Source organism: Semicossyphus pulcher, unplaced genomic scaffold (assembly GCF_022749685.1).
Source record: "Semicossyphus pulcher isolate SPU_LCO1_2020_fin unplaced genomic scaffold, fSemPul1.0.p SCAF_10, whole genome shotgun sequence".
NCBI lineage: Eukaryota > Metazoa > Chordata > Actinopteri > Labriformes > Labridae > Semicossyphus > Semicossyphus pulcher.
In genome coordinates, this window is record NW_027211604.1 from 22,859,005 (window position 1) to 23,003,183 (window position 144,179).

Consider the following 144,179-nt stretch of genomic DNA (forward strand, 5'->3'; position numbering starts at 1 on the left):
GAACCAAAAGTCTTCCCTGGGTCTTTCCATATAAGCCATAATTATTTGTATCTAGCTCAATCCATTCTGAATTTTGACCAAGTCTAGTTTTTTCCCTACAACTTCAACAAACTTTGAGCAATCGTTAACCAAATATGGGACCAAACATTCCTGGACAAAGCAAGAAAAGGTTGCCCTTGCTTTGGATTGTCCTCAAAGTTTGATCAAATGCCGTGGGCAGGCTTGTACTAAAAAATGTCAAATCACCTGAATGCTAGAGCAACAAGCTTTGGTGGCATGGTAGCAGAATTACATAATTGGAAAGGAAGGAATCTCTGTATGCCTGTCTAAATGAATGTAGGACTGTCTTTCACATATTTTGAGGGCTGTTAATCCAATAACCTTCACCATGGGGGCAGTGTTGCTAATGACCCAAGGGAACCATGGTCAAGTGTAAGTTTGATCGGATGAGCGGTTCTCGCGAGCACTTTAAGCAGCACTACTGCAAAGCAATCAGGACGTTTTAGATATTCTTTCATATGTTACATGTGAGTGTTTCCTTAAACTATATATCCTCAATTCTTTTCCCCTGCAGATGGTTAACTAGGCAATACACAGAAGTAAATTACTAGTCTGCTTGGAATAAGTTAGTCATACTATAGCCAAGTTTTGGATATCAGTTACCAGACAAAGCCAACATTACATTCTTCAATTACAGAAAAACTTGAATTGATGATTCAAGGAAAATAAACCTTTGACAAAACATGGAGACTTTCTCTGGAGACGGAGGAAGCCTGTGCGCCTGATTTTATCATTTCTGTAGACTATTTTTTATGATTTTTTATACTTTACCATTTTATAATCCCATTTGTAGTTAGAACTGTTTTGTGGTTCAATCCTAACCCAGGGAGAAAGATTAGATGAAGCCTTCATGTGAATGTTCTTTGTTTTTAATATGTCTTACTGCTGCTTATTTTATCTTATTGCTGCATTGATGGCGAGTTGCACATTCAATTTACCTGGTGCAATGACAATAAAGATAATGTATTGTTTTCTATTCCATGAAGTGTTTTTTGTGCGTGACGAGTTCAATAAATCATTTTTTAAAAAGAAGACAAGATGTATCTTGTATGGTTTAAATAAAATCAAAGAATTGCCAAACCCAGATTAGGTTTTCTTGTTTTATTTCAAAGTCATGCCACAAGTTGACATTAAATACAAAAGAAAAAATAATAATTTCAGATTGTAGCTATAAAATAACCACAGTGTAACCGAGAACCAAATTCAACGAACACGCATTGAAAAAGAAAAGGAAAGCTCACGCTGAAAGGAACACACAGACAAGCACACGGTACAGAACATACAGCACAGCTCTCTGAAACCTAGCTATCAGTAAACATACCGGTTTGGAACGCAAGGTAAAGTGGATATATAAAATTAACAAGGTTATAAAATACTGATAAAAGATACTTGTTATAAAGACCGTAGCATCTTCTAGAAGTGTCACCATGCAGTAGGTATTCCAGTCTCCAGTTAATAAACATCAGCAGAAAAATACAAGAAGAATCACAAGCTCATTCCTTGAGTGGACAAGACTCGATCTCATAAAAATGTCAATGACAAGAATGCAGAAGGTTTCCGGTGACCTGGTACAACGGACTCAGATTCAATACAGTCTACAAAAGGCTTTCTTTGAGATAAACATAACACCTGGTGTTCTCTCTCTGGAGCTGTCCTCTAACATTAGACACATGCAGCAGTATCTATGTCGACGAGGCTAATAGCAAGCAAGCCTCAACTGCGATCATGTCATCGTTCCGTCTAGAAGCAACAAACGGGGAAAAAAGCTTCTTCATAATCACAAAAAATTACTTCTTAGGGCTCCGAATTCCACATTTGACCTTGTTCTTAATCCAAGGGTACCTTTTAGCGTCTTACCCTTCCTTAGAGATTTTTAGGGAAACGGTGCCTGTCACACCAAAAACAAGATAATGTGATCTTGACTCTGCCTACTGCTAGCAATGGGAATAACCTTGGAAGTGGCCTTTCATAAACTATGTTAGCATACTTGTTGTTGATTGCTTCAATGGAAGGTGAAGCTTTAAAGAGCTCTGAGGTTTATCAGTACTTGCACAATATAAAAGAATATTGTTTATCTCAAAGCAAATAGTGCCATGTTGTGCTTTACAGTCCCAAATTCCCAAAAGGGAATACTTTTCAGGACTGTTACGCCAAAAACCAACATGATTTAGAGTGGAATGATTGATCGGACTGGGTTGGATTAGCTCTGTTCCAGTCTGTGTCACTCTCATATGTGTGATATCTTAGAAGTCTAATCTTAGATTAAGGAGCATGAATTTGTTTCATTAGGATATTTCCAAACACAGCATCAGACATGAGCGAACCAATGACGTCATTTGAGTTTGGAACACAGGAGCCATCAACAGCTTCAATCGTTTTCAGTTCCATCTGCAGGCTATACAGTCTGCATAGCTGACACCTCTCCTATAAGGATCTCACCCAAACTCTGCATTTATCTTATTCCACTGCATATAAACAGTGCAAGTTGCAGGTCAAGGTACAAGACAATGCAGCAACTGGCGTTCCTTCAGGATTTGTAAGATCATCTACTACTAGAGCTCTGGTCCAGTCACTCAGTATGTCGTCTGGTGTTTTGAGTTAGCCGTAAGATTTATGCTGCTTTCTTACGGTCAAAGGTTAGAAGAAATCTTTGCAAATGGGGGTGAATTTATTGTAAGAGTGGTTTGTCTGGTCTTTGTTCCAGATAGTCCTCAGGTTTGTCCAAAGCTGTCATAAGAAGCTAAGCTAACTTTGCTAGTATCTGCTGTCTAATGCCACTTCTTCAGGTCATCTCCCATCCCGTTGTAGTACGAGGCAGATCACATCATCCTGTTTAAAGAAAATCTTCGACAATTTGGAAAATAATTTGATTCCTTCAAGTATTCTTGCTGATCACCAGAGATAGCGAGCAAGACCTTCTTCCTCTAAAATATATCTTCTAACATCCAGCAAACATGGCTCTCATAATAAGAACTGATAAGTCAAGTTGCTGCTACTTTTATATACATACTGTATACTGCAGGTTACTGAATACAAATATTAGAAAACTGTTTTAATGCATGCAATTGTGCAACATAAGCCTTCTACTTCACACAGTATGTTTATCAAAGTAGCAACAGCGGATTATGTTATACGACACTCTGAGAAACAAAAATATATATTCTGTGATTCTGTCATGGTGCGAGCAGATCTGAAGCGGTTTTGCTACATGCACTGGCATTTTTGGATTCGTAGAAAAGTCACCACCGTTTTTAAGCAGCTCAGCTTCATTCGAATGGTTTCGTGTTCTGAAAACCTGCTTTGGCATGACCGTGCGGAAAGTATGTACAGAACCGATGAGCTTTATAGCAACTATCAAAAAACAGACAAGGTCCGTACACTCCAACCAAGCCTGGTTAGTCTAGTAGCTGGAGTGTTGGTATGTATATTTCTGTGTGTGTGTGTGTGTGTGTGTGTTTGGTGGTTAACAGTGAAAGCCTTAACACGTTTGGCAAAGAATCACAATGCGCAACGATTACAATAAGTAACCATAGTATGAGGATCACTTCCTGACAGAGACAAAAAAACGAATAAGACGTAGTGGAGGAACAAAAAAACAAACAAAAACATGAAAGGATAACTTTGCTTCTCTTGCGTTTGTCCAACTTTTACATAGCAAACATCTTTACAGTATATCTTCAACCCAAAAAGCATCATTTTCAATAGACTCTGTATTTGGCACTGCTGTGGCACACGAGCAGAAGCTCGAAGGGGACCACCTTGATAAGATTTCTTAAGCTTACTTTTGGCTCCTTACTCTTGCTGTTACCGGGGGATTGTAAGTGACTCTGAAGCCAGAATACTCCCATATATCAAAGCTGTCAGGTTGTGTGTTAGAGGTTATATTTCTGTGCCACATCCAAACAAATAAGAAACTGAGGAAGAAAACACTAGTGGCTGCTGCTGGAATGTTGGTCCTGGCATCAGTTGAAGAAGAAGTCTTCAGCTTTAATCCCATTTCCACTGAATTCACATGTAATGCATATAAATGACTTCATGTATTGATAATTGGGCGGATATGAATGAGCAGTTATGCATTTCCATTATTGACTTTGTCTTTTGGACATGTTGAAGATAAAGAGTCTACAAAGATGCTAGCAGCACTGTGGGGCTGTATTTAGACACAGCAACACCATAACGTCAGCATGCTGACATATTTACTACAGCAATGCTAACATGAAGATGTGTAGCAGGTTTAATGTTCAAAAACAATCTACACAACCTTATTTTAGCATTCTAACATTAGGTTTGAGAATCCATCACATAAACGATAAGGCTGCTGCAATTAAAAATACTTGCAGCCATCAATAAATGTTGGCACAGATATAAGAATGGCACAAATGTAAGTTTAAACACTGACTGAAATGAGACTAAGTGTGAATTGGCATTCATAAAAGTACCATGTAGCAGTTAAGACCATTGAGTCATTTTTGTGCAATTGGTTTGTGATAACTGGGACTTGGACAGTCCGACCAGCAAAACAGACGTCAACTTGTGATGTGAGATGTCCAGGTTAAGCCAAAGTGGATTGGCCAAAGGTGTGGGTAATGGAAGTGTTTGTCTGGTAGTCTTTAACTTATGCCATTTTCACCTAGCCCCTGTTTGTGCCTCTAAGGTTTTAACATTAGGTTCAAATCGCAGAGCTAAGTGTCAGTTTTTCTGGATTTCCTTCTGAATAAAATGTTTCATGTATCAGTACCCCTCCAATACCAGCATTATTAAAAATATAGGTACTGTTGGTCTTAAAAACACTTATTGCTGACATTTGCTAACTTTGACCAACATTACACTCTGCACGGTGGTGCAGTGGTTAGCGCTGTTGCCTCACAGCTTGAAGGTTCCTAGTTTGAACTCTGGTTCAGACGTAGTGGGCCTTTTTGTGTGGAGTTTGCATGTTCTCCCAGCGCATGTGTGGGTTCCCTCCGGGTACTCCGGCTTCCTCCCACAGTCCAAGACATGCTCGTTAGGTTCACTGGTGACTCTAAATTGCCCGTAGGTGTGAAAATGAGCATTAAAGGTTAACTGTCTCTGTGTGTCAGCCCTGTGATTGACTTGCGATCCTTCAAGGGTGTACCCTGTCTCTCGCCCAATGGCGGCTAGGATAGGCCCCCTGTGACGCTGAACAGGATAAACGATATGGAAAATGGATGGATGGATAATCTACCTGAAACAAGTTGATTGTTTTTGGGGGGTATGATAGCGGATTGTAGGCATTATTAGAGGCTGATACTGATATTGGCATTAGAACATGCTATTCCAGGGAATCAGATGCTTAGCTCTGTAACTTGACGTAATGGGAAAACAGCAGAGGCACAAACCAAGGCTAATGTCACTTCCTGCTCTGTGTGCTGTCAATTCCAACATTTCCAAGAAGCAGCCAACGCCTTTGGCAGCAAGAATCTCACACATTAACTCTTCATTCAACCCTCAGTTAGTTAGTTATTTTTTCACAGTATTGACCGTGGGGAGATTAGAGTCACACCTGGAAGTCACTGTGTACAATATTAATATTTGTAGTAATGAGACGGGTTGCTTTCTTTTTCCACCAGGGCTCTTAATTAAACCAGCAGCTATTCAGGCACATGCTAACATGTCTCACTCTACTCTGCTTGGCACTGCAGTTTCTAACACTGTCTGTCTGCAAGCTGACATGACCTTTCCCAAATTCAGTCTTGTTATGCTTCCTAACACAGATCTTCTGTCAGACTGAAAACAACACAAAAGAGCACAGAGAAGATAAATAGCACCTAAAAAGTAGTCAACAACTGCTGCTAATGTTCACCGATGCTAGAGGCATTATGAATGCATCACTGTATTACAAGACATAACTGTTTCAAACCTGTTGATATGATCAGACTGACATGTGGTGCATTATTGTAGACATGCTGACTGCTCAAAACTAGCATTTCCAAGACTTTTCAGATAGAAAGAATAAATATATATAGTAACAATTGAACAGTACAATACAAGGCCATGAACATATTGGAAAATAACCCATGCAAGACACATTTATAAAGATGCTGTACACAAAGGTGTGTGATCAATTAAATGCCATGTGTGACAGTTCAAGTAATGGAAAAAGGCGCTGAAAATCAGGAAAACGAACTTGATAGTTTGACTGAAATTAGTCCACTAACTGTTTTACATTCAAAGGAAATGTCTCGATAATGACAGTAACTTTTTGACTCTCAATATGAAACACAGGGAGAAAAAAAATGACGTACAAAAAAAAGTCATTTAACTTGGAATGAAAAGTCTCTGCAATGATATTGCACTTTTGAAAAAACAAAACACGTTGTGATTTTCTGTCTGGGCTTCTGTCACTAAAAGCCTCGGTGCCAAAATTTCAAATTGGATGACCATGTGATCTATGCAAGAAATGCAATAGTTCATCAGAGATAGATTAAATTGTACCAATGATGGTTCAATATGCAAAAGCCGTCTGAAATCCTCCTGAAATCACTCAACAGTTCATCAAATGTCCATTTATAGTTTCCTGCTGCAGAGGCAAAGCCAGGACCAAGGCGATGGCACAGGTTGTTTGGCAGGACGTCTCCTCTGCTCGCCCTCTTGCTCTCATCCTTAAGGGTCTTTTTGCCCCTTTAAAATTAAATAAAGTGCAAGGTGTGTTCTTCCCCTAAAGGGACGTTTCCTTTCGCCTCACACCTTTCCTCGGAATTTGATTTCTTCCAGCTTCAACGTTGATTAACAGAAATACATTCACCCCAAGCACTCCCATTTAGATACTCCCATTTAGAGCAAGGCTGGAACTAGCAGTACATACACACACATACATACGCGCGCACACACACTCACTCACACAAACTCTGAAACACACACACTCACGCCTGTTCTGTGCCAACAGCAGAAGCACAGCTGCTGTCTCTCTGGGTCACGTGGCATGAGTCTTGGCCCGGGCCAACAGACTCAAGTCAGAGGAAGCGTCAGGCAGTGGTGTTGCCGTTAAGAGATGATGTGGCACAGGGGGTGGTGGTTTGTAGCTGGGCCAGGCCAGGCCAGGCCAAGCCAGGCCAGGCCAGGGCGGTCCGAAAGGGACTAAGAGAGCGAAGGGTCTGGCTCATCTTTGGTCCCATAAAGCACTTGATTATGTCAGGGTGAATCTTTGCACTCCGCTAGACTGGAAAGGTGTACACACATGTGGAGGGGGTCAGAGAGGAAGGGTAGCACTATCCAAAGCACCGGCTGCTAAGCTACGACCGGAGAGATGTGCAGCACAGGCAAAGAGTTCAGTTTTTTTAAGCCATGCAGTTTTTAGATCGTCCATAGCAACCGGCAGAAAGCGTCTCGGGGAGTCTGAAATGGTTCTAGTGATGGAAGACGGGAGGCAAGATTTCACACATGAGCGCGCTCACAGAACAACACAGAAAAGCTCTCAGAAGAGGGAGAGAATAGCTGCTGTTGGCTATCGTTTGTAAAGTCCACAGTAAAAAGTGACAGACAGTGCTGCATGCTCTCCAAAGCACCGGCAAACTGGTGAAGACTTGAGGGGTCAAGGTGAGCGGACGGGGCGGGGCGATTATCCACAGATATAAAAGGGTACACATGATGTCCGTATATAAGGAAACTATGACAGAAAGCGAGTGTAATGTAGATTTTTAAGGGACAGAAATGGAGGCTGTGCTAACACTGAGGACAGAGAAGATAAAGAGTATTTAACATAACCCCCCTCCGCCTCCTCAAGGTGGAGAGACAGACTCAACCTTAAGGCAATGCATAGCCCTTGGAAACATTGGCACATGCATGGAGAGTGCAGAAATGTCTGCATACGTATTGGATGTGCATGTATGAATGTGTGTGTCCATGTGTGTTTGGATATAACAAGATGCTGAAAGAAAAGAAGAAGTTTGTAGAGATATATCTGTTAAATTGTAGATCTGTTGTTGGTGACAAAATCTGCAATAAAACCCCTTTTAAGAGCAAAGTACAGATGAAAACGTTCAATCATTTTGGCAAAAAATGGCTCAAAGATAGGAATAAAAAACCCAATGGACAGCTTCCATCTTGAAATAAAGGTACAGGCCTCAAAAAATCCCATGAATTTAAAACTGCAGCAACAGAAAATAGGGAAACAATAAGAGAGAGCGCAACCAGCAGAAAAAAAACGAGCTCCCGCGATGGCTGGAGGATGAACGGTGAACATGAGCGGCGGGCACATTTGAATGCCACCTTAAGAGTCGATCGTTATATTTGTATAAAGGATGGCATCAGATGTTGGTGAGCGTGGTGGAGGTGATGAGGCGCACAGTGAGCGTGCCCGGGAGGTCGTTGTCCTGGCGGCTGCCCTTGTCGCGGAGGTGAAGCGTGTGCTGCTCCTGCCGCTCGTTGGGGTCGCTGAACAGGATCACCTGACCCAGGAAGGTGTCCACGATCATGTTCTTGTTGTAGATCTGTTGGCCGCTCGTGGTGAGGAAGGCAGAAGATCCGAAAGAGGAAATAGGGAAGGAGAGAAGAAGAGAAAAGGCAAATAAGCAGAAGCAAAAGGAAGAAATACACAAGGGACAGGAGGAGGAGGTATAACTTGATAGAAAGTAGCGACTCTGAGAAGCAGAGAGGAAGAAGTGCTGATGTACAGAAGTAAAGCAATAAGTGAAAAATAATAAACCTCACTTACATAGCACCCCTCAAAGAGGAGCTTATATAATGCTCTTTATTTGATTTATAAAATATAGACAATCTAAAAATAGAGTGCAGAACAACAAACAATAAAATAAGTTCAGTGTGAACTTTAAAGTGATCATGATTACTTGGAGAACTGGCATCCACCCAATCTGATACTGACCTTTTTTAAGTACATCAGCTGTTGACCAAATGTTCTCAATACACAACAAAAACTGTTTCCTGTTTCTCTGGGTTAATTACAGAAGTGAGACAACATATGTAAAGCTACTGTCATGAGTTTCTAGTTTAGTTCCGGTTTTCTTGTATTTTGGTGTTCAGTTATTATTTCTTGTTTAACCATGTCACTTTGTCTCCCTGTCATGAGTTTTCATTGTTCAATTTTGTATTTAATATATTGTGTTCTTGTCTTGATTTAGTCTTGTTTAGTTATGTAATTTATTTGTGTTTTATTGTCTAGAGATTTTCTGCATGAGTTCTACTATCACAGTCCTGAGTTTGGTTTTTAGTGTTTCCTGTTTTACTTTGTAGTTCTTGCCTTATGTATGTTTTGTCTTGTTTTACTTCCTGCCTTTGTGTGTTTTCCCGCCTGTTGAATTATGTGCCCTGCCCTTATTGTTTTCACCTGCTCCCTTGATTGTCTCACCTGTGTCTGATTAGCCTCACCTCCTAAGTTTATTTAGTCTTTGTGCTCCCTTGTCTCGTTGCCTGTTCATTGTGATCCATCGTACGTGAGTCTATGTCGTCCATCCTGTGTCGTCCTTCTCTGAAGTTTTGTCTATGTCCATGATGGATATTCTTCGTGCTTCCCCTAACCCCTCATGTCTCTTCGATTACCTGTTCCTGGTTTTGTTGTAAGTTTTTTGCCCCGCCTTTTTGATTTTCCTTTTTGTCTTTTGTTGGAGTTAGATTTTGTTTTTGCGTTTTTTGCCTTCTGTTTATTAAACCTATTTATCTAAGTCTGCATCTGGGTCCTCACCTTTTTGTTTAACTCAAAACCGTGACAGCTACTGCTATCTCCCGCATCTGCAATAATTAAAGTAATAATCTCAAGATTTTCATTTAAATAAATGTCTGTTAAGTCACTATCTTTCGCCGAATGAGGTAACACAATGGTGATTGAGCCTATGACCCACTGATGAAAGCCTTTGCATTTGCAGTATTATGGACTGGGTGTCTGTGGCGGAAAAAATCACAAGCGGCGCCCAGTTAGTGACACGTTTTCCATCAGCCAGCAGTGGTTGGTCTGCCAGAGAGGGTAGGCGGAGCTAAGCTGCTGCTTTTCCGGACTCTGCAAGTGTTGCGAGTAAACAGTAATCTACTATGGCTGAACAACCAAAGAAAAGATTGATGACTACAGATACAACTTCAACAATAAGGATGATAAAATCCATAGAAAAAGAAACAAACTCGACGCTCAGATGAAGGCAAGCAGTCTAAAAAGGAAAGCGACCGTCAGCGAGGAAAATCAAGAGTTACAACTGGAGCCAACCGTGGACGTCACACATGCAGCACTGTCTGGATATCTGGGAAGTGTGCTCCCGCAATTACCGTTTGTCGCCATAGGTGCCGCCAAAGAGAACGAAACTGAGATCTTCGAGGTTACAACTTTAATGCAGTTCAATGTGTAGAATTGCAGGCATCAATGAAGGCCGTCAATGATTTGTCAATAGCCGTGGTTGCATACAATATTTCTATTACTGTTACTGAAGATTCCAGGTCAACATGGAGTAGCAGCATGTTGTATTAATGTTATAATTAAGAAGTGACATGGAGTTATATCCTTAGGTTTTGTTGCTATTATTTTGATGAATTGTACTTTTAGGGAAGATGGATGATCACAAAGCTTTTTCAGTATCAGTCGGAAGTTTGGGTATGACAGAAAAGGATGATGCACACTTTTGTCTCCTGTCCCCGGAATACCAAAGATTCAATTTCACAGGTCTGATTGAGGAAATGCAACATCGCATTACCAACAATCATTCTCTAATAAGAACAATGGCGGACACATATTGCCTGATATTGAGCCTGTAACTGATTGGTAACGGGTGTTCAGCAAATTTACTCAGCATTTCCTTTCTCGTGTGATATACTCACACACATAGAGAGATGCTGAAGGGGAGCTTGATAGAAAAGGCAGCTGAGAATTGTGGTTTCATGGAGTTCAAACAGTGAGTTAAAAGTGTAGAGGTGTATAATGCAACATACATAATTAAAAAAGGGGCTTCCAAAAGGTGCAGGAACTTTTCGGTGGCAAGAACTCAGGAAGTTAACCTGCTTTAAATGTTGCCCCTGAATGATACTTAAAGGTGTAATCACAACCGTAAAGTGTACCCCCGCAGCCCCCGCAAGGCGGGGGGCCCTCACAGTCCATATGGTGTACTGAAAAAAAAAAGTATCTATCGGGGCTACTATTTACAGACGTGGGACGATGATTTCTGGGACGGCAAGTGTTCTGGTTTCCGTTTGTACTACGCTTTTAGTCCGAGTAATATTGACCATTCATGTATCAGCAGGCTGCGGCGTATGCAGGAAAAACAGTCTGTGTAGAGAGCAAAAGCAGGCGAAATGTAATGCGCCATAATGACATCCCAGCTCCTATCAGCATCATCTGATGATGATTTAGCTTCTTATTCATCTCTATAAACAGACATCTGCATGCTAACAGCTAACAATCTGCTCTCGATCTAAAATTTGATAAATTCCCTTGACGCTGTCACGAAAGCCATTCAGCGCTCAGATTTCCTGACTTCCTCGAATGCATCAGAAATGATCAATCCGACCGCCGTTCAACAAATGAACATTTTAAAAGTAGTTTTTTTCTCCTCTTGAGGACAGACCTGACAAAGCTTCATTTTTACTTCTTACAAATCTGCATCATGATGTTGAACTTTCGGCAAAGTTAAGACTCGTTAATTGAAGTAAATCACAAGAAAAATGGTTTATCTATCTGTAAACAATGCAGCACGCGAAAAATAAAGTCTTGACTGGAAGTCGTTCATGCCGTTTACCGCGGGATGTTCACCAGTGTCCGCAGAGGCTATATCATCATCAGACTATAGCTGATCGAATCCGAGATTGATCGGGGGCATCCAGGGGTCTCCCTCACCTGAGCTTAAAGCTGCGGGGCGCACGGTGGTCAATTTAAAAACACAATAGAGTAAAAACCGCAACATGTATGTTAAAAAACTCAAACTGTGTCCAGTGTTATAAAGTGGTCTTTTAAATTTCGTTGCCACTTTGAAATGATAAGTATCCTCACTATGAAAGGTGTTAAAATTCGTCTGCTGTGTGCTGCAGTAAATGGGCCCACTCAGGATTAGCTGCGGGGGGCCTCACGTGTTTGTGTTACGGTGCTGGGTGTAATAAAGTCACTGCTCGTGGGGTTCAAAAGGTTCAAGGCATTAAGTGATAGAGTTTGCAGTTTCTAAACATCTCTAATTGGTCAAACAAAAAACGTTAAAATGCTACAGCAACTACAAGTTGTGTAGAGCTTCATTTGCAAAATAAGCTCTGGGAAATACTTGTGCTATTAATAAACATTGCAAGCAAAGTTAGGGGCTCCGACTGGATTAAAAAAGAGAAAATGTTGACATAAGAGAATGAGCTGTTGAGAGCTAGTGAATAAATGAGAGAAAGTGAGCGACAGAGATATAAAGCTTTATCTTCTGATTGATGACTTTTTATTTCTACTTTAAAACCTCAATGAAACACTCAGTGACTCGACTACTTTGAAGAGAGGCACTCTCAGTTTTCTTCTTCTTCAAGGCTTCTTTTTATTCATTCAGTACAACCAACTTAACATCAAAGACAAACAACAGAAGGACTGTGTTGTTTCTTTGTCTTTCGAAATTGCATTATAAATGCAGTCTTTCTTTTCCAATCAGTCACAGGTTTAATTAATCGTCACTGCTCTTCAAATGTGGCGGAAACTCAAGCAGGAATTTGCAAAAGGGAATTCTTATTTCTGCTTTGTTTTCTAAGGTAGATTCCTCAGGCTGCATTGTTCATGAATCTTTTTTAATTTTATGAAAGATTATGTTTTGATAGGGAGCTGCAGAAATTGCATACTGTGCCTGTTAGTGAGTGATTATTAATTCCAAAATTGGTTAGAACTGACTCTTTATAGTGGTAGATGTTTTAGGTCTACAGTAGGTTCTGATAACTCGCCCTCAACAAAGTATCTCCTGTTGCCTTTAAGATCTGTGAATCTGTGGAGTTTGATATTCCATCCTTTAAAGTTCTTAAACTAACAGTGTTTTTGCAACATCTACAACATCAGGCATGCTGGAAGTTGTGTAAACCGAAGGTGTCTCCGAGGACTAATCTTTTGATGTCTGACAGCTACCATTCACCGGACCTGAGCTGCCACATTTGCATCTTTTACGAATGTTTGGCTCAGCTAGTTCTCAGTGTCTGCAGAGAGTGACAGCTCACCTCGATGTGGATTCCCTCCTTGGGTTTCTTGCGGTAGAACAGGCCTTTGATGTCGAAGTTTGGGCACCGTGTGTCCTTTTGAACTGGAGAACGAACCCTCTCTCCTTCACAGGTGATGATCACGTACGGATCTACAGCTGAAGGAGGGAAAAAGCTTTTAAATCAGTAGATTGTGCTGATGACAAACACTGCGATAACTATCTATGTGGTTTGTTTAAGCATGTCTTATGTTATGTATCTTATGTTAAATAAAAACTATATTGTCTGTCCGAACTGTATTTTGTCCAATTTTCTTTGAATAATTATCTGAAAAAAGCTTAGATTTATCTGTAACCCTTTGGAGGTGCCTGACCCTTCGTTTGGAAACCAACAGACAAAACTCGCTGAGTGTGTATAAAGCAGTTAAAACTAGCTCCACACCCGGGATGTGCATTTAGATTTTTTTTTTAACCGGTTAACCAACAAGATTAAAATGTACTGTTTGGATTGGATAAAAGTCTGGGACCCATGCAGACACTTTCCCAGCGAGTCCCCAGGTCTCCACCACAGCAATTAGTGTGCACGCGAGGTTGTCAGCTGTGTGTGGCTGGCTGCCATGCTCTGTGTTAGGAGGATGACCGATTTAACCTCCCAGGCCCCATCAACATAGTGGCACGTTATTGTCACGTAGCTCTCTGTTGTGAGCGCCGTCCAGCAGTCAGTTGTAAGGGCTATAAACTTGGCCCTACCCAGTTGTGTTTTCAGCTCTTTTTTACTTGTCACGTGTTTTTGTTTTGCTAGTTTAATTTTGCTTGGCTCAGCTAAGAACAACAAAACGTGTGTTTCCCAAATGTAATATGTATAATGAAAACAAAGGCACATTTTTATTTAACCGGTAGTATAAACCAGTTACAATTTTTAACGGTCGGTTAACGGTTAACCGGTTAAAGTGCACATCCCTACTACACCAAACAGCAATACAGTAGAATGCTGCTCATATATTGATGCATCAGTATTAACAATCTAATGATGAAGAACATGATAATATAGTTTTTTATAATTGATATTTTTCATCTGATACTCCTCCTGTTGTGTTCGGGTCAAATCTGACTGACTAATTTCATCAATCATAAATATTGTTTTGACATTTGATTGCCTCAAGGTCTCATGATATCCTCCACACTTGGCATTTGAACATATAAAATTGCTGATCATCACTTTCATTGAATTTAGTAGTAGTTTGAAATAGTTGAAGTTGAAGTAGTTTAGTCAACTTTGTAACACCTGTGGTGCTTCCGGTCAAAAATGGCCGCTAAAGGAAATGAATGGGTAACGCTAGATTATGTTCATCCATCAGATGGAAAACATCCCCATTCACACCCACTCATCCACACATTCCCCCATGACGACAACACATTTCAGAGTGAACAACTTTTGAACCAGATGAAGAGGAGATTGAAGTTGAACCAGAGATAGAGGAGGACGTCTCAGAGATGGAAGACAACATCGATGGATTTTGGAAAACATTTTCAGTGTATATTCTTTGTATATTCACTGCAGTTATTCATGTTAAACACTAGTCTGAGACATTGTTTACAGCTTAAAAAGGTATTAAATAAAATTAGGTGATGGGTAATGGTTTATGTGTTAATGTAAGAGCAGTTAAAACAGACCGGGAACACCAAAGTAAGGAGGGAGAAATGAACACGACAGGAGGGTTAAGTACATCTTGCTGACAATGCTGTTGTATGTAAAGCATTAAGGTTTATTTCTACATGAATAAAGGGTACACATGATGAATTTTACTTGGATTAGAAACATTTCTGACTTTGGCGCCCTCCTGTGGACACCGTGGCAGTCACCACGAGGATCTCTGCATAAACTGCCCAGATTTTCTGTCTCATTTTTAAGAGATGGCAATGTAATAATTTAAAGACACCATATGTACAAAACAAATCTACACATTGTGGATTTAAAAGAGTGGGTTGCAAACGTTACAGGTTTGTGCACACACTGTAGGAGCTTAAAGGGTGTAAGGATTGTACTACAGGCTAGAACTAAACTACATCTTCAGCAGATGGTGCTACGGTACCTTGTGCTTTGCTCGGACGTCTTTTCTTATTGGGATTGAGGCAGTGAAGCTCTGTGGGTGTTTGGAGGAGTTCACAGTGTTTTAAAACACAGGAACATGATCATAAACATGCAAAAAATACTATGTTAACAACTCAGAGCCAAGCCAGGATACAGCTTTGTTTGGTGGTCCTACCTCCATTGGAGTCCTGTCCCTGCAGACCCTCAGCGTTCAGTACATGGACCTGAGTGACCAGCTGAGGGTAGCCACACATCCCCGTCCAACACGTCTGAGGAGGCTCGTCCAGAGACAGCTCTCTGGGAAACAAAGAGGGTACGTGATGGTTACAGAGCTGTTTGTTTTTGGGCTTCTGTTCAGTAAAAGTACTTCCAATAAGTCTGGGTGATTTGGCAAACAAATAGGCTAACAGTAACAGGTCCATCTCGTGTTTTGGGGGGATTTTGGCACTTTATTTCCTTCCTCCTCGAAAGTTGTGCTCTGAAAAATAATTAACTAGTAAAGCATAATCCAATGTGCAATGCAATGTCTGTTCCCATTTTAAAAAGATTACATCACATCAGCAGTAAGAAATCAGATTTACTTGCAGTCTGAAGGCACATCAGTGAAGACACGGAGCAGGAAGTCGCCCTGCTGCCCGGGGTCAAAGGTTGTGGGAATGATGACGTAGCGGCCCTCCTTCAGCTCCTTCCTGAGGAAGACGCAGCGTGAGTTGATGTAGATGGAGCCCGCTACTTTCTGCTGGGCTGAGTGCATACGGTACTTTCGGTTAAGCTCCACCTGCAGCATGAGAACATGTTAAGAAGTGTGTCCAGATGAGGTTTGTATTCGATTCTTAACTGTTTAAGATTTGTGGAGGCTTCTGGGTATTTGTGCGTGGTTCTACCCGGTGAATGTCGAAGCCAATGGCGAGGTTTTCCCCTTTGCCCTCTTTGGGTGTGGCTCTCTTTTCTTTTTGCTGCAAGCAGATCAGCACCTCGTCCTCCACTTTCTTCACATCAAACACGTACTGAAAGATAGAGAGAGAGACGGGGATGCCACGTCACACTCTAGCACAGCTCAGAAGGCCTCTCTATAGACACACAAGTATATGACCTGGACTAACCTGAGGGTTCTGCAGGAAGGTGGCCTTGTGATTGATGCAGCCTCCGGACCGGTTGCGCAGGGGGTCCTGGCGGTGGACCCAGGAGCCCCTCATCACCTCCTCCTCCCAGGTTTTGTGGATGCTCAGGTAGGAGGTGTTGATGAGGCGGCACAGGATCAGGTCAGTGAAGTACTGGCAGAAGTCGTCGAACGTCATCCTGCAGGAGGGCAGGAAAAGGAGAGGAGAGAAGAGACCGGAGAGAGTGGATACCAACTAGAGGGAAAAGCTCGAAAGAAGAAGAACCTTCAACAGGTGCAAAAATAGAGGAAATGAGATCAGGAACAAAGAAAAGGGTTACGTGTTAAAGGGAGACGAGGAGTTCTGGTGCTGACATGGAATTAATGACTTAAGCTTAACTCTTAGCGATACGCTAAACATCATTATTTGACCATTTTAAAGGCTGAAATCCCCCATAATCTACATATTTTAAGGGGCAGGTCTAGAAAATGTAGATGGAGGGGACAGGCTGGGGCACAGACTCAGAGAAGGGTGACACACCAACTGTACACCAAGTATAAAAAGGTATGTTTTCTGTAAAAAGGGCTGCAAAATAAGAACCTTCGCCTGTGATAAAAACTCGCAATAACATTTCACTTACATTTGTAAAAGCACATTGCCAATTGTCGATGCAATGCAACCAACGAGACAGCTTTCTATCATACATCACGAGTCGCTTCCTGCAGGATTATATGAATGTTTGTGTTGAAAAGCCTCTGTAGTGACGGTTAAACAAACAGTGAACTTACGTTTCCAGTGTGTACGATACCGGTATGGAGGTTGTGTTAGCGTGACAAGCAGCGAGCGTGACGAGCGGTAAAAACCATGCGTTCTTCCAATCACCCATACGTAGCTGTCAGCTGTTTCCCCTGTGCCCCTTGTAGTTTCCACCTACCACCACCGACCTACACTGCCACCTGTGGCAAACTGGTGTAGGCAACAAAATGTACACAAAAATACACCAGTACAATGAATGGCTCCTATAGCTTCTTTAAAGGAGCAGTTCAACATTTTGGGTAATGCTCTTTTTTAATTTATTGCAATGAGATGAGATGATCAACATCACTCCCATATCGGTCATTTAAATGTGAAGGGTTAAAGGCTTAACATTTATTCAACATATTGAGTCTCACAGATTTTCTAATCAGGCTCTCAGTAAGAAAACAACAGAGCACATTTCCCAAAATGTTGCCAAAAATATTGTATATGCTTTTACCATGCCAGCACCACCTTAATAAATAGGTCTAAGATAAGGGAACATGACTAGTACATTTGTGGTTCTCACCAGAACTCGCCGTCGTCCTGCACGGTGACACCGAGCTTTTCTCTCTCGCTCTTGCTCACCTTGTTCCACTCCTCCGAACTGCAGAGAACAGAGACAGGAGAGCAAACACAAGCATTAGAGAAAAGACGAACACTACGGTGTCGATGTTAAACACACAATTTGAAGATTTTTGTTGAGATTATTTTTTATTTTTCAAAGCCTTTATAGATAGAACAGCTGAAGAGAGGAGATACTGGGTGAAGAGAGAGGGACAGGACATGCAATAAAGGGCAGAGGGCGGGAGTCAAACCTTTAGATTATGAGAGAGATTATTTTGTGTGAAACTGACCAGCGGGCAGTAGTATGAGATTTAACATTGATGGCTTTATCCACAAATAACTGGCTCATGAAGTAACATTTTTTTATAGTGATTGATTTTAGAACCTTTGAAGTTCCCCTATAGGTAATTCTAATTCTAATTATGTATTTAGACACAACACTAGCTACAGAGCTACTGAGGTGGCTAACCCAGGACTGACCTGGCTGATGCGCTTTGCCTGGCTTGCTGTCAACCTTAACGGATGCAGTGCTGTTGGTGGTTTCGAATCAGACTTAATTGGAGTAAAACCCCCTCCAGTGAACATCAAGAGTTTAACCTTGTAAACATCTCCATGTGGTGTTTTTCATGTGCTATCAGGGACAACATGAGCAGTCATCTCCATGGCTGGGCCTGTCTACTTTTAAACTGCAGTGTACCAAGGACAGGCTGAACAACACGTTTTCACATTGGCAGGTTTGAGACGTCACAAACCTAAGGAGCCAATCCCGTTATTGGACGGGGTGACGCTATGCATATCATTATGTGTAACCTATGGCAACCACTTTGGCAATGCGCGAGCCAGCTGTAACCGTCCTCCGTTTGCAAACTCACTACTGACTGCTAAAGTTAAACGTTACTACTACTAATTATTATATGTCGAGCTAGCTAAGTTTCAACAAGTTGCCACTAAACGATGGCAGAGACGTGTTTTGTTTTCGCGGTTGGAAATTGCATAGCTGGCGGGGACTATGCAGATTCGGAATTTTTAATGAGGGAGAAGAAAGAGATGCCTAGGGAGGATATTGACAAGGTAATTAAATGTATTAAACACATACCAGACACATATTTCAAGCAGAGCATTTTATATGTCTTAAAACATGACTGGAGCTGGTCTTTAAAGGATTTCTCACTAAGTCCATGTAAAACAGTAAATTCCAGCGAACATCCAGCCTAAACACACAACTTACAGTGACAGTAATATTTGCGCTGTAGCAGTTTGCCTTTCCGGGATCACACACCTGAATTAAGACAGTGACCTTCCTACCCTTTATACCCAAGATGCATCGGCCCAGCAACACCTACAGAAGACACAGGAGATTAAGCTCAACTGGATACATTAAAACCCCTAATTTGGCTCTTACAGCTGGTGTGAATCATTGTTGCACAGTCCACCCTTACTGGTTCTTCAGGAAAGTGTTTTCTTAAAGAAAAACAAACAATGAATGAATGAATGATTAGAAGGATATTTATGTAAATTTAAAGTGGGATTATTTTAATAATTCTAATGAGTCTAATGAGTTTAAATTTGAAGTTACTGCATTAAGCTCTGATATATAAATGATGCATGTGTCTATCCCTCATGGGCACTATTATCTTAAAGGGTCCGATATAAAAAGCTGTGTGTATTTATTACCATGACTCATACCTTAACATCAAGGTCCATCCTCTATTTACTGCTAAGGGGGAAACACACTCATTTACTGGCTGCATTAGCTCTGTGTTTATGTCTCGTGTTGATGATTCACTGACAAACATCCACATCTCAACAGTCTGTCAGACTGCATTTACATTAACAGGCTTTATCAAAGCGTGAATTAATTATTCAGGGAGGGCGGGTGAGTGATTGAGAAAGAAGAGAGAGGAGTCACGTCTCTTTAATAACAACTCTCTCTCTCTTTCTTGCTTTATCAATAATTCAGGCTCCATTATGATCCTGCTTTACCACCTCCCTGTTTGTTTTAGGAGTCTGGGAGCAAACAATTCAAAGACAAGAGAGGCGTCGAGGGAGCTACTTTATCTCAGCCTCACCTGTTCCCCTAAGAAGAGGAGGGGAGCACGAATGCAGAGAAAAAAGCTGGAATGAAACTCTCAGCCGCTCTGCCACCTGATTGAATGTCAACTTGTGCAAACGGGTCATTTTGATTCACACAGACGTTTAAATTGAGGGTTTAGTCGGCTCAATTTTGGCCCGTCTGTTTTGGGAGGGTTCCTGAAAAGCAATATCTAAGCTGCACTTTACTGCTTGATACTCAAACAAGCAACGCTCCAGCAAGGCTGAAGTAAATCAGTCAGTGTTCATTGTGCAGTTTTGTTCCCTACCTTGTGGGCTGTTTTTTGTTTTGTTCATCATGTGCACTCTCTTAGTAATACTGAGAGCCAAGGGGACATGTGCGCTTTGTCATTTTACAAATCAAATCAGTGAAATTGGCTAAATGGTTCAGGTCACACTGAGGTCACGTCTGAAAGGACAAATGCATCGTTTTCGTTGCTTTGGAAACGTTTCACGTCTGACTCGCTGTGTGGAATAAGGACAAAAGGATAAAGAGGGCTCAAAAAGACAAGATGAGATAACAAGCTGCAGTAGTTACTCCATGCCTGTAGGTGGCAGTTTTGTGGTTACCTGTCGCTCCAGGGGCCGCTCCACTCCTTCTCTCCCCAGGGGTTCCTCATGCGGATCATGTGCAGCTTCTCCGACTTGAAGAAGGCCAGCAGTCCGTGTCCGAGCCGCACTTTCTTTACGTCCGTCACAGCGTAGGCGTGACCTTTGACCAGGCCACAGTCCAGCCGAGCCTCCATGTCCTCTATAGTGGTCGCCTGGAAAACATAAAACAGGGAGCTTTAGTGGTTGGATACAGATGCTTCTATGGATCTCTAGAAATATGTAAAAGAGGGAGGTGGACAGAGGAGTTTCTGTCAAGGACAGAGGGACACAACAAAGGTCCTCTGGTGGGAATGAACCAGGGACTTTGCTGCTGCAGCTTAACTCCTAAGCGCTGGGGGTGCTGGCTTCTGTTTCTTACAACTGTTGCATGAAACTTAAACTAATTGTTCCACAGACTTTTATGATCCAAATATGCAGAGAACAACTGGTCAACACACGTATTGGAGTTTTTAATTAATAACATTGTATGGAGTGATGCATAGATAAGAGCTAATATAAGGGCTGAGGCTACAATACTCGACTGCATAAACTAAAATCATCATGTTGGTGAGTTTCAGCCTTTCTTGCCTGGGTAACCACACACATTGGAAGGTTTTTGTTGTGTGTGTTATTGAGCAAATAACAATGATGTGCCGCTTTCAAATTTCTGCAATGCACCATTTTTAAATGGACGGCTTTGGATGGTGGAGGAAAACGGAGGAGAATCATTGGACACTGTTATCAGAAAATTGGTTCTTCGATCCAATAATTACGTGTTCAGTCAGTGGACACATTACACTGCCTATTTCATACAACAACAACTGAGAGCCTGATTAAAATGGCACACAGACAATTGGAACACAGAAAGGACTAATAGATGTGCTACTTAATGGGTTTCTAAAACAATAGTTGATGGAAATACAATCCGCGAGAAGGAACTGATCCCAAGTGTGAGTCCAGTGTTGGTGAAAGGCCAGCTAATGGCAGTTAGACGATCTTCTGCCGCAGAAGGACCAAGTCTAGTTTTATACTCTGATCATATAAAACCATCTCAATGACACCCTGTGCAAGTCATTGAACCGGCGTCTGAACGAGTTTTCAGTATTCCTCACATGTCTTCTCATTTTCTGAGATCTTTGGAAAATAAATCATGTGTTTAAGCCAAAATTGTCCCAGAATCCAAAAGTAAACATGAACACAATTTTAAGCTTTCTAATTGGATGTTACAAATGCACCTTTGGAGTTGAAGTTTAATTTTACTTTGAAGACTTTAACTAGCTTGTACCAGAAATGATCAGTCGATCATCTTATGAGCTGAGATTCAACCAGCTGAGATTTTCATGCTGATCCAATCTGTAAGTAAGTCACATTTTCTATAGTAGAAAAAGTGTTTTCACCTCTTGAACATGGTGCCCAAAATAGCTCCTCTTACTTGGCAACTCTATTAGAGTCTGTTTTGTTCAACAAATACTGTATCAGGTCTTATTGGAGATACATCTCCAGCCCCTGCACCCTCAACACTGGAGCCCCACAGGGCTGTGTCCCCACCACCCCACAATGGACTGTTTGAGTGGCTACACTCTGGCTGTTGCCTACGTCACATCAAGGCGAACACAGAGAGACTTGGGAAGAGCTTCTTCCCTGATGCTGTCAGGACTGTAAACTCTGCCCTTCCCTCGTCAAACTGTAGAACCTCATAACAATACACTGTGGAATTATGACTGCATACACACACTGCACATTGACATGTACACCTTCTTATTTTTTATATTCTTACTACATTTATGTCGCTTTAGTGCTTTTATTTTTACTCTTATGCATGCCTTGCGTTAGAGTCTTGTATGAGCATGTGACAATAAAAAATCTTGAATCTACTGACCATTCCTACGTCCCGCCCTTCTTAGTTGGGTTTGCTAGGCTGGACAAGCTTTACAAAAAAATACAGATTGGCGGTTGTTCCATTTATCAGAGGGCTGTAAATTGCATTATATATTCATGACAGTTAACAAAGGTCTGGTACCAATCTTGTTTTCCTCTCAGGAGGAGCAGGACTTGGAAAAGGTACAGCTATCTTTGGGTCCCGTTATAATAGTGCATAAAACTATATAAATGCATGTTAGGTTCATGTCGGTTTCAATGGGTTCATCAAGTCCATATTTCTTTTCTAGAAATCGCTGCGATGCCTCTCTCTCTTGTTAATTCCTCAAAATGAAACGAGAGCCAAACAGCCTGGGGCCTCCCAGAGGATGTGTAGAATTCATGCATGCAGAATAACAATCCACGATTGAGAAAAACAAGCTGGAGTATTACAAACAATGGATTAAGGTAGGAATGCTTCTTCGCATGGTATTGTTTATGTTCTCGGAGATCTTATTACTCCTGCAGGTGAAAAATAGACCTCCAGAGAAAAAACCCATGCATATAAAAGAGCCGTATCATTTAAAAATGGAACTGCAGCTGATTCTGAATCCCAATAAAGGATTGTAAATTAGTTGTTGCTGGTGCAAGCCATCAGGGAATAAGATTGGCATGAGACAGAGGACCAGGGGGCCAAACAGTGAAATTCATAAAACAGCACATGCTAGTTGTCTTAACAAGGAGAGCAGAGAAACGCTCTGCAGGCAAGACAAGGACTGCTTTGCCTCGAATCCTTAAGAATAATTCATTAAGCTCTATTTGAAACACACGTTAAACTTTAATAAAGTACTATAACAGGTTTAGCCTCAGAGATGATTTCCAATTCAGATGCAGTCAAAGTTTGAGAAATGTTGGATGATATGCACAAGAGCTTTGTGTCTGGAGGGTGACAATTGTAGCTTACACAAGCTAGCAGCAGAAGACCAATTGGGAGGCTAGAAGATTTGTTCACATCTCAATCAAGGAACAGATTAAAAGTCATTAAACTGCACCAACTAGACTTCAAAAGATGGGAATAGTTGATGACAATCAATGCTGGAAGTGTAAGAACGAACTAGGACCACTAGCACCATGGTGCATCCATTCTGGTGTAAGGTTTTGGAGGTATTGAGAAGATGGCTTGGTGCTTCTCTGCCCGTACATCCACGGCTTTGTCTCCTTGGTTACAGGCACCTAATATAACTAACAATATTTCCGTATTTTAAAAGTTGGGCTAAATACAGCTGCAAGACTCATAGTGCAAAACTGGAAGAACCCTCAGTGTCCCACTGCAATAGAGTGATAATGTAAGGTCGTATTTTATGTAAGGTCATATGCTGTACCAATGCCCTGTACTGCATCTGCGCCAAGACATGCTGCATTGCTGAAAAATGTTTAAAAATGAATAAAGAATTTGAATTTAAAAAAAAGTGAAGATCATGAAGATCTCAGTTTTGTTTCGTTCTCTTGATTTTCCTCACTGACGGTCGCTTTCCTTTTTAGACTGTTTGCCTTCATCTGAGCGTCGAGTTTGTTTCTTTTTTCTTTGGATTTTCACTTATTTTTGAAGTTGTATCTGTAGTCATCCATCTTTTCTTTGTTTGTTCAGCCATAGTAGATTACTGTTTACTCGCAACACTTGCAGAGAGCGAAAAAGCAGCCGCTTAGCTCCGCCTACCCTCTCTGGCAGACCAACCACTGCTGGCTGATGGAAAACGCGTCACTAACTTGAGGAAAACAGTAGTTCCCAGAACGGGAGTTGAATCCAAGCTGCCTGGGCAAAAACCAGGAATCCAAACCGCTAGACCAAATGGAATAAGTACGCAGAGTTTAAGAGGTAAAACACATTCACTAAGAGGCTATCGAGGAACCAATCAGCTATTGTCGGATGTCAATTTAACTTTTATTTAATCTCTATACAGATTTCTGCAAGAGAGATAACAGTCTGGTTGTTGATGTCGTCTCTAACCTTCAGCTTTTTTCTCAGATCTGAAGGTGCTAGTCAGGCTGTAAACAATGATCAGTGGACATGAAAAGTCTTGACCCCATATATCTGTTATTCTGATATCAGCTGACTATATCCGAAATATCAGTCAAGGCTTAATTGTTGTCAGATGGTGGGTTCTCAGAGATTCAATACAATCTTTGACCACAATCTTTGAAACATCTGCCTGTTGATGGGTCTCCTCACTCCACCTGTTCCTCCATCTCCCTGTGCAAAAGCAACAGACATCATACTGAATCCCCGTTTAATTTATGATAAATCTTTTCCATTATCATTTATTCCAGAGAGATCAACCCAAAGCTTTTACCACAGGTTCCAGGCACACGCGACATCGATTAAAATTCTGCTTGTAGCACTCACTTTTTCATCTTCCTCATCAAAGTGCTTTGATTCCTGTAAAATGTCAGCCTCACCACACACTCGATGGGTTCGATGGCTTCCTCTTGAACCCTTTTTCACTTATTTTTACCATTATCCTGCTGTGAGTGCATGTGCTTCCCTGTAAGAAGCTCCTGTAACAACACCCTGGCTTTGTGGAGGCCAGGCGTCCACAAAATCATCACACGGACAAATCAGAACTGCATGATATTCATTTTGTGTGTACCTCACGTAATCTCACACAGAATACTGCACTGCATTGAAGAGCGTTTGAAAACTTGTAGACAGTATTTATGCAGAGATTTAGCACTAAAGAAGTCTTTGCAGCAAAGCACAGGCAGTGAGTGTCTCTGCGACAGACAGAGGGGATTTTCATCCCTGGATTTTTAAATTACAGCAGAAAATGCTCTAATTTTTAAAGCTCGGGGGAACCAGGGGTCAGCTGTGGAGGATTAGACAGTTTTTATAGAACAGGTATTGAAATTCTGCAGGAAAAAGCAAAAGTGCACTGTTATGGAAATATTAATGTGATCAACCATCTTCTCCTCAGGATGAATTACTGTGGTGATCCTCTAATCGAGTACTTTGGTTTGTGACCAAAACTTATGACCTAACTTTAAACTTGAGCTGTACCTTGAGCAAATATTAGTATGTTTACAGACTGAACTATAAATGAATCAAAATGTATAGACATAATACCTAATAAATGTGTAAGTGTTTTTTTTGGTACGTTAGCATGCTGACATCAACATCAAGGAAACACTGTGCTTGAGAACAGCCTCACAAAGCTGCTTAAGGCGGGGTACACGCTACAAGATAATCAAGCCGATTTTGGGCCTGATTCCCCCCTTCACACAAAAGTAAGCAAAGTCCAGATGTTCTCGTGGTGTGAGGTTAGTTAAGAGTGATTTTACTTCCCCCAATCTGTCTGGAAAAATGTCATGGCCGCACCGATTTGAAATTGTTCCGATATCCTGTTGTGTGAGGAACCCCGAGGACAGCCGAGCACGCACTCTGTGGATCATCACGTGGAACGAAACGAGAGCCAATAGGGACGCAAGCTGACTGAAGAAGGAAGCACAACAACCGCAGCCATGGCGACGAAAGCAAATGCGCCACCACTTCATCCAGAGTTTGTTCTTTTTTTCTATGTGAATTTTCAGTATAAAAGTCCAAAAACTATCATTGATCAGCCATACATCCTGCCCATCGTCTGCCATGTTTGTTTACACTAAAGGCGTGTTTGACCGCGAGAGATTCTGGGAGATTTCAGGCTACCAGATTCTGGTAGTTGGTGAATGAATCTGTTAGTGTGTAGTGTGCTGTTTGGCTCATATTGTGGCTCTCCACACTACAGGAACAAAACTGTTAAATCTATCATTTATTTATTTATTTATCGTTGTGTGTGGGCTCTCTCACATTTTCAACATCTGTTAAGATTTTAAAAATCTTTTAGTGTGGGCCAGGATTAGGTAGCTACTTCAGCACAGCCAATAAGTGCAAATTACATCACTTTCATCAATGTGTTTGACCTACATGTGTTGCTTAAGTGCTGTTCCTTAGACGGAAATGAACAAGACCAGGCAAACACCTGTGAAATCCCGCGTCTAAACACTTTAATTTGATTATTGGTACTCCTCTGCGAGTGCTTAGCTTAATGGTTTTGTATGTATTATATATTTCATCCATCCCTTATCTATAATGATTATCCTGTTCAGGGTCGCGGGGGGGCTGGAGCCTATCCCAGCTGTCATTGGGCGAGAGGCGGGGTTACGCCCTGGACTGATTGCCAGTCAATCACAGGGCTGACTCGTAGACATAGACACTTATTTACACTCAATTTTAGAGTCACCAATGAACCTAACGAGCATGTCTTTGGACTGTGGGAGGAAGCCAGGGTAGACGGAGGGAACCCACACATGGACGGGGAGAACCTGCAAGCTCCACAGTGAAAGCCTCACTTCGTCCGGACAGGGATTCCAACCAGGAACCTTCTAGGCCACCGCACCACCGTGCACCATGCAATAAACTTCAGTACTGATGTGACGAGCATCTCTCAGGGATGTTGCTGCATGTGAGGCTGCCCTTACCCTGATGGAGCAGCTGATGAGACCGTCTCTGTTGTGGACTTTTAGGACTCGTTCAAACAGCTGGTTTCGGGCCACCTCGTCTGTTGCCATCTGACCCTCCAGCAGGTCCACAGGCTCTGAAACGCCACCTGTGAAATCCACCAGAGCATCGGCCGTGTTTCCACCATCCAAAGCCTCGTAGCAGCCGTAAACCCTGCAGGAGTCGGGTTATATATTTATTAAGTGCAATCATAGGTCAATTAATTAGCTATCAGATGTATTTATGATTATTTTTGATGGTTTATTTATAACTTTGGTCATTTTTAAAGCTAAATTGCAAATAATTAGCTGGTTGCAGCCTCATCAGTGTGTGGTTTTGCAGCATTTCTCAGTATTAAATCATATTTATAGGCAAACCAAGACATTTGAAATTGTCTCCTGAGGGATAACATGAGTCAACCTTTTCCTTCAGTTGGATGGGTCTATTCATTGCATGTGAAGGTTTGATTTTTGAGGGGTTATAAGCACCGTATTCTCAAAGTTTCTTCTCATGTAGGCAGACATTTAAGTACAATCCTTTACTGAGTGTTCAGTAAGTTAGTGTTTGTTCTCTCGAGCTGGATCTGTATATTTGCTGGCACTGATACTAACTTGGCATAGGCCTTCTCCACCAGAGCGCTCCAGAACTCGTTGCTGTCGTTGGAGTGGCAGTAGACCAGCTGGTTGTCCACCGTCGGTAGCCGGTCGTCAATCACCACGTCCACCCACTCACCGAAGCGCCAGAAGCGGAAGTGGAAAATCCCGGCGTAGGATTCTGGCTTCTCTGTGTCCCACTCCTGCTCCTTCCAGTCTGGAATGACCTGGAAAAGGAGGAGGAAGGGGGAGGAAGAGCAGTGGGCAGGTAAGCCAAACAAACAGACGGGGGTCCATGGAGCATTAATAATGTCGAGGTGGAGTGGGCGCCAGAGTGAGACAGCGTTCCCTCATGTCTGCTGATGCATTTGGGATTAGGGGACAAATTTATCACCTTGGCTCTCTCAGTCATAAATCCAGCTGTAATAGGACATGGGTGAGGGGTAATAACTGTGTGACTGCAGAGGGTGTGTGTGTGTTTGTGTGTTTCAGATGCTTGCTTTTGCTGTGGTCCAGTGAAGCCTCTATAAGCCTCCATTTTGAGCTGTGGTTATGATATTGAGTAAACAAAAACATATACACAGAAAACCTCAAAAAACACACATATAGGTTCAGAAAGGGACCCAATTAGAAAACATATTTATATAAACAAACAGAGACATACCCACACGGGGGAACGGCCACACTGCACTGTCACTCCATAGCTGTAGAAAACATGGCTGCTCTAGGATCGGTTATTCAGCCTTATATGTACAAGCCAGAATTGCCAGGAGGTATCGGAATGGTGAGTGGTAATCTTGACAACAACTCGACAACAAGCTAGTGCAAGAAAGGCAGCCTGAGGTGAATGATGGTGAGTGACGATTGGTCGATTTCAGCGAGAGCAAGGTTCTACATAGAAACCTGCAGCTGTTCTGAACGGCCCGTTTCAGAGGCGACCTTTTTAAAAATGTAATTCTGGAAAAACAAGGAATTATGCATTTTTCACTTTCTCACTGTGAACAATAAACACCCAAAAATGTGAAACCCATGCAAAATATAAGAATATCCATTCAAAAGAATTGGCCCCTTTAAGGGCTCAAAGAGTCACGTCTGTATGAATCAAAAAGCTAAGAATATAATCATTTTTATACTAATTCTGTTTACAGTGTTTCATTTAGGTTATTTTCATACATGACAACATATTAATAAAAAAGTAAAACCATCTTCATTCCATGATTTTCTAAACTTAACTATGAGCAATGCCTTCCAGTAACCCTTCTGCTTCCTGCTTTGTGCACATTGAAATCATGACAGGAAAAAGAGTCATTTTCTCACAATGAAAAATGTAGTCTCCTTGAAATTGCTACGTATAATCCAACTAGTTGCTGCAGCAAAAACAGACCTGAGCTGTCCCTCAGACCAAATTGTGTACCCTATTGAAAAGAAGACAGCTCCTTGCTGCTACTGATGGAGACAGAACATGAACGTGCGTTGCAAGCACCTGTTGCTCAAACTGCCCGTCAACTGAATCGATTATGGCCTGGTCTCGTAATGCCTTTTTTAGCTGGCCAATGCTGCAGGTGTAGACGAAAGAACCCCCCACCCCCATACCAGACCCACACATATACCCATGATGCATCGCCAGGCATCCAGAAAATGAAAGTTAATAACAAATAAATTAGAAATTATACAGAAATTGGTTATACTGTCATGCTGTCGGCATCCATATCTCCAACGAAAGCTCAGAAAAGCTGCCAAATAGTGTGACATTTCAAGGCTGACCCCCTGATCTAATCTTCTCCAATTTAAGATGGTACATGACTTTCCTGATCCAGTGGCTATATATTGGTGAAATAGGGTCCTTCCATTTAAACAATGGCAGGAGAGAACAGAAGGCCAACATGCTGGTTTCTAACCTACCGAGAGGATCCTCACCAAACAGTGCAATGAGTGGATAAGGCTCCACAGAATGTATAAAGCTTTGGGCATGTCCACAACACATACAACAGAGTGGCTGGAGCCTGCCTGCATCGATCATCCAGTAAAGTAATTTTAAAAACGTTTAAAACAGCTGGACTAGGGCGCCAGTTTAGCTCAGCGGTTAAATCTTGGGGCCCATGTACAGAGGCCGCAGTACTCTAAGCGTCGGCCCCAGGTTCAACTCTCAACCTCCGCGTCCCCGCCTACAGATTCTACATTTCTCTGTAGAATCTGTAAATAGAGATTAGTATTCCACTCGTGTCCTCCGCCTTTGAGACAGAAAATGTGCATTACATCTTGGTTATCTAACTGAAAGCATCAGTATTTCTGAACAATAATTGGATACAAGTGGATTAGTTGACAACAGGGACCTTTCCTGACCTATGTGGTTTATTAAGAAGGAAAATCTAATGAACTTTGACCCTTTATCTTCCTGTTTACCCTGAACCTTTTGATGCTGAACGGGTTGTGTACAGTGGAGTTATAAGAGCTTAAGTGTCTGCATGTTCATGTTGTGATTGCTGTTTAAAATGTATGAAGTGCTTCCTTCCTACTGTGACTCAGTGTCGTAACAGAACACCAACCTAGTGGCGCCCTGTGAGAGGGCACCTGTGACACCTTTGTACAGTATGAATACTGCATGCAATAAAAACTGCAAATGATGCAGTGAGCGACACCACGTGTGAGTTTACTGACAGTGTTGCAGCGGGGTGTCCTTGGAGATGTCAAGGTGCGCTCACTGAACAGCAGTTCCTGTCAAAGCTCTCTACAGGAGGTGACACTGTGCTGATGGAGAGAATCTGGCCTCTCTGGAGGGCCGGGCAGCAACAGCTCCTTTAAAAACGAGGAGGAGGGGGGAGAAAAAAAAACAAAGCACTGCACCACAGAAACCTCAGAGTCATTTTGTAATCCTTTGGGAGGCAATCTCTCCTGCACTCCACCCTGCTGCTGCTGCTGCTGCTGCCTACTCCCTGACTCTGCACTGTGGACAGTGAGAGCGCAGAGGCTCCATCTATCTCAGCTTTCATCAGGGCCAAGTGTCGCTATGCAGCAACTGAACTCTGGGAGGTAAGTGACCTGACGACTGACCAGAAACACAAGCAGGAGGCACCTTGGCTTCCTGTGCTGTCTGTCAAAACGCACACCAAGGGGAACAAAGGGGATTTCCCCTCTCCTTCTCCTCCCCCTTCATTCAGCACCAACATGAAAGGGGCTACCTTTCTCTTACAAAACAGTTTTGATCCTCACATTTGCAGTGTCACTCATGCAAGCCCTGAAGATTTTGAGTGTACAGTACTTGGCTTCAGACAGCACTTTGTCAGGTATTAGAGTTAAGGATCTGTATCCAAGCAAACACACCAGGCAAACAAATGAGTGACAAACAGCACTGAGGACAGCTCCCTGAGGGAAGACCCTGTGCTGTGGCTGCAAATGTCATCAGATCCGGTTGCCTAGCACCTCTGCTCTTCTGTACTTCTGTGTAAGACCCACCCTCTCTTATCAATGCTCCATGCACACATGTAAACTGTACACCCTGCAGGCAGGAGCACAGAGTGAGCGTTGTAGGATTGAAGAAGGAGGAGAAGACGCTTAGTTTCGACATAGCTGCCAGTCTAATCCAGCCTTAGGTTGGTATCGACCTGTCAGGCCGCTGTGCCGTGCCGTTGAAGCATGTCTGCAGAGTTGGAGCTTCCCTTCCGGCAGGACTACCAGCTAACAGAGGTGATGCGCCTGCGGGTTCAGTCTCTGCAGCAGCGCAAACAGAAGAGGCAGGATGGTGAGCGCCTGCTGCTGCCCAACGAGGCCGTGTACCGCCTGGATTTCTCCAAAACTTCCCTCCACTTCTCGCAGTGGACGGTGCGTCTGGCCCAGACCGGACGCCTCACCGTCACGGCCACCTCGCAGCTCTGGACGCCAGATCTCACCAACCTGATGACGCGTCAGCTGCTGGAGCCCGCAGGAGTTTTCTGGAAGGTGCCAGGCGATGCCAGTGATGCACCCGTCCAGTGCTATGAGGCTGACGCACACGAGTTTGGTGAGAGGATCGCTGAGCTGGCGAAGGTAAGGAAGGTGATGTACTTCCTGTTTGCATTTGATGAAGGCTGCAGCCCTGAGACTGTGGACTGCTCCATCACCTTCACAGTGGACAGTTGAGACTTGCACATGAAAATATTGGAGGGACACTTCCTACAAACTCTTTTCCTGCGCTTGTTTGCATTTAGTGGATGAAGCCAAGTTAATTTTAGGTCAAACCTGCATATTTTAGGGGGACAACCTGTGAGGACAAGATTACACCCTCCTTCCTCTTTTCCTTCTTTTGCAACAGAACTGATTATCATGCTCTTGTTACTGAACTTGTTGATTGTATTTTTAAAGGGTGTTTTAAAATGTTGTTGGACATAATCAAAAATCAAATAAATCCATTAAAAAAAAAGGTGTATCTGCATTTTCTTAACAAGTGTCTGATTACAAATCGTTCTGTTCCTGCGTGTTATTCTCCCTCACCTCCTCTTTGACAAACAGCCCGCCCTGACGGGTTTAGTAGAAATGAGTCCCACATGAGATAATGGATAGAGACAGTGTGTACTTGTTTGTATGTGTGTGTGTGTATGTGTGCGTGTCAGTCCCCAGTGGCAGGGGGAACAGGTTCCTGCTGCCTCATCCGTCTCCGTCTTGCATGGTGACCCTGACAAACAAGAGAGAGAGGGGAGGCATGTGGATTTCATCTCTCAGCCTCCTCCTGCCGGCTTCACACTGCAACAGGGGGGGGAAGAAACAGCAACTGCGACTGTGAATGAGACGGCGCGTGTCAGATGAGGTGTGAGAGAAAAGAAAATAACTGAGATGTCAGGAGGTATTACAGTCGTTTCGTGTCGGCAAAAGCATGAAACCAACTCGCCACCTGAACGGGCTAAACCTCCATTTTCTCCGCGCTGCACATTCTCAGGAGTCCCAATTAAATCGATCTGGCCTGCAGCTTTGAATGCGTAAATATAAATTAACATCAAGTGTCCTCATTGGTATGTGTCCTTTTGCTCAGTCCTGCCTGTCACCCTTTGACAAACAGTTAAATAAATGGGCCGAGTTTGGAGGGAATCAGCTCATCGGTCATGTTATCTTTAACATTTAAACACATTCGGTGTTGAGTAATTACAAGGATATCAGATGTTGCAACAGCTCTAGAGCTTAATGAAGGCGCTTTAAAGTCTGGCTGAGTTTTGGAGGTAATTAGCATGTACAAAAGCAACACAAAATAATAGTGTTTTGTAGCAGCACTCTGGTTTCACTGGGGAACACTGTCTGCTCCTGTGAGACTTGGACCATCACTTGTTTTGCTTTAACAGGAAGTAAAGCTGGTGGCCAACAACAGGCTGGGATCAGATGAATCTCTGCACAAAGGCTGCTTCAAAAAATAGGCTTTCATTTTTATTTGGATCAAATAAATAGCCTTCAGACTGAGGTCTAACTTGATCAGCTCTAAACTGGAATGGTGAACCAATTTTACAACTACAAGCCAATAGAATAAACACAGGATGTCAAACTACAAGCCCTGGGGACCAGATCTGGCCTGAAGGTTTATTAGGAAAGGCCGTTTTTTCCATTTGAAGTATTTTAATTAAGAATAATAATCGATTTTTTTAAACAAAGCAGCAAAATCGAAGGATGTTACTTTGGTATTTTTCTCACATTTAAAGCAGAAGTTAGACATTCGGGGAAATATGCTTATATGTCTCAGGAGATAAATGGCATTCTCCTCTGTGTGTGTTAAATATAAGTCTAAACAGCAGCTAAGCATAATGACTGGAAACAGGAAACAGCTAGCTTGGCTTAGTCAAAAGGTAACAAAATCGCATGTCAGCACCTCTAAAGCTCATAGAATGACATTTTAGATTGTGTTTGTATATAAAACAAGGGAAGAAAAAACAACAATACTCTAATGAGCCAGATAATTTTTCTTGACTCGCAGCTGCTAATCAACATAGCCTACAAGCTGTTTCCCAATCCAGGGGCTGCAGCCTTCAAAGGAGGTGGTCTACAGAGGATGCGTCATTCATCACCTGCGTAGACCGTTAACGCCGAACTGAAATGAGACAATCTGCACTATCGAGGATTTCCTTATTGCGTCACCAGCTGTTTCCTGCCCTTACCTTTGTTTCACCAAACGGCGCTCCTGTCGCCTAGCAACAGGTAGCTAGCATAACTAAAGTCACATAACCTGTTATTTTAAAGACTATTTGTTTCAAGGGCCCCTTTTGTCTTTTTTTTACATTTGTGTCGCCAACTATTTGATTGAAACCAAAAACTTTTACATTCAAAGTGTATTCCTTGGCCGCGTAAAAGTCCGCTATCTCGTTTGAATTTGCGCGGAATGAATCTTGGGATACGTTGGGCTGTGAAGGATGCACCCGATGGATCCTTCATGGCCCAAGAGGACACATTTGTTGGCACATCTGAAGGTGCAACTTGGACAGCCTTCGTTGCGCCGCTGACAGAATGGGCCTTCAAATACGGCCTCGGAGGATGCAGCCCCTGGATTGGGACACGGCTATAGACCCTTCAAGTCTAGCCATTGTGATAAGCTAAGCTTAGATAACTGCAGCTAACTTAAGCTGCTGGCTTTTACCCTAAACTTAAATATACCCTCAACTCAAAAATGTGTTTATGTCCTCTTCAGTGTAACTATGCAGAGTTTTACCTATGTGAAGTTTGTCAGTACAGATGGGATTTCAGAGATGAAATTCTTCTACTGCAGGTTGAGATGTTAGTGCTCTTTCCTACATATCTAGGACTCAAACATATCTGAGCTATATTTGAGCTAGATTTACTAAGTAACAATTCAAAAGCCAATTGCTTTTAAATTTGCACTGGCAAAAAAAACTGAGCGCTCTAGTACAGATGGAACTTGTCTGTACAGAGAACGAGAGTTAGCATTAGCAAAGTAAAAGGTTTGACATTAGACAGTACACAGGTTGTTTGTGTGCAGTTTTTTGATGTAAACCGGCCCTTGGAATTGACTTCAACCATCTACCAAACTACCAAACACTGTACAAATTTATTTTTTTGTTACCCAACTACTTAAGCTGTGTCGCCCTCTTCCAGTTCCATGCTAACAAGCTAGTAAACAACATAAACAAAGATGCTAACAACATTTACATTATGAGGGGGAAAGAGCAGATGTGATTTAACCGTTTTATGTGGGATAGCAACATAAAACAAAATATAAAACAAAGCAGAGCGTTAATCCACACTCTGAAATGTGTCGGATGGGAAACATTAAAGGTAAATATCCATTTATCCATCTTACACTCCACCAGGAAGTGGATAAATGTAATTCCCCAAAATGTAGAACTACTTTACAGAAGGTAAAGCCAAAGGCACACAGATTTACCTAAGTGCAGCTGACACCTGATATCCAAATGTGTCTTTCTAAAGCAAAAAGAAAGGTTGACCTGGAGGACAGACGGAGTTTATTGCATGAATTTTAACAACTTCCTGTCTGGTCTGCTCCAAAGTCTCTGGTGTGGGTACTCTCAGCAAGAAAGCAAATAACCCTTTTTCCCCAAAATGCTGCATATTGAATATTTCCGCCAATATATACAGGAGGTCAGATCTTAAAACACATGACTGGTCTTTGATTAAGAGTGTGTGTAATTATTTCTAACCTTTACATTAGTCTTTTTCACTGACAAGGAGAAATCGCCCCAAAAAAGAATGGAATCGTCATCAAATAATGCAGGAAAATGGGGAATTAAATCAGCAAACATGCAGCTCACTGCATACAGAGTTGTGTGAGGACTGTGTTTGTACTGTAAGATGAAACACAGAGTAAACAGAGGGGAAACATACCCATACTGTATGTACACACTCTCTCTGAGCAGACTGTCACAATCCAGCGTCTCGCTACAACAGGCCGAGGCATCTTGTTTCAAATCCCATTAAACCTCGGTAATTACTTTGTTTCCTCTGTCAAGATGGATGCCAAAGAACATCTCAGAATAATCCTGACAACCGAACCTCCAGAGCTAAGCACAGTTCAAATAATAATGTCTTTTATGATGTTTTTTTGTTAATAAGATGCTCTAAGTATTTGGCTGAAGCGAGCAACAGTGGATCTGTGGTGCCAATCTTCACAGAGTAGTTCTCATACTTATTATAATCAGTGTGTAACAGGCAGACGAGACTCAGACATACTATTTAAAGGGCGAGTGTCCTGACCAATGACTGTATGTATAGATGGACGATGCGTCTCCATCTGCTCTCATTGTACGGAAATGATGCCAAAATTGCTCCCGTGATAGTCGCCGCCATGTTGCTATGGTGATGTCATTTGGAGCCAGAGTGCGCAGTAGAGATCGGCGGGTGGCGCCGCCATAGCCACTTCCACTAACCAAAACACACACTTAACTTACAGAAAAAACAGCAAGGATCCCGCACGCCGCCGTGTTTAACAGCAGAACTGCTTCTTTGTGTTGGTCTGACGCAGACGTTCACGGATATAGAAACTTCAATGACTGTAGTGATTGTTTTAGTTACGTCTCCTCTCGCCGTTCCTCCTCTACTCTGCTAAACCAGAACAGATCAGTTGCAGGAGCCGTATTGGTCAACAGAGCTGTCAATCATCCTTTGGATGTAAATCAGCATGATAAGAACTAACTATAAAGACAGAAACCATGTTTGAGAAAAATGTATTTGGCGTGTATCTTGATTTTATAGTTTGACTCATGTCCCATCTGTTAACATGGAGGAGGCGGGCTTTATGACCTATAATGCAGCCAGTCAGCAGGGGGCGATAGAGAGGGTTTTGCTTCACATTTAGAGAGCTGTGATGTCATCCATCTTTGGTCCGGACTGAGACACATCTGTAGGAATCTGATGGGAGATGAATTTCAAACCAACTAAAAATGTGGCTCAACTCAGATTTGCAAGGATCTAATTTCGAGTGTTTTACATTTTTTCTGTCCAGACTTTACTAGATTAATCTGAAAATAATCTGGATATGCCCAAAAAATATGTTTTGGCTGGCAGTACAAACAAGGTCTCAGTCTCAGACACATAAACTAGACAAAGTAATTAACGATAGATTCAAGGACCAATACAGCACCTTTCCCTGAAGTTAGTAAAGAAGCACTGCCAATTAGAAGGGAAGAAAGAACTTGCTCTAAACAAACACTGTTGTATTTCCTAAAACAAACCAGACTGCATTGCTCCAGAATGGGGTAAAAATAATGATTCTCCATTGGCTGTCTGTCTGTTTATCCAAAACTGTAACTCTGCTGTGTTGGTAAATGTGTTTTTATAACTCTGGACAGAGCCAAGCAAGCTGTTCCTCCCTGTTTCCAATTTCTATGCAAAGTTGAGCTCACTGGCTGCTGGCTGTTGCTGCAAAGCTTCCCATCACGACTTCTACAGAGAGAGACGTAGGGGTTTATTTAAAGATGAAACAAACATGTTAAAATCTAGTGCATACTTGAAAGGGTTAAAAGGGTTTTATATTAGTCATTCATCCATCTGGACTGGCCTCTCTGCTCTGAGCCTGACCTTGCTAGCAATGAAAACGTAGTATCAGTCAAAGCTGAAACAGTTAATCGTTTAATTGAGAAGTTGATTGTCAGAAACTTATTCGGCTACTACTATAATATTAGATTAATAATTTATGTTGATTTTGATGGTTACAGCTTCTCCAGTGTGAGGATAACTAATTTTTTTTTATCTTAAAGTGCTCGTCTCGAAGATCTCAGCTTTGTTGTCTTTGGCGAATCGTTTGCCAATATACGGTAATTGTGGGAGCACACTTCCCAGATATCCAGACAGTGTTGCATGTGTGACGTCCACGGTTGGCTCCAGTTGTAACTCCTGATTTTCCTCGCTGACGGTCGCTTTCATTTTTAGACTGTTTGCCTTCATCTGAGCGTCCAATTTGTTTCCCTTTCTTTGGATTTTCACTTATTTTTGAAGTTGTATCTGTAGTCATCGATCTTTTCTTTGTTTGTTCAGCCATAGTAGATTACTACTTACTCGCAACACCTGCAGAGACCGGAAAAGCAGCCGCTTAGCTCCGCCTACCCTCTCTGGCAGACCAACCACTGCTGGCTGATGGAAAACGCGACACTCAGTCTGTGATACTGCAAATGCAAAGGCTTTCATCAGTGGGCCATAGGCTCAATCACCATTGTGTTACATCATTCAGCGATAGATAGTGACTTAACAGACATTTATTTAAATGAAAATCTTCAAGATTATTACTTTAAGCTGTTCAAAGAAAACAATTTCTATATGAAACTGAACGTCTTAAAATACCAAAGGTATTGTCCTGACCTGTGTTTCATTATTTACAGTGTTCCTGTTTCTTTTTTTTTTACCCTAGTATTGACCCCCACACATTTATTTAAATAAAAATCGAGATTTTTACTTTAAACTGAATATTTGTGTTTGAAGCAGTTTGAAGACGTCACATTTAGCTGGGGAAAATTATTGTGCAACTTTTTCAGTTTTTCGATCATTTTATAAAAAGAAAAAGTAAATTACTCTGAAGATTATTTATAAATAGTTGCAGACCTGGTTCTGATACTTAAAATACATTCACAGCCAACACAAACCAGGTGATCCATCTGGCTTTAGTGCTTCCAGCTTGCTCTTGGAGGCTTTACTTTAGACTCTACCAATCAGACTTTTTCTGACTGATAGAGTCTGCTGAGACCAGGGAGGCGTTGTGATGCTGTAATTAGTCTTTGTGTGTGTTTACCTCTTATCATAATGGCTTCTAATGGACACTTAAACACTTAATATGGAATTATTACAATTTAGTTCAGAGGAAGTTTCTCTTTCACAATGAATTATATGGACTCTTTCGCAAAAGGCCTTTATTTACTTTTCCAACACTTTCTTAAAAAAGTAGCTTTTTTACTATCATCAGACATTTAGCTTCAGGACTGGTACTAAGCCATTGTGCTGGTTTGATCAATAAGTGTATTTCTGTGCTGGTTCCTTGAGGTCTTGATCATCTGTCATACACAAAACGTTCACGAAACATGTTGGTCTGGTGCTCAAAAACAAACAAGGCAAAGAAAGACGAGGAAAAAGAAGAGATGGACAACAGACAAACACATTAATACAAAACACACACTTACTTTTTGCCATAGAGACTCTCTGGAGGCCAAGCTGGAGCATGCCGCTACGAACCAGCAGTTACCCAGCTGCCCCTGATGTAAATCGTGTGCGCTGATGCCATCTACGAACAGGTGAGGGTCTTCACACAGCTCCTACACGCACAATGATAAAGACAAAAAAAGAATAATATAGTAACTTTTAGAGGGAAAATAAGATAACTGTAGACTTTGCAATGGATTTAAGCTCAACAATCTAGATATACAGTCCGAGGTACAACACATAGAGGAGCATAAATGTGTTACTGAGGCAGATTCACGAGTCAGAACGAGACCATCTGTCCTAATGCTCCCACGTATCGTATTCATGATCTTCTCCCAAAGTGTGGGAGGGCTGCGTGCATTTACAAAATCACATTTCCTGTAGCTGCTGTGCTGAGGTCCATTTTCTGCCACAATGTGTGGAGGCAGACCTCTATTACAGCTAACAACATGGTGCTCAATGAGCTGGACTCACACACCTCCCCACAAAGATATACAAAACACACACTCACACAAACACACATGTTGGACATCCTGCGGTTCCTGTGATAATGTGTGGGATGAATACAACAGACTGCGGGTCGACAGTAGCCATTTACAGAGAGACACGCTGTCCTCCACTCTTTTGTCTTCACACACAATGGCTTCACTTCAGCACGAACATGTTACAAACAAGAGGAGGGGTGCCAAAAAGAGAGAGTTACAGGCACTACCTCCAAAAGAACAAAATATCTCAAGTATCACAGTGCTGTTGTTTCCTATTTGTTTAGCACCAATTGTAAAAGCCAAAAAGAAGAAATGAAAGTTTCATTTAGCACTTTAAAGCGTAGAAGTTTAAACATTTAGGTGGCCGTACTTTTTTGGTCTAAACTTACAGATGTTGGTGCTGTAATTTGGTCTGTCTTTGATCTGTGTGGGCACATCCAAATGTAGTGAAAATTTAAATAAATGTTTTGCAAAATCTGCACGACTGTTACGTGATATATTAGAAGTGGATTTCTTCAGATAGACAGTTGGGTGTGGTAATAGTCAGGTGCCATTATGTCAGTGTATAGGGGGAGCAAGATGACATTGTTAAAAGATATACAAGGGATATACAAGGAAGGCTATAGTCTCCACATCAAACAGCGCAGATCCTATGTTTTTGTCTGACATCTTCTCTTTCTCTTCTTTATGTTATGTACTTAACGTACAGCATGCGGGAGCACATTTCCCCATTTAACCAGACGTCCACGGTTGGCTCTGGTTGTAACTCTTGATTTTCCTCGCTGACGGTCGCTTTCCTTTTCAGACTGTTTGCTTCATCTGAGCGTCGAGTTTGTTTCTTTTTCTTTGGATTTTCACTTATTGTTGAAGTTGTATCTGTAGTCATTGATCTTTTCTTCGTTTGTTCATCCATAGTAGATTACTGTTTACACGCAACACTTGCAGAGACCGGAGAAGCAGCCGCTTTACGTTGCGTTTGCTCTGCCTACCCTCTCTGGCAGACAACCACTGCTGGGTGATGGAAAACACGTCACTAACTGGGTCACAGGCTCAATCACCATTGTGTTACCTCATTGGGCGATAGATAGAGACTTTTATTTAATTGAAAATCTTAATGAAAATCTTCAAGATTATCACTTCAATGTGCGTCATGATTTTTTCTTGTAGGTTGTTTCAATTGCACTTTTTTCTTTTTGATGGTTACACCAGCCTTTTAATCCCCCACAAAAAACACGGAAAACGTTTTGCAAAATGTCGAATTTTATTCAGATATGCAGCGTAATGGCAGCCATAACAATTTTGTTTGTATTGCCTGACACAAGAAGTGAGACAAATGAATCATTTTTTGTATTAAATCAAAAGGAAACTGTCTGAAATATTACTCTGATCATCATTTAATAGAACTAGTAAAAGAAGTTCATCCATTCTTAAAAAAGAAGCATCTTATTTTAATGATGAAGGAGTAGAAGTTGTAGTGATCACATACGGGTGCTCTTTGGATACTTGGGGTTTGCTATGCTTAAAGAGGGGGCATTATGTTGTTTCATGTTGTAAGACATATACATAATGTTACAATGTTGGATGTTCAGACTAAACATGGGTTAAGTTTCAAATCTGTAGGTAAAAGTATGTTGGAGTAATCCCCAGGCTTCTCAGCTCAGTCTGCAGTGAACGCCAGGTTTCACACAGCTTTTTCTACACTGTTTTTCTCAATAGGCTTCAGAGAGCTGGCCAATCAGAAGAAAGTGGGATTTTAGGGGCGGGGTTTCTTAAAGGGACAGAGCTGACTGAGTGGTTTCAGGCAGAGGCTGTGAAATTTGAAGCTTGAAATTAGCAAAATGCAACAGTCCTTCAAAGAACAATCCAAGGCAGCCCGGTAGGATTTATGCAGAATTAAGAAGCTTTTAATTCACCTGGAAAAATATATTGTAAAACACAAAGACCATCCTCAGTCCTTATCAGGGCCATAGTCAGCAGTGGTTTTAATCTAAGTCTGATATCACATAATGACTTCATGATTTCACTATAAAGGTTTAATGAAACCAAACAAAATGCATCATTTCATTGATTTGCCAATATCTGATTTTTAATATAAAGGTTAACACCACCTAATATAACTAGAGAACAACTTAATTTTTACTGCAGCCTGCAGAGCTGTGCTGCCAGGGGTCTGGGTGTGAACAGTCTGTCTGTTTTCTGCTTTATGGCACCGGCGGGTCGATGGGCTCCTCGGCCATTACTCAACAGACAGCAGAAAGCACAGCACCACTTAACAGCTCTTTATCTTTACACACTTGCAGCACTCAACTAGGGTTAGAAAAGTAAAAGAGGGAGAAAGAGGGAGAGAGATGGCGTATGTGAGATTTTACTCATGTTACATATTACATACGGTGCCATCAGTGTGGGACAACTGGCTTTTTATTAAACACGGGAAAGTCAGGGTCAATTTGATAACCCCTAAGCTAGTGAAAGTTTTATCTTTTACACTTGTCTTATCAAGTTTCTAGCATCCATATAAAACCATGTAAATGTGATTTCATACCATGTTGTTTATATGCTGTCACATAAAGCTGTCTCTGTTGGTCCAGAGGGTGAGGTTTGATTTTTACCAGATGCCAAAAAAGCCAGAAGAAGAATAACTTGGAAAATACAGCAGAAAAGCAACATACAATTTTGCTAGCTAGCTAACAGGAAACCATACTTATTAAATTATTTGTATCTAACGTTTATTTAATCAGGAGTGACAACTCATTAAAACCCTAAGAAAAAGAATTAGATAGATAGATAGATAGATAGATAGATAGATATCATATTGAAATTGCAATATAAGTCAAAATAATCTCAATCAGATATTTTTTCAGAATCGTTCAGCCCTACATCTGTGTATTTGTAATTTAGTCCAAAACTCACTTACAGACTGCATTTAGCGAGGTGTGCAGTCAGAGTGAATTGTTCCACTTTAATATATTGTTGATAGTTTATATACTACCATTTGTATTTGTGCTGTTGATTGGGAAAAAGCAATCTAAAACCATGATAAATGATTTGGGGTCTTGTTATTAAGATTTACAATTTCTTTGTCGTTCTATCGCCTGAAGTTGAAAAGTGAGCGTACATGTCTTCGTGAAAGCTGCTTCAAGAAAACCTGACACAAATTTTTTGAGCCTGAATCTGAATTTTTTAGCAGACAAATAACACGAAAAAAGGAAACTAAATCCATCACTTCCAAACCCAAACATGCTCTCCTTAAAAGTCAACAGGTAAAAGTGTTCATGTGTTTCATGTGCACTAAGTGCTTTCACTTCTGATACACTGAAAACTGCTGCACAGCAACGTGTCGTCTTTATTTCTTGTGTTGCACCTTTGTTGCTGTCATCGTACACAATCTGATTTTATCCTGTTATCTGGATATAGTGCAGCACTTTTTATGTCTCAAAGCATCTTGTGTTTATATTTGTGTTGCTTTTGTGCTGCAGAAATTACTTCCACTTCTCGATCAATAAAAATACGAACTCAAAAAAAAAAGAAGAAGAATAAAATAACAACTTTAAGCCGTGCTTTCACAACCAATCTACCCAAAATAAGTTCTGCTAAATGTCTTTACAATGACAGAGAACAAACTCTTTGCATGTTGACATTTGGAACGATAACAGAGACATTTCCACCCACTAAAAATAACATTTAATGAAAGTATAATATTCTAAGTCAAATATTTGCATTTTATGATTAATTATACTCCATGAAACTGTAAAGATACTGAATGCAGTCACAACCTAATTAGATCAATGGTGAGAAACCCACTGAGGCCACCTGCCAGCTGCAGCTTCCTGTGTGAAGTCTGCATATTGTTTGTCCTTGGAGAGCTCTGGTTTCCTCCTACAGTCCAAATGTATGTAGGTGACGTGAACAAGAGACTCATGACAATTCCCATAGCTGTGAAAATGAGTAGGGAAGTGTTTATATGTATGTGTTAGCCCAGTGATAGCCTGATAACCCGTCCAATCTGGGCTGGAATATGCTCAAGTCCCTCCCCCACAACTTCAGTACGGTACCAGCCTTCTACAGTCATGTGTATGTGGATGTGTACAACTGCAGATCACAGCAGGAACACACTATGGCGCATGTTCAAGTGTGGTTAACAAAAGCACACACACGCACACACCCACACACAGGATACAAGCAAGGTCGGTAATTTGCTGACTCTGCAAAGCTGATTGCTGCAAAAGCAAACTTTTAATCAGAAGCAGAGGCCACTGCAGTGCTCCCCCGAGGCCTCCAGGCTCCACCAACACGCAGCCCCTCTCACCCTACAAACACCAGCACTGGAGCACTTCCTGTCCGTACGTGCAGGTTGGCACTACTACGTGGAGCCATGTTCGGATGATCACAGACCTGTGTCTGACCGGTGCCTCAGTTAAGATCTCTAATCACGTTTTTTTCCCTCCGTCTGCAGCAGCATTGATTGGTGGAGCCTGAGCAGCGACGGGGGCTCACTGTGGTGGCCTGCCGTCCAGGGATTGGCTCAGGTGGCAGAGTAATAGAGTATCGATCCTCACCCGGCTCCGCAGACACTGAAGTAATGTGAATATTGTGACTGAGCACGGCCTAATCATTTAGCCTGCTACTGAGAACCTTTCAACCAGCTTCACAGCCGTCCTCAGCCCCATCCATCAGCCCGTGAGGGGAACCAGCAGCCACACATGCTCAGACAGACAGAGTACAAAGAGTGGACGCTAGCAGCACTTACGTTGGCGTACAGTCAACGGTAGAATTGGTGATTTTCATTTGAAACATTTGCAAAGCTAATTTGTAAACATATTTAAAGTTAGCAAACAAACTGACTAGCAAATTGGTTTGGCATTTCGGCGACAGTCAGTGGGCCAAGCAGGTTCATTACACATACGCTAGTCTATCTTTTCCTATGTTCTGTTTTCAGTCCACGATCACAGTGAAGCGAAATGTGTCTCACCTTTGTCAGTCAGATTCCTGTGTGGATCAACAGACTGTGATTGACAGCTAAAGCACGCTGAGGGTTCTAAAGTGGGGTCAAAAAATGCCTGATTTTTTTATGACTTGTTTTTGTCAGTTGCTGAAAATAGTAAATGATCATTGATAAAGGGTGCTTGAAATCACCTGACTGTATGATGATACGTTTATTTTTAAAAAGACAAAAAGTAACTAAAAACTAATTTAATAATGGGGATGCATTTGCTCTGATTGCTCAGGTGCCTATGTAGTAAATTGATATACGAGTGGATTTATTTGCTATATTGATTTACCTACTTTTTATATTTTCATGGTAACAGCAGGCCTTAGATTAAGGGTTGGGTCAGAGCAAAAATTCACATCGGCAGCATATGAGGTCCAGCACAAGACCAGATGGGTGTGCCAAATTTTACCACTGGGTTCAGCAGTGCAAGAGTTGGCCTAATGCAGTTTGCAAACCACCAAATACACTAAATAAGATGAATGTTTCCTGCAGTGTTTACAGGTTGCCTCTTCCCTTAGTTTCCAATTCTAAATTTTGACATATTGCAGTTTTGGTTATATTTGAAACAAACAGCCATCTCTCATCTTGTCATCCAAAAAATACATAAAGATTTCTAGCAAACAACCACAACTTGCGGCGTGAAAATCTTCCACCTCCGATATGGACTGAAATTAGATTTCACTTGATACATTCAGATACTTCACAGGAACGCTAACACGGAATAGAAATGCTGTCAGTTGAAAAATGTCCATTGTCTCACAGCGCACATTGTCATATCGGCCCACCCTGGCCTACTGGAGACATAAATAAACCCGAATCATTGGAGGAGACGAAGGGAGAGGAAGAGGAGAAGGGCAGCAGGAGGAAGACAGACAGGCTGAGAGACGATGTGAGACAGTGAGAGAGGAGGAACATTTTATTAGAGCCTGCTCTTTAAGCTCGCACGCTCTGCCACTGGGACTTCATTGCAGCCATAAATATCGCCTAGATTCATCTGAGCAAGGATAACACCGAGCACAGCAGCCTCTGGGGGGGGGGGGGTCCCGCCTGTGAACCTTCACCCTGCAACTGATTACATGACCTCTCTGTAACTTCACTGTCTGTTGGTGTAAAATATAACAATTCTAATCAATCAAGCACAGATCCTTTAACTTATGTTCTTCATCAACCCCAGAGACATTTATCCAAATATTCTGTCAAATAAAAACTGCACCAGGAAAAGCAACTTATATGTCATTGCCCACTTTCAGGCAATTTGTTGCACTTACGAGAAGCTTTTTAAAATCAATTTGGGAACACGAGAGAAAAGCAATCCAACCAAATATTTGTGGAGATGGAGGTTTCTTTCCTCCAACCCAAAATGGGGCTTTTCCGGCATTAAACAATATTACCAGAAGAGTTGTGGTTAAGGAGAGAGCTCTTTCTGGGAATGGCTGCCTCTCGATGGCTTTCGGTTGATAAAACACCAGCGGGAACAGTCGGGATGCTCGACACCATCAAACAGGGCATAATAGAATAAAATCTTATTGAAAACAGGCTAAATTCTCATGCAAGATGTATTTGTATTCACAAAATACTTCTCTTTGTGGTAATCTCGAAGATATCTGTTTCGTTCTCTTTGGCGGCACCTGTGCTTAAACAGTAATTGCCGAAGCACACTTCCCAGATATCCAGACAGTGTTGCATGTGTGCTGACGGTCGCTTTCCTTTTTAGACTGTTTGCCTTCATCTAAGCGTCGAAGTTGTTTATTTTTGTTGGATTTTCACTTATTTCTGAAGTTGTATCTGTAGTCATCGATCTTTTCTTTGTTTGTTCAGCCATAGTAGATTACTGTTTACTCGCAACACTTGCAGAGAGCGGAAAAGCAGCCGCTTAGCTCCGCCTACCCTCTCTGGCAGACCAACCACTGCTGGCTGATGCGTCACTAACTGGGCGCCACTTGTGATTTTTCTGTGAAAGTCTACAGACACCCAGTCTGTAATACTGCAAATGCAAAGGCTTTCATCAGTGGGCCATAGGCTCAATCACCATTGTGTTACCTCATTTTGGCGCTAGATAGAGACTTTACAGACATTTATTTAAATGAAAATCTTGGAGATTATTACTTTAATGTTCAAAAAGTCAAAATGATTCTGTATTATTTTGTATGTAGCCTTGCTGGTTTAATTAAGGTTCAAATCTCACTGTCCCTCTATTTTACTTCCCTTTAGTACAGTAGTAACAGCCTGGAAACCAGACAGAAGTTTATATTGTATTTGTTCTGACAGATGCGTCCAACCCCCCCTCCCATTCAGAGAGCTTTCCAGCCGGCCTGATATAGGTCAGGCCAATCACAACCATTTATGGGGCGAGTTTGATACGATGCAGACAGTATAGTGAGGCGCTGTTTAGGCATTTTTTGTAAACAACCAAGATGGCTGCCTCTATTGTGGAACGTTCTGAATCTGCTATCAAGTCAGTATTTTATTTCACATACAAGTGTTGGCTACTAAATCATGTTATGCCAAACCTAAGAGTGAAATGTTGGCTGGAAGCCAGATGAATTGGATACCTACTGCTTTGTTACAAGTTTTGTTGCTCTAAACGATTGTAGCTTCAAGAGGCATTTTGGTCTGTGCCTTTTGATGTCACCCCGTGGAAATTGAGAGTGTTCAGACTATTTTTCACTTTCCAAAATTGGTACCGAGCTAGAAGACACGTTTTCCAACAGCTAGAAGTCCTAAGGGATGCTAACAAAGCTGTTCTAAGGGATGCTAACAAAGCTGTTCTAAGGGATGCTAACAAAGCTGTTCTAAGGGATACTAACAAAGCTGTTCTAAGGGATGCTAACAAAGCTGTTCTAAGGGATGCTAACAAAGCTGTTCCAACAGAGGAAAGTGGGGATATTGTTGCTGATTGTTTGCAGTTTTCACAACCAAACTTCAATAACTAATTTAAATTGGTTAAGTTGGTGAAAATCTAAATGGTATGCTGGTTTTAAACCAATAAAAAGTCGCTAAATGAATTGGCATAGAGTTGTTGGTGTAAAAGAAAAATAATTGCGTTGATTCACACCAAATCAGATGCATTTTAAAATGGACTGCTTAACTGCACAAACTTAAATCACGTGTGGTTTAATCAGGTTAAATAAAAGAGGATGAACAGATGTGTCTTTTTTTCTCCTCTGAAAACATCACTACCATGTTTTGCTGTTGCAGACTGAGGATTCAGAAGTTATATGAGCTACAAATGTAAAGTTTCTCAGGGAGCCGAAATCCATGGAGATGATTTACCAGTCGGAATGAATATTATTTTTTTATGCGTCCACTCGCTGCTACAGATCAAACTGCAGCTGACTGGCTGTTGAAACCAGAACATTTTCCAGAGTCTTTTGAGGACACACTACACATGGATATTTATAGAAATCTACACCACTGCACCACAACTGACTCACACTTATTGTATATACCCCTTAAAGAACATTATAGGTCAGTCAGTGTCCATTATTGTACAATACTATTACTGTGATTTTCCACAATGTAATTACATATTTAAATATTAAAAATCCCTGTAAGCCCTTCAGGACCATCCATAACTTCATCCAACAGTTTTAACAAGCACCAGTCCAGAGGAACGATTGATCTAATTGGCTAAATTCAAGCTTCACTTTGACATAATTTCTCCATTTCCCACATTTATCCAATCAAAAACAAACACCACTCTTGCAACCCCTGCATGAGCATGTGAAAGCTCAACAGGACTCACAAATCTATCTGCAATAATATGTGAGGCAAGTCGCTGCCACCATTTACAATGTTAATTAATTGCTCTTGTGAAACAGGCCCCCATAGCCTAAGAAGCGCCTACATAATTAATTCTGCAGCGCATAATTTAAACCAACATTTAGTGCCAATACAGGAAGCAGTATATCCTTTGTGTCACGAGGCAGACGGGTGTAGTTTATTCACTGGTCGGAGAAATTGGAATAAAATAAAAATATTGCTGCATTTCTGTCACAGAGTAGAAACTCAAAATGACAGCCGTGATAATGTGACATGTCCCTGTTGTTCTGATGTAGTTATTTACACAAAACAGCATCAATCATTAATTAAATTGGGAACAAATCCCAATTAAAAAATTGATTGAGCCTATGGCCCACTGATGAAAACCTTCGCATTTGCAATCGGCGCCCAGTTAGTGACGCGTTTTCCATCAGCCAGCAGTGGTTGGTCTGCCAGAGAGGGGCGGAGCTAAGCGGCTGCTTTTCCGGTCTCTGCAAGTGTTGCGAGTAAACAGTAATCTACTATGGCTGAACAAACAAAGAAGAGATTGATGACTACAGATACAACTTCAGAAATAAGTGAAAATCCAAAGAAAAAGAAACAAACTCGACACTCAGATGAAGCAAACAGTCTAAAAATGAAAGCGACCGTCAGCGAGGAACATCAAGAGTTACAAGCGGAGCCAACCGTGGACGTCACACATGCAACACTGAAGATCTTCAAGATTAACACTTTAAAGGTCAGTCTAGAAAATATGCCAGTTCTGAATAAAGGCCAAAATGTTAGAAATTACTGGAAATTATGATAATCTACTATAACTGAAATGCATCCCTACATGTGGGATTAAATCTGTTTCATAAGGAAATGCTAAATTACTGCTAACATGCTAGCCATCCAGGACATGCCAGCATCAGTCAATCCTGCTGGTGTGACTGGGCCTTCACATTATGAATAAGTAAAACCTTAAAACATAGGTCCTGACAAATGTATACAGTTTGAAGTCGAGTGTAGTGAATACCAAATTATGTTCTGAATCATTTAAGCTAATCATATGTGTCTAAATCCACTCATGATCATTTTTAATTCACTAAAAATAGGTAGCTTTAGTGCATGCATCAGCAAGCCACATATAGTATGTGCGCTTCATGAAAATATTCTTAAATAATCTAAAAATGCTGAGTCAAACGTGCCTGTTTCGGGTCCCATCGGAGAGAACACAAATTGTACCCTGCTGTAGATAAAAGGAAGCTCCTCCTGCTCTTTCTCCTCTTCTTTCTCCTCCTGACTTCTTCCAGTTCTCAGTCTGCATGACTGACATCACAGACCCAAACATATAATCTGTGTGACCCAGTTTCCATGGTCATGCACGCTGGCTGTCGCTGCAGCGGCACACAGGCAGAAGGAGGCTACTCCATCCAGAGCCCCGGCCTGCTGTGTGAGGGGGATAACAGCGACATGGGAGTCGGCTCTCTAAATCCTGAGGCCCTGATATCATCTGCTGCTCAAACATACATACAGAAGCGCCTTATACAAGAAGACTACAGAGTGGAGCAACTGATGAACACTGACACACTGTTATTTAGTAAATTATTTAGTCATCAAACCCTCGTCCTGGAGCTCTCTTTGGCATGAGAGCTCCCTGCGTGAATGTTTTAAAGGTCCAATAACTGCTACCAATTTAGTGTACGCCGAGTAGCAGAAAAATGACCTTGACATATTTCTGCAGGGAGTTTGGCAAGATGTTTAACTGACAACTGTGCCTCAGCATCAACATCTGGCTGGAACGTGTCTCACAAAACCTCCTGAAGATTTAAGCAGTCAGATTTCATCCCATCTGGATTGCTGCTTGGCTTTTAGCTGAAAAGTTGTTCTTTTAATATAGAAAAGGTTTTCGCTCCAGATCGATCACACCCTGGACTGAACCTGTCCCATGTTCTTCCCGCTGGTTGGAGCACTCTACGCCAAAACTACCAGAAACAAGAGCTGTCTTTCCAAAGGCTGTCAGTCTGATAAACAGTAAACACCTGTCCCAATGTCAGGAACGATCCATGTGCAACAGCCCCGAGACACAAACATCTACTGTGGCTGTAAATGATATTATTTGTTGTCACTGTTAGACACTGTTTAGATGTGTTTATCATGCAAATATCATTGATGTCAAACATAAATGCATGCACACTTTTTATACTGTAAGTACTAGTATAGCTATCAATCCTATGTATATAAAGCAACCTATATACATTTCTGTGTATTGAGGTTAATGGTTACTGGACTGTTCTTACGTGGTCTTGCGAAAACTCAACATGCTTTTACACTACATTTCACATTCACCCATTCACACTTACACACCGAGGGACCTGGGGATCGAACCACCAACCTTTCGATTGAGGGACGACCAACTCTACCACTGAGCCACAGCTGCCCCAATGGGAAACCAGAGCTATTCTCTGAGTGTTACACCACATTATTGTTTTGTGAGATTATAGACCCTTTACTGTCAGCCACATACTTCTGATATGATGGTACTTTACCTTAAACATGATTCTAGCTCTTTTTGCTCTATTGTCAATATAAGGGAACAGATCATTGTGTTTTCATGTACATATAAACAATTAACAATTATACTTAATATTATTTGGGACTTTAAAGTCTATTTTCTCTTTTTACAAACAAAAATCCTACTTTTACCACACTTGGTTAAGCAACTACAAATAGACTTGTGGGGTGCAGCTGGGTTACTCGTCATCTACCGTTTCTAATGGTGTTCAACAAATGTATGTTTTATCAGCGTGACCAGACCCGTGACGGTAACTTTTGGAAACAAAAACGCATTCTACTTCCTGTCGCCAAACGCACAACAGACTTTTCCTGTAGATAGGTTGCGGAAAACGTGTATGATAACAAAACGTTTGCATTTAACCAGGTATTGACGGTATTGCAAAATCCATGCCGTGGCAGAATGTGACACCGGTGACGGTGTGAAACCAGTATACCGCCCACCCCTAGTTTACATGCACAACACATAACCAGGATACTTCAAAAACCTTGATAATAACTAGTATTCTAGTGCACACGTAAACATACTTAACTTAATATCTTTGTGTAGTGGACAAAAAAACATTTGATGCCATCATTGAGGCCTTTGGGAAACACTGAACTGATGTTTTTGACCATTTCTTAGCATTTTATTGACCAAACAACTAACTGCTAAATCGAGAACATAATCAACAGATTATTTGACCAATAAAATAATAGCAAGTTGCACCCCTAATCTAGTTTGAATTGTTTTGGACTTTCATAATGGTCCATAAATGTACATATCACTTTTTATCTCGAACATCTTTTACTGCACACAGCAGCTCACCCGAGGCCTCTTCCAGACCACACGTCCGATCCTGTTGCCCAGGTAGAAGAGCGAGTCGTCGGTGGCGGGGAAGCGGGGGTCCTCGAAGAGCAGGCCACTCTGCAGACACTGCCTCTTCAGGGTGGAGTACTGCTGCCCCTCGAAGGCCTTCACTGAAGTGAACATACTGCAGCCCTGAGGGACACAGATAGGAAGAGGAGGTGGTGGTGGGGGGGGGGCTGTCAGGCTTAAGTTGTTCCGTGCGTATCACACACACAGATACACATCATATCATCACACATTTCATGTCCACCGTATTTCATCACAAAAACAGTTTTTTTCTTCAACATGTGGCTTCCCCTGGCATTTTGGAAACCAATTTTCCTCCCTCCACCTCCGCTCCTCCGCTCACACAAAGCTGACTGACAGCAGAATCCGCCAGACTTTAATACCTTTACAGTGAAAGCTCTCAGTGGAAATAGGAAGTCGATCTGCTCTGCTGCCTCGAGCAGAGCTGGGATCCACTGGGTCAAAATGATTAATCTGCCAATTCACTGATATCCTCCGGGGCCTAATTATCACTGTTATGCATTAAAGCAGCCATGGACACATTGATCAGCTCGGTACTGGCAGAGTTTACAGACTTAAGGCAATCTAAGATGGAGGTATTGAAGGGATGATCAATACTGAAATAACACAAACCTATCAACCTTTTAATCTACATTTCACTTTATGAGCCACTGCCTCTCTATCAGCAGGATTATTAACAGTTATGACCAATCAATATAGAGATTACAGTGTGAAAATGATCAAGACGGGTGTTCAAACTGTAACTCTGATGTTGATTTACGTATTTGTCCATTGAAAGCTTTACTACTAATTCATAATCCTCACCAATATTCACTCCCCTCTTAGCTCTGTGGCACCATTCTGATACTGATGTCATATATCAGTCTGATACTGACTGAAATACTAAAATTGGGTTCAGGATATCAGAATCAGAAATACTTTTGGGCATTACAGTTGCTCTGACACAGAGAGAGCATAGAGAAATGTGGCCTAATATGTGGCCTAACCCAGGCAGATCTATTCTATTAAATCCTTGACAGCCATTTTGCTTGGAGGAACAAGGAGAGAGCTACCTTGCCTGTCAAAAGAAAGCGAAAGTGTCTCCTGTTTGAAGGTATTCCATGCTTGCGACGCCAAAAAGTTCTACAGCTACTTGCAATATCTGCAAAGTTATTACGTTCATGTTTAATGGAGTTTATAGAATGACTTTAATTCAATGCTAATGTTGCCTCACACGCGAAAGAATGATCCGAGTCTCTCCCACACAGCGAGGCATTTAGCTTCATTATCAGACACCAGTATCAGGTTGGTAGTATGTAAACTAAAAACTCAGGTATAAATATTTAGACTGAAAAAGTTGGATCAATGCATATGGGCCTGTGTCCAATAATGGGATTGTTTTGCGCTGGCAGCGCGCACAACCTCAATTTCAGAGCGCTTATCACTTATAACTTACTGTTGCTAGGTTACGAAAGTTGTCTGGCGGCAATTCCGCTTCCCTCGGTAATGATCGTTAAGTCTGTTTTAAATTGCTCTGTTTGCTTCATATTTGCTTTACTTCAAGGAAATTTTAGAAAAGAAAACATAACAACAATGGAAGGGAATCGTGTGCTGGCATTAGCAGCAGCTCTACACCTGGAATTTGTTCCCTTGAAAAAAACGAGGGTGGACAAAGTTGATATCTGAGGTCCCACCCCTTCCTGATTTTGATTGGTCGATGAGGAAGAAGTGACATTGATGAGCATGGCTGTGTTCCAAAGATTATTTTCAGCTGAGAGCGCTGTGAGTGCAGCGACAGAAAACAGCTGAAGCAGAGGGTGTTTTTGCGCTGAGGACGCTGAGTGCTCAGAAAGAGAACTGCATTGGTTTTGTATAAAAAATGGATGTTGCCAGCTCAAAAAACAGCGTTAGTGGTTGCAGGCCCTACCTCTTTTTTGGTCTCCACCAACCGAAGGAAATATCAGCCTTTTTGGCTGGAACATGTTCCAACAGTAAGTCTCCAACTTGGTGTTTATCTGGAGAAAAGTTGAAGGATAATTGTCCAAGTTATGATCTTCACTTCACTTCACTTCACTGGTATCCAATGTCTTATAGTCTCTGAAAATATGTCTGCTGATATGTAATTTTTTGGCTCTAGATGGAGATGCACAAGTTTCCTCAAGTGATGTCACTTAAGTCAGTGTCAGATGGATCTGAACACTCCAAGTTTAAAAATGTGTGTGGAGTTAAATGTAGTGACCTCTGTAGATGGCCTCTCATTTCTTGTTGGTTCTAAGAGCTTAAGGCTACATTAGCAGCTACTAACAAACACACCTGAATCTGCATTATGGGTAATGTATGTTTTGACAAGGAAGAGGAAGGTGTGTAATAAAAAAGATAATCTCTTGCTCTGCTGTATTGATTTTGATATTTCTGTATATGTCCATCGTGAATCAAACAATAGTTTATGAGTGTGATGCTAAATCTAGGGCGTTCTTAACTTCATTTTTTATGTTTGTGCTTCGTGAAAAAAATATGGAATATTGGTGTTGACCTGAACAGTCAGTATTGTTCAGGGTATAAATGAAAATATTGATCAGCTGGGCTAATTCTTCAAAGAATGCTCCTGAGCACAAACAGGGAAAAGAAATGAGAGCTAATTAATGCTTCAGGACCATCAGTCAGATTTGACACTGTCATGAATTTTTAAAGAAGACATTAAGATCAAACGGCCTCAGCAGAATCTGGAACTGTAATTATTCCTGAAATTAACTGATCAAGACGACATGATTACTTTGGATTTATTGCTATCTGCTAACTTGTGAAAGAGAGTAAGACTTAATTTATAAACATTTTCTGTCACGTGGCTAATTAATTATTTATAAGAAATAAATCGATTAGAGAAAAATGCTTGTCACATGTTCCCTTAGAGAAAGGTGACAATGTATTCACACTGTGAGCAACATAATCTACAAGTCCTTCCATTTCACCAGAGCACCGAGAGAGCCTCAACGTGTGGAGTGTTTCATTTTCATATGAGGAAATTATTCATAGTTGAACTTTCCATGGTCATAAATTTGCATACTTTTCTTTCTACTTGTGTCATTTTATTTCATAATCAATACTTCTGCCATCCAGAGCTGTCGACAATGGACATGAGATTCATTACAGACACTCAAACCTCTCAGGTCAGTGAACGCCTCAACAACAACTTCCAGGCCTGGCTGCACATGTTACTAATACAGATGTTTTTATGGGCGGGGTTGGGTTGTATGATGATATATATCATACCCTGTGATGATACGAATGTGTCAGTAAGCTAATGATTATTAACATAATCGATTAATCTGCTCAAATATTTCTCAATTTGCAATCAAACATTTCTTGTTTGGACTATAAAATATTGAAATAATATTAATATAAGACTGCAAAACCTAAAAAAATACTAATATCTATATATATATCTATATATATAGATATATATATATCTATATATATATATCTATATAATACAAATTATATATATTTAATTAATTAATTGCAGAAGTCCAAATTGTATTTTTGGCTTTTTGCCTTTATTGGATAGGATCACTGAAGAGAGACAGGAAACGAGGGGAGGAGAGAGTGGGGGACGACATGCCGAGGACTGTTGGCTCTGTACATGGGGCGCCCGCTCCAACAACCGAGCCAAACCAGCGCCCCAATTTTCAACTATTTTGATAAAGTCAGCTCTTTTATTGCATGGCTTAAGCATAAAATTCAATTCATGACATTTTAACACCACTTAGAATTCAATTTAATCCCCTTTTAACAGCCATACTTACGAGCCACTGTGCTGCGGTGAACAATGAAAGCTTTTGGTCTCAACCTTTTCCTTCAAGCATCATGTGAACCCCTCAGATTTGTCCTGCAATGCAGCGGAGGTTTTAAATCACTGAGATGCGGTGCAGAAAATTATTTCAAGAGAAGCTACAGTTGGGAACTCTTGGCAGTTTTGCCAGCAAAATTAGTCAAATATCAAAATATTGCTATCAAGAGTGTGAGTGATACAATTTAAATCATGTAATCTGTTCAATATCTCTACTAGAAGCTTGTGGATGATGTTGTAGGTGAACTGATCCAACGTTTTCTTCTTTAATCCAGTTCTAAAGTTAATAAGGTGTCACAATGAATACAGTCAACACTACAGGCTCCACAGTACAGGTCCACCACTGTGGGAGCACACACAGGGAGTGATCAGCAGTATCAGCAGTAGCGTTACTCATCAACGTTAGCTCCCCGCAGCAGAGGAGTTGCTTGAGCTCACGGTCATGTTTCCATGCCAGAGTAACCCGTTTAAGGAGCTTTAACAAGATTGCTCTTAATCACAGCTGGACCTTGTGTGAACTGTACAGTGTACCGCTCTGACATTAACATGTGCCGACTGTGACACAGGTGGGTGGTGAGTATCTGGGTTGAATACAGTCTCCACAGGTATGATAAATTGTTCTGGGAAAGAATTGGTTTACCTATTTGAATCGATTTCAAGAATGGAAATGAGGTTGAGGACACTGGAGGCTTCTTTTGTTGAGTCTTCAGGAGTGGTCGGGATCAGGCCCGGACAAATCCACATCTACATGCAGATCAATACAGGCCTGCTGTTCTCAAGGTTAATATGACAGCCAGCTTTGTTTTGCTTGAACCCCCAAGAAGCAGCTCAAAATGTAAAGGATTTACCTGCACGGTGGCTTAGTCAAGTCTGCAACCCTTTTCATAAAATGTTTGCCAGCATGAAAATTAATTTGGACATTTTGGATGTGTTCTGAGGATTTTATATAAAATCTGCCATAAGAAGAGTCTGTAAAAGAGACCGTTCTCTGTCATTTCTTTATTAAAATAACCTCTTGTGGTTATGCTAATAGACACTGGAAAGTTTGAGGTTCATAGTGTGAGCAGATATTAGTTCATTGCTCATGTGTCAGCCCATAAACGACTACAAGTTGAGTTACTGAAATGACCCAGCTAGCAGGGAACGTTCCCATAACATCGGCTAACATTACCTACAAGTTCTAATTACGTTTGAAAGAAAACGTTTTAATCTAATATTCAAAGAACGTTTTGAGGATGTTTATCATTTCAAATAAAGTTCTTGTAACGTTAAAACTTAAACTAAGACAAAACGTTATAACTGCAACATTCTGAAGACATTTTCGGATGTTATTGAGGCCTGGGATGTCAGAACAGCTCTTATAAAACATTTGCTCAATTTACATAAAAGAAGAGAGGGAGAAAGGTAGAACATGCTTACTGCAACATTCTGAGGATCTTTTCAGGATGTTAGTACGGCCTGAACTATCAGAACGTGATTTATAAAACTTTCCTGAAATGTGTTTGAACATTCTCACAGCAACGTTCTTAAAATGTTTTCAGAGAACGTTCTCCTGCTATTAAAAGGAACCTTCTGGGAACCAGATAAACACTTCCCGCTCAAAACATTACCAGAACATCGCACGTAACATTCACAGAACATTCTGAGAACAAAAACATTTCTAGCTTAGGATGTCTTACAAAGCAGGTCAACATTTAGAAGTTTGTCCATCAACACACTTTATTTCTAGATCAAAGGGAATGTTACCAACAAAGTTTTATGTACACGATGGGGTGGGTTAAGAAAACTCTTTTTTTAAACAATGAACAAAATTCTGTCCTAATCTTAACCGAGCAGTTTTGTTACCCAGGCTTAACCAAACACATTTTTTTAAAGGATCTCTTAAATGTGGATTTTAACCTGGAACTGGAACCTGGAAATTATCTGTCATTACCATCATTGTTGTTTTTGCTTATTGTGATGTCATTTCCTGGAGTGTTTTCCTGAAGCTCTGCACCCACAAGACATAATGACATCAATAACTTGCCACACGAACGTACAATGAGAAAAACTGAAGCTGAAAGCTTTTGCTTTTCTTAAAAAATCAATGCTCTAACTGGGGCGCTGGTTTAGCTCAGTTTGTAAAGCAGGCGCCCCGTGTACAGAGGCTACAGTCCTCGACACACTGATCCCAGGTGCGACTCTCGGTCTGCAGGTCATTTGGTGCATGCCATTCCCCACTCTCTACTGCCCACATTTCCTGTCTCTGTTCAGCTGTCCTATCCAATAAGGCAAAAAGCAAAAATATATATATATGAATGAATGCTCTAGCTAATATGGTTCTTATTTTAGATCAAACAGGAAATATAAACAACAATCTTGTGCGGCCTGTTCCCTGCCCTCTGTTTTCACAGGGTTACAGAACTGTGATCATGATTCATGTTATTTTACAGTTGAAAGATAAACTTGTTATAGAGCTCTTATGGACTCTGGTGTAATGGCCACACTTGTAAATTTAATAAAACATAACTTTGAAATTCTTGTTTGATGGCCAACGTACCACTGAGTCCAAGTTTATAAGCAACGTCTGTACAAAACAAAACATACTAAATCCAAAAGTATCATCCAACAGCTTAAGCTTTTTTAACTGACGCTGAGCTCCAGCAGGGAGGTGGGAGGGAAATGTTAAGGTGGTGTAGGAGAGATTGTCCCTTTTAGAGCTTTTTTCACTGTAGTTTAGCGCTCAGGTGAGATCTGGTTATGATGATGTTTGTCAGCTATGCTGACAGAAGGTGTCTCACAGATGAAGCAGTGCAGACGTATCCCATTAAAGGCCTGAAATTGACATAATATCTTATGTTTATGAGGAAATATGCGTGTTGATCCAGGTGTAGATACACACACTTGGTTAATGCAATCAGATCTCTAGGGGCGGCTGTGGCTCAGAGGTAGACTCGGTCGTCTTTCAATCAGAAGGTCAGAGCCTTCGAAGGCTGTATTTAAAGGCCGACAGAAGCGTCGAAGGCTGTCCCAATTCGAAGGCTCCTTCAGATGCGGCCGACAAATGTGTCCTCCGTTTCCCTGGCCGCTAAGGATCCAACGGGTGCATCCTTCATCCATTGCGCGTTAATTCAAACGAAATGGCAGACTTTTAAACGGCCAAGGAATACACTTTAAAATGTAAAAGTTTCTGGTTTCAACTCAGTCGACACATGTTTAAGAAAACGAAAGGGCCCTTGAAACAAATTATCTTTAAAATAATAGGTTAAGTTACGCGACGTTAGTTATGCTAGCTAGTTAGCCCCCTAGCTACCTGTTGATAGGCGACGGGAGTGGTGTTCGTTGACGCAAGGGTAGACCAGACCGTCTCATTTCAACGGTCTACACAGGCTATGAATGGAGCATCCTCCGTGGACTGCCTCCTTCGAAGGCTGCAGCCTGTGGATTGGGACACAGCTTTCATGCTCTAAGAGTACCCAAATGATTAAGCATGCACTTCTACAACACTGTCACATTCACAGTGGACAGCGTGATGGACAACTCTTCCTTGTCAAAACCTAGGACCCAGATTTTGCAACCCATCAACTACAGAAACCGTTTAGGTCCTTGTAAGTATTTGCGTGTTTTCTTAGTGTCTGCTATGATAGAAAGCAGAACTTCTTTGGATATATTGGCTTCAAATTAGACAATAAAAGCAGGAATATCTCAACTTGGGCTTTAAGAACTAGATTGAACATCTAATTAGGAAAGTTAACAGTTGATTGATCAATAATGACAATAATCGTTACAGCCCTGGTAAGATTACACTTAAACTCTTTACAGACGAGCCTACCTTGATCTAATTAATTAGGAATTAGTCACAGAACCAGAAGACATAAAGTAGCAAGTAACAAAGCAAAAACAAGGAGACAAGAATAAGTAAACACTTCATGACTGTTATCCAGAATATAAACGGTATAATATTAAATCCATCATCTTTTCTATCCTGCAAACTGTAATAAACCCGAATCCAGTTTAAGTCTCTCAACGCCACGTTACTACCAAGCAGCACTTTCAAATTAAGTATTTTTTAATTGGGCTGAGTTGACCTGCTCACCTTCCAGCGGTGCTCAATGATATCTAATATCAGGGGAAAATGAAGTGAACACAAAATGGATGGATGCCAAATATAAAGGACGGCAGCTTGAAATCTGACTAACGTACCTTTCAAATATCATTAACCTGAGGGCAATCAAACAGAGTTTTCCTGACATTCAGAGATCCAAGTTGTATGTATGTGTCGACTCCAAACCAGCTGTTAAAGTAGCGATCGAGGAGCCTCATAAACAGCACTCACTTAGATGTGATAATACATATTTGACCACTACAAGTATTCATCTGCATGATGCATCGAAAAGACTCACATCCAGACAAACTGGTGAACAGGGTTAGATCTGAAATAACACTTTGTTTTCACCCTTTAATAAAGCCTCACGTCTGCACAGTGTTTGACCTTAATTACAGAAAAAAATCCAGTAACTTGGATTCAGAGGCGTTAACAGGCTAGCTGACTCTTGAGTGATAAAGTAAATTCCTAGGGGAGCGAGGAGGTCGCAGTTGGAAGCTAAGTCTGACAGATGGCCCGGTGTCTTGGCTCGTGACTGCAATGGGGAAAACCATGCTGTCATCTGGCCTCCGTGGACGGCCGACAGCATTACCTGCAGAGAACCGATCCTGAGAAGCTGCTGCACTGGATGCCTTCACTACTGCGGCGAGAAAACAAAGCACTGATCTGAGACAAAGATGATCAGCTTCTTTCAAATAAACTGTCAATAAAACGAGATATCCTGTTTGGAATTTCATATGTTCCCAATCATCCAGTGTTCCACCCTTAACAAGCACTCGCGCTGTTAACTAGGAGCAGCAAAACAAGCTTGAAAACCCAACATCTGACATATCTGACCTCCCATATGGCTAATGTGTTAGCTAACAGCTGCGTATCTAAACACCCAGCATACAAGAAGCAACATAAGCATTTATTTTATGTCCTGTCCAACCAACAAAATCTAAATCAGGCAGCAACTGCGGGGGCTGAAATATGAAGCAAACTCTTGAGTGCCAAAGAACTGCAGTTTCATTAATGACCACTTGGGGTTGGCTCTAAAAGAGAGTCAATCCCCATCGACACTGATATTAGAATACCCAACTTTACAGCCAAATTTAACATGTTTACTGCCTGGTGCAAAACCTGGTTTGATCTCTATTATGGCTCATTTCTTTTTAAGTACAACTGTATAATTTTGACAACTTGCTCCTTGCTCTGCTCAAACTCTAACTTCAGGTCCAAATATGGACAATTCTGGAGCCCAAAAGACCCCAAATGTTGTCAGCCAAAATGCCAAACGTGATGCTTTTAAACCAATGCGTGATATTCTTATTTAGTCTATGATCTTAAAACAATATTGACTCATTTAGGCTCAGTTTCAGTGTCCACCATCTCGTGAGGGAATATCTGGTTCTTTCAGTGCTGAATATTTCCCTTTGTTTCACCAGAACGTTGCTAACTATGCTGAAAGTCAAGGAAAACAGCTAACAGCTACTGCTGGAAATCAAACCAACAAAGACCTGAAAGACTCGACAAATGACTGAATAATTTCCTCATAACTTCTAAATAACAGCAACAACAACACTTCTGCTGTACATAGCTTAATTAGGTATACAGAATAAAAACATAAGAAATATATAACCAGTTTAAACCACAAGCACAAGGTAATTGACAGTCAGTCTCCCAAAGGTGGATGAATAATGCAGTCTGAAAGCAGCTGACAGAAATGACTGTATCTCTCCTTTACACGCCGAGGTTGAAATGAGTTTGTTGCTAAAGCTAATCTTTGGCTTGGTTGACATGTTTTGTAGGAGGTGGGAGGTATTGTGTTCCTGTTATGATTAATTCATTTAGAACTAATCATTTCTAAATTGTGTACACATCTTACAAATTGTGCTGCATCTTGGGATGCCATGCGACTGAATGAAAGTTATCCGTGCTTGACGCTTCTGCTTTCTGATATACAGAATTCAAGACCTTTGCCTGTTGTATTATTTAAGATGTCTTTTTTCATTTGCAAAAAGACTCATCCATCCCCTTAATGTGTTAAATCCTCTTTGATCAAAGTATTTAATACATGCGTTTCTAAAGCATGTCAACATCTCTGAGCTGTGAGCAGAAAAATCACCTCAGAAAATCTCACGTTTGATATCACCTGATTTCAGCTCCGTGACCTTCGCCTTCCTAAAGTTCTATCACGGAGAGCCAACGCTTTGAGTGGGCAACAGATGCTTTATGTGGGAAAAACACTGTTGCGATGCAGAAACACGTTAAAGGAAAACATGACCCGTGATGATATAAGATTTCAGCTCTCCTACAAGTGGGAAAGCAAAACAGATGGCAAAGCATTAGATGGAAGAAGGTGGAAACTCAATAAAAAACGCCTACACCACAGGAAGAATGGGACCGCAACAAACCACAGGAGATAGAAATGATTCTATTAGTCATGTAGTGGCTCAAAGTGGCCAATTTGTTTCCCTAATTTCAGAGATAATGGATAATATAGACAGAAGAGACAAGATGGCGGGCAAAGTGTGGCTGGTGTTAAGACAGGATTCCTGTTATTCATCACACTAACTTCTTTCATCAATAGAGAAAGAAGTTCTTCTTTATTTATATTTTTCAGCTGTACACTACTGATCCTAAATGGATGTTGTATGTTTATGAGGATTTCTGAATTACCTGGCTGGGGTTAAACCGTTTGTGAAAAGCAACAAAGACATACAGAGAATGAGTTGCACAGAACTTTTAGTTTTATAGTCCAGTCATTGTTGAGAAAGAACATAACTAAATAAAAGTCGACACAGCCTGCTTGCTGACCACTGCCACCCACCGACACTGAAGCATTGCATACTCTACCCACCGTTGTTCTACTTTCTACTCCCTGGGTAACATGTTGCCAAACAGCTGACATTTTGCAAGCTCTGACTAATTTACACTCTCTTGTAATCCTGTGTTATTGTTCTTTATAGTCGCATGATAAAATACTGAAATGAGTCCTTCTTCACTGCTTAAAACAGTAGCTTGTTTCCTACATGAAACCAGATCCTACATTTTACGGTGGTATTGATATTGGAACCACTCCATTCAACACCAAATGTACGGTAACAGCAGATATCAGTGTCTGCAAAAAGCATACCTGGCATGTTAGCTTCATTTTTATCTAGGTTATTAGCCAGATAAATGCCAAACTGTAGGCTTTAAATGTAGTCCAAAACCAACGGGTGACATCACGGTGATGAAATCCTTTAATTAGTTACCGCCTATGATCTTACCTCCCAATCCCGCATGTTTGGGTGGTATCAGAATCCTTTATAGGAGTGGTATCGATATTGGAACTACTCCATTTAACACCAAATGTAAGTTAATTGAAAAAGAGTGAAAGCAATACATAAAAGATCTCAACTGTACGATATATGTTCATGGTTTTTTGGCCATTTTGTCATTATAGGTTAGGAAAGCTGAAGAGAGATAGGAAACATTGGGAGAAGAGAGTGGGGGATGACATGCAGCAAGGGGCCAGGAAAGTCGAACCTGCGGCCGCTGCGTCGAGGACTAGTTCCTCTGTATATGGGGCGCCTGCTTTACCAACTGAGCTAAACCACCCCGTTCATGGCAGACGAATGGTAAAACTAATTGAACTGTTCCAACAGCTGCTCAAACATGAGAAACAATCTGTTGCTGAGCAAAAATGTGCAGAGGAGGAAAACATCTACTGAGGACGAAATGACGGTTAAATTAATTAATGACTGACGGATGATGCAGCCCGCCCTGAAACAATAGAGTCATGATTCAGAAAATGACAGCTCCCGCAGCGGAGAGAGGTGAGAAGCTGGAGGAAAAAGCCGATCAATCAATGATCAATACTCTAAGGAGCCAGTAGAAGTGGCCCTTCCAACAGGCGGGAACACTGCGGGCAGAATAATACAGTGTGTAACGCAGTGTTTCTAGCAGTGTGTATTAATCATCAGCTACACTTCAACTCCAACATGTTGATCCAAGATGACAAATAATTCATAATGCTTACTCTCTGCTCATTTTTGACTCTGCAAAGCTTGTCCTCAGTGTTTCACCCGTTGTTTACTGAACAGTATTACAAGTCTGTCATCTCGTGAAGTGAGAGACTTTGAAGGAGAGGCCAAATCAGTGGTAACAAACCAGTTCCAGACCAGATCTTCACTGCAATTGAACAGAACACCTGAACAAATAGCAGAAGAGTATCACTGCACATTCAACAGTGCTTCATTCTGCCGTGCTTGTCCAACTGAGCAGGAGTAATTGCTGATCAGCAGATGTCAACATTCATTTAATGCTACAAGTGTTGCATGGTTATGCACAGTCCTGGCAGAAGTAACACACAGTTTTTATAATGGTAGCATGGCAGAATTTTGAGAATTCGACTGTCAAACTGATGCACAGCTAACAAGCTGAATTCTGTCTCTACAACAAATGCTAACAGTGGTGATGTGACAGTAATGGTGTGTGTAGCTGCAACAAGTAGTGGCATGTGGAGGTATAGAGTAAAATAATCCACCGTAGCCAGGAGGGAGTCGAAAGTGGAACCTGACATCACTGCAGGCTGAGAGGAAACCCGAGGGACAACATATTGAAATAAGACTTTTTCAATCTAAAAAACATGGCTGACTGAATGATCCCTTTCCAACTAATTGAACCAACCTGATGTCCACCCACTGAGCCCCAATAATGAGTGACAATGAACTTCAAATCCTTCATTTCAAACCATAGACTGTATAAAAAGATGGACAACATGACAGCTCTCTAAATGTGAAGCCAAAACATTTCGAGTGCCCCCTGCTGACTGGCAGCAGCATAGTTCATAAATCCTCCATGTTAACAGATGGGACATGAGTCAAAGTATAAAATCAAAATACACGCCAAATACATTTTTCTCAAACATGGTTTCTGTCATTATAGCTAGTTATTATCATGCTGATTTACGTCTGATTTAAGTGTTCTTTTTTCTGACAAGTTTAGTCTTAATTAGTTATTTCATGCTGTAAAAAGGATGATTGGCAGCTCTGTTGACAAATACGGGTCCTGCAGCCGATCTGTTCTGGATTAGCAGAGTGGAGGAGGATCGTCGAGAGGAGACGTAACTAAAACAATCACTACAGTCATTGAAGTTTCTATATCTGTCAACGTCTGCTTCGGGCCAACACAAAGAAGCTGTTCTGCTGCTATACATGCCAATGTGCGGGATCTTTGCCTTCACCTGGGCTATTTTGGCTTTAGTTTTGTACAATGAGAGCAGATGGAGATGCATCGTCCATCTATAGCCTGATCATTGAAACATTGCTCCGCACTCTATAGGGGTATTTAACATTATAAATATGATCTGAATTGTGATATTACAGATAAAAATGTGATACTGTTGCATTAAGTACAGCAGCTGAATTTTAAAACAGAGCTGTTGTTTGAATAGAGGAACTATTCTATGCCCGTTAAAAAGTTAAGATTGTTACAAAGGGAAGGGGGAAACTTTGTGACAGTTATTAATATAAATCCACAGGAGCATCAAAGGCAGGCTTGTAATAGTTAAATAAGTGACAATAACCAACGATGTCCTCAATATAACAGTATTTCCATCAGGTTACTGCGGCCTCTAAAAACAGTTTCCTTTCATTCAACAACATTGTTCACAAAGCAAAAATGATGAGCCAAGTTTTCCCACTTTTGAACAATAAAATATTTACTAACAACACAAAGTCTGCAGCATGTTTGATTTGATTTAGTTGCCTGCTATTGATACAGGATGATATCATAAGCCTATTTAACACAATCAGTTAAATGTATCTGAATTCATAAAAAACTAAACTACAATCTGATTTGAAATGTTACAACTGAACTCCTTCAGACATTTAAATCTATTTACTTTGTCTACATGATATTGAAAAGTGTATAATCTAATCTATTTATCGACCAACATTGATATATCGTTACACTCCATGGTGGTAGTGTGGCTAACTTTTTAGGCGTAAAATAAGTTAGTCTACATTTGTAACGAAACTGACTAAATGTCTCGAGCAAAAAGATCAAGTAAAAACAGTCCTGGGGTTTTCCAGTACCAGAAGCTCGCACCACTAACACTAAGCGACATTATCAGTACCATGGACAGCGTATATCTAAGAACCATACAGAGCAACAAACTGATCAGCACCCTGGACAGCTCCTGTGTTTCAGCGCTGAATGAGACCAGGCAGCCAACCCTCCTTCAGACCCAACAACTGGCCAGAAAAAAGCCAAATCTACTTATATCTATGGAGGCAGCATCACCGGAGGATAATGGTGCCCCAGCCTACACTTGAAACAATTTTCTCCACACTCAGCCTGCCATAAAAAGGAGAGCCTGTTACTTTAACTCTTTTATTCTGGGTATGATGTTGCCATGTTGTTGCTAGTGACTCTAGGCTAGTGGGGTTCTCTGGAGGGATTATTTCAGTATGTATGTACAGTGTACATGTATGAGAAAGGATAAGCAAATGTAAATCCACCAGTTACATCTTAGAAAATTGAAGAATTATGCAAATCTTAGAGGCAAAGTGCATGCATATTTTATGTTCTAATAGAGGATAATGAAGGAAAGAAACCATAGTTGCACTTTGAGTTCACAAAAAGAATATTAAAGTGATTTGTTGTCGAGGAAAACATTATTTCCTTCCCTGATTAGATATCATGATTATAACTGCTCACAAAGTGCTATCACCTCATTACGGTACACAGCGGGCAGCAGAAGATTCTGGCGGTGTTCTGGTCAGAGATCAGGGTGGAGTGTGTTCAGGGGAGTTGGTATTGGTGGTGGAGGGAGGAGTGACTGATTGAGTCTGCTTCTGCTGACAGACTGATTACACTCCGAGAAGTGAACAGTGAGCAGTAATGCACCAGTATACCAGGGAGAAAGAGAGAGAGAGAGAGAGGGGAGGGAGGGGTGCGCCAGACCATCCCTCATCCACCCCCTCAACCCCCCCTACCCTCCTGCATCAGGGAGGAGGGCTATCCCAGCCTCCCATCCTCCTCCCAGCATCGTGATCTCCTCTCTGCAGTATCTTCTCCTGCTGCCAGCTACTGTAGGCTTGGCCATGACATACGACACTTTGCACTGCAAGTCACTTTTCTCTGCTTACAGTCCACACAGCTTCAGTTCCTCACTTTAATTCCTGTTACCACGATTTCTTTCCCAACATTTAAATACCCAATCGTCTGTTTTGACACCACTTAAATTTGTTTATGTGTAGGGAAGCCTATCTTACAACAAATGATCAAAAACATTGTCCAAATACCAACTTAACAACTACTTAATTTGTTCGACAAATACAATTACATATGTTGCTTTATCGTGTTTAATCCTGATAGTTCTAATGCACTGGTTTTTCTTGTGTTTTTTGTTGCAAATACTGAGAGGGAGACCAAGAGTTTTTTAATCTTACTTGAAGTCGTTAAAATGAAGGGGCTGAAATTCAAATCTGTGTTGCAGTTGTGGACCCCTTGATCGAGATCAAGTTGTGCCATAAACCCCGATTTAATCAGAATTCATGTTAGACATCTAAAAAGAAATTAACTGCTATAATTGTTGTTTTAAAATGAACTGTACATTATTTAACTTGCTGGTGTGGAGGTAACAGCAGTAAGGATAAAATCAGCGATTAAATCAGCCACAGTTGGTAATTTATATTGATTTTAGACCCTGTAGAAACCCCTATTAGACCTGCCGGGAGTCTCCAGACTCCACTTTTCAGAACATTATACCTGGCATGAAGCCTAAACTGGAGCTTACACATGGGCATAGACTATTAATGTGCATCCATTCCCCTCTTGGTGCTCTGCAGAACAACACATTCCTGAGATTATTAATTCATTGCTCCTGATGCGGAGGAAAACAGGCTCCACAGCATCAGACAGAGGCTGAAAACATGACACAAGAACACACTAACAAGTCCCAACTGACAACAAAACTTACTAAGCCTTTCAAGTAGAGCCATTATCAATAACTGTTATTATAATTTAGTTAGAGCAACATTCTTGTAATGTTACAATACTATGAGCCTGCAGATATCATTGCTCCTGAATGCTCCACTGATGTTGTTATTTTCGGATATGGCTTCCATATAGACTTAAGGCAACTGTGGCTTCATCTTTGTGCATAGAAATTATGAATATAAGATCAAAATTTGAATTTGTACAGACCGTTTCCATACCAAATAATGCCCATATATTGTGCTGAATATGTAAACAAGCAATGCAGCCCACAAATAGAAACACTGAAGCAGCTTCAGCGGCTCTGATATTCGATATATGCCGCTATTTTTGCGCAAACTAAAAACGTCCCTAAAATAGCCCCTTCCACACTAGTACAACACGGTGGTTTGATAAATATTTATTTAACCCCCACCCTCACCTCACGTTATCAGCTCAGCCACCCCGCACACAGAGGCCATATGAATCAGACGGCTACGGTAAGTAAGTAATAGGATCTCGGTTCTCCAGAGAATTAACAAGCCGCTTTGTGCGGCTAGCCGAACGCCGCCTCTCCATCTCCAGCAGCCCGTTAGAAGCACCTGCCTGCCCGGGAAGCAGTGCGAACCGGTTTGATGGTTAGCGCGGTTACCTGAACTGAGGCCTCTCCCGTGGCAACGTGGTTCTCTCTCGGGTCCTCCTCCGGGGGTCCAGCCGGTCCGGCTCTCTCTCTCCTGGGGCTGCTGGGAATCCTCACCACGCTCTCCCTGCCTGGTCCGCTGACGGAGCTCCACTCTCCTCTCTCCTCTCCTCACCCGAGCGAGCTGCGTCAAGCTGCCATAAAGAAGACGGCGGGAAGAGCGGAAGTCATCCACTCCTGATTTAAAAATAAAAAGATTCAATCCAAGAATTAAAAACTATTAGCCAGTTGTCTTTACACAGAGAATATGACTGCAAAGTTCCGGGTAGAAAGATAGTTAAAAGAAAAAAATATTATATTTATTATTTATATAAATATAAAATAAAAATAAAATAAAAAATAAGTATAATGTGCATACAAGTAGCTGAAAATGTACATTTAAATAATAATATTTATACAAATATGTGTATTAAAAGTAACCATGAAAAAACATACAATGTCTGGCAGAACTTCATTATTTAACATAGACTGTATAAATAATTATTTAATAATATTTAATCAGTCTACTGACATAATTTATATACAAAACATTGACAATGATAATATGTATGTTTTAAAAAATATTGTGAATTGATAATATCAAATATATCATGTATAACTTGTCTGTAAAAACGGCAGAAAAAGTTAGCGAAACTTGTAAACAAGCTAATTGGTGATATATTATATACATATTTTAGTATGAGCATTAGCAGCTAAACCAAATGTTTGCGTAAACCAAAAACAGAACTAAAGGATATATAATAATCATATATGTCATGATTTAAGCCTTTATTTAATATAATAAATAAAAAAATATTATCCCGAAAATGTAAACAAAAGTATAAAGCGTCTAACGTTGTGTTTTCATGGCAGGATTTATGTTTTATTTTGAAGGATTAAACAGGAAGTCTTATATATGCTCAGTACATGACTGTGGTCCTCAGCTCAACCGCGAGAGGAGGTTGCGCGGGGATGGCGGGGGGGCCGAGGGAGCGATAGAGGCAGAGGGTTGCTGCAGACTGAGCATGCGCAAAGCTAAGAGGCCTGCTGTAATCCCCTTTGTCACAAATAACAAGAGGATGCAATATGCTGTAATTAAGAAAAAAGTATCCCCCTAATTACAGCTTTTCAGTTTCAACGCTGGCTACATGTAACTCCTGAGAAGGTATAAATAAAAAAAATTAGCAGTTTTATTAGGTATTTCTTCTTGAAAAAAATACCAGATACATCCATATCAGCAAAACAAATCAGTAGTGTGAGTTTGGATTGTATTAATAAAAATAAAAAAACGCCAGGTCTAAAACTTTCATATTAACTTATAACATATAGGTACTATTGTGTTTACCTGTCTATTCAAAGGGCATGTAGAAAACATTATTTTTGATGTCTTAAAAAAAAAAAAAAAGAAGCTTAACCTGAACTATAATAAATAATACTATAATGCTGTACAATTTGAAGGTAAAGATGTGTGTAATTAATACTCAGTATTTTGAAAACTAGCCAAAGTGAGAGTAAATTTTTTTTGATAATTTGTTATAGAAAAAGTAAGAAAACTAAACTGTCAAAATGCTAACTGTAAATATTAAAAAATATTGTGTTAAACTTATAAGTTTGAGTATATATAATCTTACTTTAAACACTATATTTATATAATAGTTACATACAAATGAACTACCACTTTTGAAAGCCAAATCACAAGTAGAGAGACAGCAATGTTTGGAGGAATCTCTATGCACACTTTGCTATAATTACTTATTCAAAACAAGATTTGGTGCAGCATTGCTCTGGCGCCATCTACTGGTCAACCACCATTAAATGCTCCTCTTGTCACCATGATGGGGAATATAATTTTTCAACTTGTGAATTAATGTTTTTTTATGAGTAGAAAATGGCAATGTGACTCCAGGGATTAGTGAGAAAGCAGATTACATTAAGAAAGGAACATTCAATTTTAAAAGTCATTGTGATGAAGTAAAGGTAATTGTTCCATTACAACAATCATAGTAACTAGCCTTGAGCAACATTTTTGTAATGGCAATTTTACTCAATGTTCAAACAGCTATTTGATTATTTGCCATTACATTTTGTACTGACATTCATGGTCCCCAGAAACAAGTTTGACTTTTTTATAGTTAAGAGAGACTCATGAGTTTGACATTTTTGGTGAGATATGGACAACTATCACATGTATTGGCATTAAATTAGTTACAGATATTTAAGGTTCCCAGAGGATGAAGCTTAATGCTAGTTCTTAACCAAATTACTCTAGAGATCTCCTGACTCCTGATGTCCTCCTGGGCTACCAACAGGTCAACATTTTCTCTGATCCAGTGAAATATCTCAAGTCCTTGAATTTGTTCAAAATTTTGTTCATCTGGACAGGTAATCACTACCACGAGTTTGACATTTACAGCATTGTTGAGAGAAATTTAATTGAAAGGATAAGGAACCAAAATATGACGGAGGGAGAACAGTAAAATTTAAATGTAAATCTGATTAATAACCGGCGACAAATTGGCAATGTCGACAGTGATGATTTCTAAGATTTAAGATAACATTTCTGTTTGTTCTTTGTCATCATACCTGGTTTAAGTCCCAAGCATCCTCTAGCGTGTGCAGCCATTTAAAATCAATTCAATGTTGTTTTTAAAGACAAAAGGCAAAAAGACAAATTTGTCATTCTGAAGCCCTTTATCCTGGATATGAATCCTGACAACAAAGCTCTTGAAAAGCCGATTGATATTTGTTTTAGGCTTTGTTTAGCGACCAAAAAAAGGACTGAACGAGCAAAATTTGGTTTCCCTGCAGGATGGCTGCTCTCTGGACTGGTGGATCAGAAGTCCAAATTTTTTCCCCTAATTGTTTCAGTCATCAACATGCTTTTCACAAACTCCAAACTGTTGATGATAATTTTTCTGCTGCACAGCTATGATTTTTTAAATCTTTTGTCACCAACTGTTGTCCCTTTACAAACCAACAGATCCTGTCTAACGGTTAACCAAGGTCCTTTTAGTCTTAATTCCTTTGTTTTGTTATCTCTGGACCCATAACCTCTCACTGCTAAAAGTACATTTTCGCGACTGTTTCTTCCAACTCTTGGCAAGAAGAATTTCTGGCAACTTGTAGGTGTCTGGTGAGACATTTATTTGTGGAATAAACCACAAGTGGCGCCCAGTTAGTGATGTGTTTTCCATCACCCAGCAGTGGCTGGTCTGCCAGAGAGGGTAGGTGGAGCTAAGAGGCCTGTTTTTCTGGTCTCTGCATCTACTATGGCTGAACAAACAAAAGACAAAGATCGATGACTGCAGATACAACTTCAAAAATAAGTGAAAATCCAAAGAAAAAGAACAATTCGACACTCAGATGAAGGCAAATTAAAAAGGAAAGCAACTGTCAGTGAAGAAAATTAAGAGTTACAACCGGAGCCAACCGTGGACGTCACACATGCAACACTGTCTGGATATCTGGGAGGTGTGCTCCCACAATTAGTGTTTATCGCCATAGGTGATAAGGAGAACGAAACTGAGATCTTAGAGACTATAACTTTAAGCTAGGATAAATGACAAATCTGCGTGTTGTTTTATAATAAGGTGCTGTTTATTTTTCATTTCATTATTCACATCTCATGGTACACTCTCTTATAGCTTTGAATTGTAGTATTTACCACATGTAATACTGACCTCAGCCTCTTCTCCCAGGCTTCCTGCAAGAAAGACAACTGACACAAACATGAGCTGTGCTCCCGGTTTGACCCCCCCTCTGTCCCTGGGTATGTTTGGAGGAGGGAAATTGATTCTGAATTGAGCAATATGCTAATGTTTTCCCATCATTCTCCTATTTTAGCCAGGGACAGAGGACTGGAGTTAGCTTTACTGTAGGTTCCTGTCTGGTTCAGTTCTGCAAACTGTGAAGTGCTTATCTGTCTCTTTGTACACACTGAATGTCCGGAATAAGTGTTTGATCACTTTAACTATGACTGCAGAGAGTCACGCAGCATCAGGACCCCCCCGGCTAGAGGCCGAGTAGCTGGGTTAAAGCAGCATCGCCTTTGAGTGAAGAGGTTTTGTTCAAAGTTCAGATAGTCTGGGTTTTGATGTGGGTTAAAACTGGACTGCAGATATTTTGAGATCCAAAGTTCCTCAGCTCTTCCTGTCAGCATGCCTTGAGACTCACACGAGCATTGAGCAGAAGTGTTGTAGTGGCTGCAGATTACACCAAAACCCCACCATTGACGGCCTCATCCTGACAGCAAAGAAACTCCCTCCAACTAAAAACAGTTATAACCACTTGGTGCAGACTCCCGATGCAATTTTTGCATTTTTTCTTTGTACAACTTTAAGGCAGGAAGTTCCACTTTGTTTTTTTTAAATAGGTAGGTCTCAGTCTTAAATTCATGCCTCCCTGCACACGATTTTTTTTTCTTTTTAAATAGAGGACGGGGAGCCTGGAAGTATCCTAGTGTCCATCAGGCCTGATCCATTGAAAGTCAAAACGAGTCATCCAGATGTGCTGTGCTATGCCATGTAGATGAAGGTGTTTATATCGGTCTCATCCCGCTTTATGTACTTGTGATCTATCAGCCATTCGATCTGCTCCTTGATCATCTTCTTCTGTGGTAAAAACATGTTCTTTAGGATCTCCACCAGCTCCGTCTGCAGCTGGGCGTTGTTGATGCGTTTCCTCATCTTCATGATCTGGATTATGGCCTCCTGGACGAGAGAAACACACAGACGGGTGTGAAAAATAAGCAAGACAGATGGATAATATTGTAGCCTGTGAGTTTAAACAAACAAAGCCACAGGTATCTCCTGAAACGTCATGTCGGGAAATGAAAGGTGAAACTATTTATTCACAGCAGGTGGAGTTACATAACAGAGTATCTTCACCTGCATGCTGTGAACTTGTCTCCATACCTGCGTTCTGAGTATCCTGAGCTGGACGATGCCTTCGTTCTCCTCCTCTCTCATTCGCTCTGTGGTGAGCTGCAGCCGACCAATCAGGTTAATCTTCCCCCTTTTCTGTACTTTGGAGTTTTTTCTGTAAAGGTTTGATAAAATAAACAAAAACTCAGGATCAATTTTAAATTAAAATGTGCAGGAGACCTAATAGAAGTGAGGGAGTTAGATTCTCTCAACAATAATTTATAGCTTTTGCATCACACATCAAAGCAAACGCCCAGATGGAAGTAGTGTTCAAAGTTAGATGTTTTTGTGCAACCATAGCAAAAGACTTAAAGTAATAATCTGGAAGATTTTCATTTAAATAAATGTAAAGTCACTATCTATCGCCAAATGATGTAACACTGGTGATTGAGCCTATGGCCCACTGATGAAAGCCTTTGCATTTGCAGTATATAGTATTATTATGGACTGGGTGTCTGTGGTGACATTTGTGGAAAAATCACAAGCGGCGCCCAGCAGTGGTTGGTCTGCCAGAGAGGGTAGGCGGAGCTAAGCGGCTGCTTTTCCGTTCTCTGCAAGTGTTGCGAGTAAACAGTAATCTACTATGGCTGAACAGACAAAGAAAAGATGGATGACTACAGATACAACTTCAAAAATAAGTGAAAATCCAAAGAAAAAGAAACAAACTCGACGCTCAGATGAAGCAAACAGTCTGAAAAGGAAAGCGACCATCAGCGAGGAAAATCAAGAGCTCCAACCGGAGCCAACTGTGGACGTCACACATGCAACACTGTCTGGGAAGTGTGCTCCTGCAATGACCGTTTATCGCCATAGGATCTTCGACATTACAACTTTTAAGGCAAGAAAACATCAATGCGAAGAATAGCAATTAATTACATTTCTAAAGGCTGCTATCAAGAGAGACAACACAACATGAAATGTATTAAGTTGTAAATTCACAATAATGAAACTAGCAAGCATAATGAGGAAGAAGAGAGAGGCAGGCTGAACACTTTGACTTTTCCTTACATGAGAGAAAACTCCTGGTTAACGTAGAATAGTGTTCCTTCTGCAAAGTCTTTGGGTGAAGACACCACCGGGTCGTACGACAACACCTGCCGCTTCAGTTTGGGAAACGCAACCAGAGACTTGGAGAGGGAAAAAGCATGATAGTATAGATTGAAATGGTAAAACACAATCTAATTATTAAAATAGATCAAATGCTTTACACTATAATATCAGCCCTGCAGTGTGTTTATTCTGTGGTTCTGACATGTGTACTTGTTAATAAATTAGTCTTTATCGTCCTTCGATTTACCCAGAGAGTGCGTCGCAGCTCGGCGTCCGGCAGCTCAGTGGCTAGCTTGAGGTTTTCAAAGCTGATCCTCTCCCTGGGCCTCTGATTCCAGGCAAACAGCACGGCCAACTGGAAGGTGGTCACCTCCAGGTCGTACTGCCCCACCTCATTCTTAAAGGTTATCTGGAGAAATTACATTTTGTTAAGTCCCTTTCACTAATCAAATCAGTGCATATCACAACCACAAAAGCTTGTAGACTTAATGATTTTGCTTTCTTAGTTATGGTGTGTTTCTCTTTGCAGATCTGCTTCACTCACGATGCCGTTGGACATGAGGTGATGCCAGTGTAGCTTCCTGCCGCTGTGGTTCTTCTTATAGAAGTCTTCTACCTCTGGTATCAAATCTTCCAGCTCTGTAGGGAGAGAGACAAAAACCTTCTCGCTGCTCCTTGACCATGCTCCAGCATTCAGGATCTTTATGTTGACTGAGTCAGCTGCAGGGAAACACACGGAGACATCTTAGTGAATAATGACATCTTATTCTTAAACTTGAGGTTTTGTCAGAACTTTGATTGTGTGAAACTTTGTGCAAAATTAAAAGACTGATTTGACACTAAAGAAATATTCTTATTCCCAACAGAGTTAAATAAGAAGAGACATATCACTCTTTTCTGTACTGTATATGTGAAGCGAGAACAGAGAGAAGGTTAGTTTATCTCTGCACAAAGGAGGAAACATGCGGGAACAAGCCAGTCTGGTTCTGTCAAAGGTTTATACAATCCTCATTTCAATACCTCTAAAGCTCAATAATTAACATATTGTACCTGTACATGTTGTTAACATGTCATTGAACTGAAGTTTAAAAAAAGTTACATATTGGTTTTAATAGGGGGTCATATGCTGGATTATTACAGGGAGTCTTTGGCATTTGGCTGCAAGTTACCAAGATAGAGCTGCAACTGTGTTTTTACACGTCTGTGGAAGGGTGAAACAAGCTTGTTAATAAGTGAGCTTGAGAGCTGTCAAGAGAGCTACTTCAAAAAAAAACCTCCCAAGGCAAGAAACTACATTTCCCAAACGGTTCTTTAAAAGGAAAGAACCCTTAGCTTTAAAGTTCTGCCAATAAATTAATGACAATAAATTGATTAAGAAATAATGAAGTCTTTAAGTGAGTAGAAATACCATAAATTCAATAATGTTAGCTGTTCAAATGTGAAGACTTAATCGCCAGCATCATGTATATGAGGGTGTGTGAGATGCACTTCAACCTCTTACCTGGTAAAGCCAGCTTGTTATGTTTATGCATCTCTTTGAATGATTGGTTGAGGTCCTCTGAAACCTTAATGTCCTGAAACATCCGGGCCAGCTTGTTGACATAGTCAGCGGGCATTCCTACTTCCTGTCAGGATTCATGACATCACAGACAGTTTTTATAGGTGATGAAAATCTACGTTGTTTTAATTTTTGGGATACACTTAAAGAGGGGGTATTATGCTGATTCAAATTTTAAAACATATATATATAATGTTACAATGTTGGATGTCCAGACTAAACATGGGTTAAGTTTCAAATTTGTAGATAAAAGTATGTTGGAGTAATCCCCAGGCTTCTCAGCTGAGTCTGCAGGCTGCTGTGAACGCCAGGTTTCACACTGTTTTTTCTACACCCTGCACTTTTTGACATCACAAAGTGCAGCCTCAGCAGGCTTCAAAGAGCTGGCCAATCAGAAGAAAGTGGGCTTGTAGGGGCGGGGTTTCTTAAAGGGACAGAGCTGACGACCGTATGACGGCCTATACAGAGCACCAGTGTGAGAAAAAGTTTTGTTCACTGTAAATTAAGCTAAGCTACTCCACAGGTATTACAGATTGAAATTTGAAGCTTTAAATCAGCATAATACACCCCCTTTAATGTTTCTGATGCAAAATAAAAACAGTGAATGGTATATCAATCCAGCTCTCACCCTGAGCCACTCCACCATGTTCTCCTCAATCTCGCTGTCTGCAGAGATGTCCAGGATGAGTCGACGGGTCAGGTGGGCTTTGTGGTATCGCATGAACACATCTTTGTTCTGGACATACTTCAGTACTAGCAGCTGCACACAAGAGCACACTGATTATTTCTGAAGCCCACATTAAAAGTAAAGTTAGCCCTGTTAGCTGCTGCACCTACATGAACTAAAATAACAGCAGCTCTTGGAGACGCCTACACAGTAGGTGCGCCTAAGATCTATTTCATTATGCGGGTCTTTGTGATGGGCCCTGATTGTAACAATATGAGTGACTGGTGGTTTAAAGTACAAACCAAACAAGATCATCTGCAATTAAAAACTCATTGCTAATCCTGAAAATAATTACAAACTCGATGTTGACAGGTAATTAATTAAAATCCGTCTCTCTGCCCATTGCAGTTGTAACTGAGTCAAAATACACTTTAAAAAATGTATCACACTAAATTAACTAAATACCTATTAAAGAAATATTCAAATTCTTAAACATAATTTCACAGGGCTAATAACAACCCAATAAAAACACGTGGGCTCTTCGTAACGTACCACTTCCTTTAGCTTGGCTTCTATCTCCTCGGAGGTGAGCTTCTTGCTCAGTGGGGTCTTCCTCAAGAGCATGTCACAGTAGTTGGCCAGCAGCTCTGGACACTTGGACTCTGGTTGAGTTTTCAGACCTACCCTGTAGACACAGGAGAGGAAAACTAGTTTAGTCAGACATTTTAAAGTCTTTAAATCAAAGAAAAAGCTGAATATCAAAGGAGAGCATCTCTTACCCTTTTTGTTTCAGAGGAAGTTCTAATTTAAATATAGTGGCGTCATTCACAACAGCTTTATATGCCTGGGAAGAAGTGTAAAGTGTAATCAGTTAAGATTAAGTTTTAACATTAGTTCCTACAATTTCAGAGCATAGTTAATGGGTAAGCTGTTAAAAGATGAGCTCACTTTGTCTCTGGCTGTCAGGAAGCGTGGGTCGTCCTGAAAGGCCTCTTTCACCAGTCGACTGAAGCGGTTAAACAAGGTGAGCAGCTGCTCCACATATTTCTCTGAGTCCTGCAACATGAAAAATAGATGATGTAACCGATCAATATGATTAGCATGAAACATAGGCGCGGGAAGTAGGGGTGCTGAGGATGCTGCAGCACCGCCTAAAATCAGGCACAATGTAAACCGGTACCTATGTTTTTTTTATTCATAGTTTTCCACGTGAACACATTGAGGTGTTTTGTAGAGATTTTCAACTAAAGTAACCAAAGACGCTAAGGCACTGATAATCCTGAGTGCACATGTGCCGACCGCTCGTGCAGCCTGTTACAGTTGCTCCTGTTCGTTTCCTTATTTTTCCTTTATTTTGTCGTCTTCTTTTTATCATAGTAGTTTTATGTATATAACTTTTTTGCTTTTATAACTTTATTTTTGCATTTAACTCTCTATGCTTTCTCTGTGTCAGAGTAACTGATATCCCCCCGGGATTAATAAAGTAATTCTGATTCTGATTCTGTCGGAGAGAACAGCAGAGTTCAATCCAGGGATAGCTGTATGAGTTCACTGTCATACAGCAGCTGTACAGAGACACTGTGTTATATGAGGATGATTTGATTATTGTTTATTTCCTGAAAATAACGTTTATGCATTTCTCTAAAATTATGCATTTTAGTAGATTACTTATGTAATAACGTCTGACTGAGAGAGAGATAGTGAGGGTACGTGAATACGCACAGAAGTGGAGACGAGAAAGTGATCTTCATTTGATCATCTGTCCTTATGTAACTTAGTTTATCAGTGAAGTGTGTAGTGTGTGTGTGTATCACTGCAGACTGGAGTCTCTGTTAAAACATTGACGCTGTCTCACATTTTGCTCCAGTGTGGGTTTGGTTGCGCATCTATGTCCGCATATCCTGTATGACTGTATCCTCACCGCTCTGTTTGTTATAAACTATGATGAACTGATCATAAGCAACACCTGTGTGAACTTGTAATGTGAAGTTTGTTGTCTGTTGAAGTGATAATGTTATAAAATCGGTATGAGTTAATACTTATTACATGTGAAGAATCATGAACAAATAAATTAATAAAATATGAATTTGCGCAGCAGAAAGTATGACGTCATCATATAGACCGACTTTTCTTCTAAGGTTGCACGATATTGGATTTTTTTGCCATTATCCGATACGCAGATATATTCCAAACCTTTTTGCCGATTGCCGATTTTGATACCGATATATTAGGCACAAGTTTTTATCCACCCAATACCAGAGAACATCAAGTCTCCCCTGCAGTGGAATTGATATCATGCCTGCTCTTATTGCAGTGGCCAGAAACTGCCATACTGCAGACACCTTGCACCCTTCTTCACGCTAGACGGAAGAGGCGTTGAACGAAAGGTCACGTGTCTGATCACTCACGTTTCTGAGTGCACCTGAATGCAGCATCCCCCCGAAACATAGCAGTGAGGGAGACATGCCCGGACTTGTTTACTGCAGCTACTACTGAGACATCAGTGATCGCAGACGGACTCTTTTTATCATGTGTGTTCGTTTTTGCACTGATGTTCATGTTACACTCTGTTAGTGTTGGGTTTGGCTGTGAGTGTATTTCCGGCGTGTTTGATGTTAAGTCCAGTAAAATGACGAGAATGTGAGAATACCGATAACGTGCCAATAATATTGTGCATCCCTAGTAAATTTCCATCCTCATCAGTATATGTGTGTAAGTGACACTCACAGAGGTGATCGTCTCGGCTGAGGCCACCATATCAGCCAGGCCGGCGCTCATGATGTGCTCCTCCAGGTCCTTCAGCATGGGCTCGATGCCGCTGGGCACTTTGTCCATGAGAGAGAACATCAGGTGCAACTCTGTGATGGAGGAAAAACATCGTAATTACTTCATTAGATAAATCAAATTAAACAAAGGGAATAATCATTAGCTGAACCTCTACGTGGAAACAATGTAGGCATTAATTGATGTTGATGTATTCGATACCAAGCTCCAATTATGAAGCTGCATTATGAAACTAGCATAAGATGAGCTACTTTAAAATCCATTACTGTGGACGCCCTTTGTCCTTTTGTTCCAACAAACTGCATAAGCAGAAACCTGGACGCACACACGTTCACAAACACACACACAGAAATATTCACATAATAATGGGAGGGTTTGCAGCCAAGAAACTGAGCAAAAGACTCAGTTATGTAATCTTAAGCTTATTCATTAAAGTATTTTACACTTAATTGTGAAAATTGTCTGGAACAGAAACGTTGCATAAACTCATTTTGAGATGCCTGAGTGGATTTTAAGAACCTGTCACGTTATTTTGTTCAGGCAACGTGTGTGGCTGCTTGTGTTTGGACCCTCAGTCCGTCTTCACATTCATTTAGGAAGGGTGGTGGAAACACACAAGGGATGTTCTACAGATGCTGCACAAGAAGGTTTGGTCAGGGCTATTTCCTGGTGCAAACCTGAGCTGGCTGAGCCTTTGGTGGGAGCAGTCCTGCCGTACTCACTCTCTGTCTCATTTCGTTTGATCATGCCTGGACACTCGGCTAAGATGGTCTCCTTGAAAGATGTTACCAGTGCATTGACGCAACACTCCATTAGCTGGGAAGATAAGCAGAGGGGAAACAGTACGTGCATAAGAGATATGTGCAAACCTAAATAAAACATGTCATCTTGGAAAATTTGCCTCACAGTTTTGTTTAAAGAAGATATCTATCTCATGTTGTCTGTACACAAGCAGAAATGGACGACAGAGAAGCAAATGAATGACACCATTACCTTGAATAACATTATGTTTTTCAGGGGGACTGAAAATTGTTGGGAGGTTGTTAAAACAGAACTCAATAAATATTTATCAAAATTCTTGTTTTTACAAATCTTAAAGCAGAAATATTACATATACTTTTGAAACAAATGAAAAAGATAAATACAAAAAAAATAGATACAAAACACTGGAGTTGCATTTTGACGCAGAAACAGAGGACAACTTTCTAATCTGATTGCAAGGTTTTGTTAGCCAACTTAACTACAAAATTGTCTGCCAAATAGAAATACACCATACTCCTGTGTTATACTTACTGCTTGTACAGAATTACAGTCACGTCTCGTCTCCAGGTATCGCAGTGCACGTTTCTCCTCTTCCCTCAGCTTTGAATCAGCCTGCAGAAAATACACGACAATGCATGCACATTGATTGCACAAGAAAATAGTTAGTAATCTGTTCTGAAGCAGACATGTTGTGTCTACATGAAGTACCTATCTGAGGAACTGACATTTAAAAAGAACTTGAATACCACCATTAGCACACTGGCAAACAAAAGAATATAACAAGCAACTGTGACTGTTAATAGAATGAAAAGACTCTGTTCTGTTCTGTTTACTTTATTTTGTTTGACCGACTGCATCGGGATATGTGTCCCAAAGACAAAAACACAGTGCTTGGACCCATAAAAATGTGCATGAAACTGATGCAAACATTCAACCCGCTCCTCAAAGAACGGAATGGAAGATTTTCCAAACTAATATAATATTCTGTCTTTAAAGTTCTTTTAAAGGTTTTAACTCCAGAAAACGTCTCGAGAGGGGCCGAGCTCCCCTTGAAGATACAAGCTTGATCTACGCTGACACACTACGCTGTGACAGAGGCCAAACATTTCTGGCCCACGCTGTTTTAAAAGACACAGAGCTTCAGTTTCGAGGGTGTGAAGAGGTCAGCGAGAGCAGAGGACCATTCTGTTCATCTGCTTGTTCTCTCTTTTGATATATCAGTTGGATTAAGGCCAATGTCATCAAAACTGGTAATAGCAGGCTCAATAGAAGAATCAAGCATCTTTATTGTGTTGTAACAGGCAACTTTACAACAGCAGCTATTTTCTTTGTTACCAAGAGAACATCAGATTGAGTGGAATAAGAGCTGCAAAAAGAAACTCCCGATTGGTCGTGAGTGGAACCAACTCCTGTTTGTAAACTCCTGTTATACTTTCTTTGAGCTTATTAGAAGGTTTGAGCACAACACATCATTGCTATAAAACTGGTAAAAACAAGTTTTAAGATACCGTTGCCATGCTTAGCGCAAAAGGGGAAAGGCACCCATGTTTTTTGCTTTTTACAGATGCACTATTTCATGCACCTGCTAACAGACCTCGGCCAGGGCAACTATGCAACACTTGTTACGTAGACAGCTGTGTCCTACTGCCAACAAAAATTGCTAAATCTTGTAAAGCACTGTTGGAAAAATTGTATGTGATCCTACTGGCCAAAATCAACACCTCGTCATTTCTATTCCCCGTCAAAGTGCATGCATTAATGGATGCTAAAAATTAGGGATACTGACATTTGTTTATGTTTATTAGGTTAGGCTGATTTCTTGTTTCTTGTGATATAATAACACAAAAAAATACCCAAATGTTTGAAAAAACTTGTCGTTTCATCTTGGCTCCCATTACTGTTTTGGATTTTTGGGGCTTTTTGCTTTTATTCGATAGGACAGCTGAAGCGAGACAGGAAACGTGGGGGGTAGAGAGTAGGGGATGACATCGAATGATCAGCAGACCGGGAGTTGGACCTGCAATCAGTGCGTCGAGGACTGAAGCCTCTGTACATGGGGCGCCTGCTGTACCAACTGAGCTAAACCCACGCCCCCATTACTGTCTTTAGGGTCTTAAATAAATCCATGAATCATTCTCACATATTTCATGTAGTTTTGGACGCCATTTTGCTGCAGGTAGGCGGGTGCCTGTGTTCTGTAGAACCTCTCAGTAGAATCCATGTATGCCTTCTCAAAGTTGTCTCTGTAGATCTGCAGCTTATCGTCAGGGTTGGAGCACAGGTTCACTGGTCAGAAAAATAAAAAACACGTCATCAATGTAAGCAAATAATTAATCTCGTTTAGGAGACCTCAGCAAATAAAACAAATTCAGACATCACAAACACAGGGCTGAGGCAGCTGCATCAAATTGATTCACAGTAATTTGCCTAAAGGTACCCTGTGGAATATTTGACCTCTAGTCCCTCACAGCGGAGCTACGTTTTAATGAGTGGGTCCTTGTTTTTGTTTTGTATTTTTGTACCACGCCCTACAAGGAAAACTCCTTGTGGCTTTCCACGAAACAGATTACAGTTAAAAATCAAAGCATAATTTAAGATTTTTTTCTAGGAAGGCAGAGCATTGAACCCAGTGGGGATTCTGCACACACAAACTCTTCACATGTTTGTGTGTCCTGGAATACAAAGAGAAATCCCTATCCTTTTTGGGGGAGATTAAGCCTTCTCAGGCATCTTAACAAAAAACAATTTGAAAAACCTCATCACTCATTTCTGGGGTTTTGGGACTCATTCCTGTAGGACTCTGTTAAGCCTGTGGAGCGGGGAAACTGGAACAACAACCTGTGTTACTGTCTTTCTCACCGTAGGACTCTCTCACTCCAATGACCAGCTGGGAGTCAAAGGCCTCTCCCAGCCTCTCAGCATGGACCAGCTTCATGGCGCTATCCTGTAGCCTGTTTTTAATGTTGGAGAAGATGGACTCGTTCCACGTGTCCAGCATCAACTGGAGTCAACACAGTCAGAACAGAGACACAATCAGAATTACTCACAGTATAAGGACAGAGCTCATGCACTACATCCTTATTTGGCTTTAATCATTAGCTCTTTTTACACTGCGGTTCCGCCTAAACGCTGTAACACAGCTCCACCGTCGTGCCACCTTTGCCATTTTACATTGGACATTGGACCAAGCAGCGCCAGCATAAAGCTGCCCCAGTGTGTGTTCACAGCGTTCAGGTGTTGCAAAAGCAAAACGTGTGCGAGGTGTAAACAAACAGCGCGTGCTACAAATACACACACACAGCGCTGTTCTCAGGCAGGCCCAGAGAGTTCTGTCTGACCCGTCTCACATCTGAATATGAACTTTTACCATCCAGCAGACGATAGAGTCCCCAAATTCAAACTACACTGTTTTAAAAATGTATTTGTGCCCATGTGGATCAAAATTTTAATGGATTGTGGATTGTGCAATAGCATCATAGTGTTCCTATATTCTTATATTTTTCTCTTAAGACCTTCTTTTATGTGGATCTGTGCAATATGGGTAACGTGCAATACATGTTTGTGGTCTTTTCACAGGCATGTACTCTTGTTTACATGCGGATTGCGTTGGTTTCTATTGTTTATAATGTATTGATCCTACTGAAATGGAAGCGAGGTGTGCGCAACATTGGAGTCAAAGACAAATTTCCTCAAGGGGACATCGTTATTACCTCCAATGCAGATGCAGAGGCGTTATTATCCCGCCTTGTTCTGGCAGTGTAAAAGGGGCAATAGTTACTCCTCCTCACCTTGCGGACGATGCTGTCCTCCACGTTGGACTTCTTGTTGCTCCCTTGTTTTCCCATCAGAGTGATCTCCAGCTGACAGAACGGTTTGGGTAAGATGTCACACTGTGTGAAGAACTTCCTCCACTCCACGATGTAGGCCTTCAGCAACGCCGTGTCATCCTGATGACTCAACACCCGCTTAAGAAAGAAACACAAGACGAGGATGATTGACAGCTGCAGAATGTAACTGACACATTGACAGATATGAAGCAAGAAGAATAGATTATGAAGAAGACAATTAGAAGATTAGCCACTGTAATAAAAAGCAACAATATCAGTAACAATAAGTTATTTTTGAACGTCAAGCTGCAACGATAAGGTAAATAAGTTGTAAGATAAGATAAGTAAAATTGTCCAAAAAAATTGCTTGGTCAAGTTTCTAATAGTTCTAATGAGTCAGATAACCTATCCATTAGATCTATCTGATAATCCAAAAGCACACAATTTCACAATTTCAAAAGCCTCATTTTTAAGATGCTGCCACATAAATCCCATCATGCTCTTGGTCTTACTGCTTGTGCTTGTTTGATGAAATCTAGGATATCCTCTTTGAGGGCCTGGTGGATCTTAGCGGGACCTTTGTCATCCCACAGACATACAGCGTGGACATCTCTGTGGAACGAGGACCAACATGGTTGGATTAATTATATATGTATATTAAAAAATAACTTGAAATGTTTGCATTAAGCATCAGTGTCTGAAAGCAGATGCATTACAGTAGACTTACGAGAAAAGGTCAAACCACTGTTGTTTGGTGACGGACTCCTGCCGTAGCAGCTTCAGTACTATGGGACGCATCAGGTCCCATTTATCCTCAAACTGAAGGGAGCCTTTGTTCTGCAAACAGACAGGAAGGAAGTGAACTACATGATGAACATGAAACTGTTTGGGTTTGTTTGTTTTGCCAAGGCACAGCTTTAAGCATTAACACATTTAAAGCAAAACTCAATATTAGGGTTATATGCATTCTGTGGAAAGCGACACTTTCATACTCTTCTTTAAACATCATTAAAATCATTTTTGATTCATTTAACAATGACAAAAACTTTCTGGAATCACCCTAACAGTGTTATTTTGCATTTTTCAAATTGTAAAGCAGCTATGATATGTACAATGTGAACAGAACTTAATTAACAGTATATAAGATAAATATAGACTTTGTTGTTGTTTCCTTACCAAAGTTGTTATAATGCTGACCACATCCCTGTTTTACATTATTTGTATAGAATAAAATGTATTCATAGATTTCATAGTTTCACAATCAGAACAGCATTAAAATCAAGTACGTATGTGCCCTGGCCTAAGAACCATGAAAATTGTCAGCTGTAGCTATATTTCTTTCCCCTGCAGGCCAACTCATTGTTGGGTTTTTTATTTTTATAAACACCCATTTTTCCCGACTTGTAGTTTACCTCACTTTGTTAAGATTTGTTGTCCTTTTTTGCTGTATGCCTATCTTCCTGTGATTTCTTCTGTTTATAACTACATGAAAAGCAACTTTAAAAAAAAGGCAAAATGTATAGTATGTGTGCACAGGCTTGGCCAATAAAGCTTATTTAGATGATCAGGGGTTACACTCTAAAGACTTGACAAACCCCGCAGGAAGCATTAAAGTACAACATGTCTTCACAGGCTAGTAAACAGACCTGTTATTGCCAAGATGTTGAAGTTCCTCTTTAAGGTTTCGGATGTGTAGGTGAATTTAGGGATTTAAGGTTTTGACAGTCAACAGGCTGTAGTTTCAGTTAAATATGATTAAAATCATGTTAAAGTGGCATACTGAGTGCAGCTGTCATTTTGTAACAGAGAGAACAGAATCACAGTTGGGATTAGGGCTGGGCAATATGAAAATATATATCATTAAAACAATATGAAAATGTCTGTCGTATGTGATTTTCTATATCGTCTCTATCGTGATGTCACAAAATCAGTGGCTGAACTGCTTTCCGTCACTTTGACAACGCTTTACGTTCTAATCCTTGCACGTGGGAGTGAACCTGGAGCAAACCATAGAGGGAGGCACTGTTTATTAACATGGACATTAATGTGCAGAAAAGGACACAGGCTCAGCCCAAGTGAAAACGGAAACTCAGTACTTAGTAAGTATTTAATTCACACAGGATTATCCAAAAATAGAATAATTATTTGCTAAATTACCAGAAAACATGATATATCATGAAATGAAAAATACAGAAGCCCTACGCGGACATGCATCCATACATTTTATTAACTCTGTTTTCCTGCGATAACGAGTAATTTCTGGTAATTTTCTCGAGATCTCGACCTATTTTCCACGGTTATCAGGAGATAACGACGCGGCACTACCATAATGTCAGATGATCATAACTGGTATCCCCACGAGCACAAAAGCACAAAACAAACATAGAAACAGGCTTAAAGTACCTCATTCGTATGGGCAATGGCAGCATGTCCTGGTCTGTAATACCACAGTGACCAGCCTGTTGTTCTGTTTTTAAAGATTGCTTAGATTATCAGAGAAAACAAGCTTTGTAATCTCAAGATAATGGGCCAAATCCTATATTGTGAAAAATCCTATATCGTGATATAGGATTTTGGCCATATCGCCCAGCCCTAGTTTAAGGTATTGACAGTAAACAGGCTGTAGTTTCATGTATATGTGATTATTGAATCATGTAAAGGTGGCATAGTTAGTGTGGCTGTCATGTTGTCAGAGAGAACAGAATCACAGTTGGGATAGCAATCAATGCACTGAGGCTATCTTATAGTGCAGATTAGATTACATGCATGTTTGGCACTGCTTGTCTGCACATACTGTACATGCAGTTACTTTTATTTCCATGCAACACTCTCGTGTTTTGACTGCAATCCTATTTTTCTCTATCTGGTATAAAGCTCCTGTCTAGTGTCTCCTAGCTATGCCACCACCTGTGTCTCTCAGCTTGACGTTATGATTTTAGATTACATAAAGACATAATGACACAGTGCTATAGGTTTCTGTGCTGCTAAGCTTAGCTAGCGTGATAGCAGTTCAGGATTAACGTTCACACAGAAACTACTACGACAGTTGCTCTTGGCAGCCTTTAGCATGTGTTTTAATGGGCTGGTCAGCTGCAGATCCCTGTGCCACTGGAATGACAGATGATATAAGATTTGTAGATAGCGCACACTCAAATAATAGTGATATTTACGCGCAGTTACAGCAAACGATATGACCACCACCCGTTATCCGTCTCTGTGTGTTCCCGGCTCCACTCTTTTCTGCCGTTTACCTTCATATCTAGCTGTCTTGTAGCTATTCTATTTAGCCAGCTAAATCACTGATAAGTAGCTAATGTTAGCCAGATGTAACTTAACTGCTCACATATAAAGTCAACACTGACAGCACAGTCACATTTAGGTGTTGTGTGCTGTTCGTAAAGGTTAAAGCTAAACGCCAACAACACACAACGCAGGTGACAGGTACTTAAGCGAGCGTTAAATACAAATAATTGAATTGGAGGGGATCCTACCTTTAGCAAATTAGACGTCGCCATGTTCCCTCAACTTATCCTCTCGTAAAATCTCGCGTGATTTACACGAAGGGATGAAGATTAACCGTATCATACTATAGGCTCTTTCTAAGCAGTATTTGAGTTAATTGTGAACTGTGAGACGTCATTTATCAACAAAAGATGGATTTTTAAAGACATTATATTATTTAACGTTTAAACCTATTTTCTTGCTCCTATTTTATCAAATAAGTTGACGATCGTAGTTTACTGAATATACGGTTTTGATAAAGGGCCTAACTGTCATCACCTTTTCAGTTTTACATTTGTGTATTTCAATAAATAAAGATAAGACAAAATAATATTTACAGAACCTACACCGGGAAAGGCACAACAATTATTTTTTTGTTCAAACTGTTAATAAAATGTAAATGTTACATCAAACTAAAATTGAAATAAGAAAATCAGAATCAGAATCGGGTTTATTAAGTTGGTTTACACATACAAGGAATTTGGCGCTGTGTTTTGGTTCAAAATGGTATTCTTGTTCAAAGTGGAACATAGAATAAGAAAAAAAAAACCTACCAAGCTAGTAAACAGCAGTATTCTAGCTGTCAAGTATCCATGTATAGTAAACAGTGTGTATACATCAAAATACATATATATATATATGTTGTTTTATATGTAGTTGGATTTTCCAGTATAAAAACATACAGAAATAAGGAAATGTAGATGGAAATAATTTATATTGTAGTCATGGCTTTATAGAGTTTACCCCCTTCTTTCTGTCAAGTACGTCAGTGTTGTAATTTGCATTGAAAAAGAGTGGGTGTTTGAGTGTATGCCACATATTTTGCATGGTGACGTGTGATTAGCATCACCTGAATAGAGAGGTGTTATCCCCTGTTCTCTAACAAGAAGTGTTAAGAGGGAAATAAAGTTTCCACCTTCCCCGCTTCTATTGTTAGATCTTCGTTTTGTAAAGCCACCATTTGTGGAAATAAAAAGCCATTTTGATTCAAACTAAAGGTGATAGTCTACAGGTAGGTGTTGGGTCGTCAGCAGATCAGGGGTGGGAAGAGGGACGTTTGTGGGAGACCAAATGGTCAGTAGGTGTGGTCAATATATACCAAGTCACATCAATACCAACCAGAACCCTTGAGACCCCTGTGTGAAGAACACTGAACACAACTCTGTGGAAATGGCTCTTGTTTGCTGTAAGTATGAACACAACTTCATTGTAAATTGAATTTCCAAATTTTATTAGAGTGTTGCCTTTATAATCAAATTTTTCTTTTTAATTTTTTAAACAGGTTTGAATTGGGTGGAGTCTCCGGAGCGGGAAAATTCCAGCAGTGGATCCAGAAAAAGAGCATATTTCTTAGGTAATAATGCTACAGTGCTTGTTTTAGATCCATAGTCTTGGATTTGTCTCAAAAAATTGACATTGACTCTTTATACTGATTTCAAATATTCCTATAAATCTTGATTTCTCTAGAGGAGATCCATTTATTTGACGAAATCCCCCAACGAAGCAGCCTTGAATGCTCACAGAAGAAATCAGAAACATCTGTGAAGCATGGTCAGTATTCTGTTTCCAAATGTGCACAACAAAAATGATGTGATGTGTTCATCATTTTTACTTCAGTATTTGTTTTTTATGTTTTCAAACAGGGTTCTCAATATCCAGCAAACAAACAACAACGTGTACAATAAACGGCAAACTCAAGCTACTCTTAACTAAGTGGCAAAAAGCTGAAATAAGTGCAGAGACAACAGGAACGCCAGCAACAGAAAACCACTGTGGCCCTACTGTGGTCCCAGACGCATCACATGCCAGACCCAGTCAAACTGCTATGTTGTAACTTTCATTGTTAAAACATATCCTGGATCATGGATCATACCAATATGATGTATGTGCATGTTGTATATAAAGTTTATCCACATTGTAATCTTGGAACAAGTCATTCTGAGCATGAGAATACGGCTATATCATGTTTTATTTAAAGTCAAGTGTCTAGCTTCCATATCGTTACGTATTTCCAAGTGAAACAGGACGTGCAGTCGGAACATATCATTAGAGGGATTTGATTTGATCGTTGAGAAGTGGGCGTAGACAGACGTTCTCCACAGCGCAGTAGCTAGCTAGCTGACCGAGCGTTCTTGGTGCTCTGCGGCTAAATGTTGCAGATTGATTGGTTGAAATTGTTTGGTGCTAACTTACGTAAGCACGCGTGAAATTTAGCTTTACCGGAAGAAAAAAATGATCAGATTTTGATATAAGAATACAAAGGAATGGATTTTCTGTTTTTTTGTTGTTGCCTATATTGTCAAATAGATGCACAATATTGCCGGGGATGTGGTCTAAAAGGATTAAAATTACATTTTACATTTCACCTCGACTTTAAAGGTTTTTTTTACTCGTTATGAAACAGACTGAAATTAATTCTGATTACTCTATATGGCCTACAACAGCAAAAAAGATCATAAGCGACAAGAGCCATTATTTCCATAGTTATTTTTAATGCCTGAAACTGCTGGCAGGAGGAACTGCACGCTGCCTTTGTTTACATTTTCCAGGGCAAAAATTTAAAGTGAGCGATACATAGGACTTTATGACTTTGTCCACAGGGGGCGCTAAAGTCAACACAAACCAAAAGTTCCTCACAGGAGCTTTAAAAACACATGAAATAAAGAGATTTAAGAAGTTGTTCAGTTTTCTTCCTTCTTTTATTTTCTGATAATCTGATCCTGTGTAGAATACTTCTTTCTCTAAGACTAATACATTTTTCCATTGACATAATAAGTTTGGTACGAGTCATAAAGGAATCTGATTTATTCAAGCCAACAATGAATCACCACATAAAAATAGTTTTTGCAAACTTCATCATACTTATTTTAATCAAATCATCATCATGTGTTATATTTACAACATATTCAATGTTTTAAAAGTTCTTTTGAAGTTTTTAATCAACATATTACAAGATATGTTTCTGGACTGTTTGAGGGGTTTGAAACAATAATACTGATTTTGAAGTGTAAAGTCAACCTCCAACATCTGAGCACAACTTTGAATAGCAGTAAGGAAGGGTCGGGAGGTCAGATAAGATATAATGTTTTGTGTATTCTTTAGTTTTTTAATTAAAATGTATTTTAACTCCTACCTTGTGTCTGACTTTGTCATTACATTTTGTGGCTCGCACACAAGATCCACTCAGGTGTCATGTGTGACACAACCCTGCCTGCTCTTTATATATGCAGGGAAGTATTTTAGTCTTCCTAACAAAAATTCAACATGTTTTAGAAAGATATCTCTGAATTAGAACAACTTTAGTGTTGAATGATTCCTTTTGGTGAAGCGGGGATAGCAACTAATTACACCCCTACATTAATTGCAGAATGAAAAGAGTTGACACCCTTGGTTTACAACACACAAATAAAGTGTTATTTTCTTGTTACATTGGGAGTACAATTGGAGACAAGGACAAAATCTCTGCAGGGCTTCAAGGACAGTTTTTGTTTCTTACAATCAGTGTGGAGTTTGTTTACATTCTTTCTCTGGCTGAATATCTCGGTCAAATGTTTCCTCATGCAATCAAGATATTATTTTTACCTTCATACAATGACAACAAGGGGGACAGTGGAGCTAGACACAGACATCTGGTGGAGGGAAATGGGTGGAAAAGTTACATGAAGATTCAGTCAAGGTTGGTGGTGAAGGAAGTACTTAGACTGTGAGTTGGGGGTGAAGTTACCTTTTAACAAAGAGATCTAACTCCTGCCACTGCATCGAGGTGGAAGACGCTTAAAAAAGTGGGCAAAGGGCCAAAGAGGGGGGCAGGGTTGGGAGGGGGAGGGAATGTGTGAGACAGGAGTTGCTCATGTGACTAGACTGAGGGCTTTAACGTTGTCTTCCTTTCAAAAAAATATTGTCACAGGTGAAAATCTTTAAAGACGTTGAGTACAATTGTTTGTTTGTATTTCCAACTTTTTTGTAAATAACTTTACTCATCCTATTTTGACAATGCAGTGTTAGCACTTGCTTAGAAAGGAAGGATTATGAGCACTTCCTTTACCATTGAGTTTGAGTATTCTAAATTTGTTTATCCTCAATCTTATAAGCGAGTTAAAATCGTTTTTGATTCTCATCAGCACCAGACCAAGCTTGACTGCACGGTGCGGACGTCACATTAGTTTCTTCCTTGACCAATCACAGCACAGAGGGCGGTCCTAAACAGCACGAAGTTAGATTGACTCACTCAGGGTGAGAAGTTGCCCCGCGTGGATGGTGGGGTTTTGACAACATGAAAATTCATCGTTGAAGGAGAATTTCCCATACCTGCCATGACTGAAGAAGAAAACGTACGTACACATACATTATTTACAATTTCTAAGAATAGAGCTTCTACTTCCGTCACTGTGTTACACAGCCATTTGTATTTTGAGGAAGCCCTGATGAATGACACTGTCACTCGCGCGTAGACCAAACTGCATTGAGAAAAATGACAATTTAATATTGCTGTCCTTCTTACTACTCCATTCCGTTAACCTAAACATAACTAAACGCGGATTATGTATAATACAGGACTGCTTTAGAATCCGGTATTAATTATTATTCAATTAAATGTCCTAACTATGGCTGAATATAGTTAAACGTGTACAAAACGTGCTCACCTGCTCACCCTAAAAGCGCCAACGCCTCTAATGTAAACCTATTCTTTAAGTGTGTTAACTTAAGAGCTACAGTGCTGTAGCCTGTGCCGACTGGATCAAATGACCTTTCGCAAGCAAGTTAATTTGAAGTCTCACTAGGTATGCTTTAGAATTTAGAAACAAGGTTAAATATTAGGTCAAAAATATGTTGAACCATTATTTTGACAATACAAAATAGATTGGAGAAACTATCAGGCAGATTTATGGTCACAGCCACATGAGATACATCACATTCCTGTGCAGATTTGGTGCCTTATTCTCCTTGACATTAAGCGTTAAAGACACTAATTCTTTTTTCTCTCTTTCTTTCTCCCCAGGTTTAGCCGTCAAAGACATGGAGGGGCCTGAAGAGGAGAGACAGTGTGGGAAATGTAGGGTGGCATGTGGTTTATACAATTACAACCTGAGGGACGTGTTCACATGGTAAGCAGCACTGTATCAGGCATTCAAGTTAAAGACAAGTCCATGTGCTCTTGTTAACCATTTTACAGAAGGCACTTGTTTTCTTATCAGATTAGTAAAAGCACGTGTGTAAATAATGAAATTTATCATGGCCGAATTCCAGTTAGCTGCTTAAGTTTCAGGGTCCTGGCTTACTCTGACACTGGGATAGAACAGAGCCATTGTTAATGTTATTATTATAACCCGCAGTTTTCCCTTAAGTTGAAATGTCTTCTGAGAAAAAGGTCTTCAGCAGAGGATTGAGTTACCCACACACACGCCATGTATTTCATTATGTTTTGCTTTCTACACACCATGTTTGTTTTTAAAGATTAGACCCTACTTCCAACTGTAAAATAGTAAATAGATCGCAAAAGAACAGAAATTAACAAACAAATGAAAACAAAATCATATATCCAGAGACACTGAAAAGCTGTTCTGTCTTAAACAACTTAGCAGCAACTTGATTCTAGCCTTCCTCATGTTCAAATGTGTGTATGTAGTTTGTTTTTTATCCCCATTTCTCAAAATATGTGTCAGATAGAGTCTTAAAGAGCAGCTTAAAGCCCTCTGAAAATTTTGTGAAATAGAAGTGTACTAAAGGATGTGTAAAGCCCCTTTCCCACTGGTCAAAAAACCCACTAACACCCAGCTTTTTTGCTTAGTGGGAAAGGTTACAATCGGCATTCAGACCCGGGTCAAATGACTCTGCGGTAGACCCGGGTAATTATTGCCTCGGCTCCGATCGACAATGATAGGAACACACCCTTTCCGGTGCAGTTCTATGACGCGCAAGTTCTGGCCGCCGTCGCATAAATACAGAAGAACAACATGCAACGGCGAATTTTTCTTTTTCATGCAAGATGCAGCAACACTAGCAAGAGAGCGAGGTGAGAGAGCTTCTTCTGATCCCAGGGGAGGTTTGTTGTTCACCTCTGTTTCTGGAGCCTCTGTGACGTCAGACGGTGTCGCAGCAGAAAAGAGACCGACAGGGGTATACTCCACCGTCAATGGGAAACGAGACAATCGGCATCTATAAGCGGGTCTTCCCGGGTCTGAAAAACCCGCGCCAACACGCTCATTATTATGAGTATTAGTGCTCTGTGACATCACTCTGCGGGTGTGGTTACAGGACACTTTTGACCACAACAATCAGTAGTTTTGGTTGTGTTCACGTGGCCTAGATTGCTCTGTTATGTCCATTTGCCCTGTACAACATCAGGAAGATCAGACCCTACCTTTCAGAGCATGCAACACAGCTGCTGGTACAGGCTCTCGTGATATCAAACATTGACTACTGCAACTCTCAACTGGCAGGCCTTCCTGCATGCACATTCAAACCTCTGCAGATGATCCAGAATGCAGCAGCGCGACTGGTTTTCAATCAACCCAAAATGGCACACGTCACTCTTCATTTCCCCCCACTGCCTCCCAGCTGCCGCTCGCATCAAATTCATAACCCTGTTGCTCGCTTACAAAACAGCAACAATAACAGCTCCTGCCTACCTGAACGCCCTCATCCAGGTCTCCACTCCTCCCGCCCACTACGCTTCGCCAATGAAAGACAGCTGGTACTCCTATCACACTAAGTCTCTAACTAGACTCTTCTCCTCAGTAGTCCCCAGGTGGTGGAACGAGCTACCAAACTCCATTCGGTCTGCAGAGTCCCTTTCACCTTTAAGAAGGAGCTAAAGACCCAGCTCTTTATGAACACCTCTGACCTTAATGATGTTGATGCTATTGATGATGATGACATTGAGGATATTGTTGAAGTCGATTAGGATATTCATGATGATGATGATGACGATGATGATGAAGATATTGACTTTGTTGATGATGATATGTATAAAAAAAGTACTTCTTTACACCCTGTGCACTGCTTGTTGTCACCAGTGTCCGATCGCACTTGAAGCTGTTTGTTGGCACTTAGTGACTTCATTCCCTCCTGTCTTGATTGTTGCTTGTGTTGCGTCTACTAAATGAAATTGTAACACTGTAACATCATTCAGAGGAGAGTGGCAATGAAAGAGGTATTAATTTGTCTAGACTACAAGTCTAGTCTTGCCAGTCTACAATCAAAATGCATTAAAGGTTAAAATAGTTGCTGTAAGCTGTGTCAGTCGGACCAGGCTGGAAGAACACACACTGATCAGATGCTCAAACAACCTTGGTCTACTTAAAGCTCAAATAGGAATCTCCTTTTAACTGTCTGCATTTGTGAATCCTTTGAGTCATTACAAAGAGCGCGTTATGATCACAGATGAACACTGGAATGTAGATGAACTTGTAAAACGAGAGCTTTGCCTTTGGGCTCAGCTCCGTCTTCCCCTGCAGCACCTTTATGAGTCTGACAAGTCAAAAGGGATCTGTTGAGTTGGATTGCACAATATTATATACGTTTCCAGCCTGTGTATTTGACGCAAAATGTTCTTGTTGACTCCCCAGGCGTCTGCTGAAGACCATTGTGATGGGGCAGGTGTTGTCCCTGCTGATCTGTGGGACAGCAGTGAGCTGTCAGTACCTGGCCGATGCCGGGGTGGAGACGCCCATGCTGCAGAGCTTCCTCAACTACGCCATGCTGCTGATCGTCTATACCACCATCCTCTGTACACGTCAAGGTCAGGATACCTGGACTCTCTTTCAAATTCATGTTTAATCAGTTGCTTCAGGAATTTTTGTTGTTGTTTTTGAGCTAAAAGAACACATATTTAAATGCAAATACTGGCTGTGCAGAAGAGGAACTTTGTTTCCCCAGAACTTGTCTCCCCTATTTAAGATTGCACCCCTTTACCGAAACAAGACAGCAGCAGCTCTTTCGAGTTGTAGCTCAGTGTGTAATTTTAAATGTCATGTCAAAAACAGAACTTAGTTTCTGTTGCTCACGCAGAAGTAAACCTAATTTGTTTCTACAGGTGACAGGAACATCATACAGATTTTAAAAACGAAGTGGTGGAAATATCTGGTGATGGGTCTTGTGGATGTGGAGGCAAACTATACGGTTGTGAAGGCCTACCAGTTCACCACTCTGACGAGTATACAGGTGAGAGACAACAGAATCAGGTTCGAGGGTAGAACTGTTAAAATAATGAGATGAATAATCATTAATTTGTTTCCTGTGTGTTTCAGCTGCTGGACTGCTTTGTGATCCCGGTGCTGATGCTGCTGTCCTGGTTCTTCCTGAAGACTCGCTACAGGCTGGTCCACTTCTTAGCTGTGGTTGTGTGTTTGGTGGGGGTGGGTGCCATGGTGGGAGCCGACATCCTGGCTGGAAGAGACCAGGGCTCAAGTAAGGACAAGGAACCAACTTTTACTTTTCCTCCCTTCCCAAAACATTTGGCCTCTTGCTCAAAAGTTTCTAAATGAATTCCTTATATATTTAACCTATAAAATGCATACCTACTGTATAACTGACCTTGTTCTCTGTGCAGGTAGTGATGTAGTGCTGGGAGACGGGTTGGTCCTCCTCAGCGCTGTCCTATACGCTGTATCCAACGTGTGCCAGGAGTACACAGTGAAGAACCTGAGCCGCATCGAGTTCCTGGGCATGATGGGGCTGTTTGGGACCCTCATCAGTGGCATACAGCTGTGAGTTAATGTTTCAGTCCCTCATATAATCTGATCCATGACAACAAAGTACAATGTAAGTGTTAACCATGGAAACAAAGCTCTCTGGATTACACTGGAGACCTTCAGGAGACATGAGTTATAAAGATGTGGAAAGCATAGTAAGACGGCATAATAATTAAAGGGACAGTTCCCTGATTTTCAACCTCAGTCCCATCATGCTATCATTGGGAGCTAATGCCTTTATGGTAGAAAAAAAGTGCAATTTCGCTCTGTGCCTTTGGAGGACGCAATCCGCTTCTCCAATGGGCCCTGGAAAACCTCCGCCAGACTACGTAAAACGCATCATCTGGCGGAGGTTTTCCAGGGCCCATTGGAGAGGCGGATAGGCCAGGGAGCTTGCTAAACTACATTTCCTCAATGTAGGACGCCCGCCTCCGATGTCATGTCTCGTTCAGAATCGTCAGGTTTGAAATGTAGACAGCAGACCCGAAGATTTTTTAGACGATCCACCGGTATATTCTCGTCGTATTTCGGATTCTGTACCGCTCTGAGCCATTGCCTGCAGAGAAACAGTAGTATTTCACTCCAGCATCTTTCACTGGGCCTTTCCTTTCAGAGGGAGGGGCACAATGCATGCTGGGTGTTGTAGGAATGTAGAATGACAAAACCACGAGCTGTTTGTACAACTTTCTCCACAGCCATTGCGGCAATTTCAAATATTATTGCTTCTATCGATTAAAGAGAACACCAGCTTTGACTGACAGCGGCTTTTTCAAGGGAAGAATTGCTCCTTTATTATAATAACATTAAAGATATCGTCTTTGTTTGGCATAATGCATAAGACATACCCTTTTTGAAGCGATTTCATAATTTTTTCAGATATCGTAGACATAACCATGCCCAGCTATTTTAGTCTTCTGCAGCGGTGCAATATAAGTTTTTACAAGTTCCCATATTTAGTTTTACAGCAAAACTTATCTTGAACTTCTTCTGGTGTGGATGCTGTCGACAAAATCTAATGTGCAATACTTTAGATTAATAAGACACTGTCATATTTACTAACATACTACAAAATATACCCAGGAATTAATGACACATTACGTTTGTTTGTGTTTTTCATGTAAATTAAGTGTTAAAGCATAAAAAAGTGTTTCCTCACCATGATAACTTTCCTTTGCAGAGCTGCTCTTGAAATTCGTGCGGTAGCAGCAATAAAGTGGGACTTCAAAATTTGTAAGTTAACGCTCTGTCTTGTCAAATTCCAGAATAATTTGAGATATGATGATAGTTGTGTAACAGAACTGCTGAATTCCACTAAACTTCTTCTTGTTCGTCAGCGATGCTGTTTGCAGTCTACGCGCTGTGTATGTACGCTCTGTACAGCTTCATGCCTGTGGTGGTGAAGATGACCAGCGCTACTGCGGTCAACCTCTCCCTGCTCACAGCTGACCTCTTCAGCCTCTTCTGTGGCATCTTCCTCTTCCACTACACAGTGAGTATTTATACTCACAAAAATGTCTTCACAGTTCAGATCTTTTTAACCACTTTGTCCATTTTGAATAATTCCAATATGAACCTCTTCGAGCAACTTAATAAGTCCTTAAAAATACAGGAATGTTATGTTTTTTTTGGCGTGGGAAGTGTGGTAACATCTCTCTCTTGTGTCTGTTCTTCAGTTTTCAACCCTGTACATCATCTCGTTCGTCGTCATCACTGTGGGCTTCATCATGTTCAACGCCGTTCCCACGTACTCTGCTTTACCGGAGTCCGGCTCCAGTGAAGATGAAGATCCTTCTGATGGCATCGCTGAGGGTTCCTCTAGCCGCCTGCTGTCTGCAGAAAGAGACACTGAGAGGACTGAGACTGTCACAGCTGTGGCTGCACTGTGACCAGAGACTCACTGAAGAGAGATAAGGGTCTTTCTGCTGTAAGAGAAGTTCATTATATTGTTACAGAAGTTCATTTTTTTGCTGTTTTGCATTTTCATAATCAAAGAATCGCAGTTGCTTTTAATTATTTAAAAGTTAAAATTGACATTTTTCATTCCTTTTATGTAAGGTTGTTTTTAAAGATAATTCTTTACAAACAGTGATGAAATATCATCTGTTACTGCACTTATGCACCAATATGGCTGCTATTTATTGTCCCTAAACTGATTTTTATTTCATTTTTAATATATTTGATGTTTTACAAAACATCAGTTATGCCTTTTTTTTTTTAAATCGCTGTATTGTGTCATCATTTTGAGATGGACACAGGCCAATCACTAAGTTGTATTTCACTTTGGTTGCCTTTGACGCTGTTTCAATTTTCATCTGGTAAAGAACGTACTGTAAATGACATGGTTTTGTTTACCTTGTGTTGCCAAATGTAAAGCATGTGAACATGCAGCAAGACTGTTACCTTTTTAATATTAAATACATTTTTATATGCTCTATTGTTCTACATAATTTCTAAGTTGTTTGACACCATAGTTCAGCATAACAGCTTAATAAAGCAACATGGTAATCTGTCTTTATTACCTTTTGCGCTGCCCTTAAATTTACAGAAATAATCGTGAAGATTTTAATTGATGACATTGTTTGTTAAGCCATGGTCTTTTGCCAGAGGAGGTAACACAAAGGTTTAAAATCACAAGCAAAGGTAAGGATGCGATTCCATCACTTAAAGGTGGTTGATCCGGATACCTGCAGCTAAATGACAGAATTGCTCTTCAACTTATGTCAAGGTTTGTATCTTCTTTTATAGTTAGTAAGTGGTTACACAGTCCTGCAATTACAGACAGTCACAGGTGTCGCCAAAGAGAACAAAACGGAGAACTTAGATATTGGATTTGGTTTAAAGAGCTGTACTTTGTTTATTTCCACCACTTTCGAACTCTAATGTATGTGTGTATTGTGTTTGCTGGGTAAATTAACAGTCATCTCTTAGTGAACAAGTTCATTTTAATGTAGTTGTACCTAAATGTTATGTTTACAGTTTGTTGCACTGCCCCCAAGTGGCCATAAAGGTTAATGCACCTAAAAATAGGAGGACCTTTTAATGTATATTTTTGAGGCCCACAAACTCTTAGCCCTGCCCTGCACACTGCTTACAAGCAGTATGATTTTAATGTGTTGATAAAGGCACTAATTATGTGATGTGTTTGTCATTTTAAGCCACTACAGATACGAAACCCCCTAAAAGAGTGCAAATATTCACTTCTATCCATAATAAAACATTGTTCTAACCATATATCGTATCCAATGGTGTTTGAAAGCATTATCTGAGGAGTGAGGGGGACAAATGATCTTTAAATGGTTGAATTGATTAGTATTCTGCACTGCATTGCTGCGCTGTAGCTTTAAGACGTACCTCCTCAGCCTCAGTGACTGTTATCATGGAGGAAGAGCAGACGACTGGAGCCGAGTGAAGAGGACAAAACGCTGCATCTTTGTTTCTGCTTTATTATTACAAAACCGGTAAGAGCAATACATGTCGTCTTTGGTTTTATCGATTGTATTGCTTGTGTTGCCTGTACAGCAAACATTGCATGCCTCGCCTTCTGCTACGGATTATGCAGGTTGTTTGTGCTAATCGAACGAGCATTAACAGCCCGATTTTACAGGATTATGACTCTGTAAAAGGTGAAATAAACGGCCATAGGACTTGAGAATATAGGCAACCGTGTGTGTCTTTTTGTTATTGCACCGAATAAAGACGCTGCATACCGCGTTAATTGTTCAGCACCGCGGACAGCTCCGGAACCGCGGGGCCTGAGCTGCTCACCGGCCTCATCCTGACATCGTCTCATCTGTCTGCAGGTGATCATTGCACTGAAACAACGCTGAAGACACGTGAGGGAGGACAACAGCCAAGATGAAGCATTTTCTGAGGTAAAAATTCTCGATTTATGCAAGTAATGCAGGGCAACGTTTGCATTTTATTCGTCAAAACATGAAGGAATTAATTGTAAATCAAACCCCTTGCTGTTCTAAGCGTCTATTTCTGTGTTTATCTTCGACTTATAGTGCTGTATTGTATTCTTCAAAATACCGTTGACTATGTATTCCCAGTTCTCCCATTGAAGCTCTTCCCTATCGATTGCGTTACAGTGTGGGCAGTAAGTGGCTGTGTTGAGGTGTCAATTGGTTTGAGTGGGTCGCTTTGAAAAGAGGCCTTTTAATTATGGGGCACATGTAAAGCAAGTGGTCTCCCCCGTGAGTTTCTATTAATAAATCTGCTGCTTTCTGGCTATTTCTGTACAACATACGTTAGTCATATTATATTACATAACGCTTAGTGTGTCATTTTTGGAGCCGTTATTACAACAGGGCAATATATAGAGGCAATATCTTTTTTTAAAGACCATTGTTATTGGTTATTTATACTTATAATGACTCAAGGTTTTGTCTGAATCTAAATGTTGTAAATTAACATTTACAAACTTCATAACTGATCATTTTACAAAAATTGGCATGTCCATCTGTATCACTTTTAACAACAATAAGGCAATAGACATAAAAGAGGCACTAAGACGACATTAAAAGAATACCAGAAGAATTACAACAGGAGATACATATTAACAAGCAAATAAACCAAGAGTATGAATGAATAAATATCACCACTTACAAAAGAAATCAAAATAGATAAGTGCCTCTCACAATTCAGACCACATTTCCCATGCAGCCCAGTGTTTCCTGCTCCTCTGCTTAAGCGAATAAATCTGTTACTTTAACACTTTTTTAAAGATGACATTTTTTTCCTTTTAGCTTTTGTCTAGAAGATACTTAGCTTCATGTACTTTTACTGAACAGTTTGAGCCCACTAAATGCTGCCAAATTCTTTCTCACAGATGGCTGTGCCTCTTAACAGTAATTACACTAATGTGATCAAATGAACGTGGTAATAGTTTAGTGATGTAAAAATGATTAATGTAGCCACTTTAACTGTTTTGGCTGATCAGGGTGATTCAGGGGGATTTAAAGGGAACTGTGATTTGGTGTTTTATTTTCACACTGTTGGAGAACTTGCAAAAGACACACTAAACTAGAAGTGCGCTCAGAGAGCATGGACCTCATCCAAGGCCCGTTGTCCATTCTCCTGTGATTCGCAAACCTGCAAGCGTACCCACGATTGTCTCTGGATATATTTTACAAAACTATAAGAATTCTTTTTAGATGTGGTTGTGCCTGTCGGAAGTGTCAACATTTTAAATGGGGAATCTTTTAATTAATATTTGTTGTCAGCCCTGTGATTGGCTGGCGATCAGTCCAGGGTGTAACCCCACCTCTCGCCCAATGATAGCTGAGATAGGCTCCAGTCCCCTGTGACCCTGAACAGGATAAGCTGTACAGATGATGGATGGATATATTTGTTGTACTTTATATCATGAATAGCCTGCATGGTAGTGCAGTGGTTAGCAGCTAGAAGGTTCCTAGTTTGAATCCCATCTGGACATAGGGGGCCTTTTTATGTGCTTGTTCTCTCTGTGCACGTGTGGTTTCCTTCCAGGTACACCGGCTTTCTCCCACAGTCCAAAGACATGCTCGTTAGGTTGATTGGTGACTCTTGAATTGCCCGTAGGTGAGAAAGAAAGATTGTCTTGAAGACAGAGAAAGGTTGTCTGTCTCTATGTGTCAGCCCTGTGATTGACGGATGATCAGTCCAGGGTGTAACCCCGCCTCTCGTCCAATGACAGCTGGGATAGGCTCCAGCGCCCCCTCGACCCTGAACAGGATAAGCGGTATAGATGATGGATGGATAGAATCTGCAGGATCTTAATTTAACTTCTGCAAGCCATTAACTTCCATTCAAATCAATGGCCTGTGAAGAGCCATGCAGAGATTTTAGCTGGCTACTAGCATCGTATCCAAAACTGTGTGGTCTTTTGGAATACATTCTTACTTATTTGTGAGTCGGATCTACTGTTATTTAATGATCATTAGTCGGCTCAACTATTAATTGGTTCATTTGTAAATCACTTTATATTATTATGGCTAATTTCTGTGTCATTTTTAATTGCTTGTTTGTGAGTCGGTTTGGTTATTCTTGCTGGTTTGAGAATTGAATTTGGTCCAAACTTGCTCATTATACAGTCTGAAATTGAAAAGGTTCTTGCCACACGTATCCACCAAGTTCAATGAAAATCAGGCAAGTAAATTTTCTCTGATCCTGCTGATAAACAGTCAAATATAGAAACGTCACAGAAAACATAATCTCTCTGGTGTAGGAAATAAGCAGAGGTAACACTGTATTTGTAGATTTGGTGGAATGTCCCTTTAAAATGAGGTTGCAGGTTCAGTGCCACCTTCACATTTTCTTTGTGTAAAACCTGCCTGGCTGCAGCCTGAATCCTGCTTCCATCGCCCTCTCTTGGTGCTCACTTCCTTGAAGGTTAAGAAAATGACAGAGTGTCTATATGAGCTGTTTAACATGCCAGTCTCATCCTCAGGCCTATAGAAGCAGGAATTAATCACCCGGGCTGCTACTTATACCTTCTTTTTTGTTGACATTGGGGATGATGTTAAGCTGTGATCGCTCAGCATCAGGAGGATTTATTTCTGCATGAAAAGGTTGTAAACTCTATTCCATGAAAACAAACACAGTGGAAGGTTTGTAGGTTATTCAGAGTGCAGGGTGTGCTCGTGTGTTTTCTTCATTCCCAACGTTAGCTCGGATAATAGATGAATACAAAAACACACTGGGGCCTAAACCTGTGAATCTATCCAGGAAAAAATCCACAAGATTTCTTGCATGTTGCACAAACGATGTTCTGTCCTGTATGTTCAGCAATAAAGGCTCATGAAATATTAAAATAACATGAGTCTTGCAGAGTGAAGGCTGGAATTCAACCAGTCTGCACAGTTTCCCGGTCACTTTGCATTTCCCAGGACACACATCTTCATTTTTATTCTCAGTGTCACATGTAAAAATAGCTCACTTTGATCTGCTGCAGGTCTAACCTGATAGACACAAAGTACAACAGTTTTATGACTTTTATTCCTTTAGATCTTCTTCCCTACAGCTCTGTTATGCCTTTTGTTTCATGTCTTCATGTTGTGTCTTACAGCTGTATTGATTTTTCTTGCCAATTTACCCTTTTATTCTGCAAAATTAGGGTATTTTCATTATAAAATCCCCTTAAATATACTTAGAATGAGACCAGAAAACATACTTTTTTGCAGGTAGTTGCTATTTGCAATATTTGAAGAAATCAATTACGGCTGCAACTAACCATTATTTTCATTATCAATTATAGTTTTATATTGACTTTAAACTTGTGTGAATTTAAATTTTTCTCCTGCCCTCGTGAATCATCAGGCATGGGGCCACAAGACGGTGCCAGCTTGCATCTCTGACTATTCATTTATTTACTGTCTCTGACATACTCCTGATGCTGCTGTTGTGAATGTGTGTAAGGTCTGGGTGGACTGGAAAAACTGAATTGCCCTTTGGGATAAATAAAGTTGTCTGAACCTGAATCTGAAATTTGGTCCAGAATTTACCTCGTATATATTTCAAATGAGTTTTTGTTAAGGAAAAATGAAGTTCAGAATGAAGTTTATGAAAGCTAATAAAATAAACATTATAATTGTACAAATGTAATGATTAACTATACGACAGAATATACTTTATTGTCCCTGTAGGGAAATTTATCTTGGACTCGAATGCTGCATACATTTAATTGTAAAATATAATGATGTGGATATCCATATTTTCTGCCAAGTTGGAAACTTAGTTTTTCTCATGCACATTTTAGCCTGAAGAAGAAAAAGACTAATTAAAAAATGAACCAGCTTTGTGTGGACGTGGTCTCAGACTGTCTATGCAAATGCTCTCCTGGGGGTCTTGTCCTCCAAATGGCTCAAAAGATAAAATCCAGCATTGGCAAGATGATAAACGAGACATGAACTGAGAAACTCTGAGATAAGGACATCACTGCTTTCTGCTCACAGCTTTAAGAAATAAGCACCCTGTGTAAAGGGTCGGCCTTGCTTGTCTATAAAAGGTCATGAACCAAAAAATTGGGAATCAGTGCTCAATGTCGAAGTGATTATACAACATCTGTCGGTCTAATCCTTCTCGTCTTCTCCTCTCCAGAGTGGTGACCCAGTTCTTCGTGTTCCTCTACTGTAAATTACTGTGGCGCGGCCTCAAGTTTGTCGCCAGGAAGTTTACGGGGCGCTGCGAGCTGCAGCGAATCTGCTACAACAACAAGCACGGAGCCCGCAGGACCCTCAAGATAGGTAGGCCCTAAAACTGCCTGCATGCTGCCTGACACTTGATTTTAAATGTATGTTTCTTAGTTTATTTAGGTGATTTATGTGTCAACCAATTATAATAAAAAACACATTTTACACTGAAAGATGGCTCAACTATTTCAAGTCATATCAAGGTCATGTTTTAGTTTTAGTTATTAATATTTATTGCCCTGGCTTTTAGTAAAACCCTGTGGTTTTTATCCTTTTTCTATCTACAATAATTCATGTTAAGGGTCATAAGGAGATACCATGGACACTTTTTCAGACTTTAAAATCCAATTATAAATGTTATCGGCCCTGTATCATGTTCAAATGTATATTATTGTTACTGTAGGCAGTTGTCTTACACTTTGCAACCATTTCCTTCCAGAATCATCTCTGAGGTACTCCAAAAATGAGGTACGGGTCTCTAAATCCATAAGTGTGCTCAATATTTGTCCAATATAATAAAGGTGTATTGTTCAATCTTATCTGTTTACCTGTTTTCCACCTTACTCCTGCTCTTGTGCTCTGTAGCTGCTTCAGTCTGCCCTCAGCGTCCATCCTGATAAAGTGGAGAAAACCATCGATGAGATCATGGCCTTGAAGAAGATCAACCCTGACACCAACCCACAGTGAGAAGCTGCATTTCATGTCACATATAAGCTCCTTTATCGCTTATGTTGCGGGTGTTGTTGGTTAATTAGAGGTTTTCACAGACTGTCAACAGTTTGGATCCTTAGATGAGCTGTGAAAATGTGACAGTAAATAAATAACATGTTACTTAAGCGGCTCAGAACAAAAAACTGTGACAGTATATCAAAGCAGTAAACTGGATAAATGCACCTGAATGGCCTCAAACAATCAGTCCCTCCTCTCCCCGTGTGTCCCCAGGCTGGGCATCTCTCTTCAGGCCAGCCTGCTGCAGATCGTGGGCTACAGGAGCCTTGTGGCGGAGGTGGAGAAGCTGCGCAGGGAGCCCTACGACTGTGAAAACCCAGAGAACGAGGAAATGCTGATGAAGGTAAACAGCTCTCTGAGGCTGTTTGGAGTTTAAAAGAATTACAACAGGAATACTTGTTTTTATTTTTATTGAACCTCCTGTTATTCTCTGGTGGCCTTTCAATGGCCTTCCGACAGCCCTTCACAAGATAAGCCAGGGGTTTTTAGTCAGACATATCCCCAACTTAGTAATGCCTCAACAACAGTCATCAATTTATCTCATTATTTCAATTTTTTATTTATTACATTGCAATTTCTACCGTGTATCCTTTAGCTATTTAATCTGTTAGCCAACCATTTAAGTAATCTGTTACTTTAAGCTAACTATGTCAACTGTTGATCAAATAATTTTAGGAGTCCTTACAAAGTCTTTATCAGTTGTTTGTGGCTAAGTGTTTTAGCTAATTTGCTAACTTAGCTAACTAGTTTAAGCATTAATTTAAGCTAATAAGGCTTTTTGGACCGTTACTTTTATTTTAGCTAACTGTTTTATCTGTTTTCCATTCATTTTAGCTTTGGTACTATTTTTACTGTTTAACCAGGACTTTTACATAACTTTTAATAACTTTTTAACCAGTCATTTTAGCTTAGCATTAAACCTTGTATCTATACTTTGCGGCTAACTCTTACAGCCATTTAGCTTTAGGTAACAACTTTAACTGAATTACTTTAGCTAAAAATTGCAACTGTTTATCCATTAGTTTTACCTACTTAAACTATCCATTGCTGGTACTTTAGCGCAGCTATATTTTTCAACTGTTTATCCATTAAATTTAGCTAAATTTTCAAACATGTAGGTTCTAACTGCCTCAATACCTTAAGCTTACTATTTCAACCATTTATCCATTACTTTTACCTTACAATTTAAGCTTTTTACTGTACCAACCCCAACTGTAGCTTACTGTTACAACCCATACATAACTTATAGGTAACTATTTAAAATATGTATCCATTATGTTACTCTTGGCAAGAAAGCATGCATTCCAAAACATCTAAACTTTCCTTTACGTCAGTTTTAGATACTCTTATGTACAGGAAGCTCTCAATCTATATATAATGTTGAGATTGACAATAAATATACTTGTAGCATGCAACACCAGTCATAGTTAATTTACTTGTCATAAAAGGAAATGATTAAACTGTACTGAGCTGTGTTATGTGTTTGTGTGTGTTGCAGCTCTGGAAGGAGCTGCGTCCCGACACGCCTCTGACCGGCCGCATCTCTAAACAGTGGTGTGAGATCGGTTTCCAAGGCAGCGATCCCAAGACTGATTTCAGAGGCATGGGTCTGCTGGGCCTGCACAACCTGCTGTAATGCTCTTACTTCCTGTAAAAGACTTAAAATCCAGAAACAGCCAGACAATTTAGCAATTTCATGGAATACAACACATCAGTGTTTGCATTTGGTGTTTTCTTTTTGAGCACTAGGCATTATTGATTCACTGCAGTGCGTCAAAAGCTACCTAAAATAATGATATAACAACAGATAAATTATGATCTATATATTCAAATGTGTAGGGCTTAGTGTTGTCTTCAAATTCGTTGTTTCCTAAATTATCTTAACTGCAGCTTCTCGTGTCTCCTTGCAGGTATTTTGCAGAACATGACAAGGCCACTGCTCTGCAGATGCTCCACGACTCTCTGCAGCCAAAGCACAAGTACGGCAGCCGTCCTTTCACTTATCTTTTACTAAAGCATGATAAAACTAAAGGAATACACCAATTGTTTCTGTAGAAAGTCTCTCTGGTTGACTGGTAGGATCCAAATCTGAGGGAATGAAAACTTTTAGAAGATGTAAGGAACTTTGTAAGAAATGTAGTGAAAATGAAAAAGAGTGGCGGTGAAACAAAAGCATGTCTCAGGGTCATTTATCGAGTACACCTGCGACCCCACATCAGCTGTAATCTCTGCTGACAGAGGTACTGGCTTAATTCTAAGTTTCTACCAGACTCTTGGTGTATCCCTTCAACTTTAATCTGCACTCAGTCATCCATAACTCTGCTTTAACACACTCTTCTTGATTATTCTCATTGCAACAGCTTGATGTCCTTCACTGCTTTATCTTTTATTGACTTCTGCTGCTTGTGTTTTTTTGTCATCGGCGTCTCATTTCACAAATGAAGATTCTTCTTCCTTTTCTCCTTCACCTCCTCCACCTCTCTGCCCATCCCTCCCTCTCTGACTCTCACATGCACTGTAGGAGCATACACAGAAAGCAAAGGTACTTTATTTCACTTTCATTCTCTTCACTGCATTCATAGCTTTTTTTTTCCGTTTGGGTTGTTGTTTCATGCATTTAAAGCTGCACCAAGCATGATTTATAAATAAGCAACCAGCTGTCTACTCAGCCAAAAACTCTATATGGGGCTGAGACGAAGAAGAAAATCACATTAACAGAAACAGTGCTGTACTAGCCGAAGGAGACCAGTTGAAATCATGAATGAAAAACATGAAAATGACTGTAATATAACATGAAAAGCTACCAAAGTCACACAGGATGACAATCGCTTTGCCCACAGACAGAACAACAAACAATTCGATTTTGGCTTTAATAAAGTGGTTTTAGATTTATTAATAATGTCAACTTGTCTGATTGAGGTCTAAAAGAACAATAATAGATAGAAATACATTCTCATATTACTGAGGCAACTGGTCCTGTTCATACATATAAATCAGAATCAGAAATACTTTATTTATACCCGGGGGAAATCTGGGCAAATATGTGCAGTACATATACACTGATAGGAAATAAAGATAAAATATAAATATGTAAATGCAGAGAAATGGGCTCTGTGGTGATTTAAATATGAATGTCAGAAGTTATATAATTTAGTTTGAAAGCTTAGAATAACTGTTATAAATTAGGACTGAGGGTTTGAGGCTCATCAGATTTGACGTTTAACCTTTGATTAAAACCTCTGAGGCTCCACTTTGACTTCAACACTGCTCTACCCTGACTCTATTATCTTAACCTTGTGCTGTACAATCAAAAGAGACTGTTACAGAATATTTTACGTCCATGTAAAGAAACTGCAGATGTTACCAAATGACATGTGACGTTGATATTCTTAATAGATTAGAACAGTTTTATAGTTCTGCAGAAAATCAAACTATATCATAAAAAAGCTAAAAAATATTAGGTCTCAGTAGTTTTTGTATGAACCCACAGTTTGATGCACTCAGTTCTCTTTCATGTAAACATCATATGACTCAAGCTTATGTCCTCCACAGTGAGATAAACAAGCCTGAATGGGAACAGAAGAACATCGACAAGGCTATTGGGTAAGTGTCTGCACATGTGCTGTGTGAGGGCATGCACGTGTGTGTGTGTGTGTGTGTGTGTGTGTGTGTGTGTGTGTGAGGAAAACTGGGCTACTGCTGCTGGAGCTCCTGTGAGTTTTGGCCTCAATACAGAGCAGTTTTAACAGTGGAGGGGCTCTAGGATGTGGCCTTGGAGTGTGTGTATGTTAGCAGCAGTGTGTGTGTGTGTGTATGTGTGTGTGTGTTTGTTTGTGTTCTAATTTGCAGGGAGTGTTTTACAGCTGTGAGTGTCCTGCTTCTCTTCAGTCTGCATCTGTGCTGATAAGAACCAAGGACTGACTCTCATACAAAATCCTCTTGCACACAGAGTTTTGTGAGGACAGGGCACAAGCTATAAACTCCAACTCGGTCGTGTACTGTGTTGTTTATAATGTTGATATGTCTCACACATTAACATTATATACAGGTTTAAGGGTTATGTATTCAGGCATGGCTGCTTTAAAGACAGGTGGGTGCTGCTAGCTGTCCGCTGAGAGTCATAAAGTCACTGAACTTGATCTTTTGGGTCTCCAGCCTCTTGTCCAAACATGGTCTCTTCTGACTCCAAACATATGTCAAAATAACAAGCTTTCAAAAACTTCCGTCCAAATACCAATGGGTGACATCACAGTTGCTAAAACCACCTCTATATACAGTCTATGGCTAAAAGGTGCATAAGCTGTCTGCAAACTAACATCTGTATTTTGATCACTTCCCTGCAGTTTCTCTTTTGCCATCGTGGGCATCAACATCACAGACCTGGCCTACTCTCTGCTGGTGAGCGGGGCTCTGAAGACTCACCTGTACAACGTGGCCCCAGAGATGCCGAACCTGCTGCACTTCCAGCAGACCTTCTGTGAGTACTTTTCACTGACATTTAAAGACATTTTTGTGTGTGGCAAATATTATCCTGCGTTGGTCCTTATTAACATTTAAGCAACCGTGACGTATGCAAGATTTAAAGCTGAAATGACTCAAAAAGAATTTCAAATGCTCAAAGTAGCTGTTAGGCTCTATTAACAAGACTAGATAAAAGCCTAGAATGTGGCTGACCGCATCAGGTCAATTTTGTGCGCAATGTGTTACAAGGACTGTCCTTATGAGGCCGATGACAACGTGTTTGAAAGCAGGTGCGCGCTTCGAACGTAGGTGAGGACAGTGGACGAGCAGCGGACGAGCAGCCCCGCCTACTCCCTGAACAAAGTATCCAGAGCCGTATAGACAGAGAGTCGTGTCAGTTGAGGTCCAATATGCTTCATGATCTGCCATTGCGATGTCACGACTCTCTCTCTCTACAGCTCTGAAAGTACCATCACTCACTCACTCGCTCAGTCAGTCACATACAGACCCATGTGTAGGGCTGACCCCGGCGGTCAGCCATAAACTTCCGCTTAAACCCAGACTGAGTTCTGTAAGGTTATGATTTCAAGTGAATTTGTTTCTCTCTTGTTTCGCTGAGAAGTCTTTCCTGGGAATGAAAGCCTGACATTGGCCACAGTTTGAAGGTTAATTCAGTTATGTGTAAGTGTTCTCCGTGATCTGTTCTGAAGTTTTAGTGCACAGCCCTTTTCCTATTTTCAAACACTTGTCCAATGTCATTTTGAACACAGCCTTAAAACGTTCCTGAACAGTATTTTTTATATAACAATGGCTTAAATAACGATGTGTAATCTGAAGCGCCTAACTTGTAGAGGAAAAACCCACCTGACTATGAAGTACCCCTTCGAGTGTTGTAGCCTCTTTTAGCTCCTTGTTATGACTCTTTTGCACTCAAGCTCCCTCCACTCGTATCAGCCGTGTTTCCAGCTGCAGCAGGAGGCTGTTTCAGCACAAATTCTCTGATAAACCGACTGTACACTAAGATTGAACACTGCAGAGGAAAAATAACTCCAGATGAATACTAATGTTTCTGTGTCTGGAGAAAAAGTTGTACATTTGCACTAGCACTGCAAAGGTCATCAATAATGTATCAAATGTCATGTTTTCGGCCCTTAAATCTACAATCACAGCTTTAAAACTGCTTTAACTGATGCCATGGCAAAAAGCTGTAAACATACAGTAAAAATGTGTTTCAAATAATCTAAAATGGTTAAATTGACTTAGTTTAGTTGCAATTTTTATTGATTATTATTGCTTAGATACTGTAAGTGTGGTGCTGTGCAGGTAACGCCTGCCTGCTGCAGAGAGTTGAGAGTAAACCGAGACATTCAAAATTGCTGAATTGAGCTGAGGATGCTTTTATAACTCCACAGAGCCATGGTTAATGGTGATGTACTGTAATTTTTGTGACCCATTTCATAAACAAGTAATTGTGTGTGTAGCATAACAGGTTAAAAAGAGGAATTTCAGTGTGGCTTTCTGGCACTTCTGGCACACAACACTCGCATACACAAAAAGCAAAATTAAATCAATAAGATTGAAAAAAACACCCACAAGCTCAACCTCAGTTTTTCATCTGTTCCACTGAAATAAACTATGACAGCCGAATGGTGAAATAACAAATTACCAATTTTACAACTCAAATACTATTCCTCTCTTGTGAGTACACCTTCCAAAAATCCTGAACTGAAATGAAATCTTCCATCCAAAGAAAGGAAAAATAAATAAATAAATGAATTCATCTAGTTCATGTATCGTCTATTAAAATCCCCTTTGTGACGACAATCCGTCTTAGAAACCAAAAGAAGTACGGGAAAGGAAATACATAACCCATCCCAAAAAACTAAAAAGCATAACCAGGCTGATGTAGTCCTATTTTTATAAACTAAGAACATGTATTATTTTTCCCCAGACCTTTTCAAATTGGGTAACTTAGTTCTTTTCAGTGGCTATTGTCTTTTCTAAGTTCAGATAATAAACCATTTCTTCACTCCAGTGTTTAAATAGAGGAGAAGATGTAGATTCCCAGTGTTTTAAAAGAAGTTTCTTAAATATAATTGATGAGAAAAGAATAACCCAGCTTTGTAGATACTGTATACCGTCCTGGGAGGTTATGTGAAAAATGCAAATGGATGAATTGAAATGAATTTTAACTCCCAGTGCCTCTGATAACTTATGCTCTATTTCATTCCAAACTTTGTTAATTTTATTACATTCCCAAAATGAATGACTCAGTGAATCTGTTAATCCACATTTCAAACAGTTCCCTGAAACACTCCTATCATATTTATGTATTTTATCTCTTGTACAGTATGTTCTATACATAATTTTAGTTAAATAAGTTCTCATTGACTGTAAAGTCTCTTGCAATATTCCAACACTCCCTCCATCTTAAATTAATGTAATTCCTATCCAAATCTTCATTCCATAACCGTATTCTAGATGTCAACAAATTATCCACAGAATAGGATTTCTGCACAATTCTATACACTCTACCTGTTAATTTATTACCTGTTTGTGATTCAAATATGGTTTCATCTAGTTCACTGTACTGTCTAAATGCATGCCTTTCAAACCTGTTAAATAAACTTCTAAGCTGCAGATACCTAAAAAGTCCTCATTAGATAAACCAAATTTTGTTTGAAGATCAGTCCATGAAACAAATTTGTTACCATTCATTAAGTCATCAATGGTTACTATGCCTTTCTCTCTCCAGGTTGGCCAGCTGTTATGGAGAGTTATCCAAGGGTTGTTCCATAACAAAGTGTCTTTTGGAATTGATATTGACTCACTTAGATGACTCTTCATTTTGTTCCATGCTGCTGCTATGTTTCTAACCATAAAATTGACTGAACTATTTTTCTATTCTTTTGAAAATATAAAGGAGAAAAGGTTTTGAGGACAAACCTGGACATTTCCTACCTGGATCCATTGCTCCTCTAATGTATTTTTAACAATATGGCGTAGGTAGAATGCTTGAGTGGCGAGATAAGGCAGTTCCAGATCTGGTAGATTAAACCCTCCCTCTGACCTCGATAGGTGTAATACCTTCCTTTTTATTCTATGATTTTTCTTTCCCATATGAAGTCTGTAATAACAGAATACACTTTTTTAAAGAATGTCTTAGGTAGGGTTAATGGTAATGTTGAAAAGATGAAGAAAAATTTTGGAAGCCACATCATTTTAAACAGATTGATTCTTCCTGTTAAATTAAAATTGTCACTTATTACACATCCTAAATATTTAATATTAGTGGTCCACTTAAATGACTGTTGTGAGGCTGGTGTTATGTTTTTGAATTTCCCTACTGCCATTATTTCTGTTTTATCCATATTAATCTTATATCCTGAGACCCTTGAATATTCCGAAATAATTGCAAGCAGCGAGTGTATAGATTTTTCAAAATTAGTTATGTACATCAAAATATCATCTGCAAATAAATTTAGTTTAAGTTGTTCCTTACCTACGTTAACTCCTGTAACTTGCAGATCTTGTCTAATTCTTTCTGCAAGAGGTTCTATTGCCAAAGCAAAAAGGATTGGAGAGAGCGGGCAACCTTGTCTAGTACCCCTCTCCAATGAAAACTCCCCTGAAAGTAAATTATTTGGCCTTGGGAAATGTATATAATAATTTGACGAAACGTATTATCTTATCTGGAAAATAAAATGTTTCTTATACTTTAAACAAAAAAGACCATTCAAGGCGATCAAAGGCTTTTTCAGCATCAACAGCCATCACAGACAGATCTATATTGTGCTTTTCTGCATACTGTATTATACCTAAACATGTTCTTGTATTGGTTTGTAAGTGCCTAAAAAAGATGTTAGTTTGAAGAACCAGGAGGCGGAAATCTTTGCAAAAAGACCTTGTGGTTTTTATTCATCAAACATGAAGCAAATAAACTGATAAAGCAAGTGAAAAAACACAGCCTCAGAAACAATCATTTTCCACCCAGTCCCAGTCACCTTTTATAGCTCTCCTGGCCCTGACTGGATTAAACAATGGCAAGGAAGGTAAACCTAAGAGTGCAATTCCCACTGAAACAATAATGACACCCAAAACGGCCAAAACACATCTATACAAATCAACAATATGAAACATAATGATAAAAAACCTGTTTTATTCACTTTGTTTTAATTAAACCAAAAACACTCCTATAACTGAAGGCTCCACTCTGCGTCTAACCAGGCACAGGTGGCCTTACTAAGCCTAATGACTCTTCTGGCTGAAGGAAATGTAGGGCATGTGGGGCAGGTGAAAAGGTATGGTGGAAACCTTTCACAGTGTGATCCATTATTGGTATAGAAATATTGATTATACTCACTTTAAAGTGATAATCTTGAAGATTTTCATTTAAATAAATGTCTGTTAAGTCACTATCTATCACCGAATGAGGTAACACAATGGTGATTAAGCCTATGGCCCACTGATGAAAGCCTTTGCATTTGCAGTATTACAGACTGGGTGTCTGTGGCGATTTTTGCGGAAAAAATCTGTCCTTGCATTTGCACTTTTCTTTGGTTTTACAAATCCGGTGTCGAGTCAACATTCCCAGGAAAAATCACAAGTTGCTTGTGGTCCGCCGGAGAGAGTGTCTGCCAGGTGGGAAGTACACTGTTACTTTTACTACCAAAAAAAGAAGATAACTGCAGAGGATACAACTTCAAAAACAGCAAAACAAATCCAAAGGAAATAAAACTGATTTCACGTTCAGTTGAAGACAAACCGTTAAAACACATTTGCCATTACTGCTTATTGCCATAGATGTAACTTAAGACAACCAAACTGAGCCTCATCGATTGCTTCTTTAAAGAACATAATCAATCACCTGTTTTCCTTTCCTTGTGGCAGGTTACCTGATGCAGGAGTTCCACCGTTTCTGGATCGAGGAGGATCCCAGCGACATCATGGAGTTCAACCGGGTCCGCTCCAAGTTCCACCGGAGGATCCTGCGGCAGCTGAAGAACCCGGACATGGCTCTGTGTCCCCACTTCTCTGCCTCTGACCTCCACCTGGTCAACCTCTAAACACCTGTGACCCCCCCTCCCCTTCTACCCTCACTGACCCCCTCCCTACACCCCCTACAGAGTCTCCCCCTGAGTGTCCGGTAGGCCGATCAAAATCAGAAACCCTTTACCCTCACACCCGGGGAGACTCTGCTCCTTCTCCTGCTCAGCCCTCCTCGTCCCAGCTAACGTCATGTCGCGTCACTGCCAAAAGCTCTCACACGCACACACACACACACACACACACACATACACACACACTGCCTCTTATATACGCCCTCACTGCAGCGTCACACCACCAGCATCAGAGACGACCATAGCGATTGTAGCTGTGCATGAGGAGGCTGCAAAACACGTCACACACTCATCTTTGCTTTAATGATTCATGACGATTGTACCAGAGCCGTTACACCTCAGTTATTGATCGTAGTCTCATAACAAACCAAACTTACTTTCTCAGCCAAAAAATCCCTCTTAGATTGCAGTGTCTTGACCTTTAAGTCAGAATATTTTGGCAATCAGCTGGTTGGGCTTTCAGACATGAGCTTAAATGTGCTTAAATTGATATTTTGTATTAAAAATGAAGAGCTAAAGATATTTAATGTAAGTTTAAATGATTTGTTGAAGCATGGAAAGAAATGTTGCTGGCGCCGATTCAGTCAATCGAAAATCATAGAGCCAGTTGATCTCTTAACTATGTCTGTATTAGGTAATTATTATAGATTGTAACATGTTAACACCTGAGACTTCTCCTTGCCAAAGTATCGAATGTGGAGAACGAACAATCACAGCAGCAGTTTGTTTCTTGTGAGCTCAAATGTACGTTTTGTAAACCTGCAGAATAATGTTCATAAACATGTCAGATGTCACAGTTTGAATCCTTAAAGAACTCTGACTTTTGCTGTTAATATTCTGACAGTCAGCTTTTATTTCCGTGTGCATATTAACACCAATGACTGTATATAAAGATTGACGATGCCTCTCCATCTGCTCTCATGGTACGAAATTGATGCCAAAATAGCCCCCGTGATGGTGACAACATTTGGAGCCAGAGCTGCGCAGTAGAGATTGGCTGGTGGAGCCGACATAGCCACTTCCACTAACCAAAACACACACTTAAGATCCTGCACGCCGCCATATTTAACAACAGAACAGCTTCTCGTGTTGGTCTGAGGTTAATGTTCGCAGATATGGAAACTTCAATGAATGTAGTGATTGTTTTTGCTACGTCTCTTCTCGCTGTTCCTCTTCTACTCTGCTAATCTGGAACAGATCAGCTGCAGGAGCCGTATTTGTCAACAGAGCTGTCAATCATCATTTTGACAGCATCAAATAATTAATTCAAAGTAAACTCGTCAGAAAAATGAACACTTGGTCGTAAATCAGCGTGATAATTACTAACTATAATGACAGAAACCATGTTTGAGAAAAATGTATTTGACGTATATTTTGATTTTATAGTTTGACCCATCTCCCACCTGTTAACATGGAGGAGGCGGGCTTTATGACCTATACTGCAGCCAGTCAGCAGAGGGTGCTCCAAATGTTTTGGCTTCACTTTTAGGGGGCTGTCATGTCGTCCATCTTTTTATACAGTCTATGATTAACGCTCAGAACAATGATGATGAAAAACATGATTTTATGAACATTATTTTTCAGGTTTACAAACATTTTTCTGCCTTTGATTTGACACCATTGCAAAGATTCTGTTATGAATGTTTCTCACTCGCTCACTTATGATTGTTTGATTCTATTTCAATCCATTGAATGTGACACTGTGTCCACTGTTGTATCAGCCAAAGCAATAATTTACATTCATTTCAATGCACATTTCTTTCTATGTAATGATTTGCACCATGCACCGTGTGCCTGAGTGTTTGTTTTAACTCACAGCTGGGATGCTTATCAATTTATAGCTGCTAGGTGTAGCGTTAAATAGAGGTCATTAACTACAACGTTAATCTTCAGACACTAGTGTAATTACTGTAAACGGTAGTGTGTCTGGCAGGAGTTGCACGGTTTTTTCAATGTCCAGATTTGGCTGAAAATCTGCTGGCAGCAAAATAATGTTTGTCCTCTTCAGTTAAGCCAAAGACACGGAGGTCAGGTGGATGTGTCAGGAAGCAGTTTCTAGAAGATGTAGTCCTGATGATGTAGCCTTACCTGAAAATGCCATACACAGCAGCTATAAGAAGTGTCTGCTATTATCTCCTTTAAAAGCAACAACACGAGATACAGAGAGATATCATAGATTTAAAGTTCTTGCATAGAAACTGGGCTGCACGGTGCAGTGGTTAGCGCTGTCGCCTCACAGCTAGAAGGTTCCTGGTTTGAATCCCGGTTCGGAATCCCCTCCGGGTATTCCGGCTTCCTCCCACAGTCCAAAGACATGCTCGTCAGGCTCACTGGTGACTCTAAATTGCCCGTAGGTGTGAATGTGAGCGTGAAAGGTCTTCTGTCTCTGTATGTCAGCCCTGTAATTGACTGGTGGTCAGTCCAGGGTGTAACCCCGCCTCTCACCCAATGACAGCTGGGATAGGCCCGTGACCCTGAACAGGATAAGCGGTGTAGATAATGGATGGATGGATGCATAGAGAATGAATCAGGTAATTAATGAAAATAAAGTAAAGAGCTGACAGTGTACACTTTAAACATGGTTTTCAAAGATCCATGTTACAGGGTTTTCTCTTTATTTTACCCAGAAAGGCCATGGTGGTTATTTAACAGTGAAAACAACAACTGCGATGATCCCATGCTACTTTCACAACCTTATTAAATTACATATTTTATTATTTTTTCTTAATAAGAGACTATAGGCCTACAATGTATTCAAATTGCTCCTTTTTTGCCTTCATTTGAGAGGACAGTGGACAGTGTCTGAAACAGGGGAAGAGAGAGCACACACGGCAGGGGGCCGAGGGCAGGGGGTCGAACCTGGGAACGCAGCACCAAGGGCAGAGCCTCTGCGACATGACACAACTGCTGAGCCACACCGACGACCCTTAAATTACTTTTTAAATATCAGCAGTTGTCATTGTAATAGTTTCACTTTCACTTTCCCTTTTTCATTTGAAGTGTTTTTAGAGGAAAAATAGTTAAAAACCAGGATTAGAAGAAAGTCTGAAAACAGTCTGCTTTTCTGTTGCTAATGATCGTGTAACCCCAAGAAATTTGCAGTACATGTCTTTCTATTCAACAAGATAGGACACAAAATTATATTCATTGTCTATTGAGCATCAGATTGATTGTCATCTCAGCTCTGAGTCACACTTTTATTTTCACTTAGAGATAAATCTACAAAACGCCCAAATCTGACACACGTGTGCTTCTTCACTTGAACATGTGACTGCTGTATCTAACATCCTTGAGCGTCCACAGCTCGGACAAACGTTCTCATCACCAAACAGAAAATGTAGATATGATTTTGCTGCCATGCTTGCACTGTTGATTGTGTTTTTAATAGTATTATATCTCATTTGAAGTGATGCTTTCTGTCAGTATTATGCAGCTGTGAATGTCAGCGCTGGTCTCATCTCATGCTTGCATTTGGTTTTGCTTTGCTTTGTTCAGCTTTGCACTATGTAAAAATAAAACGCAGTTTGTTTAATGATAGTAAATCAGTGATTTGTGGTATTAGGAGTAAAAGGGCCTGTGTGACTGCTGATACTGTAGATGAAGTTTAGTACACGCTGCTGTAAATTCTGCTTCGAAACTGCCTATAAGACGACACAATCTGCATGAGGATGTTTTCATTGTCACTGACACGGCGCTCTGTGTTCTGCAGTAAAGCCTCAACAACTTCTAGATATTGTAACTGTGTGCTTCATTTGTCTGTGCTGTACTTTTTGACACCACAATAAAAACTAAATGTCCAAATAAAATGTTGACTTTTATTTCTTAAAACATTTCCTGCTACACCTGAGGCCGCAGAGCTCCTTGCTGTGGTGTTTCTGCAGAGTTAAAAGATGTATTCAGATGCTTTACTCATGAATAGTAGAAATATTACAATCCAAATATATTCGAGTACATGTAAAAGTCCTGAATTAAGAATTACTTACTAAGTAGTAAGTATTAACATGCAGTAAATTATACTGACCACTTAATGAATGCCATTTTCTCTGTCCTTAACACATTATTATGACTAATATGTTGTAACTTAAGTAAACAGCAGAGGGCAGTCAGCTATCACAGCGTTTGAGACAGACTCACTGACAGAGTTATGAAGAACTGCAGCAGAGAGTGGCGGGTGTAAAATGAAAAAATATATGCTGTATATTAGGGCGGCACGGTGGTGCAGTGGCTAGCACTGTGACCTCAAAGCTAAAGGTTTCTGGTTCCAATCCCGGTTTGAACGTAGGGGACCCTTCTGTGTGGAGTTTGCTTGTTCTCCCTGTGCACGTGTAAGTTCCCTCCGGGTACTCCGACTTCCTCCCACGATCCAAAGACATGCTTGTTAGGTATATTGGTGACTCTAAAATTGGCATAGTGTTTGTTATTTAAAGCTCCTGTGCAGAGTTTTTCTCTGGTTATGAAACAGACTGAAATTAATCTGATGACTCTATATGACCTACAAAAGCAAACCAGACCATCAGCGACAACACTGATTTTTTCTAAATAGTTATTTTTAATGCCTGAACCTGCTGGCTGGGGGGGGTAGGTGTCAGACGAAGCGATTAACAGCACGCTGCCTTTGTTTATATTCTCTTATAAACAAAGGGTTTTATGGATCTCTTAATTTAAGAAATAAAAACAAGATGCTGGGCATAGTCGATACCTGCTGCAAAATTGCAAAAAAAAAATTTTTAAACCATTGGTGTGTTTCTTATTTTAACCCTTTCTTGTTGGTGTGATAGTTGTGTGGTACTACTGGCTGAAAAACAAATTGCCCCTCGGGGATAATAAAGACATCCTTGAGAGGATTATTTCCTGTTACATTTTCCAGGGTAATAACTTTAAGTAAGTGATACATAATGACTGTTAAAAGAAACAGGATGAAATTTTTTGTTAAAAATCACCACTTAAGCATGTATAAGACAAAATCAGATAAGAGGTACGGCTTTGTCCACAGGGGCCGCCAAAATCAACACAAACCGAAAGTTCCTCACAGGAGCTTTAAGTTGAGTCTTGTTAGGACTTGTATAGATCAGAGTCCCCTCTGTGTGTTCATAAAATAACCTCTTTTTTGTTAATTAATAACATTTGCTTGACTTAGTTTGTAGATAAAATCCTTAATTTCCCAGCCCACTGTTGTGACCAAGTCATCTTTGATCAAGTCCCAAGTAAGTCTCAAGTCTTTGGTCCAAGTCTCAAGCAAGTCTCGAGTCATTTTTTCTTGGGCAAGTCAAGTTAAGTCACAGGTTATGTCAAGTCAAGTCCTTAGTTAAGGCAAGTCAGGTTCCTTTTTTTCCACCCAAGATCCAGCACTCTTACCTGTAGTATCTGTAGTTTTTATAAAGAGAAAAGACAAGGTGCTAGTAGCCCGTCTAATAATGATATTATTGGCCAATTTATATAACCTGTTCAAAAAGGATGACAATGAATTGTATCTGTATTATCTTGGCACAGGCGCAGCCATGATGATGGTCTGGTCTGAGACCGTATTGAGTAGTAACGAGTACGACTGATGAGGCTTCTCTTTGGGGAAAAAACATCAGGTAGCTGGGGCTTTGATGTTGTGTGTTGCCATAGCGAGGAGACAGCCGGTCATCCAATCATGACAATCACATAGCTTTTTGGAGCTTTTTGTGTGGTCCAATCATGATTCCCAGTTTGCGCTGCGTACATACTTGATCGTTAGACAGAAACTTGACAATAATGAATTTTATCATTTTATATTTAACAGCTAAAATTCAAACTAATGAACACACGCAAGTCAGCCGAGTCATCATGGCTCAAGTCAAGTCAAGTCTCAAGCCATTCACTTGCAAGTCCAAGTCATTTATTTTTTGTCAAGTCAAGCCGGAAGTCATCAAAAAAGTGACACAAGTGGACTCGAGTCCAAGTCTCAAGTGCACATCTCTGCCCGAGCCGCTTGCAGGGGAAAGTAAAACTTGAAGTTAGTTTTTTGTTGGAGTTAAGTTCAGGGTTGACTCTCCTCTGTAGATATTTTATGTAGTGCCATGAACTCTCCTCAGGCAAGGTTGGTTTGTTATATTGGTCAGGGCTACCCTTGTTGTACAGTTAAACTTTTATATCTGGCTATAAAAGTCTAGACTACTGAACACTCACATTCTGTATCTAGTTTTATGTTGCTCACCTCTTCTCGGAGTCGTAACATCTACTTATTTATTTAAGGTTTCTTTTAACTGTCACTCATCTGTGTCTGAGTAACTTGCTCTCAGTACAGCAAAAGAAGCAAAAAGTTAAACTCTAAAGCCACAATGGAGTAAATAACCTCTGAGTTGCGTTGTAAACATAATACTTTATAGTTTAATTAAATCAACAGAGAATAAAGACTTAAAGCAGCCCCTAAAAACAATCAATCCCAAATCCTCCATGAACACAGAGGCTCATCAGCTGGCTCCTCAGCATCTCTCTGTATCTGATGACCTGCAGAAAACTAACAGTCCTGAACATGTTTGAAGCTCTGGACCTTCTCTGCTGCTCTCTGTTTGCAGAGATTAATGTGGACTTTATGATACAATTTACAATTTCTACTGACTACAAACATGTTTGAGTGGAGCAGCATAGAAAACCAATGCTGTCTTTAGCATCTCATTTGGCTGCTTCAGAGACTAATTTGCCACTAAGAATAAAAGTTTATAGCTGTACATTTATCACCAATTTTCCCATCTATGCTAATGAATCCCAAATGTCCCGTATATTGAACCTCTGATGGTTTGGAGTCATGATTATCCCTTTAACAGGACTTGCTTCCCTTCATTTAGTTTAGCTTAGTTTACTGCTCAACAGGGCATGAAATGGATTGTAGAGTGATGATGCATTTTATGAACATCCCACACAGGACTTCAAGGATTCTCTGTGCTCCCAGGGTCCTTTGCTCCAAGGTAAGGGAAATGTTCACAGTTAAATGGCAAAAGATGGTATACGGATGGACCCTTCAGATGCAGTTTGAAGGCTAGAAATCTGTTCAAAAAGTGTGGAAAATCTGTCTAAAGTCAAGAAAATTGTCATGAGTCTAACATCAGTATGCTTTCAGTGGGTGATTTGAACAAAACATAACTAGGAACATAAAACATTTGAAGGGTCTCCTTAATGTGTCATATTAAGAGGCAATTGAATCGGGGAACATAAAACCCTCAGCCAACGCACCACTTGTTGTATATGCATGGGAATCATGGCTGTATAAACTAATATAACTTGTGTTGTATTAACTCTCAGATGTACGTCGCTTTGGACAAAAGCGTCTTCTAAATTAAATTGTAACACTGTAACGTTGTATAAATGGAAGAGGATATTATGTCTCCTTTCTGAGAGCCGTCCAAAAAGTTCATCTTTCTCATCTTTCTTTTTTCTATTTCTCTTTTTTGCTTCAACTTTGTTTAGCTCAAATGATCCCAAAACATATCTCTGTCTTGTATTCAGATTCTTACTATAAATGGAAACAAAGCGGAGTGAATTTTTTCTTCTTCTAGTGTTAATTGGCGGTTGGCAAAACTAGCTTAGAGGTGCATTACTACAACCAATTGGACTACAGTTGAACAAGAGAAGTTGATTTCAGGCAAGCTGTGAAAATGGCTACTAAGTTTGATTCGATTCCCTTTAATTGTACTAAAGAGCCAAACAGTCTGATACTTCTTGAGCAAAAGCTAATAAGAATTCCCCAAGCTCACACAGAAGCTCTAAATTGGACCAAAAGAGTGCTGACCCTACCAAAGCTCAACATTGTAACTGAATCCTCAGGGCAAACTTCAAAAGGCCAGCCCGTTCTCATTCCTAAGTTGGAGACGCTCGCTTTGACATGGCCGTCAGCATACAGACCAGTATCCTTTAGCAACAGCTTACTGCAATGTAAACCCATCCACGGCAATATTTGACATTCATAGCAACTGCTGTTAGGACCGTAGTAAAACAACCGATGAATCTGCTTGGCATGTCAGTGGTTGGCCACAGCGACACAGGTCTTTCCCCAAGCAGAGGGGTGGAAACCAAAAGTCAATGTTGAGTTGTTATTTTAACCCACCCTTTAATGTTCATTCTCACCTAAACCATTTAGTTTTCTTGCCTAAAGCTTACAAAACAGATCATTTCATGTTAAAGTTAGGATAGCAAGTGTATGACCGGTAAAAGAGGTATGACAAAGTGTGGGTTTTTTTAGAAATAGATAATAGAAAAATCGGCGATATATACCACACTTTCATCCTGCAGAGTATGATGAAAACTTTCAGTTTTGTCAATAAAGCTTTAAGCTAAACTGAAATGGTCCTCACAAGTATAGACATAAATTAACACACAAAAAAAACACCTGTCTGACAACTTGTCAGAGAGATGTGACGCCACATTCAGGAGTGTCAGTCTGGAGTTTGTTGAGTCTATGAGAGAGAGGAGCCTTCAGTGTCTGACGATAATGCAAGCGGAGATACATGAACATCACATCAAAGCAGTGGATTAGCGCGGATCAGCTGCAGACAAACTCTGTGGTAATGAGAGCTAAGTCAGAACTGCAGGGCAGAGTTAGAGCTCGACACATAAACGTCAGCGTTAGCAAGCCTCACTTTAGTCAGCACTTCTTAAGCTTTCAGCAGAGACTACATTTTACTGACAACAAATACATGTTTGCAGGGAAAACATCTACTATTATAGAGCAATATCTGAATTCATATTGCTGTTTACAAAAGTGCTGCTCTTGTTGGCTCTTTTAAGGGCTCTGTGGAGACAGACATTTGTAGCTTGCTTGCACCAGTTAAAGGAGATTACAACTAAATGTACTTACATTATTGTTTTGATAACCTACAACCTAACCACAGTTGAAATCAGTAGTAGATTAACCACTATGACTTGCAAGGTGCAGCTAACGCGAAATAGCTGAAGCTTTTCGTAGGCTCTTATTGTCCAAGTAAATAAAGTCATGAATGATATCAAGTAAGAGAGGGAATTTAAAGGTGCTCTACTCAACATGTTTACTAGCAACCGCTTACATCATGTAATTGATAAATGAATAAATGAGTAGTGATGAAACTGATGTATCACCAAATTCTCTTGATTCTTTGTATGTTGCATTTTACCATCCCTTAATTCACTTTTACAGCCCTCATTTTAACAGTCTTAACTTTGTGGTATAAAATCGCTGAATGCTACCTGCCCAGTACGACCAAAAAAAGGTTAGCGACTAGTTGATGAGCATTCTGCGGAACATTTAGCAGCTAGAGAGCCAGATATTTTTTATCAGTGGTTGGTGGAGACCAAATCAGAGCTCAAAGCAGAGTTACATTTGTCATATGTACACAAACAGTATGCTAATGCTAATGTTGCTCGATGGTGCCTGGTGTGTACACAACCAATTGTCGGTTAGCATGTTAGCTATCATAACATTTTAATGTAACATGTCAGATTTATGTTTTAAAAGTGAAACATGTAAATAAAATTTTAAAAAAAGTCAATATAATAGCTCACGACCATCAGTAAACATGCGAGCAGATCAGCTAGCTAACGAAAATGCTAACCCCATCTGTCACATTAGCCCCCTCTTTGCAGGTTGCAGCAGCTTCCCAAGCCTCCTGTTATCAGTATGTAAAAACATCTGTTTGGCTGTGTATCCCCTTTCAAAAAAATCATATGAATTAATAAATATCTAAAAAATGAACTAGTAATATTAAAGCTGATGCTAAAAATATATTTTGTTGGCAATATGATGAACCAAAAATATAAAGTAAAAGAATCAAAACAAATAGAGAACATAACGCCAAACCAATTCCCATTTCCCTTCACACAACATTGAAGTTTTTTCATCGTTTGTTTGATTTTCTGACATGAAAGCACATGAATGCAGTGCTGTCACACAGTCGTCTCTCACATTCAGACGTTACAACTTGTCAGGAACACTTTAACTCTCCAAGGATTTACCTTCAACTCAGTTTTTTACCGAAACAAAACGCTCCATGTGTTGGATTTTCTACCTTGTGCAGCTTTTAAATCTCTGCAAGCTGATTTTAGGAACTGACTGAAGACTGGAGATCAAACTGCACAGTTCACACTTTTAATGAGCTAAAACATGAAAGCACAGGGAGAATATGTCCTTTAATGGTTGACACAGTTAAGATGATTTCAGCAATAATTTGAGTTATTTCTGTGTTGTTAAAACATGAGCTTTAGAAGAATTTAAGCAGCTGTCAAAAGTTAGGCTGATGGGGATCCGGCGTGGGCGGAGCCTCAGTATCACGGTGCCGCTTCAATATGTTGTGAGTAATGACATTTCAGTTCAGAGAGCACAGCCGGCTCGCTTCTTCTTCACAGCTTCTCCACATCTCTCCCGTGACCTTTCACTGTGGAGGCAATCTATCAGATGAAATGCATGCTGGGAAAGTTGGTTAAAAGAAATGACAAACATGTAATGCAGGGGTGTGAGCTATCTTCCATCACTTACCAAACATGATGAAGGAGGGTCTCAGAGAGCAGCTGTCACTGATGCTTTACTGCATTTGAAGGTTAAACCTGCAATTACTGATTCTTTACCCCCGATCAGAATCTTAACACATTTTAGGTTACTATGGCAAACTTGTTGCAAATAGTTGCTTATTTCCACTTATACCTGAAGTCATGGCCCAGACTATCCTCCCTAAAATACAGGGGTATGGTCATCGTGCAAGCAGCTTATTACAACCCATATGTAAGTGTATATGGGAGGCCATAGTGGCCGTAGTAATTAGGAAGTGTGCAAAGGAGGAAGTTTGTTGACGTAGTTCAAAGAGCAAGAAAGTCTACCGAGGGAGGAGACCAGGGTTTAAGGATTTGTCAAACACAAGACCAGTGTTTGTACGTAAATCAAAGTCAGCATTGACTTAGTTCAACTTATGTGCATATTTTAAATTGCATTACAACTCCACCACTAGCTTATGTACCTCCACTTAACCAAGTAGGCCTATATTGTTGTGAGCTTTTCTTTATTTGTCAGGGATCCCTGTTGCTGGAACTCTCCGTTGGCCATCTACTGTATGAGGACGTGTGATGAGTTTAGTCCAATATTCATTCTCTTTTAGCTTTGTTTTTGGTCTCCACCAACTATGTGGGAAATATCTGTCTCTTTGGCAGCTCAGTGCTCCTTTTTTGTTTTGGAGCTAGCTGCAAACTTTATCAACTGTAGAGCTTTTTCACAAAACAGCTGTTTCTATGATGAGCGTGGACACAAGCAGGAAAGTTACCAGACAAAACAACGAGCTTAGAAAACACACAGTTCTCCAAAGCTAGGGAGGAAACTGCAGAGTCATTTTAGCAGCCTTTTGCTTATTGTTTTTATGATTCAAGATTGTTATGGTTCATCAGCAGGCGACTGTGTTCAGCAAAGAACCTCTGATAAACTTACTGTACACAACTTGCATTGCACCAAACATCAGACAAAGTCAGCAACTGTTGCACAGTGGGACATTTAATTCCTAAAGAGCCAGATATTTTTCTGACCAAAACAGGTAAAAAAAACAACAGTATTTATTTGAATAAGATTTATCATGTCAACCATTATACCTATAAAAAATGCTAATGTTGTTCTGTGTCTGCAGAATGTGTACTTTAGCAAATACATCCAACATAACAACCTCTTGAGCTGTCACCAAAAGTAATCCAAAAAATCTAATAAAAGCAGGATTTAAATGTACAGTGTGACGTGTGTGTGTGTGTGTGTGTGTGAGAGAGAGAGAGAGACTGATGACAGATTAGTTAGAGGATCTTTGCAGTGTGACTCTTCTCATTCACCTCAACCACCATAAGCTTGAGACAAAGGCTGCATTTCACTCTATTTAATCCATTAACAAAGTCACTGCTTTCCAATATAGAATTTCACTATGGGGAGATTATCAGACCTTCACTGCAGTTATTGTTCCGGGCAGTTGAACAGTTCCTTAAAGTGTCCATGTGAAGGCGCTAATGGGCAACATAACTTCAATCCTTCACCTTCAGTCGACTGCAGCAGCCCGCTGTACCTGCAGGACATCCATACAATTCTGTCTTACTGTCAGACACCTGAGTCCGCAGTGCAATAGTGTTAGGCACTGTTTATCTTGACATTGCTTTTTTTCAGTTAATATTTACCTTAAAAACATGCAGATTTATTTGTAAAAATGATAAACTACTTGCTTGAAACTGTCTCTTTAAAATGCAAAGCCCCTTGTTTTCAAGATGTGTCTTGTTTTCCAAGAAAAATCGATTTAGTTGTTTTCCTACACAATCAATTTCTGCCAAGAAGCGGGGAAATGCCGCCACAGATTTTATATTTGCAGCTCTAATTATGTTAAATTCATCAACACTGCCTTATTGATTAGGCACGGGCTGCTGCAGCCGTTCCAAGCACTGCAGGGCTCTCATGCAGATATAATGTTATACAGCAGTATGAGGCAGCAAATTCATGAATCAAACTGTGTGTATATCAAAGAGTCACCAGCATGGCGGCCTGATTTATACGTCGATATGTGAGTCCAAATGGGCTGATGTGTGAGTCAGGGGCCGTGCCAGGACTTTATAATAAGGCAGATACATGTGAGCTGTTCGTTCTCTGAGGTATGTCCATGTACTCCATTCATTGTCTCTGTTGGTCCTGACGTCCCAGCAACAATAAAGAGTACAGCTTATGACTGGAGAACAAACTGAGTGTATTTGACATGTCAGCAAATTTAATCCTCATAATAAAAGTTACTTTCAATAAATAATGGCTCTGAATCTCATCTCTCATCATCATCACCACCATTATTATCAATATCACAATCATCTGCGTCTTCTGTTTAATCCTCCGTAGATTCCTGTCATTCCAGCCCTGCCATCTCTTTCCTGCCCTGCACACCTGCCCCTCATTACCTCTTGCCCTTTAGTTCTGTTCCAGATGATCTATTGTGCTGTTTTGGTTTAGTGGTCCAAATCCTTCTTTCCTGTTCTGCCTTTTTAATGATGATTCCCTCTATCCCCCTGACCTGCTGCTGAATGTTCTCCTGCCTACTTAGCGAGCACACCTTGTTTTTATTCTAAGTCCGTCCTATGAGTCTGCTTTTGTGTCTACTGTTGTCAGATTCATTATGGATTTTGCATCCACAAAGGTGACATTCATGGCAAAAAAGGGCAAGTAAATGTAGTGTGAACTATACGTCAATATGTTCAGCAGTGGTTAATGGATAAAAAACTATTTTGATCATTGATTTATGGCCTGTGTCCACTAATGCCTATTTTCTATCCTCAACGCAGAAATGCCCTCGGTGTCAGCTGTTTTTTGTCGCTGCGCTAACAGCGCTCTCTGTTGAAAATAGTTAAACTTTTGGAACACCGTCGTGCTCGTCAATGTCACTTCTCCTTCACCGACCAATCAAAATCAAGAAGGGGCGGGACTTCTGTTATCAGCTTTGTCAACAAGAATGGTGGAGGAGAGGCTTATCCTTTTGTTTTTTTGAGGGTTCAATTTCCAGGTGTAGAGCTGCTGCTAACGCCAGGACACGATTCTTTTCCATTGTGTTTATGTTTTCTTTGTAACATTTCCTTGAATAAAAACATATTGTACATTAAGCATACAGAGCGATTTAAAACACACTTAACGTCACTACCGAGGGAAGCAAAAGTGCGGGCATACAACTTTTGTAGGTTGTGGGGCGCTGCCAGCACACAAAAACGCCATTAGTGGACACAGGCCCTTATCTCTTTTTTTCCCCTTCATCATTTACAATGCCTAACCGATCATTTTTGTTTTATAGATGTTTGTCAAAGAAATTTGACATTTTTACACACCGAATATCATAACCGTTTTATGTTGTTATAGGTAGCCTAAGTAAAAAAAAAAAGAATGATTTTTCTCTGGGGAACATGAATGTGCTAAAACTCTTCCTGATAATGTTATCATTTTCATACCAGATTTTCTGTTTACAGGTAGAAATCGGCTTAATTAAAAAATCAAGAGGCTTGTTGGTTGAGGACAGTTGTAGCCTGATGGTGGTTCTGGTGCAAAGGTCAGGGGGTCACTAAAATCATTTGGATTCATCCTCTCAGGACAATAAATTGTAATATAATTTTTTAAATAATGTCACAAGTAGTTGTCAATATCTTTGCTCTAGACCAAAGTGAATGATTGATCAACAGTGAAAACCATGGAGGTGGCATGTTTTGGATTTGGAGCTAACCCTGCTGATTCAGCACCATGGACAGGGACAGTAGCCATTGAAGTAAGAAGCGGGGGCGGGTGTATATTTGGAGCGGTGAGGCTTTATTTAATTTCACTCGCATTTCAGAGTATTTGGGTTTCTGAATTATGGGTTTTGGCTATGGGGAAATGGGCTGTCCAACAAATTGGTTTTTGGTCCATTGGGAAATTTTTCAGACTATTAAGATTTCTGAATAATGGGCTGTTGGAAGTATGACTTTGCACCTAATAACATCCCACAACCTCCTTTAAAGAGATGCTGGAGACTAATCCCCAATGACTCTGAGGGAGCCTCACTCACTCCCACACCAGTCAGGTAAAAAAACAAAGACTCATTTATTTATCATTTAGTTGAATATTTGGTTGTGGTTATGAGACATGTGTTACCCTCTAATGTAAGGATCCACTTAAATTTGATTAATAGATGTGTTTTATTTGGTTTGTTGTCATTAAAGCATTTGTTTCTTGTTTGCTTTGACATTTACACATTCTGGGTCTCCTTGCTAAGCCTGCTGCCACCGCGACCCGGCCCCGGATAAGCGGGGGATAATGGATGGATGGATGGATGGATGGATTTAAACATTCTCTCTGTGGTCAACTTCCTGGTTGGGGATGGAACTCTCATGAACACTCTAAATGAACACCCCTTGCTCGACCAGGTGTTGGCTGGAATGAATCAAGTTGGATGTACACTAAGTTTATGCCAAGACACACTTAAAGGGCCATTTCGCCAATTTTCAACCTCAGTCCTATCATGCTATTATGGGGAGCTAATGCCATTATGGTAGGAAAAAAAAAAGCTATTTTGCTCTGTGCCTTTAGAGGACGCTATCCGCTTCTCCAATGGGCCCTGAAAAACCTCCAGGGAGCTCGCTAAACTACACTTCCTCAATCAAGGACGCCCCCCTCCTATGTCATGTCTCGTTCAAACTGGTCAGGTTTGAAATGTAGACTGCAGACCTGAAGATTCACTGGTATATTCTTGTCGGATTCTGTACCGCTCTGAACCATTGCCTGCAGCGATCAATGTCCTTGACTGGAAAACGGTAGTGTTTCACTCCAGGGTAAGGGCTGTTTCTTTCAGAGGGAGGGGCGCAATGCACGCTGGGTGTTGTAGGAATGTAGAATGGGCGAAACCACGAGCTCTTTGTACAACTTTTTCCACAGCTATGGCGCCAATTTCAAATATTATAGCTTCTATCGATTACAGAGAACACCAGCTTTGCTTTTTTTTACAGTGGTGAATTGCTCCTTTAAGCAGAGCTCTGTAAAAAGTTCTTGGACTGTTTTTATGATTTTGGTTCTCCAAATCTCCCAGAACTGCTTGTCTACATCCTGATTAACAGGGTTTGAAATCCGTACCCTAACAGTGACCCTGCCAATAATAAAAGCATTGCTGTATGATTTACTGTGTGTCAGAAAGATGAAGCACTACTCTGCTGATTTTATATGATTTGGGGGTTATGCTGATACACTGAGAACAACTTCCTAACATCGCGGTGTACATACAGTACAAGCATCTGCAGAGTGTGTATTGATCTGCCCTTAAGGTTGTGTTCTGGTTCTAATGCTCCTGGTGTAGGTGCGATGTTTTGGCAGGAGGAGGATCCGTGTTTGGGTAACTGTGGGGAATCAGGTCGGCCATAAATATTCTCTTTGATCCTTGTTGTGTTGAACTTCTTCTCCCCCTCCCCGCTCAGAAACACACCAGTATCTACTCCTTCGATCTCCCACTCTTCCTCAGCCCTCCTTTCTCACTATTTCCTACCTTTTTCTCTTTACCCACCGCTCCTTCCTCTCCCTCTCTGTCTCTGATTAAACTTGCTGGTGCATTAATAAAGTGCGGCTCCCCCTCCCCACCCTCCTCCAGTGGGATTAGGCAGAGCACTAATTCCATCTCCAGTCCTGGAAGCTTTGAAGTCGACTGCCAGGGAAACCGCCAGCTTCTTCAATTTGCTATTTGCATAATCCCACCACTGCACTTATACATGCTCATCAGAGTGGAGGATGAGCTAATATGCTGGATGGAGCTGCATATTGGCATTATAATAATCCAGTCGTTTCTAGTAGCATTGCTTTCTTCATCACTGTTGCCATCTGGGATCAATGGATCTCTTTATCACTGTCACAATGTCATCACTGTTACGACCCACTTCCTCATCACTCTGGGTTAATTTTACTCTCCTTATCATAATTAGTAATTAGCATGAGCAAATGCTAATTTTTTGCTCATTGGCAGCGGCTGATTGTATTTGTGTTGCATTATCAGCGCGAGCAGTGCAGTGTGGGTAATTCTCACGTCTGTGCCGAGGCGCCGCAGTGATCCATGAGGTCTGTGTACTCTCAAACAACGTAGCAGAACTAATGTGCAAAAACAGAGCAGCTGTAAATGTCTGAATAATCATCTTAGAAAGACTTCCTATGAGGAGAAAAAGGAATAACAAGAAGAGAGGAAATTAAAGCATTCAAGAATTCAGAAAAGAAAGGCTCCATTTTTTTCTCATCCATGAGTCAGCAACCTTTGGTCAGCAGCCATGACAGTTATTTAGGGACAGCAAGCATATCCTATTAGTTTTTCCAAACAGCATAGCATTAGTAAAGCCCTTCAAGCAGAGGCTCTATCAAGAGGCCTGATGTGATTTGTAATTACTGCATCGGTCAGCCAATATATACATACCATGTCTCACTCAAACACATAATAAGATAAGATAATCCTTTATTGATCGTCAGGGGGGGAATTCAGGTTTTGCAGCAGTACAAAGACAAAATAGCAAGTAAGTAAATACAGTATAAAAATAAGAATAGAGAATAGATAATGGTCCCATTTCAATTACATTCTCATACTGTCAACCCTGAACCCAGTGGAGAGATCACCGAAACGTTTGGAAAACCCCACTTACTGTTCGGGTATGTTTTTAAATGTTCAGTGCTGTAGTATAAATGAAATACGGGGCACTTCCTGGACTAAAAAAGAATGAATTTGCTCTTTGTAAAGGTATACACTAGACATCATATCACAAGAAAACTTTGCTGAAACATGTCTGAGTTAGTTTTTAAGGTCTACATGACAATGCCGTGGCAAAAAAAGGTGTTTAAATTGTTAAAAATAGAAGTGCCTTGGAGTTTTACTGTGATTTGAATCCATGGTATAGTTGAGGTAAGATTAGGGAAAGAGAAATCCGGTCTCATTCATGAAAGTCACATGGCTTGCCACGCTACAATCCCCACACCATTACCTTCCTTTTTCGCTTCACTACTTCCTGCATAAGTAGATAAACTGAACTTGTATAGTATTCTTATCTAAAGCGCTTTTTAACTGACCTAATTTTCACCACTTACACACAGATAGCAGTGTGCTTTGGCGTTCAGTGCGTTGGCCAAAGGATTAAACCTAAAACCTCGCACTCAGTGGACAACCGGCTCTCTGTTCTGACCCACATTTCACCCATTTTAGGATAAATTTCGATAAAACTATAAACAGATTCATATTAAACTTATTTTGAATACAAAAAAAATTAAGCTTATAATATTTTATATAAAGTTAAGCATTTTCTTTTAACACATAATATGGAAATGGGGATATTTTAACCCCTTCTTTTTATTGCTCTTACACATTTTTTTTCTTCTAAATTTATTTACAATCAATAAAATAAATTTAATTTATAAAACACTTTCTTGCTCAGCCTCAAGAATGTAGCTTCATGCTGGGTTGCAAATTTGCCAGTAAATTGGAGATTTTTGACCGTAAACACAAAATATAGACAGCAAAAGTGCTTACCAAGCATTTCTCAAATGGCATAAGACATACTGTAAAGAAATGTACTGAGGCTGTTAAATATTATTGGCCTACATAATATTACAAAATAGTAAACAATGCACAGTGTACAAGATGTCCATCCTGTATTGTAGTGGAGCTATGAATGGTTGAAATCTGCTTCTGAAGTGTCAATTAATTCCTATGCTGGAGGACATCAGGAAAATCAGCTATATATTCACCTTAATGAGGCTGTAGTGGAAATATTAATGAGATCTCTGATACCCATTTGGCTAAGTATTCAAGAGGCTCATGTTGCTCCTCAGCATGGAGTGTTGTAATTTGTCAATTGCACCCACAGATTATCTTTGGCATTTGGTCAGTACATTTTTGTAAAAAGGCCTCGTTTTTTGAAACACGGTGCAGTCGCCTTCACGCTCTTCAGAAAACACATTAGCTGTTGCCTGAAAGCTGCAAGAGAAGAGCACTATCAGAACAACCACAGCCAGGTACAGGAGTCTTTAATGCTGAGGCATCACATGAAAGCTACTGTAATCCCTCCACACAGCAAGCAACGCTTTCATCAAAGCAGGAGACAGGAAATAGCTGTGTCAGCAGAGCAGACAATGTCAAGCAGGTGAAGGTTTGCAGAAACCACAGAAGTAACCGCTGCCAGCAGACATTATGATGATGTCTAAACTGACAACACAGGTGGACAGGCTGAAACCTAACCACAATGGGAGGAAGTGAAGGTGGAGGGCAAAGGTTAAGATGTGGTGGATGAGTGCTGCAGGAAGAGGTGGTCTAATCAGTCAAAGTGTTTTTTGCCATGGCTGTATCACGCCTCTAAGGATCACATGTCAGTCCAACACTTTGGTTGATTATACAGTATTTCAACAAATATTATATTCATTTTATTCATGTCTTTAAATGACTTATACTACTCACATTGGTTTTTGCACAATCATAAGGTCAACATTTGGATTTGTCCAATACTCTGGTTTATGGCAAAACACCTGCAAAACTCAAATTCCCATCAGCTGTATTGTTCACTGTTAAGGAGTTAGCAATGTTAGCATGCTTAAACTCAAATGTAAGGTGGTTAAAATGTTTAACCTTATCCCTGCCAAAAACCATTATGTTAGCATCATTATCTGTAGCATGTTAGCTTGCAGACTCCTTAAACACAGCCTCAAAGAAATGCTAGCATGTTTGGCTAGCTTAGATTTATCACACTTATCACCCTCTGTTAAGAACACGTTAAACTGTCAAGCAACATTATGTGTTTGAGTGCTCCTTTCTGGTTATTGAACAGCATAAGTGTTTGAGCGGTGAATTCCCCTAAATTGATAGCTAGCATAGCTATGAGCTTGTGGTTCGCACTATGACCCAGCATTTTTAGTTTCTATAAATTGTGGTCTTACATGTTACCTGTATTGATTTTATAATTCAGTTTCTAATTAGTTCTTTGTTGCAGAGACCATTTCTTAAATAAATAAATAAATAAAGGTTACACTTTGTGCGTATTGGAAGACTATATACTAACTGTCTAGGCTTGAATAAAGGCCACTCACTGCAAGGAGAGTATAAACATTTAATCAGAACAAGTAATTAAACCTTTTTGAAATATTAGTCAAAATACATCTTAAAGACTACTCAGGATCATACAGTATAAGGGCTGAAACTGAGGGACATCACAATAATGAGATATGGGGCTGAGGGACGATGAGGTCTGAAGCTAACTATAAAATTACAAAATCAAAATCTTTCCCGACTCTCCCAGGGCGACCTCAGTAGACACTTTTCCACACTGCAAAATGTAATTGATGCAGTAGATTTTAATTTGGACCTTGACAAAAGAGCTTTAAATATAACAGGGAGCAGCTGGATGCTCAGGACACATTAGCATTCAGGAGACAGTGAACTCTAATCGAGAACAGAGCCAAGGATAAGCTCTTAAAGGTAGAACTGTGATAGGTGAAATGTAAACAGTTGGTGTGCGATGTGAGAGAGCAATACAAAACAAGGATACTGTCCAAAAGCTAATTAGCATGCTAACAAACGGATTACCTGTAACATTTTAGAAAATGAAACAAAAATGTGTGTCAAATGCTGATGTAAGCACTAATATTAACACAATGTACTGTAAAAGCATTATGTGGCTTTCCTTCAAGAGTGGTACAAAAAGGCTGATATCATGTCTTTAAATTGAATGCAGATTTATAGATATAGTAGCTGGTTAGCCTAGCTTAGCATAAAGACAGAGGGGACACACAACTAGCCTGTATTAGTCTTTGCGCCAAGAAGTGCTGGTTAGATGGTTAAACCGTGTTCATCAAAAATAGCTAAAACAAATGACTGTTCTCTGTTACAGCTTGCTTGCTAACTGTTAGCTAACAAGCTAGCATAGCTTGTGACAAATTCACAAGCAACTACAAGAGTTTAACGCCAGTTTAAACTTGTCAAACAAGTGTTGTTAACAAGCTAATGGTTAGCTTCTCAAATTAGTTTTAGCAAGGTTATTAGCTTGGCCATCAAACTGTTAGAAAGCCTGTTGAGTGCAGTGAATTCAAAAGAAACTGAGCCATCAACATCGATGCGATCAACTCTCCAATTTTTTACACCAAAGTTGACCTAGGTCTACGACATGTCCATAATGTAATGTAACCTATGACTTAATTTAACCCAAACTACGATCAATTTTCGAAACCTAACCAAGAAGTGATGTCTAAACCGAACCATTCAAAGACTGTTCCATAAAGTTAAAAAGGCTTTCTTCATCTCCCACCTGCAGTTTACTTTTGCATTGTTTTTACAGCACTGATGTTTTTATTGCCACCACCTCTTGCATTAAGAGGACGTGGTCATTTCACATATTTACATGGGAATGCGTTGTCTGAAGTGATAAGTCGCTCTCAAAGACGGACTGAAATACATAATTTCAGTTTTGCACCCAACATAACAAATCTTCTAGTTCGAGGCTCAAAATGCCACTACATCAGAGAAAGCTAATACTGACTAAAAAGAGAAATGACAGTGACGAGTGGTTCCTCCTCTGCATTGTATTATAATCAGGCTCATTTCTGTAGCTCAGTGTCTGGTGCAATCCAAAAATGCTGCACCTGCACTAGAGTGCTCAAAGCAATAACTCAGCTACACAGAGGAGCTGTCAGCTCTCTGACATCATGTCCAGGACGCACAGAGTTCTCCTCCCCTCTGACTGATGAAACTGCAAAAACAACCTGCCCCTCTTAATCAGGCAACAAAGTCCAATTTACTGGTAACACACGGATAGAGGGAAGTGTTCAGTGTGCAAAGTTCGAAGGGAGTTGAGTCAGAAGAAATTAGCTTTTGATTGTCTCCAGGCTGCACTTTAACTCTCAGTAATGCCAAGCATGTTAAAGGAGGGCGGTCAGAACAAAGTGGTTCCTGTTCTTAACACGATAGAGTCGCCGGTGCTATCTGCTGTAAGAAAAACTATTAGGTGTTTTCAGGAAGCCAAAGATGATGTTGGTGATAGTTCGAGCCCAAAAATGCCACAAATGTAAGAAAGAAGTACGTTTATAGATGAGATGTGGAGTCCTACTGTTCATGAAGTGCTAATTTTCCTCACAGACAATGTGAGATGACTCATATTTGGAGCACTTTAATGGCTTGGATGGACATCAAACTGAGGGTTGAATCATCACTAAGAAAAAAGATGAACAGCTGCTTTAGAAAAGACTCCGCTCTTTGATTAAAAAAGCCAAATTACAAGCCTCTCTAATGATAGGAGACAGTTATAATGGGTAATAAGGTGCACTTTGGCAAATAACTTTTCACATTTGCTGCTAACACTTAGCAGTAGGTAAAAGTTATGGTGTTAATAATCTACAGATTAAATGCATTCAGTTTTTGGGTCAAATTTGTATTTATTTGTCGACTATTCAATATATATTGTTTCCAAAAATGCGTCTGTCCAGATCATACAAACAAGATATAACATGTAAAAATCATTGGCCCTGGTGGGTGCCCTTTTAATACTGAAGCGTGTCATGGTGAAAACCAAGTGAGTTCAAGTTTTAAAGTAATAATCTCAAAGATTTTCATAAAAGTCTCTATCTGTAAAGTCTCTATCTATTGTTGAAAGAGGTAGCACAATGGTGATTGAGCCTATGGCCAACTGATGAAAGCCTTTGCATCAGCAGTATTACAGACTGGGCGTCTGTGGCGACTTTTGTGGAGAAAAATCACAAGCGTCGCCCAGTTAGTGACGCGTTTTCCGTCAGCCAGCAGTGGTTGGTCTGTCAGAGAGGGTAGGTGGAGCTAAGCGGCTGCTATTCCGGTCTCTGCAAGTGTTGCGAGTAAACAGTAATCTACTATGGCTGAACAAACAAAGAAAAGATGGATGACTACAGATACAACTTCAACAAAAAGTGAAAATCCAAAGAAAAGAAACAAATTTGACGCTCAGATGAAGGCAAACAGTCTAAGAAGGAAAGCGACTGAAAATCACGAGTTACAACCATGGAGTAGCCAACCGTGGACGTCACACATGCAACACTGTCTGGATATCTGGGACGTGTGCTCCCGCAATTATCGTTTAACGCCAAAGGTGCTGCCAAAGGGGAACGAAACTGAGATCTTCAAGATTACCTCTTTAATATGAATGCTGTGTGTCTGCACTGTGTGTAGTTGGCTGCTTCACATGGGAGGTGTAACTCACCTGTAGGCAGTTTGGCATCAGTGGACTCCAGCTGAGAGCACACCTGTGGAGGATCATCATCAGGAGTTTATTAAGGCTGAGGGGTGGCATCATGCTGATGGCAGAACTTTGGTGTGTGTATTCAGTTTTCATTATTGTGTTCAGTTTGAGTTCTCTTCAGCCTCTCAGTGATTTTGTTTTGAAGCTATTTCTGTTTGAGAGTTAACATTTCTTTGATTTGCATTGCAGATTCCTCAGTAAAGCTTTTTCATCTACCTTCCACTTCTTTATCTATCCATGTTCAAGAGAGCCAAGGTGATTCCCCCTGTCTCTTCTAGTCTTTATGCTAAGCGTATAGATTTTGAGCTTCAGGCAAACATAAGTGTGATATCACATTTCTCATCTTACACAAAGAAATTGTAGTGTATTTCCCGGAAAGTCCCCAAACTATCCCTTTAAATCAGGGGCCAACCTTCAGACATAATCGAGACGGAGTCTGCAAAGTGCTGCCCTTTTCTTTTTATGTCGGGCTTTACAGCAGCAGAGAATAAAGGTGCGGGCTGCTCTGAAAGTTTGAGCTCTATCATGTACATGTGGTGTTTTCATTTTCTTTTAACCTTTCCACACGGCTTTCTTTGGAGTGATGTTTTGTCATACAGTCAGGGTCACAGAGGTGTGCTTCTACTTCCAGCACAGCCACGTTTCTATTGTGAAAGAACATCCACCTATAAAATGAGCAGTTGCCTCCTTTGAAATGAGTTTCCTTTGATTTCTTAAGAGAGAAATACACGGCTACGCTGTGTTTCTTCTTTTTGTGCAGCCTCTGTCGATGTTTTCTCTGTTCATACACTCTGTTCGGACCTGAATGTTTCTTAAAAGAAATAAAAAATTGTATTTCGTGCTGTGCAAATTGTTTCTGCAATGAAGAGGAAGAGAAAACAAGAAATAAAATGCAACCGCTCTGTTGGGAATCACTCTCACATCCTTGAAAAACCAACACACATTCATGTTTTGGATGTGTGAGTGCACATAATTTAATCAGAATAAGAATTAGTCCATCACTTTATGTCTTCAAGGGTTTCAAACCACTATGTATACTCTATCCTCCATCCCTGGTCCAACATTTTAAAGAGGACACTGACAGTGATTAATATGTTTGCAGAAGCGACAGCGGTGAACGCAATCCCTCCTCCAGATACAACACTTTCTTGGCATCAGTTTCACACTTTTCATCTGATTAAGCACTCAGCCTTCCCTCCTGGTACCAACTGTCTTGTTGACATGCTCTGTTGGAGGGCACAACACAGACAACAACCAGAAGGGCTGATATTTCTGGACTGGAGATGCCAGAAGCCAATATGTTGAATGTCGCTAAAGCATACAAGCTAAGTTTTACCCTGAGTTTCAACTTTTAAATCTGCCGCAACTATCTAAAAAAACAATAGATGTTCTTTCTGAGGTTAGGATATTCAGCCTTCCTTCAAAATGAATCATTGATTACATGTCAGGCCATTATTGGACTTATATCTTGTAGTCTCAGCCCCAAGCCACTGGCACAGCCCATCCGGCATGATCGCAAACAACACCAAGGTGTAACTAGAACACGTCAGTTAAAGTTGAAAATACCAGAAAGAGCTCAAAAGGACTGAGACAGAACCGGAAAGTAAAGGAAAGAGAAAGAACCATACTTTTTTTGATGTAAACATGATAATGAGTTGTATGAGCTAGCTTGCCAACAGCTAACCTACAGTTTGTACACTGGCTGTTTTGGGCAAATGAACCTAAACTAGCTCGGGAGCTACCTAGCTAGCTAGCTGACAGCTGGCCTTAAAGTAGAGATACAACAGCTTTTAAGAGCCGCAGCAGTGTTGTGACCAAGTCATCTTTGCTCAAGTTCCAAGTAAGTCTCAAGTCATTTGGTCCAAGTCTCAAGCAAGTCTCAAGTAATTTTTTCTTGGTCAAGTCAAGTCACAGGTTATGTCAAGTCAAGTCGAGTCGAGTCCTTAGTTAAGGCAAGTCAAGTCCCGAGTCAAGTCACTTTTTTTCCACCCAAGATACAGCACTCTTACCTGTAGTATCCAGTCTTTATAAAGAGAAAAGGTATTAGCAGCCTGTCTAATAATGATATTATTGGCCAATTTATATAACCTGTTCAAAAAGGATGAGAATGAATTGTATCTGTATTATCTTGGCACAGACGCAGCCGTGATGATGGTCTGGTCTGAGTCTGTATTGAATAGTAACGAGTACGACTGATGAGGCTTCTCTTTGGGGAGAAAACATCAGGTAGCTGGGGCTTTGATGTTGCGTGATGCCATAGCGAGGAGTTTGACTGACAGCCAGCCATCCAATCACCACAATCACATACCGGGGAGCTTTGAGTCCAGTCATGATTCCTAGTTTGCGCTGCATACATACCTGATAGTTAGACAGAAACTTGACAACATTAAATTTCATCATTTTATATTTAACAGCGAACATTCAAACTTATGAACACACGCAAGTCAGCCGAGTCATCAAGCCTCAAGTCGAGTCTTAAGTCATTTATTTTTTGTCAAGTCAAGTCGGAAGCCATCAAAACAGTGACCTGAGTCAACTCGAGTCCCAGTCACCAAGTCTCAAGTACACATCTCTGGTGTAAAGTAGACAGAATAGGCAGCCAGGACTTAAAGTATGAGTTAATTGAATTGTAGGAAAACAAACCCAAGACACCATTCTGTTGTTAGCTGGCCAATTCACAAGCAAGAACCACACCATCAGCAGGATGGATTTAACAATTTATTGATTTATGAGATTGATGATGATGTTTGGACTTGGGGCGGCTGTGGCTCAGTGGTAGAGTCGGTTGTCTTTCAAGCTGAAGGTCGGAGGTTCGATCCCCAGATCCCCAGATCCCCATCCCTCAGTCTGTTGAAATGTCTTGGGCAAGACACTGAACCCCAAATTGCTCCCATTGGCATAGCCAACGGGTATAAATGTGATGACTGATTGACAGTTGGGCACTTTACATAGCAGCCTCTGCCATCAGTGTATGAATGTGTGCGAATGGGTGAATGTGACATGTAGTGTAAAAGCAGCTTTGAGTGGTTGCAAAGACTAGAAAGGCACTATATATGTACAGTCCACTTACCATTGCTTGTAGAGGTCAAACCTCTTGCGGTTTATGTTTTTTAGAAGCTTCACAGGGGATCCGCCGTAGCACCCGGGCACGACAAACCCCCTAAGGGCCTTACGGAGAGGAGGACAGAAAGAAACAGAAAAAGATCAGGGGTGGGAGGGAGGGGTGCAGAATGTGAGGGCAAAAGATTAGCACAGGGTTAGGTTTGAATTTAATCGAATCCCGGAAGGGGCGTGGCTGAGGTGTTGTCCTGCTCCTGAAACTTTGATATGTAGCATCAATTAATGAATCTCACCTCTGTGTCTTAACAGTGCCCTTGTTGTGTTTAAGATAAATAAATATGATTTGATTTTTAAAGAATATTTTAAAAAAGCTTTCGTTTTTTTTGGCATATATTGTTAAAAAGACACACGACATGACTTTAATCCCCAACCCCCCCTCTTTAAAGTTCTGATTGGCTGTATTGATGTCTTGTGGAAACAGCCATCAGAAAACACAACAATAGACAAAGTAATAGTGAAAACCTAAAATAAGATGGGTGACATGACAGCTTCTCAAAAGTGAAGCCAAAACCCTCTCTGTCGCCCCCTGCTGACTGGCTGCAGTAAAGGTCATAAAGCCCACCTCCTCCATGTTAAACTATAAAATCAAAATACACGTCAAATACATTTTTCTCAAACATGGTTTCTGTCATATAGTTAGTTCTTATCATGCTGATTTGTGATTTACTTTTAATTAGTTATTTGATGCTGTAAAAAGGGGGTGTAACGTCATGATTGACAGCTCTGTCGACAAATCAGACTCCTGCAGCATTCTTTTCCCAAGTATCAGAGTAGAGGAGGAACGGCGAGAGGAGATGTAACTAAAACAATCACTACAGTCATTGAAGTTTCCATATTTGTGAAAAGCTGCTTCAGACCGACACAATAAGCTGTTCTGCTGTACACTGAGCCCACCTGAGGGGATTTTGCCATTTTTCTGTAAATTGAATGTGTGTTTTTGGTAGCAGAAGGGGCGGGACGTCAATATTTAAGCTTCACTTTTGTCAAACAAGAGATGTCGTCCATACAGTCAAAGGTAGGGATTCAGAATTATGGCACCAGCTTACATGTGAAGAGCGTAAGACGAAAAAATCACCGCAGTTGATCGGTTCTACAAAACACAAACTGTATTCAATCACACTCAGAAAATAATAACCCACTAATAAACCAATCTTTCAAAATCAGAGCCTCAGTTTATCTGAGTAAGCCTAATTCTGTTCCCTTTCTGGAGGTAATTTCCCACGGGGGGTCATTATGAAGGAGAGGGAAACGGAGACCGCACATGTTATAGACTAAAGGAGTTAAAGAGTGATTGGGTAGGAGTAGGAAAGGGACCAAAAAGAAAAGAAGCAGTGTGCTGTGCATGGATGGTATATCCCTCAGTAAGCAGTGAAGCCCTGACAGCTTTCACATCTCTGAGAAAACATTATCCAGGAGGGCATGAAGGAAGAGATGTGCCAGGGCCTGCAGTCTGTCCACACATTACACTGCTGTCAGCACAGGGACGGGCACACGCACTGACATGCACACAACACACACAAAGAAGTCTGCAGGGACCCAGGGGCCAGGGATGCTCACACACTGTTATTAATTAACATTTTATATGTAGAGCTGTTTTATGCTGTTGTTGAATTAAGTGCACAATATATCAAGGTACCTTTTATATGGCAGTCATCTTCTCAGTTGTATTGCAATGAACCAACATCAATTTCACTTTGAACTTTTTATTAAACTTTTGGTGTCCTTCATCACCATCTAGTAATTAATTTTAACAGATCCTAAGATCAAATTTGAGGTTTTCTTGTAAGTTTTACTGTTAAATTGATACATTGAGACCATTGAGACCTTTTTTAATTCAAATTTAAATTCAGAGGAAAAAGCTGAATCTTCTCCTCTGTCATGCTCAGGGTTGGAAGCTCTAATGTCGTTAAAAGGTTTACTGCTGACTTTAGATTTGCTTATCTTTGGGAATTTTGCAAAATGGGCTTCTTAGTTGATCAGTAACTGGAAGACAAAAGACATTAAAAATCTGGAAAGACAAATTCTAAGTAAATAAACATCTTCAATAATCTTATGCGGCACTTAAATTATAAGAGCTTACATGGGGCGGCTGTGGCTCAGTGGTAGAGTTGGTCATCTCTAGGAAGGTTGGGGGTTCGATACCTGACTGCTACATTCACATGTTTAAGTGTCCACATTGCTCCCGTATGAATGCATAGATCCTGATTGGAAATTGGCACGTAAGCCTTTGCCATCAGTGTGTGAATGAGTGAATGTGACATGTAAAAGCGCTTTGAGTGGTTGAAAGACTAGAAAAGCACATTTACCATTTACTTAAGTCTTCAACCAATTCCTAGCTGTCATAAAATTAGCTGTCTAACATTAATTTGAGCTAGCTAAAGTTACTGTTAGCTTACTAACATTCTTATCTTTTCATTTGTGAATATCAAATGGTAATGTTAATGTAGAAAAATGTGGTACTGGATTTTCCGTCTTGAAAGTGGGACTCAAGTGGAAGTCAAAGTCAAATGAAGAGGATTTGATGATCTGTTGACTGAGGTGCGCAAAGATTTTTTCACTCTGTATCTCTGAGGATGTTAATTTGCATTCACCTGAACCCCAAGCATTTCTGAAGGACAGCGCTGAGTCATATTTAGCCTGCTGTACATGCAGCCTACTGAACAGTACAAATGGCCGTTAGCGCCTGTGTCCACTAATGCCGCTTTTTGCGCTGACATTGCCCACGACTTCAGAGTGCTTCTTGCTGGTGCTTACTGTTGCTAGGTATGCTTAATATTTGCTTTAATTTAATGAAAGCAATCATGTCCTGGCGTTAGCAGCAGCTCTACACCTGGAAATTGTACCCTTGAAAAAACAAAACGATTAGCTTTTGTTGTTGACAAAGTTGATATCTGAAGTCCCACCCATTTTTGATTTTGAATGGTCAGTGAGGGAAAAGTGACATTGACGAGCGCAGCTAACAACACAAGCTATGCTGCCAGGGAAAAGAATGAGCCAGTTTTTAAGGGGACCTCGTTTATGTTTATAGCCTTGTCCAGCTACTATACCATAAGGTCTGGAGCTTGGTAATTATTTCCCAATCAAAAAAATAGAGCTGTTCAACTGTATAATAAGTGCTATGTATATGTTCCTGCTTTTTTGTCCTTTGCCAAACAAACACCTAAAGACTATTTTATCTTGAAATATGACCCTAAATCCTTTCACTCTTCATTGTCTTTTCATTTGCCGATGACTCAGAAAGCTGTGAGTTTTTTAAGGTTGTGTCATATGTGCTATGTTTAAATATTTTGACCGACAGTATCACAACATGAGAGCAGAAATCTGTTCTAACATGTTTAAGCAAGACCCAGTTTACTAGAAATTCCCCATTCTTCCCGTGTACACTGAGTAACAGCGTACTTTGATGCTGCACCAAAGACTCCATCTGCCATCAGAGCCGAGGTGGATCTGCTGCCAATAGCCGTCTAGTTAGCCCCCGCTCTGAACTCTGTCTGTTACAAGTCATGAGATGTCACCCAGGTTGCCTTTGGAATCTCCTTTTCATGCAGAATCAGAGGCTTTTCAAAGGCCCTCTGAAGAGATAAGCGCACCCTGCCAACCTGACTCTGGAATACAAATGCCCTTTTTAGCATAGGAAGGTGAAAAGGGAAAGATAACACAGAGGAAATGTGTCAGGGATGAGGGTGTGCATGGATGTGGACCTCATGCAAGGCAAGGTAAGAAAGCAGGGACAGACAAAGACAGCTATGTGTGCAGAGGAAATGTGGACCAAGAGGCACAGGCAAATATGAGAAGATGGAAAAGTTGGGTTTGTTGAAATATGGTATTAATTTTGACATTTTGTTAAATATAAAATTCAGCAGGATGGAAATGTAAAAGGAGCTTCTTTTATGATCAAAGCCTTTGAAACCCAGTCAAGGTCAAAGTCAAAGATATTTACATTTCTCTTACAGTGCACTCTACACACTTGATTCCTGCCCTTTTGGGCAGGACCAAATGTACAACAAATCTATACCTGTGTCCCAATCCACGGGCTGCAGCCTTTGAAGGAAGCGGTCCATGGAGGATGCTCCATTCATAGCCTGCGTAGACCGTTAAAGCCAAACTGAAATGAAGCGGTCTGGTCTACCCTTGCGTCACCAAACGCTGCTCCTGTCGCCTAGCAACAGGCAGCTAACGGGCTAACTAGTTAGCATAACTAACGTCGAGTAAGTTAACCTATTATTTTAAAGATTTGTTACAAGGGCCCTTTCATTTTCTTAAACATGTAATGCTAGTTATTTGATTGAGTTGAAAACGTCTACATTTTTTTTTTTTTGAAATGTGTTTTTATTTGAAAAAAAAGGAGCATTGTAAATACATTTTGACTTTTTTTTTTTTTCCTTCCTCTTACCCCCCTCCCACTTCCCCTTTACTGCCTA

At 40.4% G+C, this 144,179-nt stretch overlaps 5 protein-coding genes across 6 annotated transcripts; 3 read left to right on the plus strand and 2 right to left on the minus strand.

The window, feature by feature from the left end:
• Nucleotides 1-7,891: 7,891 nt before the first annotated feature.
• Nucleotides 7,892-67,770, minus strand: capn5b (calpain 5b). The gene is made up of 13 exons (XM_069670493.1): nucleotides 67,660-67,770; nucleotides 51,079-51,252; nucleotides 38,459-38,590; nucleotides 27,387-27,595; nucleotides 26,757-26,949; nucleotides 20,367-20,560; nucleotides 17,668-17,745; nucleotides 16,347-16,542; nucleotides 16,128-16,250; nucleotides 15,825-16,021; nucleotides 15,419-15,540; nucleotides 13,174-13,304; nucleotides 7,892-8,507 (listed from the first exon to the last, which is right to left on the minus strand). Exons 2-13 carry the CDS (start codon nucleotides 51,241-51,243, stop codon nucleotides 8,325-8,327), a joined length of 1,923 nt encoding a protein of 640 aa, XP_069526594.1. The 5' UTR covers nucleotides 51,244-51,252; nucleotides 67,660-67,770; the 3' UTR covers nucleotides 7,892-8,324.
• On the plus strand, nucleotides 31,002-31,484 carry ompb (olfactory marker protein b). Its single transcript, XM_069670502.1, has one exon. The coding sequence runs from the start codon at nucleotides 31,002-31,004 to the stop codon at nucleotides 31,482-31,484; it is 483 nt and encodes a 160-aa protein (XP_069526603.1).
• A 3,512-nt stretch (nucleotides 67,771-71,282) lies between the features above and the next one.
• On the minus strand, nucleotides 71,283-86,777 carry cul5b (cullin 5b). 2 transcript variants are annotated; one of them, XM_069667949.1, is made up of 19 exons: nucleotides 86,748-86,777; nucleotides 83,984-84,093; nucleotides 83,769-83,868; nucleotides 83,218-83,394; nucleotides 82,289-82,430; nucleotides 81,570-81,715; nucleotides 79,961-80,041; nucleotides 79,390-79,483; nucleotides 78,611-78,741; nucleotides 76,832-76,939; nucleotides 76,663-76,727; nucleotides 76,436-76,568; nucleotides 75,845-75,976; nucleotides 75,160-75,283; nucleotides 74,203-74,378; nucleotides 73,906-74,067; nucleotides 73,617-73,735; nucleotides 72,600-72,723; nucleotides 71,283-72,395 (listed from the first exon to the last, which is right to left on the minus strand). In XM_069667949.1, exons 1-19 carry the CDS (start codon nucleotides 86,769-86,771, stop codon nucleotides 72,201-72,203), a joined length of 2,343 nt encoding a protein of 780 aa, XP_069524050.1. In that variant the 5' UTR covers nucleotides 86,772-86,777; the 3' UTR covers nucleotides 71,283-72,200. The 2 variants fall into 2 exon arrangements, with proteins under 2 accessions (XP_069524050.1, XP_069524049.1); XM_069667948.1 differs by having other exon boundaries at nucleotides 79,345-79,483.
• A 4,225-nt stretch (nucleotides 86,778-91,002) lies between these two features.
• Nucleotides 91,003-97,874, plus strand: LOC138603267 (solute carrier family 35 member F2-like). The gene is made up of 9 exons (XM_069674952.1): nucleotides 91,003-91,088; nucleotides 91,757-91,862; nucleotides 94,326-94,498; nucleotides 94,793-94,920; nucleotides 95,007-95,166; nucleotides 95,309-95,465; nucleotides 96,628-96,680; nucleotides 96,785-96,939; nucleotides 97,124-97,874. The coding sequence occupies exons 2-9, from the start codon at nucleotides 91,774-91,776 to the stop codon at nucleotides 97,334-97,336; spliced, it is 1,128 nt and encodes a 375-aa protein (XP_069531053.1). The 5' UTR covers nucleotides 91,003-91,088; nucleotides 91,757-91,773; the 3' UTR covers nucleotides 97,337-97,874.
• Nucleotides 97,875-98,820: 946 nt separating this feature from the next.
• Nucleotides 98,821-117,737, plus strand: elmod1 (ELMO/CED-12 domain containing 1). Its single transcript, XM_069672562.1, has 11 exons — nucleotides 98,821-98,908; nucleotides 99,251-99,322; nucleotides 103,530-103,675; nucleotides 104,061-104,089; nucleotides 104,207-104,304; nucleotides 104,564-104,693; nucleotides 105,849-105,982; nucleotides 106,261-106,329; nucleotides 107,903-107,953; nucleotides 108,694-108,827; nucleotides 113,702-117,737. Exons 2-11 carry the CDS (start codon nucleotides 99,306-99,308, stop codon nucleotides 113,875-113,877), a joined length of 984 nt encoding a protein of 327 aa, XP_069528663.1. The 5' UTR covers nucleotides 98,821-98,908; nucleotides 99,251-99,305; the 3' UTR covers nucleotides 113,878-117,737.
• Nucleotides 117,738-144,179: the final 26,442 nt, after the last annotated feature.

What these genes read in the sequence shown, in the direction of transcription:
- capn5b (XM_069670493.1), bottom strand. Translation starts at nt 51,243, where the DNA reads ATGTTCACTTCAGTGAAGGCCTTCGAGGGGCAGCAGTACTCCACCCTG. An exon ending in TTGGCTTCGACATTCACCGG is followed by an intron (nt 16,022 to 16,127) that starts GTAGAACCACGC and finishes CTCATGCTGCAG; the next exon opens with GTGGAGCTTAACCGAAAGTA. An exon ending in AGGAGGGAATCCACATCGAG is followed by an intron (nt 8,508 to 13,173) that starts GTGAGCTGTCAC and finishes AGCGGCCAACAG; the next exon opens with ATCTACAACAAGAACATGAT.
- LOC138603267 (XM_069674952.1), top strand. Translation starts at nt 91,774, where the DNA reads ATGGAGGGGCCTGAAGAGGAGAGACAGTGTGGGAAATGTAGGGTGGCA. An exon ending in CCACTCTGACGAGTATACAG is followed by an intron (nt 94,921 to 95,006) that starts GTGAGAGACAAC and finishes TGTGTGTTTCAG; the next exon opens with CTGCTGGACTGCTTTGTGAT. An exon ending in AAAGTGGGACTTCAAAATTT is followed by an intron (nt 96,681 to 96,784) that starts GTAAGTTAACGC and finishes CTTGTTCGTCAG; the next exon opens with CGATGCTGTTTGCAGTCTAC.
- cul5b (XM_069667948.1), bottom strand. Translation starts at nt 86,771, where the DNA reads ATGGCGACGTCTAATTTGCTAAAG. An exon ending in TCATCAAACAAGCACAAGCA is followed by an intron (nt 83,395 to 83,768) that starts GTAAGACCAAGA and finishes TTCTTTCTTAAG; the next exon opens with CGGGTGTTGAGTCATCAGGA. An exon ending in CAGCCGAGACGATCACCTCT is followed by an intron (nt 76,940 to 78,610) that starts GTGAGTGTCACT and finishes TTCATGTTGCAG; the next exon opens with GACTCAGAGAAATATGTGGA.
- ompb (XM_069670502.1), top strand. Translation starts at nt 31,002, where the DNA reads ATGTCTGCAGAGTTGGAGCTTCCCTTCCGGCAGGACTACCAGCTAACA.
- elmod1 (XM_069672562.1), top strand. An exon ending in TGAGGTACTCCAAAAATGAG is followed by an intron (nt 104,090 to 104,206) that starts GTACGGGTCTCT and finishes TGTGCTCTGTAG; the next exon opens with CTGCTTCAGTCTGCCCTCAG. An exon ending in GCACTTCCAGCAGACCTTCT is followed by an intron (nt 108,828 to 113,701) that starts GTGAGTACTTTT and finishes TCCTTGTGGCAG; the next exon opens with GTTACCTGATGCAGGAGTTC.